General features: G+C 51.9%; 1 protein-coding gene across 1 annotated transcript; it reads right to left on the reverse strand.

Moving 5' to 3' along the window:
- Window positions 1–3,250: 3,250 nt before the first annotated feature.
- On the reverse strand, window positions 3,251–87,652 carry MSMP (microseminoprotein, prostate associated). The gene is made up of 3 exons (XM_078677170.1): window positions 87,063–87,652; window positions 34,355–34,463; window positions 3,251–4,624 (listed from the first exon to the last, which is right to left on the reverse strand). Exons 1-3 carry the CDS (start codon window positions 87,163–87,165, stop codon window positions 4,435–4,437), a joined length of 402 nt encoding a protein of 133 aa, XP_078533296.1. The 5' UTR covers window positions 87,166–87,652; the 3' UTR covers window positions 3,251–4,434.
- Between the last annotated feature and the right edge of the window lie 56,224 nt (window positions 87,653–143,876).

Raw genomic sequence — 143,876 nt, forward strand, 5'->3', positions numbered from 1 at the left:
GACTCCATTTTGTGAACAGCATCCATCTTGTGTCTTGCCCTCATATAAGTCAATTGAGTAAGGTCGAGCTTGATCTAAAAGGACACGTCCACCTTCCCTGACTTCCCCCTGACCTGTCCCAACTGACTCCATTGCCTCCAGCCGAACCTGTTTGGGCAGCTCCTCGCCCAGTGGCCGAATAAGATAGCATCAATGCATAACATGCCACAAACCATTCACTACATACCGACCATGTTTTCTACACACACACACCTGTCCATGTTCCTTGTTTATGGCCAGTTTATGACTAGGAGGTGCCCTGCTTTATTGGGGTTTCATCGATATCTGATGGGAGTTCCGGGCCTGGCCGGGTAATCTATCACGAACTGGACGTCTAAAATATGGGTTGGCCTACATGACTTCGCTCTTTGTATTATTGTAGAAATATGTGTATCGCCATATCATAAACTCAGGAATTCTTGCCTACAGCTATTATTTCTGTATATAAGGAGAAGGCTGGTTCTGTAAAAACGAACAGTCTCCTGAGGATATACGACCCGTGTTGTCGTATTTCTAGGACACGTGTTACTTGGGTGCACCCAATAAAACTCGATCTCTGACTTCAACTGGAAGACTCTGTGTTTCTGTGGTCCGGAACAGGGAGAACTCAGAGGTCTTCCGGTGTTATCCCCTGGCACCACGGGGTTCCTAAAAACCCGGCACCTCAACCTAGACAACAACGCACACAACAGCAAAGAGCTCTTCACCATCGTGAAGGAACTCTCCAATCCCAGCTCCAACACCAACGACGTCCCAACTTCACAAGACCTGTGCGGCTCACTGGCCACCTTCTTCCACCGCAAGATCACAAACATTCACGACAGCTTCAATGCCTGGACCGCCCCGACAACCACCGAGACCTCCGCCCCCACGACCACCATCCGCACCAGCCGCCTGCTCACCTGGACCAACATCACCGACGACGACACCACCAAGATCATGAACTCCATCCACTCCGTATCTCCGTCAGACCGATGCCCACACCACATCTGCAACAAAACCAGCACAGCCATCGCACCATACCTCCGGAAAATCAACAACATCTCCTTTGAAACAGCAACCTTCCCAGAGAGCTGGAAACATGCAGAGATCACCACATTACTCAAAAAACCCAAGGTGGACCCCAAGGACCTCAAGAACTTACAGCCCATCTCCCTGCTCCCGTCGAAGGTCATCGAGAAGACCGTGAACAAACAACTGACCCACTACCTCAAGGAGAACAAAATCCTGGACCCTTCCCAATCCGGGTTCTGCAGCAACCACAGCACCGAAACTACCCTCATCGCCGTCACCGATGACATCAGGACCCTGCTAGACAATGGAGAAAAAGCAGCCCTCATCCTTCTGGACCTGTCAGTCGCCTTCGACACAGTCAGCCACCGCACACTACGAACATGCCTCCACGACACCGGGATCCAAGAGAAGGCCCTGGACTAGACCACCTCTTTCCTCTCCGGCAAAACACAGAACATCCGCCTCCGCCCTTCTGCCCTGAAGCCACTGAGATCATCTGCGACGTACCCCATGGCTCTTCCCTTAGCCCAACGCTGTTTAACATCTACATGGCACCACTCGCCCACGTCACCCGACTACATGACCTCAACGTCATCTCCTACGCCGACAACACCCAGCTGATCCTCTCCTCCACCAAAGACCCCCACACCGCCAAAACCAACCTCCACGAAGGAATGAAGGCCGTCATCGAATGGATGAGGAGCAGCAGACTGAAGATGAACTTGGACAAGACGGTGGTCCTCATCCTCGGATCCACCCCTTGGGCCTGGGATGACTCCTGGTGGCCGACCGCACTGGGAACCACTCCAACACCCACCGGCCATGCACGCAACATAGGGGTCATCCTCGACTCTACCCTCTCCATGACTAAACAGGTCAACGCCTTCTCCTCCTCCTGCTTCAACACCCTCTGCATGCTTTGCAGGATCTACAAGTGGATCCCCACCGAAACGAGAAGAACGGTCACCCAGGCCCTTGTCAGCAGCAGATTGGACTACGGAAACGTCCTCTACGCAGGCGCCTCGGCCAACGCATCCAGAACACCTCTGCACGCCTGATCCTTAACATCCCTCGCCACAGCCACGTCACACCCCACCTGGGAGACCGGCACTGGCTCCCCGTCAACAAGAGGATAACCTTCAAGCTCCTCACCCACGCACACAAGGCACTCAGTAACACCGGACCAGCATACCTCAACAGACAACTCAGCTTCTACACCCCCACCACCAGCTCCGCTCCGCCGACTTTACCCTCATCACAGTCCACCACATCCGAAGAGCGACAGATCATTCTCCCACATCGCCGCCAAGACCTGGAACACCCTCCCCACCTACCTACGGCAGACCCAAGACCTGCTGACCTTCAGAAGACTCCTCAAGACCTGGCTCTTCGAGCAGTAGCAGCACCCCCCCCACCCCAGCGCCATGAGACCCACGGGTAGATAATGCGCTTTACAAATGGTATGATTGATTGATTGATTAACTGCCCAAAACCTGCAGGTACTCTGCCACCCTTTTACCATCTGGTAAGTGCTCCGCTGGGAGCAGACACAGGTGCCACTTGTAGACATGGCGCAGCTGGCGGTGGCCTCCATGTCCCACCTCCATTATTCCTCACTTGCTTGAAGATGTGGAAGCGAGGCCCAGAGTTCTGCTGCTCACTTTGCCCTAGAGTCTGCCTCTCGTCTCCTGACCCAGAAGGACTGGTGCAAGCTATGGTCCCACCAAGGCATCCGCATCCATGGCACCCTTGAACGGCTGATGATTACTTTGTCTTCAGAGTCGCTCCCTGAAGATTACTCTGGTTCTGACCCTGAGGCCATAGATGAGGGGGTCCTGGCTTTACATTGCACTCCCTGACAACGCATCTTCAGAAACCACAATCCACCCCACCCCGGGGGAGGGTGCGGTTAACTTTCAAACTACTTTGAGAAGTACCATTATTATTATTATTATTATTATGCGTTCTTATATAGGAAGTCAGTGGTAAAAGGCCTTTCAAGCTCTGAAAGGTTGAGTTGGAAACACTGTAGTTATGAGGCTCAAGCTGGGGAGGGTTACTCGAAGAAGGATTAGTGGCAGAAAGGAGAGCTCTTTCTAGGTTTATCCTGACCATGGAAAGACAGCAAGCACATTTCTAGGAGTCTTACAGAGATCAGAAGAACTCAAAACAACAACCCACAAAAGCAGCAGAAGGACGAAGATAGACTTCCTTATGATAAACTTTGATTACATAGTCAATATTTTACATAATCAGGTCTTTGATGTAGATATTAATCAAATTATGAGTTGAAATCACTTGAAGATGGGGCCGAGGGGTGCAGTGGGGAACTCAGTAGTTGCAACAATTCACAGGAGTTAGAGAAACTCAGTCAATCAGTGCCTTCTTGGCCTTGGTTGGAAATTCGCCTTGGTTAAATTGGTGGCCACTGAAGTGATGTCATTTTGAAAAATTTCTTTTCTTCGACTTGTAAGCCCCACCAGGCCTGACATACTTTAATCCCAAACTCTTCTATATTTCTTTCATCTGTTTGTACATATTTGCACAATGCTGAATTGTGTGGTTAACCAGGGGGTTTGTACAATGCTCAGCTCATATGTTGTATATGTTGGTGAGTTAGCAGGGGAGGGTGAAGTTGGGGTGACTGGAGTGGGCACCTACATTTTGCTTCCTGGAGTGGCCACAGAGCTATGTGACAGGTCGTGGAGGAATATGAAGTTTCTCAATGCTAATAACACTGCTTCAATTTATTTCAAAGTTTGTTAAAAATGTCCTTGCTTACGTCAATTAGTATTCACAATTGTAAACGTTTCTTTGTTTTATTGCAAAATGTCTACAAGGCGCACTAACAGACAATATATAATGAACAATTACTGTACAATAGGTGATCTCTGTCAAGGGGTGGGTGGCTGCTCTGTTTGTTGTAGGGTCTGCAGCTGGCCGGATGATACAACAGGCGCTTCAAGTCCTGCTCCAGCTCACTGGACATGCTCTATTGACGATACAATGACAAACAGGCAAATTCCATTGACGTTTGCTGGACAGATGGACATGTGTCTACCCTATGGCATTCCTTTGATGGTTACTCCTGCCTCAATCGGTGCACCCATGTTTGTGTATTCCCCCCCCCGCTCACTCGCACCGAATATCATGTTGATGTCTTAGTTCCAGATATTCTTCCCCAGTCCCTCTTCTTGTTGTAAATATTATTAACTTAATATGTATTGCTCTGTCCTTAACTTGATAGTGGTTTCACTGGTTGCCTGGCCCCAGGCAGGCCTCCGGCCAGCGCTGCACTCTGAGTGGTATGATGGGAGCGCAGGCAGGAAAGGTTTCCTGGACACTGGTCCTTCTCATGTGGGCGGGTGGATCTTCATGACACTAGCTCATCAAACGGGTCTCAAAGACATCATCGAGTGTGGGATCTGGGCTGTCAGCGGATCCCCATTCGTAGTCCATGCTGTGAACACAGGGCAGGCTGGGGTTAGCTTTCTGTACAACTGAGATCTGGCACGTCCGGGCATCGAAATGGGCCTCACACCAGTCGGGGAAGTCGATCGGATGCTGGGTACTGAAAAGGAAGAAATGATAAAAACGTCAAGCACTTTCTGCTCAGAGTGATAAGAATACACAGACAGAAAAGGGGGGTCATAGCAAAGGGAGTCAGCGCAGTACAACAAGAACAATCAGAAAGATGTTGTGTGTGTAAAAAATGTATCCAGCCCAGCTCATTGAATTCTCATTGACCACACAGGACATGAGTGGGACTGCAGGACTCTGGCCTGCTACAAATGTCTCCACACCACAAGCCTTATCTTTTTCAGAATACCCCTCATGGTTTACTCCCATCCTCGGTTCATTCTTATCCCGTGCATAGATGTTGTCACAGAGCCCTGCAATCCCCGTACTGCATCCTTACCTCTACCTTAGGTAATTGTATTAATACATTGTTATATGCATAGATCCTCAATAGATCCTCACCTCATCCTTGCCACAACCCCGCCTCCTGTGCACTCATAAATTCTGGCATCCTTAGTTGCTTCCACTTTCAATTCTGTCACTTCATTGCCCACGGCCTGCTTAACATTTGTTAATCCTGTCACCTTCTCCTTAGTTATTTTAACAATCAATCAGTCATTTGTGAAGCGCACTACATACCCGCGAGGGTCTCAAGGCACTGGGGGAGGAGGTGGGGGCCGCGACTGATCGAACAGCCAGGTCTTTAGTATCCTCCTGAAGGTCAGCAGGTCTTGGGTCTGTCGTAGGCTCAGTGGGAGGGTGTTCCATGTCTTGGCGGCGAGGTGGGAGAAGGATCTCCCGCCGGTGGTTGTTCTTTGGAAGCGCGGGACGCTGGCGAGTGAGAGGTCGGCGGAGCGTAGCTGGCGGTTGGGGGTGTAGAAGGAGAGCCGTCTGTTGAGGTAGGCCTGGCCGGTCTTGTGGAGTGCCTTATGTGCGTGGATGAGGAGCTTGAAGGATATCCTCTTGTTGACGGGGAGCCAGCGTAGGTTTCTCAGGTGGGGGGTGATGTGGCCGTGTCGAGGTACATCGAGGATCAGTCGTGCCGAGGCATTTGGGATGCGTTGTAGTCGATTGATGAGCTTGGTCGGGGCTCCCGCGTAGAGGGCGTTTCCATAGTAGAGTCTGCTGCTGTCGAGGGCCTGGGTGACTGTCTTTCTTGTATCTGTCGGGATCCATCTGTAGATCTTGCGGAGCATGCGGAGGGTGTTGAAGCAGGAGGAGGAGACGGTGTTGACTTGCTTGGTCATTGAGAGCATTGAGTTGAGGATGATTCCCAGGTTGCGTGCGTGGTCGGTGGGGGTCGGGGCTGCCCCCAGTGCCGTTGGCCACCAGGAGTCGTCCCAGGCTGACGGGTTGGAGCCGAGGATGAGGACCTACGTCTTGTCCGAGTTCAGATACAGACGGCTGATCTTCATCAGTCGGCAATGGCCTTCATCCCTTCATGAAGGTTGGTTTTGGCGGTGATGGGGTCCTTGGTGGGGGAGAGGATCAGTTGAGTGTCGTCGGCGTAGGAGATTATGTTGAGGTCGTGCTGTCGGGCGACGTGTGCGAGCGGGGCCATGTAAATGTTGAACAGTGTCGGGCTGAGGGGGGACTCTTGAGGTACGCCGCAGATGATCTCGGAGGCTTCGGAACGGAACGGGAGGAGGCGGACGCTCTGGGTTCTGCCGGAGAGGAAGAAAGTGGTCCATTCCAGAGCCTTGTCTCGGATCCCTGCGGCGAGGAGGCGTGCGCGTAGTGTGCGGTGGCAGACGGTGACAAAGGCGGCGGAGAGGTCTAGGAGGATGAGTGCTGCAGACTCCCTGTTGTCTAGCAGGGTCCTGAGGTCGTCGGTGGCGGCGATGAGGGTGGTCTCGGTGGTGTCATTGTTATGTCATTGTTCCGAATTCTATATCATCCATTTCAATGATAATTTCACACCAGTTTTTGATTACCTCTTCATAATATTGTGTTTTGCAATTTCATACTGTGAGAAGGTGGCCTGGTACATGCTGTCCACTAATTAAAGTGGGCAAGTTGTACCAGTCCACACGACCCTTATGATGTATGAGTTCAAAGATAACTTTTAGAAAGCTATCCTAGTGGTAGCTGTGGAGAGCAGCCTTCTGGCTAAATCTTGAAGGAATGTCAAGCAGCTTGTTTTACCAGAATATCACCTCTTAAATGACTAAATGAATGGAGAACCACACATTGGTGATATAAAAATATGTATTTATTAATTGAACACTCTCTGCTAGTCTCTATACGAGACTAGGGCACAAAGCACACAATACTGAATCAATAGAACATTCGTAAAAAGCGAAATGCAGAGCGACCGAACCATATACTAAAAAAAATTGCATAACAACAACTTCACTAGACACAGTGCCTAGAGCACGTGGAATCACTGGGACCCCAAGGAACCACCCAGAGGAGTGGTTCCTTGGGGACCCCCTGCACCCGTCCACGGAGGACGGGTTCAGTGAGGAAACACAGACGCGTTTCTCCGTACAACTCTATGGGAAAGTTGCGGTTGGAAAATTACAAGTTAAGGTCACTTCTAAGAGAACTTCAAGCAAACCCTTTGGAACTTAGGAGGTTCTAAGGTCAACCCACCAGTGAGTATCAAAGTACCTGTGTTACCTATCCCAGAGGAGCCGGGTGCATAGGGGTCAAGTGGTGTCGGAAACCTTCGTCATTTTTAATGGAGAGCTGCAAAGAAGTTCTGCTGCCAGGAGGGCGGAGAATGCCAGGTGGAATCCAAGCCTGGATTCGAAGTGAGAGGAACCTGAAAGCAGAGGGGACAGAGTCTGGGTCACTTCAGGTGACCAGGGGCTCGGTAGTCGAATGCCCACCGATGTCAGGTGCTTCAGGTATGAACAAGGTTTGCGTGACTCTGCAGCTACTGGAACCAGGAGATGTCCAGGACAACCAGAGTCCAGAGGTGAGCTGTCCCACAAAGGATGTCGAGTGCTGAGGGGTCGATGTCCGGCTGGATCACCAACAAGCCTTGGCAAATGCAACCCACGCGGTCAGAGGAAACAGGTTACGGTGTGGACCAGCAAGGTCAGGGGACTCTCCAAGCAATGGAGAGTCAGGACACATCTGGAGCAACTAGGTAAGCCCAAGAATTAACAAGGTGAACCATGACAGGACCCACAGGCCAACGGACCAGGGATCTCAAGGAGACCTCAAGCAAGAGTGCAAGATACCAGCCCACAGAGCACTCGGTGAGTGGAGGCCGGGTATCTTCAGTGCAAATACTGCTCGGGGTCAGGGCTACACATAGGCCAAAGCACAAGCTCAGGAATTGTCACCAAGCATATGCAATTGCAAATGAACGCTGTGCACAGGGGTTTAGGTTGCACGGCCCTCACAAGGGATACTGGTCTCAGAATCACTGAGAGGTCAGACATACCTCAAGGACCTTCGGGAACCCAACTCTGTGTTGCTGAAATCTTCAGAGTCCTCAGGAGCTCGGGAAAAGCAAAGCGGTCAGATGCATTTAGGTGCCTGCTTTTGCAGGGGAGTAACTCCTTTACTCCAAGGGAGATTCTTCAGTCGTCCAGCAGCGTGCAGGCAGTCAAAGTACTTGATTTTGTCTTGGCAGAATCTTGTCCAGGTAAAATCTAAAGTCCTAAAGCCAGGTAACCCACTTTACACCCATGGGAAGGGGTTGGAAAGATTCTGTGGACCATCCTAAGGGAGGGGCAGGACAGAGGGGTGGCTACACCCATATCCTTTGTCCAGTTTTGCACCAGAGCAGGAGCAAATGGCTCCAGGAACTGGTTTGTACTGGACTATGCACAAGGACACCAATTGTGCCCCCAGTGCAGACTTTCTGGCACTCAGAGAGTGCACCCACCCAGCCCCAATAGACCTTCCTGTGACAGGATGCCTATTGTCATGCCTTCCTCTGCATGAGCTTGGCTGTGGCTGGCAGCATCCGTTTTGTGCTGCCCAGGTCCAGAAAACTGGTACCGGGTAGACCGGTGACTCACATATGTCCAGTTACTGGTGTGGAGGTATGATTCCAATGTGTTTAACACCAAACACGACATGTTTCTAAGCAGCCGTTTTAAAGTTAGCATTTACCGCCAGGTTATAATGCACTGAAACATACATGTCTGACTGCATCACAGACAACCCCGAAGAATGGTCTCTGAAGGTTGCAGAGGGGCTCTGCTCATGCAGGGGCACCCTCTCACGTAAAACCCAGCTCCCTGCCTTCAGGATTGTTAAGGCCTGCCATAGAGTCAACTGATAGGTATTTAAGTGTAGTGATTAAATAGATATAGTGAACCTATATCTTAAATAAGTGGTGCATGCACCAGCTTACACAGTCTGCAGTAGCAGGCTGTTCGTGTTAATTTGGATGGCCTCTCAGGGGTGGCATAATACATGCTTCTGCCCATGGGAGGCCTCTGGGGTGCCTATGCCCTGGGTACATGGTGTTCCATATTCCTGGGACTGATAAGGGTACCCCAGAATCCAATCTGGAGTGTACCTAAAGTACATGCATTGCAATTTTAAGGGAGAAAGCAGATAGACTGGGGTCCTGGATAGCAGGATCCCAGTCAGACTAGGCCAAAAACAGTGTGACATCAGCAAAAAGTGGGGGTAACCATAAGAAGCAGAGACTACTTTCCTACACATACATCATCTTCTTCTTTTCTAAGTTATGTACTATGCAGCGGAGCATTGCCTGTTCCTCACTTCTCCATTAACACATTTTCTGATGTAAGAAACCCAATATTTGACTATGGCGCCTCTTTAATGGTGTATCACCACTACCTATTCCTCCTCAGGTTGTTCCTTCTTCACAATGCTCTCTTGTCTCACCTTCACTTCACTAACCACTCTTAAACATCTCAGTTACTTTTGTTACCTTCTTCTTCTGTTACTTCCCAATTCATTTTTAGTTCTTTGATACATACTATGGAACACACTTCTCCTCTTCAAGTCTTTGCTGTTTTATTTTCCCACATACACGGTTGGACTACTTGCTTGCTTAGTTTTGGTACATTCGAGTTTGTATCAACTGAATTCTTAACATGTCCTCCTAAAAGCATGGATACTTCATCAGTGATGGCTCAAGAGTTCTACATACAGTAAATCAATACATTTGTAATTTTCCAAGCATTTGGTAGTATTTTCATGATAGCAGTAGGTTGTGCCTTACCTCACCCAATAGTTGTGTCAGTCTGCATACTTGTTTCACAATGTTCCGCTTCCTGGTTTGAATATTTGTCCCACATATGTTGGCTTGAAGGCTCTTTCGGTGGAGAGGCATTGGAAGGACGTGGTAGAAGGTGGAGTGATTGTTTTGAACCACACGGTCTTTTTGTGGATGACTTAGCGGATACATGCATGAAAGATGAGGCGTGGCTCTGTGATGAAGAAACCGCCCAGGTTGTTGAGTGTGGTAACTCCTGATGTGTCTCTTGTGTGTCTGTAACCAGAGGGTGCCTTGACGACCAAGAGTAAAGCAGGTCTTGTGAGGTGGGTCAGATATTGTCTCTAGTAACATGGCCGTACTTGCTGTTTAGAGGTGCTAGGAAGGTATGCAAGTAGGACCATGCATTTGGGAAGACAGCAATGTGATGGGAAGAGAGAGCGGAAGAGAAACGGCGCATCTTGCTGAAGGACGTAATGCAGTGGTCTTAACAAGCCTACTGAGGGGATAACCACAGAAGATGGCCTCGGCAGTGTTGGCACTGGTGGCCGCCCCATACCTGGTGGCTTGGGAGAGTAATCTAAGAAAGGGAGGTGACAAGACAAGTCCACGGGCTGAGACACGGCCTTGCGGGTATTCCATCTATGAAGATGGCCTTTTTGGTGTCCAGTATATCTCACCCTTAAGTCTGGACTATTCAGTTGATCAGATTGTGCATTTGCGCCTTTCTAACAGCGGCCCATCATGTGCGTCAGCTTGACTTGCATGTTGTTTTGTTTTAGTTGCTTAGTAATATAACCAAACATCTTTGCTGCTTCTGTTTGCCTACTACAATACTAAGGTATCCAATGTTATTACAATTCCCAGTTCTGTTGAATTTCCAAATGCTGTTCAATTTTCCAGTAGTGTTATATCCCCAAACACTAACAAATTTGCCTGTGCTGTTTAACTCACATACACTGTTAAATGTCCCAAAGTGCTGTTAAATTACCCAGTGTTAGTGAGTTCCCTAAAGGGCTGTTAAATTCTGCAGGGGTATTGACTTCCCCAAAGCACTAGTAGATTTTCAATTGTTAATGAGCTTCCCAAAATTCAGTTATATTACGCAGTAGGTGCTGAGTTTCCCAAAGAGCAGTTAAATTACACAGTGCTAGTGAGTCCCCCAAAGGGCAGTTAGATCTCCAGTTCCAGTGAGTTCCCCAAAGTGTTGTTACATTTTCCTGTGTTAGTGTGTTCCCCAGAATGTTGTTAAATTACCGAGGGGTATTGAGTTCCCAAAGCAGTGTTAGACTCTTCAGGGTTAGTGTGATCCCCAAAATGCAGGTAAACTGCAGTGTTAATGAGTTCCCCAAAATGCAGCTATATTACACGGTGGTGGTGAGGCCCCCAAAGCACAGTTAAATTACCCAGTGTTAGTGAGTCCTCCAAAATGTTATGTTATGTTAGGTTGTCTTTTAAAGCGCATGGCTACCCCAGCAATGGGGCGTCCCAGCGCTGTAGACCACTGGGGAACCCGTCCTGGCTTTCCCTGTGAGATGATCCCTGCTGGGTATCTCCAAGGTGAAACCAGGCATCCCCGGTGTATGTGGGGGGCCGTTGTGGAGATGAGGCAAGCTAATGCCCAGAGTTGCCGAGTGTGATCCCTGGTTAGAGTAAGCACCGAAGCGAGAATTATCGAGTCCGCCTACCCTGGTCCACGACCCTGCTGCGTTGGGAATTGAACCCTGGTCCCGGGCCGTCCTCTGTTTCCGGGTCTGCCGCCTCTAACCAGTGAGCCACACCACTCTGCTGTTAGATTCTCCAGTTCTAGTAAGTTCACCAAAGTAGTGTCAGATTCTCCAGTGATAGTGAGTTACCCAAAGTGCAGTTAAATTATCCAGTGTTAACGAGTTCCCCAAAGTGCTGTTAAATTTCACTGTGTTAGTGAGTTCCCGAGAGTGCTGTTAAATTACAGAGTGATAGGGAGTTTCCCAAAGTGCTGATAAATCATCCAGTGGTAGTGAGTTCCCCAAAGTTCTGTTAGATTCTCCAGTGCTAGTTAATTTCCCAAAGTGCGTTCATGTTCTCCAGTGTTAGTGAGTTCTCCAAAGTGCAATTGTATTACCCGTCTTTCATACACTCCGTGTTCTGTAGGATTTTTGGAGGTCTCCCACTTGTCCTGCTACTTGTGGCGGGAATCCTGATTTAGATGTTTCTGCTCCACAATGGACATCCCAGTTCAACCCGGAATGGAGACACCACTGCTTGTGCTGAGATACCGTGAGCACAAGACACACTGCTTCGGCACACCTCCGCTTCAAAAACTGAACGAGCACTGGTTCTTGCCCTTCATGCCTGTTTGGCTTCACTGCGTACAACCTGTATTCTGCTGCCTGCCTTGCAGCTATGAATACACATTGGTTGTATGCCTCGGATCACAATCGGTTGTGCCACTGGACATTGGGTTACTGATTGACCCCTTAAAGGGCCATGGGTATTGTTGTTCCCAGCGTATTCCGTTGCTGATGAATGCATTCTTCGAGCCAACCTGGGATGCTTTGGTTCCTAGTGAACTGGATACCCGCTCTTCGATACGCTTACAGGATGCAGTCCCTCCCTTAGCGGTTGCTGTAGGAACTGGATGGAATCACCTTTGCTCCATAAACCTGCTTTGAGGTGCGCCTCTGGGAACGTTGACTGTGAGTGCGGGCAACAGCGATGTTGTGTCTACCAACTGAAACACATAAACAATTGGCTTGTCCATGTGGTGGGAACAATTTGGCCTGTTTTTTAAACAAACATTTATCAAAACAATTGTTTTTGTGTGCCTTCTTTTTCTAGGCACCATGGCTTTCTGTGTGCTTGGGATTTCAAATACATACTGACTTTTTAAGGGCTTTTTGAACATTTTAAAGGGAAGCTTGCCTTTATAAGATTTTAAAAGTGGTTTTAGACCGTTTTAGTTTTATTATGGCCTGTTGGCTTTTAGATAGCTTTGAGTGGGTTACGTTGTCCTAATTTTGCATTATAACATTTCTGCTGTCACATTTTGCACATTTTTGCATGTACGATAATGTTGGATTCGTTTTTTTGAAACTACTCTGTTTACATATCTGGCTTCACATTACATTATCATGATGCTTCGAACACCATGTACAAGGCCTCTTGATGCACAATGTAAAAATGTCTTTCTATCTTTATCCACGGGGTGACAGGGCTATCTGCACATATCCAAAACATTTCTAATCTATACGAACATCACCAGGATGCTTTCTATTGAGCATCCCAAAAGATTAGCAGAAGAGACACTTCAGCTGACACCGAGACTTCACCACGCAGCAGTCTGACATCTCGTGAGGGGTGTCCAGTTTGTGACCAAGACGGGGTCCTACATTCTCACCCGCCAGGTAATGGCGTTGCATCGTCTCTTGGGAGGATTCTTCGGCTCACATCTACACACATTCTACGTACACTCAGAGAAGGGCTTGCATAGTGGGAGTACACGTGATTACTGCCTTGTTTACATGCCTGCATATATACACTGTCATGGCACCATGGTAGCACTGTATCTACTGTTTACTCTTTTGGTGCTTGTAATTACTTTCATCGGCTTCTGTCTACTGATTATCGCAGCCCATGTATTCTACACAGGAATAACATTGATTCAATAAATATATTGAAAATGTCCCACTGTGTATTTTCTGTATATTTCGCAGAGCACAAATAAGCACGAGTGACTGAGCGAAAGGTCCACGATCCCCGAGGGGTCAGGGTTGTCCTGTTCAGTGGTTGCCGGAATCTATTTGCTCCCTGGTAAGGTTAGGGGGGCTCATGGTGGCACTGTGAGCTAGCGGGTCTCTAGGCCAACATATCCTGCGGGGGTGCTTGGAATCAGTCTAGGCACCTCACCCAAAGTTTATGTTGTCCCAAAAATGTGCAGGTCCTACGATTTAGTGGGAACTATACGACACCTGTACCTGCCCCACAGACAGTCACCAGCTTGCACCCCCCTGAAGCTGCCTGTCCCTGTGCGCGCTGTATGTGTCCTCTGGGAAACACCGTCCCTCCCCTCACAGAGGGGTCCCAGCGTGTCCCCCACTGAAGCTGCCTGTCCCTGTGCATGTCCTCTGCGAGACACCGTCCCTGGCCCCCCACTGTCACCTGTGTGCACTGTTTGCTTCTTGTCCAATATGAATTCTCTCTGTTTAATACTCTGCTGGCCTTGGTCAGGCTGTGTTGTCTCGATGTGACCCTCAGATGCCTCTCATCCCTGCTCATTCACCTCTTTCTCGTTTTTTTTGCTGATTCGCATACTCCGGCAGCAAGTTCTTTATCCTAACCCCCTGTTTCTTTACCCTGAAACTTTGTTTCTCGCTCTAACGCCCGGTTTCTTCACCCTAAGGCCCTGTCGCTTCACCCTAAGGCCCTGTCGCTTCACCCTAAGGCCCTGTCTCTTCACCCTCCGGTAATTGGCCATTTCCCTTGCGGTGGTTGCACAGTGTGCCCCCAAACCAGTGTCATCAAAGAGATCCAGTTATCCCACACATTTACCTGGCGAATGCAAAGGCATACCAATTGTAATAGCGCCAAGTGTATTTACCTCCTCACCTGTCCCAGTGACCAACAGTACATTGGGATGACAATGAGACAGATAAGATAAAACTGCGCATTCAAGAACACAAAAGCAACATAAGATGCCTAAAAAACAATACTAGACTGTATCAACACTACACACAAATGGGACATACAGCCGACAGTATCCGCTGGCTGGTTCTAGAATGCCACCCAGGAATCACCAAAGAAGGCTTGTTCAGGATTGAACAAAGGTGGGTTCATCGCCTCAAACTGGATACACTGGGTCTTTATGATGCCGTGCCTTGGTCATCTATTCACAATTAGACCATCTTTTTGTACTCAGACTATTTTAGTGACCTACACTTACCAAGCTTACTCTTACCTGACCCCTGGCCCATCTTCTCATAATTTGGCCATCTATGTGCAGTTATATTACTCCAGTGACCTGCACTTTACCTTTTACCCAGACCCGCGGCTCATCCTCTGGCCGAGCTCCGCACCAGCCCTTCTCACTCCCGATCCCGCCCATGTCATGTGATCAGACCAGATTGGACTCCGCCGACTCCACCATCCCGAGCCATTAACTTATTGCTTACCTAGACTTCAATTACGTTCAGGTATATGGAATCAATACCTCTATATCACTGCACTCAGTCATATGACACTGAATTATCGATCTCACGATCAAATAGGATGTCATGATCGTTTGGGCTCAATAGGCTTCAGGGCGAATACCATACCGCCAACTCACCCAATATGGCCGACAGAAATACCCACTTGATCCCCTCTATCCTTGCAGATCTCAACAAGCTCTCTTTGCTAACCTTTGCACACGCGCGGGTTCTGAGCGCGCGACCACGCCCACCATGGCAATCACCGGAGTTTGGAGACGCAGGGTACAACGGCGACCTCGCTACCAGTCGCTCCGGATCCCGCACGGATTGTACGTGGGGGTAGGTTTGCAGGCAGAGACCGCACGCCGTTTGGGTAAGTTTCCTTGGAATGGTGTTGGATCACCAATGGGTTGAGCTTCATAGAAACACTCATGGTTTTCGGTGCAGTCAGGTGCTGAGGTCCTGTGTGGAGTCTGAGATAGGCTAATTTGGGGCATTTGGGCTTTTTCAGGAAACGGGTACCGTACCTTGCTATTCCTTTTGGTGGATGTTACTCTGACAGGGGAACACAGGCTTTTCTTCCCCTCGCACTCTCACGTCTCCACTCCCTGTTGAAGTTGCAGACTCGAGGGGCACGGCGAGGCTCGGGGTTTTCTCCCTGTCAATCACCACTCAACACAGGAGGGGCGGTACCTTCGGAATCCACTCTGTAAGCCTAATTTTGCTACAGTTACCGCTCTGAGAACTGGACACCGGACATCAGTAGCGGGATTAGCCAGTTTAGCCCGACTGTGAATGTTCTTTTCCAGCAACTAAATACCGGCCCCCATTTAAGGAAATCAATTGTTCCTCTCCCTCCTTCCCTCCCCCCACCTTCTCTAGGTCCCTGACTCTTCTGTGCAGGTCCCACAGGAGCAGACTGCGGGGCACTTTAGGGACACACTTAGGGTAAGCGCTTTTTGATCCAATCTTCTATTGTTTTTGACTCGGCTGAGTCTTGTAAATAATTAGTGTGTGTGTTTTACATATAGGGAAATGCACCTAGTTTCTAGAGGAGAATTATGCTGACAACCCTTCCTACATGTTCTCCCTTTCTCTAGGTTGCACCACTTGAGGCAGGACCAGTTGGCCTGCCCATCACAGACCTACAAAAATAAAGGTTGTATAAAGGTTTTTAATTCACTGTGTAGTACTAGACACCAAGGTCCTGAGGAATTGCTAGATTGCTAGATTAGCAAGAAACATGTCGACCTAAACAGAGGGTTGCAGATATCTTCGCCACTTACCTTAGCGTCTATCTCCCCTCCCACTATTGTAACCAAGGGAGTCAGCCACGTTATTAAAAATCCTTGTGGACTAACTTACCTTTTTGAATCACCACCACTTAGTCACGACTACACAATTTTTCTGCCCTCTCACACGCATGCACCATATGGCTGGAACAAAAGATCTCCGCTAAAGAGCCCCTTCGCGGGTGCCCGTCAGACATTGCAGCGCCAGTCTGGCGAGGAGCAGGACCCATATGATGAAGCATGACACCTGGCTTGCTGGGTGTGTGAGGGTTCTAGTTCCCAAGAGGGAATATTCCCTTTCTTCTTTCCCTCTTGTCTTTCTCTATACACACACACTCTTTCTTTCTAGTCCTACTGGGGAACTTTGTGCTATATTTTGCTACTACTATCTTCACCCTAAGGCCCTGTTTCTTCAGCCTAAGACCTTGTTTCTTCACCCTAAGGCCCTGTCTCTTCACCCTAACACCCTGTGTCTTCACCCTAAGGCCCTGTTTCTTCAGCCTAACACCCTGTTTCTTCACCCTAAGGCCCTGTCTCTTCACCCTAACACCCTGTTTCTTCAGCCTAACACCCTGTTTCTTCACCCTAAGGCTCTGTCTCTTCACCCTAAAACCCTGTTTCTTCACCCTAAGGCCCTGTTTCTTCAGCCTAACACCCTGTTGCTTCACCCTAACTCCCTGCTGTTTCTTCAGCCGTGTGCCCTGGTACTTCACCCTAAGGCCCTGTTTCTTCATCCTAAGGCCCTGTTTCTTCAGCCTATTTTATTTTATTTATTTATTTTGGTATTTGTAGCGCACAGGTACCTCCAATGGTGGTTGTTGGACTTTGGCCCTTAGGGCAGGTTCACCCCTAGACTTTTTGCTTTTAAATGGTGACCTGGCAATGGTGATTTTTGGGATTCTGCGCACTTTCACTGTGTCCCAGTGGAAAGGGCGTGCGCACTCTGAGTGCATGTGCTGAGCTAGGCCTGCCCGCCCATAGGAATGCATGGGAAATGTATGTGTCCCCGGTAGTTACTGATGCGTGGGGTGTACAGGCTTGAGTCTGGTATGTGTAAACTCGTGGGAGTGAATGCTGCGCAATGGTATGTGCGACTTGTATGTGTCTAGTGGGGAAGTGTCATTCCTAGACATGGCTGTACGTGTGCAGTGAGGGTGCTGGAGCGTGATTGGCTGGAGCTGGCTGGCATGCCAGGCTCCAGGAAGTCTGGATGGGTCTGCCCGGTGGTGAGTGGGAGATTAGCATGAGTGATGTGTGGGAGGAGTGTACCTGTGTCCTGGATGGGCTGGGTTTTCCCCACACAATGCTGGCTCCGCCCCCCTGTGGTGTGTCTAATGACCCTAGCCCTGCCAGTGAATAGAGAGGGTGGTTGAGGTAAACAGAGTACTCAAGAACCAGCTGCGACTGGTTCCGCCCCCACCCTGCACCTTCAGACAAAGGAATGTACTGTATAAAAATGGGGCTGTGTCCCCACAGATGTTGTTCTCTGCCAGGATCCTGAGGGGGCTGTTGCTGCTGCTGGGCCAGAGGACCGCCACTTGGAGTGTCTCCCTGCCTGGAGACCCAGTGAGCTGGCTCTGGCCCAGCCTTGCCCCCCCCTGCCTTGCTGAGGGGATCTGCCTGGACTTTGGGGTCCTGAGCTCTCCCCTAGCGCTTGGGAGCGCTTGATTTCGGCCCCAGCGCTTAATAGCGCTTTAATTGCTACTTCTGCGCAGGAGGCGCTTTTGGAGTTCGGCTAGCGCTTGGGAGCGCTTTTCTGGCTCGGCCGGTGCCCACCCGGCGATTGCCCCGTGTTGCCGATTCTGAAGTCCCCTGGCAGGTGCCCACCCTGCCAGGGACATTGCCGCCCGAAGATCGAGTGCCCACCTCGATTTATTGTCCTTCTTAAAGAGCCGGTGCCCACCCGGCATTTGCTGCTTATCGCCCGGGCCGCCGCGCTGCCCGCGACGACCCGGAAGTGGTTGGCCGGCCGGCCAATCTGAGCGTGGCTGACCGGAAGTCCCGCCCACCGCAGCCGAGAGACGAAGGAAGGAAGCTGCCTTCCGGTTCCCCCGGGGCTCCCGAGTGTAGGGAGAGCCCCAGAAGTGCTGCTGCTCTCAAGGGAGGCCGGGAGCCCACCCCGCCTCCCAGGACACCCCCGCCGCGGAGGAGAAGACTGAAGTGAGGCACCGCAGCCCCGAGGAGCAGGAGCTCTCCCCCGCAGACAGCCGGTGCGTGAAGCTGACCGGGAGGAGGGGGTGTGAGGCCGAAGCCCCGTGGGAGTGTGCTGCAAGAGATGGAGGCCGTCGGGGCACATTGTCGGTGCCCACGCCCCCCCCTCTGGTGTGTAGAGCCTGTTGAGGCTCAGGGGGCATATCTCTGTGTCCGAACCCCCGAGCGGGGCTCCTATGTTGCCGGCATTCCCTGGGGGCATTTGCAAAGTTGAGTCCCCCGTGAGGGACTCCACCAAGGCGGCATTTCGTGGTGCGAGCCCAGGGAGGCTCTGGGGCATTTTTGACTACGAGCCCCAGAGGCTCAGGGGGCATTTGGTGTCTGTGGTGGAGTGGCCCCAGAAGGCCCCACCTTGCCCCCACCTTGTTGTGAGCCCTGAGAGAAGGCTCAAGGGGCACATCTTCAGTTAAAAGCCCAGAGAGGCTCAGGCGCATTATTGTTGGTTGAGCCCACGAGAGGCTCCCTGCCCGCATCTTGGTTGGTTGGAGCCACGAGGCTCCAGGGGCAGCATCTATTTGTTCAAAGCCCTAAGAGGGCCAAGGGGGCATTTCTTTAATTCTCGAGTCCCCAGGAGGGGGACTCCAACACGCCCGCATTGGTGCTTCCAGCCCAGAGAGGCTCGAGGCACCCCCAGTGTTTCTGGGTGCCCCGTGAGGGACCCCACAGCCCAGGGAGGCTGCATTGAGTCATTCTAGAGCCCTGAGAGGCTCTCCCTTGTTGCCCACATTGTTCTGGCCAGAGCCTGCGAGGCTCCAGTGGTGGCCCAACAGTGTGTCCAGCTGCCCAGCACTTTGTGGGCAGTTGCCACGTTTAGGCCCCTGACATTGGGACAGTTCTGGTGTTCCTGCCTATGGACAGTCACAGGTGGTGACTTGTGAGTTTGGCGCCATTGTTATTGTTTTTACACCTCTGAATGTATTGTTGATGCATCATGTGTTTTCCTCCCTACACCTCTGAATGAATGTTATGCATTGCATCATGTGTTATGTTCTTACACGCCTACAGGTTCTGGAATACTTAGGTGGTTGTTTTCTCCCTAGTACAGGTGGTGCTAGTGAGATCCTGGTTACCAGTGATTACTGGTTGTGTGCTATTTTGTGCTAAAGTATTTTTACATTCTAAGTGCTATTTCTGAAAGTGTTACTTCTGATTCCTGACAGTGGTCCAGGTGGCCCTGTCTTGTACATATCCCCTGTAAATTCTGCCCGTGCCTCTGGCACATTGTAAAGTGTGTGTTTTATCTAATGTGTTTTGGTGTAATACAAAGGCTATTTTTATATAACCTTGTGTGGAGTTTCCTTTGTGGTGGGTCCTGGGTGTTGTTGCTGGGGTGCGTGCGCAAATGCTTAACTTACATCGCCTCCAAGTTTAGCCTTGCTGCTCGTGCCACGTTACCTAGAGGGTGAGCAGGGGTTATCTACACTCGGGAGCCCCGGGGGAACCGGAAGGCAGCTTCCTTCCTTCGTCTCTCGGCTGCGGTGGGCGGGACTTCCGGTCGGCCGCGCTCAGATTGGCCGACCAGCCAACCACTTCCGGGTCGTTGCGGGCAGCGCGGCGGCCCGGGCGATAAGCAGCAAATGCCGGGTGGGCACCGGCTCTTTAAGAAGGACAATAAATCGAGGTGGGCACTCGATCTTCGGGCGGCAATGCCCCTGGCAGGGTGGGCACCTGCCAGGTGACTTCAGAATCGGCAACACGGTGGCCGAGCCAGAAAAGCGCTCCCAAGCGCTAGCCGAACTCCAAAAGCGCCTCCTGCGCAGAAGTAGCAATTAAAGCGCTATTAAGCACTGGGGCCGAAATCAAGCGCTCCCAAGCGCTAGGGGAGAGCTCAGGCCCCCAAAGTCCAGGCAGATCCCCTCAGCAAGGCAGGGGGGGGCAAGGCTGGGCCCAGAGCCAGCTCACTGGGTGTTAGACGGGGACCTGGAGGGTCGGCCGAGCACAAGGGGAGAGGCCTCCGGTGAGGGCCGTCTCCAGCGATCGTACAGACAAGTAACTTCCCCCCCCACAGATGGACACCACACGAAGATCAGAGTAACACCTTTTATAGGCAGTTCTTGAAGTAAGGTAGTACGATACAAGGAGATCAGGACACGATGATCCTCTCAATTCTAGTCTCTAGTAGGGAAAGGGGGTAGCGGGACAGTCTTGGTACCTACGGGTACTGAGGTGAAACTGTGGTAGCTCACAATTCTCGAGCTCGGTGGTCGGACGGGTCGGACCGCGGCAGCGCCAGCAGGTCCCGAAGAGATCGTAGGTGGCAACGGGCCGCGGCAGCGCCAGCAGGTCCCAACGAGGATGGAAGTTACAACGGGCCGCGGCAGCGCCAGCAGGACCCACGAGGATGAAGGTTGCAGAAGGCCGCGGCAGCACCAGCAGGCAGGACGATAGTTCACAAGGCAGGGCTGCGGCAGCGCCAGCAGTCCGTCAAGGATGAGTTCTTCTCGGTGTCTCTCGACTCCAGGATACAACTGCCTTCCTGCTCTGGGGCTGCCTCGGTTATAGGTATGGCGCCCTTTGATGTCCGGACCCTTGCACTGGGAGGTCGGGAGGTCCGGGATGAGGGAGTCCAGACACCCAGCAGGGGGGTGGAGCCAGCACCCGGGGAGGCTGGGGGCGATCGGCACCTGGCGGGGGAGAGCCATCGACACTTCTTTCTCCCATTAGCCTGCCAAGTGGTCCGTTCACCTCCTGGATGGATGGTGGTGCCGGGATGGCGGGGCCTGGCCGGGCCCAGGGTTGGGGTCGAGCTGAGGCCACGCGGCCGCGTGGTGCAGTGTCCAAGATGGCGGCTGGGCCGGGCAATGGGGCTGACGGGGGCCCGGGCCCGTGACACAGAGATATCCGGGAGCAGGCGTCACGGAGGGGACGGGTTGCGGGTTGCTTCTGCGGGTAGCCCCCGGAGAGCCGGCGTCTGGGCCCTGTCATGCGGGGAGGGAGCGAGCCCTTCGTGGGGCCTGTCCAACATGCGTCCCCCCCAGCTGAAGGCGGGGAGAGTCACCCATCCTCTTGGGGACTCTCCTCGTCGAGGCGGAAAAAGCGGGACAGGCCATCCGCTTTGGCGTGGTCTTGGCCAGGGCGATGCTCCACAGTGAAGTCCATCCCCTGCAGGGAGATGGACCATCGCAATAGTTTGGGGTTCTCCCCCCGCATTTGCATTAGCCATTGCAGGGGCCGATGATCTGTTTGTACCCGGAAGTGGGTTCCGAAGAGGTAAGGCCGGAGCTTCTTGAGGGCCCATACTACTGCGAAGGCCTCTCGCTCAATGGTGCTCCAGCGCTGTTCTCGGGGCAGGAGGCGCCTGCTGATGAAGGCCACTGGTTGGTCGACTCCCTCGGGGTTCAGTTGGGAGAGGACGGCCCCGATGCCATGGTCTGAGGCATCAGTCTGGACGATGAACTCACGGCTGTAGTCGGGGGCCTGGAGCACAGGAGCGGTGCACATGGCGGCCGTCAGCCTCTCGAAGGCCGCTTGACAGTCGGGAGTCCAGTTGACTGTTTTTGGGTTGGTCTTGGATGTGAGTTCCGTGAGGGGCCCCACAATGCTGCCATAGTCCTTTATGAACCGCCGATAGTATCCGGTGAGCCCCAAGAAGGCTCGGACCTCGGTTTGGGTTACGGGGGGGCGCCAGGACTGGATGGCAGCGATCTTGAGCTGGAGGGGGGCCACCAGACCGCTCCCCACTTGGTGTCCGAGGTAGGTCACGGACCCCTGGCCGATTTGGCACTTGCTGGCCTTGATTGTGAGGCCGGCCCGTTGGAGGGCCTGCAGGACCCCTCGGAGGTGGCGGAGGTGGTCTGACCAGTGGCGGCTATACACCGCGATGTCGTCCAGGTATGCGGCGCTGAACTCTTCGAGGCCCGCCAATACCTGGTTCACCAGTCGTTGAAACGTGGCTGGAGCGTTTTTCATGCCGAATGGCATCACTCTGAAATGGTAGTGTCCATCCGGGGTGGAGAAAGCGGATCGTTCTTGTGCCCTGGGGGTGAGGCCGATCTGCCAGTAGCCCGCCGTCAGGTCGAAGATGCTTAGGTAGCGGGCCGCCCCCATGCGGTCAACTAGTTCGTCGGCTCGGGGGATGGGGTGAGCGTCGGTTCGGGTGACAGCGTTCAGACCCCGATAGTCGACGCAGAACCGGAGCTCGGGTGTGGTGCCCGGGGCCGCAGCTTTGGGGACCAGTACCACCGGGCTGGCCCAGGGGCTGTCCGAGGGTTCGATGACTCCGAGTGCGAGCATCTTGGAGACTTCATCTTGGATGCAGGTGCATACCCGATCTGGTACTCGGTACGGCCGGTGTCGGATAGGAGGACTGTCGCCAGTGTCCACGTCGTGCAGACACCAGGGGGTGACCCCGGGTGTGAGGGAGAATAGGTTTGCAAATTGCAGCAGGAGGGCCCGACAGTCTTGGCGCTGCTCCGGGGTCAGAGCCTCGGAGAGTTGGACCCCGTCCACCGAACCATCTTTTTCCCCGGCCCCCAGTAGGTCAGGGAGGGGCTCGGAGTCCTCTTCCGCCCCACTGTCTGTAGCCATCAGCAGGCTGAGCTCCGAGCGCACGAAGTGGGGTTTGAGTCTGTTGGCGTGGAGGACCCGGAGGGGGTTCCGGGGGGATTCCATGTCGATGAGGTAGGTGACGGGGCTCTTACGCTCGATCACCTTGAAGGGCCCCGTCCATTTGTCCTGTAAGGCACAAGGTTCGATGGGGGACATCACCCATACCTGCTGGCCAGGCTCGAATTCGATGGAGGAGGCATGTTGATCGTACCACTTCTTCATGTTCTCCTGACTGGCTTCAAGATTGGCTTTGGCGAGCTCTCTGAATCGCCGGGTCTGATTACGGAGGGTCAGGAGGTACTTGTAGACGTCTGGAGGGGTCTTCAGGGGGGCCATTTCCCACTCTTCTTTAACTAGGCTGAGAGGCCCGCGAACAGGGTGTCCGTACAGGAGTTCGAAAGGGCTGAAGCCGAGGGACTTCTGGGGGACTTCTCGGTAGGCGAAGAGGAGGCACGGTAGTAGCACGTCCCACTGGCGGCGTAGGGGTTCTTCCAGCCCCATGATCATCCCCTTGAGAGTGCGGTTGAATCGCTCGACCAGTCCGTTTCCTTGCGGGTGATAGGGGGTCGTGAATTGGTAGGTGACTCCGCACTGTTGCCATAGGGATTTCATATATTTTGAAATAAAGTTCGTGCCCCTGTCGCTGACGACTTCCCTGGGGAAGCCCACTCGAGAGAAGATCCCCATTAAGGCTCGACCTACCACTGGTGCTGTTACAGTTCGAAGGGGAACCGCCTCAGGATAACGGGTGGCGTGGTCCACCAGGACCAGGATGAATCGATGCCCTTGTGCTGTTCGGGGGTCCAGGGGCCCCACAATGTCTATTCCCACCCTTTCGAACGGGGTGGTCACAACGGGGAATGGTTGCAGAGGTGCCTTGAGTTTGCGGCCGCTCTTCCCGCTGGCCTGGCAGGTCGGGCAGGACCGGCAGTGGGTGGAGACGTCATTTCTCATTTTCGGCCAGTAAAAGTGAGTCACCAGGCGGTTGTATGTTTTGTCTTGCCCCAAGTGTCCAGCCAGGGGGACATCATGGGCCAAGTTCAGAAGGAAGTCTCTGAAACGGAGGGGCACCACCAGCACTCGACTGGCCCCCAGTTCCGCTATTCTTTGTTCGCTGTACAGTAGGTCATTTTCCCAATAGATCCAGTGGGCCCCTGCGGTGTCTCCTGCGCCCTGGGCGAGCGCTTGCTGTCGCAGTCCCTCGAGGGAGGGACATGTCTTTTGCTCTTGCCGGAATTGTTCTTGGGTGGGCCCCCCTTCCTGACGCCACTGAGCCAGGTCCGGAAGGTCTTGGGGCTGAGCGGGCTCTTCGTGGGTTTGTTCCGGGGTGTCGGTAGGGATGGAGTCTCCCTCTGGAGCGATCGGGGGAGGAGGTGCTGGCCATTCGGGTTCTTCAGATCTAGGGATGGTGTCGGCGGCCATGGACCGGGTTGTTACGCACGCCCAGGCCGGGAGGCCTAACATCCCCAGGTGCTCTCTTCTTTCAACGGTTGCCCACGGGGAACTCTCGAGATCGTTCCCCAGGAGGCAGTCCACGGGGGCATCGTCGCGGACAGTCACTTTTAACATACCAGAGACTCCTCCCCATTCAAAGGGACGCAGGCCATCCGACACAGGCTCTCCGAATTGTCGGCCGATCGGACCGGGCAAAGAACGTTTGGCAGAATTTGTTCTGGGGTCACCAGGTGACAACGGACGGCCGTCACACTGGCCCCTGTGTCACGCAGGGCTTCGGCCTTACGCCCATTTATGTTCACCCACTGGCTGTATTTCCTGGTGTTGGCTGGTAGGGGAGCCCGCGGGATCAGGTCTCTTCCCCCTAGGTAGGCCAGGGTCATGGCGGCAGGTTCCCACTCGGGCTGCTCCTGCTCATACTCTTCAGGCTCTTCGGAGACTTGCTCTTCTCCTAGGGCGGCGGCAGCCACCTGGCGGGGTCCGGGGATCTGGTTCTTTGGGCAGGTTGGGTCACTGGCATAGTGGCCGACTCGCTGGCATCGATGACACGTAACGTTGGCTCGGAACCCCGGGCGCATCGGGGGGTTGCCCCGGCCGGCCGGGGTCGGGGTGTTGTTGGCGGGAGCGGCCGGGACGGCGTCTCTGCCCCGGCCCTGTCCTCCTCCTCCTCCTCGGGGACGATGATGACCTTGGTTGGTTCTGTTCCGCTCGTTTGGCCCACTCCGGGTCACTCGGGTGCTCTCCCATCGGTCAGCCTCGGCGGCGAGCTGCCGTGGGTCAGTCAATTTACTGTCGAGGAGGTGCTGCCTTAGCTCGACGAAGCAGTTGTTGGAGAGGTGCTCCCACACAATGAGGTTGAAGAGCTGTTCGTAGGTTGTTACGTTGCTACCCTTGATCCATCCCTCGAAGGCTCGGCTGAAATAGTTCACATATTCTATCCAGGTTGTACCCGGGATCCGGGTGCAGTTGCGGAACCTCTGGCGGTACATCTCGGGCGTCAGCCCATATCGACTGAGGAGGGCGGCCTTCATGTGGTCATAGGACGTCATTTGATGGTCCGGAAGCTGCAGCAGGGCATCCCGGCCTTCATTGACGAATCTGCCCCATAGACCGGCTCCCCAGTCACTTCGAGCGATCCGGTGGGCAGTCATGGCGATCTCGTAGGCCTTGAACCACTGCTGTATGTCGTCGTTCCGATAGTATTCCCGGACCACATCCTTGGGGATGTGGACCTTCTGTTCGGTAGTACCTGGGGGGCGCGGTTGCTCGGGCACCCTTAGGTCTTTGTTCTGTTTGCGCATTTCTATCTCCGCTAGCTTGCACTCGTGTTCGTATGCCAGTCTTTTCTCTTCGAGTTCTCTCTGTCTCTGCTTTTCCTCTCGCTCTTCTTGGAGCCGTAAGTGTTCTAAGTTCATCTTTTGTTCTGCCAGTTTCAATTCTCCGTCTTATTTGAGCCGTGCCAACTCTAACTCGTGTAGTCTATTTTTCTCTCGTTCTCGGATCTCTTCCCGGGAGAGATCCGTTCTCCTTTCCTCCGTCAGAGTGGTGTTTGTCTCCGGGGCTTCGGGGTCCCGGGGTCCGGCGATATTTGTCTCTGCCCAGGATTCTAGGGCGTGTTTGAAGTCCTCTTTCGTGCTCAGACCGGTGGTGGCAATGCCTAGTTCTATGCAAAATTGTTTTAGCTCTCGGTGGTTGTACTCTTCCAGTTTTTCCATCTGGAATTTCTCTGCAGATCCGCTCTCTCTGGTCGTCATTGTGGATTAGTCGTAGGGTGAGTTACTCTCTGTACGGTTACGCGTTGGTTCGGATCGCGCCGCTGGCCACCAATGTTAGACGGGGACCTGGAGGGTCGGCCGAGCACAAGGGGAGAGGCCTCCGGTGAGGGCCGCCTCCAGCGATCGTACAGACAAGTAACTTCCCCCCCCACAGATGGACACCACACGAAGATCAGAGTAACACCTTTTATAGGCAGTTCTTGAAGTAAGGTAGTACGATACAAGGAGATCAGGACACGATGATCCTCTCAATTCTAGTCTCTAGTAGGGAAAGGGGGTAGCGGGACAGTCTTGGTACCTACGGGTACTGAGGTGAAACGGTGGTAGCTCACAATCCTCGAGCTCGGTGGTCGGACGGGTCGGACCGCGGCAGCGCCAGCAGGTCCCGAAGAGATCGTAGGTGGCAACGGGCCGCTGCAGCGCCAGCAGGTCCCAACGAGGATGGAAGTTACAACGGGCCGCGGCAGCGCCAGCAGGACCCACGAGGATGAAGGTTGCAGAAGGCCGCGGCAGCGCCAGCAGGCAGGACGATAGTTCACAAGGCAGGGCTGCGGCAGCGCCAGCAGTCCGTCAAGGATGAGTTCTTCTCGGTGTCTCTCGACTCCAGGATACAACTGCCTTCCTGCTCTGGGGCTGCCTCGTTATAGGTCTGGCGCCCTTTGATGTCCGGACCCTCGCACTGGGAGGTCGGGAGGTCCGGGGTGAGGGAGTCCAGACACCCAGCAGGGGGGTGGAGCCAGTACCCGGGGAGGCTGGGGGCGATCGGCACCTGGCGGGGGAGAGCCATCGACACTTCTTTCTCCCATTAGCCTGCCAAGTGGTCCGTTCACCTCCTGGATGGATGGTGGTGCCGGGATGGCGGGGCCTGGCCGGGCCCAGGGTTGGGGTCGAGCTGAGGCCACGCGGCCGCGTGGTGCAGTGTCCAAGATGGCGGCTGGGCCGGGCAATGGGGCTGACGGGGGCCCGGGCCCGTGACACAGAGATATCCGGGAGCAGGCGTCCCGGAGGGGACGGGTTGCGGGTTGCTTCTGCGGGTAGCCCCCGGAGAGCCGGCGTCTGGGCCCTGTCATGCGGGGAGGGAGCGAGCCCTTCGTGGGGCCTGTCCAACACTGGGTCTCCAGGCAGGGAGACACTCCAAGTGGCGGTCCTCTGGCCCAGCAGCAGCAACAGCCCCCTCAGGATCCTGGCAGAGAACAACATCTGTGGGGACACAGCCCCATTTTTATACAGTACATTCCTTTGTCTGAAGGTGCAGGGTGGGGGCGGAACCAGTCGCAGCTGGTTCTTGAGTAACCTGTTTACCTCAACCACCCTCTCTATTCACTGGCAGGGTTAGGGTCATTAGACACACCACAGGGGGGCGGAGCCAGCATTGTGTGGGGAAAACCCAGCCCATCCAGGACACAGGTACACTCCTCCCACACATCACTCATGCTAATCTCCCACTCACCACCGGGCAGACCCATCCAGACTTCCTGGAGCCTGGCATGCCAGCCAGCTCCAGCCAATCACACTTCAGCACCCTCACTGCACACGTACAGCCATGTCTAGGAATGACACTTCCCCACTAGACACATACAAGTCGCACATACCGTTGCGCAGCATTCACTCCCACGAGTTCACACATACCAGACTCAAGCCTGTACACCCCACGCATCAGGAACTACCAGGGACACATACATTCCCCATGCATTCCTATGGGCGGGCAGGCCTAGCTCAGCACATGCACTCAGAGTGCGCACGCCCTTTCCACTGGGACACAGTGAAAGTGCGCAGAATCCTAAAAATCCCCATTGCCAGGTCACCATTTAAAAGCAAAAAGTCTAGGGGTGAACCTGCCCTAAGGGCCAAAGTCCAACAGTGGTGTCCTGGTACTAAGGCAGTCGGATAAACACAGGGCACACAAAAGCTTACCGACAGTTAAAGAGTCAAGGTTTTAGGGCTTGTCTGAAGGCAGATTCTGGTTCAGTCCGGCGGAGTGGGAGTGGCATGGCATTCCACAGTTTTGGGGTCCTTACCGCGTAAGCTCTGCCGCCCACCCTCGCCTTGCGAAAGCGGGGAGTGGTGAGGAGCTTCAGGTGGTTAGATCTCAAGGCCCGGTCATGATGTAAGGGCTGAAGTCTAATTCAAAAGTAGGCCGGCCTCCGCCCCTGGGTGCTCCGTAAGCCGGGGTGAGCGCCTTGAATTCTATTCTCCTGATGACGGGCAGCCAATGAAGGCTTTTCAGGTGGGGAGTGATGGAGTGACGGTAAGGCACCGTGCAAATCAGTCTAGCCGCAGCATTCTGTATCATTTACAGTCTGCGAATCAGATATGCAGGGAGAATCAAGTAAAGGCCATTAGCGTAATCTAGATGAGCTGTAATTAAGGCATGAACCACCGTCCTCCTGCAGTCCATCGGGAGGAAGCGGAGGAAGGTTCCCGAAGCAGGAGGAGGAGACTTGCTGGATCTGGGACTTGCAAGAAAGATCATGATCAAATCTGAAACCCAGGTTTCTTACCGAGTCTACTGGCTCAGGAGGGGGGTTCAGTTCTTGAGGCCACCAGAGCTTAGAAGGTGGAAAGGCCAGTTGGTTAAAGAAGAGCACCTCGGTTTTCTCCGAGTTCAGCTTTAGACAATTTTGGTCATCCAAGCCGAGATGTTACTTAGACAGCGTCTAAAGTTGAAAAAGGCAGCCTCCGATTATTCTTTAAAAGAAAAAAGAGAAGCTGAGTATCGTCAGCGTAGGAGATCACCTTCACCCCCAGGGATTCGACCAAGGCTGCCACCGGGGAGAGGTATATATTGAAAAGGAGGGGACCTAATGCTGATCCCTGGGCAACCCCACAAACAAGGGGTTTCTGGGAAGAGAGGAAGGTAAGTAGGAAGATGCGTTGTGTCTTTTTTTCTAGGAAGGACCGGATCCAGGCAAGGGCTGTACCCTGAATTCCCAATTGTTTCAATCTCTCCAGGAGAATCGGACGGGCCACAGTGTCGAAGGCTGCAGAGAGATCCAGCAGCACAAGCATTGCTGTGCTGCCCTGGTCAATAGTCTCACGGGCACTCTCTGACACTTCTAAGACGGCAGTCTCCGTGCTATAGCCTGCTCTGAAGCCGGATTGGGAGTCGTGAATCTATTATTGGGTTCCAAGAATTCGGATAGTTGACTCTGGACTATCTGTTCAAGGATTTTTGATGGGCAGGCAGAACAGAGATGGGCCTGAAGTTGTTATACTCCTCAGGGTAGGCGTCCGGTTTCTTGAATTTAAACAGTAGGGAAGCCTATTTCCATGCTGCAGGAAAAATGCCTGAACTCTAAGAAGAGTTCCAAATTTGGTTCAGGGGGGCATTAAAACAGGGGGCAGGGACATTAAAAAACTGGGCCGGGCAGGGATCACCCGGTGACCCTGATTTACATTCTAATCGTTTTTTTAAGGAAGCCTCAAGAGAAAGAGGGTGGAATTCGGTCCAAGGCTCCGAACTGTCCAGCATGGCATTATGATCGGGCAGAGTCAAATTGGATGGGAGAGTAGCGTAGGTAGATTGAATTTTGTTCTAGAAAAAGTTTGACAATCCAGTGCAGAGGGAATGGGCTGGAATCACAGTGCTATCAAGAGCTGCTGGCTTAGTGAAGCACTGAGCAAGTTTAAAAAAGTTTTTGCTGAATTTCCAACTGATTTAATCTTGTGGGTGAAATAGTCCCGCATGGTACTTCGCTTAAGTTTACGGAAATTTTTAAGGGCCTTTCTGTAGTAGAGTATTGCTGCGGGGTCATATGATTGTCTCCAAGTGCACTCCAATGTTTTACATAAACCCTTCTCAGCTCAAAGGTCTGAGGAAAACCAGGGGGCAAATGGCCTCTTCCTAGAGGAAACGACTAGTCTAAGGGGGGCAACTACATCTAAGGCGTTGTCCACCCAACTATTAAAACTTGCTCTATCTTTATTTATTTATTTATTTACTTACTTACTTATATAGCACCTGAATCGACCCCCAAAGGGGTATCTCTGCGCTTGGGACAGACCGTGAGAGTATGTTGCAGCTACAGCTTGATCAGGAACAGAAAAGAGTAGTCTTGAGTAGGTTCCTAAATTGCAAATGACCAGTGCGTTGTCTCAGGGGTGTAGGGAGTTTGTTCCAATAGAGGGGGTCAAGATGAGAGAGGGCCTTTCCTCCTAATCTAGCCTTCTTTACTCCAGGGACCACAAGAAGATGTTTGGATCCCGAGAGGTAAATGGGACCTAGATTAAGCAACGCCTTATGGACAATGCAGCAAATTTTAAATCTTACCCGTTGGCGGAGAGGAAACCAATTAAGTTGCAAGAGGAGAGGGCGGGAAGCAGTCCTAGGGGGAGCATTGAGGACCAGTCGTGCCGCCGTGATCTGGGCTACCTGCAGTCTGCTGAGTGAGGCCTCATTGGCAGAGATCAGCAGACCGTTACAGTAGTCCAGACGGCTTAATACAAATGCCCGAGTCAGAGTTTTCTGGGTTGAGTCAGGGAGCAAAGGAAAAACAGCAAGCCCATTGTGTGGAAACAAGAGCCAGCTGTCTGGGCAGCATGCTCTTTCAGAATAAGGGCTTGATCCTAACGGATACCTAAGTTCTTAACAGTAGATTTGGGGGTAGGATGTAGACCGAAGTCGATCGGCCACCATTCAGGCGTCCATAAGGAAGGGGCTTCTCCAAAAAGCAGAATCTCTGTTTTCCCCACATTGCACTGGAGGAAATTACTCTACATCCAGTGTGAAATAGCTCTCATACCAGAGGAGACGGCCAACTGTACAGATGGATACATTTGTCAAATGGAAAGAGCAACGGAGTATCGTCGGCATAGGATATGGGGATAAACCCATGTGTCCTCAGCGACATAGATGTTAAACAGTGTGGAGCTCAAACATGGGCCCTGAGGTACTCCCGTGGGCAGTTCTATAGGGGTCGAACGGTACGGGCCTCAGTTGACGGTCTGGGAGCGAGCAGATAGAAAGCTCATTATCCACTGCAGGGCCGAATTTCGTAGTCCGATCTCCTTTAGTCTTCTGAGCAATATCCGATGTGGCACTGTGTCGAAGGCGGCAGACAGGTCCAACAGCACCAGACTCGTAGAGTGGCCCTTATCTAGGGTCATCCTGATGTTATCCGTGACCGCTAGCAGGGCTGATTCGGTGCTGTATTTGGGCCTCAAGCCGGACTGGGAGGGATCCAGTAAGTTCGACCTGGTTGGAGAGATGATTGTTGATATGTTTCTACAATAGTTTACTCAGAAACGGAAGGAGCGAAACGGGGCAGAGATTAGAAAGATCCGCCCAAGGGAGTCTTCATCTGGATTCCCTGACCACTTGAGGGGTCCGTAGGGAGTGCTGGTGTCACACTGTCTCTTGGACTTTGCTCCAGTTTCTCCTGCTCTCAGGGCAGGGCTGAGGCCTAGTGCTGCTGTGAGCAGGTTTAAAGTTGAATGGTATTAGTAGATGGTCCGACCACGTAAGTGGTAGGGGAGCCTCAACCATCATGTTGGGGTCATTAGTAAACATGAGATCGAGTGTGTGGCCGGCAGCATGCGTGGGGGCCATGACGCGTTGTGTAAAGTTGAGTCTGCTCAACGTATCTGCAAGTTGGTTGGCTTTCGCGCATATGTCACTGTCCACATGGACGTTAAAGTCACCTAGAATAGTAAAGTTAGGTATTTGAAAGAGAGGTAGGCTGTTATATCGCAGAAATCTGCTCGATGACAGGCCGGAGTGATAGGAGGTCTATGTACTAGGACCCCGGCCACTGAGACAGTGGAAGAGATTTTTACGCAGAAAGACATGGCCTCCGAGAGCCCTGTATGCGCGATCTTTCTACAGGAGATTTCCCAGCCCACCCTGAGAACGAGGGCTACCCCACCACCGGTCTTGCTGCCACCTCTGTTGACACAGCCTAACGCTCTTTTTCTTCACCCTAAGGCTCTGGTTCTTCACCCTAATACCCAGTTTCTTCACCCTAGGGCCCTGTTTCTTCAGCCTATCTCCCTGTTGCTTCACCCTAACGCCCTCTTATTCACCTTAATACCCTGTTTCTTCACCATAATTCGCGGTTTCTTCATCCTACAGCCCCCTTTTCCCCCAAATGCCCTATTCTTCACCCTAAAGCTCAATTTCTTACCCTAGTTCTCCGTTTGATGCCCCTAGAGCTAAGCTTTATCGCCCCTATCTTTAGCGCTGGTTTGTTGCACTTAAGTGACCACTCACCCCTCACAATAAACACTTCCTCTCTCTCTTGATTTTCTACAATGTGTGGCACTGTCTCCTCTGTGTGGCGCTGTCTCTGTGTGGCGCTGTCCCCTCTGTGTGGCGCTGTCACCTCTGTGTGGCGCTGTCCCCTTTGTGTGGTGCTGTCACCTCTGTGTGGCGCTGTCACCTCTGTGTGGTGCTGTCTCCTCTGTGTGGCGCTGTCACCTCTGTGTGGTGCTGTCTCCTCTGTGTGGTGCTGTCCTCTCTGTGTGGCACTGTCTCCTCTGTGTGGTGCTGTCTCCTCTGTGTGGTGCTGTCACCTCTGTGTGGCGCTGTCCCCTCTGTGTGGCACTGTCACCTCTTTGTGGTGCTGTCTCCTCTGTGTGGCGCTGTCACCTCTGTGTGGTGCTGTCTCCTCTGTGTGGTGCTGTCTCCTCTGTGTGGCGCTGTCACCTCTGTGTGGTGCTGTCACCTCTGTGTGGCGCTGTCACCTCTGTGTGGTGCTGTCTCCTCTGTGTGGCGCTGTCACCTCTGTGTGGTGCTGTCTCCTCTGTGTGGTGCTGTCCTCTCTGTGTGGCACTGTCTCCTCTGTGTGGTGCTGTCTCCTCTGTGTGGTGCTGTCCCCTCTGTGTGGCGCTGTCTCCTCTGTGTGGCGCTGTCACCTCTGTGTGGTGCTGTCCTCTCTGTGTGGCGCTGTCTCCTCTGTGTGGCGCTGTCCCCTCTGTGTGGTGCTGTCCTCTCTGTGTGGCGCTGTCTCCTCTGTGTGGTGCTGTCTCCTCTGTGTGGCGCTGTCCCCTCTGTGTGGCGCTGTCTCCTCTGTGTGGCGCTGTCACCTCTGTGTGGTGCTGTCTCCTCTGTGTGGCGCTGTCACCTCTGTGTGGCGCGGTCCTCCTTGTGTGGCGCTGTCTCCTCTGTGTGGCACTGTCACCTCTGTGTGGCGCTGTCTCCTCTGTGTGGCCCTGTCCCCTCTGTGTGGCGCTGTCTCCTCTGTGTGGCACTGTCCCCCCTGTGTGGCGCTGTCCCCTCTGTGTGGCGCTGTCTCCTCTGTGTGGCACTGTTCCCTTTGTGTGGCGCTGTCTCTGTGTGGCGCTGTCCCCTCTGTGTGGCGCTGTCCCCTCTGTGTGGCGCTGTACCCTCTGTGTGGCGCTGTCCCCTCTGTGTGGCGCTGTCCCCTCTGTGTGGCGCTGTCCCCCTTGTGTGGCGCTGTCCCCTCTGTGTGGCGCTGTCACCTCTGTGTGGCGCTGTCCCCTCTGTGTGGCGCTGTCCCCTCTGTGTGGCGCTGTCACCTCTGTGTGGCGCTGTCCCCTCTGTGTGGCGCTGTCTCCTCTGTGTGGCACTGTCCCCCTTGTGTGGCGCTGTCCCCTCTGTGTGGCGCTGTCACCTCTGTGTGGTGCTGTCCCCTCTGTGTGGCGCTGTCTCCTCTGTGTGGCGCTGTCCCCTCTGTGTGGCACTGTCCACTCTGTGTGGCGCTGTCCCTCTGTGTGGCGCTGTCTCCTCTGTGTGGCGCTGTCCCCTCTGTGTGGCGCTGTCCCCTCTGTGTGGCGCTGTCCCCTCTGTGTGGCGCTGTCTCCTCTGTGTGGCGCTGTCCCCTCTGTGTGGCACTGTCCACTCTGCGTGGCGCTGTCCCCTCTGTGTGGCGCTGTCACCTCTGTCACGTGCCTCCATCACACTCCCGGTGCACCTGATGCATTCCTGGCTCTCTCTCACGCCCCGGTGTGCTCTTGGCCTCCCTTTGCATCTCGGTGGTCTTCATGTTCTTCACCCTCACAAGAGCTGGTGCTCCCCTCTGTGCCACTCTCCTCTCCTGTCTCCTGTCTCTTGTCCCGCCCCCTGTGCTGTCTAATCTTCCATGCCCTGCAGCGCCTGGATACCCTCAGGGGTGATGAGCGGCGCTATACAAATCCAGATTGATAGATTGAAGGTTGATGAGTCCTTCTCTAATACTGCCCCTCCCCCCCCCCCCCCCCCAGTATAATCAGGTCACTTACATTTCACAGCATCCCACGCCGATGGGGTACAGGCAGGTGCAGAGCAGGCAGTCAGAGCTCAGCCAGGACTCCCCCAAGGTGAACTCCTTCCCGTCGAAGTCACAGGGCACTGCAAGGACAAAAGAGGCATTAGTGCACACTCACTAGTGCACACTCACAAGTGCACATCACAGAGCACTGCAAGAACATGGGAGGTGTTAGACAGTGCACACTCACAAGTGCACACTCACAAGTGCACGCTCACAAGTGCACATCACAGATCACTGCAAGAACAAAGGAGGTAATAGTGCACACTCACAAGGGCACCTTAACAAGTGCACAGTCACAGGGCACTGCAAGGACAAATGAGGCGTTAGTGCACACTCACTAGTGCACACTCACAAGTGCACATCACAGAGCACTGCAAGAACATGGGAGGTGTTAGACAGTGCACACTCACAAGTGCACACTCACAAGTGCACGCTCACAAGTGCACATCACAGATCACTGCAAGAACAAAGGAGGTAATAGTGCACACTCACAAGGGCACCTTAACAAGTGCACAGTCACAGGGCACTGCAAGGACAAATGAGGCGTTAGTGCACACTCACTAGTGCACACTCACAAGTGCATAGTCACAGGGCATTGCAAGGACAAAAGAGGCATTAGACAGTGCACACTCACAAGTGCACATTCCTATCAGGAATGTGGTCTGCAACGCATCCGGAAAGGGAAGGGGGCAAGGTTAATCCACTAGAAATTACCCCGGAGGAATCGCAGAAGTGATCTAGTGGTGGACAACCATTTACTCTTAAATATTTTTTTATAACTTTTTAATCTTTTACAAGAACTACTGCCTAGGCTGCTACAAATATCTTTTTTAACCTAACTTTTTATTTTTTTATTTTTATTGATGTTGGTCTTTTTGTAATGGTTTTTATTAACTGTACAATAAAGTATTACTTACTTACTCACAAGTGCACACTCACAAGTGCACTGCAAGGACAAAGGAGGTGATAGGCAGTGCTCACTCAGAACTGCACACTCACAAGTGCACATCTCAGGGCACTGTAAAGACAAAGGAGGCGTTAGGCAGTGCACACTCACAAGTTCACACTCACAAGGCACTGCAAGTACAAATGAGGTGATAGACAGTGCTCTCTCACAAGTGCACACTCACAAGTGCACACTCACAGGACACTGCAAGGACAAAGGAGGCATTAGACAGTGCACACTCAAAGGTGCAAACTCACAAGTGCATAGTCACAGGGCACTGCAAGGACAAAAGAGGTGATAGACAGTGCTCTCTCACAAGTGCACACTCACAAGTGCACACTCACATGACACTGCAAGGACAAAGGAGGCATTAGACAGTGCACACTCAAAGGTGCAAACTCACAAGTGCATAGTCACAGGGCACTGCAAGGACAAAGGAGGCATTGGAAAGTGCACACTCACAAGTAAAAACTCACAAGTGCACTGTCAAAGGGCACTGCATGGACAAAGGAGGCATTAGCCAGTGCACACTCACAAGTGCACACTCACAAGTGCACACTCACAGGACACTGCAAGGACAAAGGAGGCATTAGACAGTGCACACTCAAAGGTGCAAACTCACAAGTGCATAGTCACAGGGCACTGCAAGGACAAAGGAGGCATTGGATAGTGCACACTCACAAGTGAAAACTCACAAGTGAACTGTCAAAGGGCACTGCAAGGACAAAGGAGGCATTGGATAGTGCACACTCACAAGTGAAAACTCACAAGTGCACTGTCAAAGGGCGCTGCATGGACAAAGGTGGCATTAGCCAGTGCACACTCACAAGTGCACATCTCAGGGCATTGCAAAGACAAAGGAGGCGTTAGACAGTGCACACTCACAAGTTCACACTCACAGGGCACTGCAAGGGCAAAGGAGGCGTTAGACAGTGCACACTCACAAGCTCACACTCACAGGGCACTGCAAGGACAAAGGAGGTGATAGACAGTGCGCTCTCACAAATGCACACTCACAAGTGCACACTCACAGGACACTCACAGGACACTGCAAGGACAAAGGGGGCATTAGACAGTGCACACTCACAGGTGCAAACTCACAAGTGCACATCACAGATCACTGCAAGAACAAAGGAGGCATTGGAAGGTGGTACGTTGATACAAATGGCGGCTTTATGTTTTTGATAGGGTGTTTTATTCAACAACACCAGAAACCGGCAACAGTGCAAATCATAAAGCCAAATTGTTGCTTTCTAAACTATCAAATTGATTACTAGTCTCCATGCAAAGACTAGAGGTGTGTGGTTTTATGTTTTTAAGAGGATATTTAGGAATTTATGCCAAATGGAGTTCTATGAAATGAGTAGAAATGTTATTGATCCTGTTTGAACAGTGATTGTTTAAAACATGATTGAGGAATATAATTATTATTTGTTATGGATTTTTGTGCTGGAGGTATTGCAAAAAAATGTCTGTTTGACATAGGTAAATATTTGTAAAGTGTTTTACTTTTTAAGATATAGACAAATGTGAATTTAAGTGTAATAAACTTGGAATGAGAAATTGTATATATATGTACGTCAGTATATTGTAGAGTCTGTAAATAATTCAAATATTTTCTTTATATAGAAAACCGTCCTGAAGAAGGTGTCACATCGATAAAATCACCGAAACGCTGCGTCGACTGTTTGGTTTTTCTGTATATGAACGGTATATTGTTTTTAATTTGTGGAGGCTAATCCCTCTCTTTTTTTATAATAAATCTATGTTTTTTAAGTAACTTTTGTTTTCTTTTGAATTGTTTAATTATTGTTGGCTTTACTGACGTACTTAGATTTGATTTCGATTTGTATTTTCCTTGAGTCTATAGGCTGTTTATGTTTTTAATTAGAAAAATTTAAAGAGTGACATTGTATGTCTGGTGGAGGGACTTTTTCTATTTTTCAATATTTCAACCTGTCCCAAGTGGATTTCAAGGGTATCTCCGTTTGTTTTTGCTATGACATTAGAAAGTGCATTTTTTATTTGAGTGAGAGAAAAGAGAGGCTGAGAAAAAAAGAAAAAAAGTTTTTTCTTGATTCTCCCCTGGGGAACTCTGTACAAAACTGTTGGTTGCTGCATTAGAAAGTGCACACTCACAAGTGAAAACTCACAAGTGCATAGTCACAGGGCATTGCAAGGACAAAGGAGGCGTTAGACAGTGCACACTCACAAGTGCACACTCACAAGTCGACACTCACAGGTGCACTGCAAGGACAAAGGAGGCGTTAGACAGTGCACACTCACAAGTGCACACTCACAAGTCGACACTCACAGGTGCACATCACAGGGCACTGCAAGGACAAAGGAGGGATTAGTGCACACTCACAAGTGCATTGCAAGGAAAAAGGAGCTGATCGTGCTTACAAATATAATGTAACATAGCAACATGGAGCCTCACTGCGGTGCAGAGCCTAGCGCCTTGTTCACTGCCTCTAGCCGCCTCCCTCAGGGCAGGGGCCTGCAGCCTTCCCCTTGCATCCAGAGTTTCACTTTCACACCATGTGGAGGCCACATCAGGTAAGGAGGAAACACTCTCACACCACAGTACTACTACTCAGAGGAGGGCTTCCTGGGCTTTAAGTGGGCCGGGTCCCTCCGGGTCTCAGATCTGTAACTAATTAAAAATGGATGTTGTGGTTGCCAATCAGGTTCTAGTGTCATGTCCTCAACCGTACTGGTATTAACACTGATCGATTTCTGAAGAATGAATACAAAGGGTGCCATGGTAATCATTGTCAGCTATTTACTCCTGTTTATAGTTCACTTCTACTGATCCTATATTCCTTAGGGCGTTCGCTGTTTCCCTCATGCTGGGAAACAACCTTTACAACGCAACTTTTACAACGCACTACCATTACAACGAAACTTTTACAATGTAACATCCATTACAACGCATGCAATTACAACGCAACCATCTCAACGCATGACACTACAACGCACACCACTACAATTCATGTCATTACAACTCAGTCATTACAACGCATAACATTACCATCCAACACTTACCCTACTGTTGCAGCCCCTGGAGTTAGAATAGTAATTTTTACCCCTACACTATCCAACACTTACCCTACTGTTGCACCCCTGGAGTTAGAAGAGTAATTTTTACCCCTACACTATCCAATACTTACCAAATATGCAATGTAATGTTATGTGTTGTAATGGTATGCGTTGTAAAGGTATTATGCGTTGTAATGGAATGCGTTGTAAATGTAGTTTTTAAAATTTCGTTGTAATGCCATGCGTTGTAATGGAATGCGTTGTAATGGATGTTGCGTTGTAAAAAATGCATTGTGAAGGTATGCGTTGTAAAAGTGTGCATTGTAACGTCATACATCCCTCATGCTGCGCGCATGTATTCTGTTTCCTGGGTCACATTACTCTTGATTGTGCGCGCCTTGAACAGCGTCTCCTCCAGGTGTTTGCAGCTGGTCCTGAATGAGGGGTCTGGAGCGGGGGCTGAAGGGGGGCTAGTATCTCACAGCGCCTGTCAGTGGGTCATAAAGGGGTTCAGAATGCACGCCCATCCAATCCTTGGCCTCTCTGCACAGCGCACTGGCCTCAGTCATTAAAATACTGGTCAGGGGGCGCACTATGGCAATCACAGAAATGGTGTGCACCTCTTTAAGCCACGCCCCTTTTACAGACACCTCCTCTTTTTTATTCCACTTAAAGCCCTGAAATGTCACATTACAAGCCCCCCCCAAGTTATTACCGTGGAATTTTAAGTATTGTGAATTTTAAGTAATGGGATTTTTAAGCAATGGGGAACCTTGGGTGGTGGGAAACCCCTCAAAGCCAATCCTAGCACAACACCCACTCCACATTCACACTCCTGTTGTGATCAGCAGAGCTCTGATGCACTTGTGCACCAAAGATAAGTCGGCACTAAACTGTTACTACTCACTAATCCTGGTCTTCATCGTGAAATCTTTATTCGGCTGACCATAAAAGTGCACAATGAGCATTACATAAAACACACTTATGTAACACATGTGCTTAGTGACTAGTAATCAGCGAACAATTCTCAGGGATTAAAGCGCTTGGAAGAACAGCGCTGCTTTTGAAGGCGCCTAAAATACTGAGGGGCAGATTTACAAGCCCATTGAGCCACTTTTTCGTCACTTCCCATGTTAAAAATGACGCAAAAGTGGTGCAAGGGGCGCAAGGGGCTTGTAAATCTGCCCCTCGGGGCAGATTTACAAGCCCCTTGCGCCCCTTTTACGTCACATTTTTAACATGGGAAAAGTGACGCAAAAGTGGTGCAAGGGGCTTGTAAATCTGCCCCTTGGGGGCAGATTTACAAGCCCATTGAGCCACTTTTGCGTCACTTTTCCCATGTTAAAAATGATGCAAAAGTGGCGCACGGGGCTTGTAAATCTGCCCCCGAGTGCACAGTGGCTGTCAGTGACGTGGGAGGTGCCCCGCACACCGGCCCTCCTTTCATTCTTGGTAACTGTGGGGTCCGCAGTGGGTTCGCCATGGTGGAGCGAAGGCCTCGGGCGGGTTGCGGGCCCAGGCCCGGTTCCTTTGATCCAGGGAGGGCACCTCGTGTGGCTTCGGACACCCCACACAGTGTCTTCACCTGGACAGGCTCTCTGGTGGGAAGTGAGTGTAGAACAGGGGTCTTGAGAGCTACCTCTGACTAGTGAAAACTGCTTGTGCGATGCCGAAGGCCACTCGTGCAATTTTGACTCAGGCCACAATGGCAGGACTGCAGCGTGCCAGTGAGAGCGAGGTCTTTGGGGCTGTAGAAACATGTGTGCGTGTGAATGGGATATATGTGTATGGGTGACTGAGAGCCTGTGTTGTATGTACTTGTGGCACAGGACATACCCTTTGCCATGTGACACCGTTACATGTATAACACAAACATACAATTATTTTCGTAAATGGGAGAAATTTAAAGTGCAGCAAAATGTTCTGTAAAAATGTACATAATACATTTCGGCACTTAAAATGTCTCCCACCTCAAATAATGGCTGTATTTTTATATAAATGACGCCATGTCTGCCAGCCACTGGGAGCGAGATGCCTGCTGTGTGTACAGGTGACACTTTGAAGTGGGAGAAAATTTACCGGAAGAGTTAACTTTATGTTTAGATGCATTACATAAGACTCAACGGGCCTTATTTACGATAAAGTAACCCAACGCGGTGCCACAAGCCATTCGGCTGTGCTGTGGTGCGTCACTTTCACAGCACAGGGATGCGTCATATTTGCAACATTATGATGGATCCCTGTACTCTCCCCTGCGCCAGCACACGATTGGCTGCCATGCTCCAACGCAGGCACCCGTGCACCATGGTGCACCCCGGTGCAAGGGTGCCTGCGTTGCTGGGATGATGGTTTTTGTGCAGGAAGGGGCACCTTCCTGCACTAAAATAATCCCAGGAAGTTTGTTCCTTTTTCTATGCATCCTTCAGAGCCCAGCACGCATAGAAAGAGGGAAAAAGGACGGGAAATAAAAGTATCTTTCCTCTTTGCGCCTCCATGCTCCTAGGATTCTGATGCATTCCGAGGTTTGCGAAACCTTGTAAATCTGGAAATGCATCGGAATCCCTGAGTGTTGCGCGTGAACACCCACAGCAATACTCATGAAACGCCCCTTTCACGCAAAGTGCTACATGAAAAGGGGGCGTATTTACAAGGACACGAAAAGCCATGCAGGGTGGCTTCAGGTGTCCTTGTAAATATGGAGCACCACACTGCGCCGCCGGTGCAATAAAAAAAGTGACACACCCATGGCACACGGGGTTTGTAAATATGCCACCTCATTTACATACTCTCCCATTTCCAAGTGCCACATTCACTAACAGGTGGCAGCTTACTCCCAGTGGCCTGTAGACACTGTGCCATATTTAAAACAGAAAAACAAAACCATTTGTTTAAAATGAAGGAATTTAAAGTCAAGAAACATGCTTCACAAAAAATTGAAAAGGAGGGCTGAGGGATCACCTCAACCTAAAATGGTGCACAGCTCTAGACAAATAATGTCTCGTTCAGTGTAATCAATTTAGACCACAATGATTTGATCAATGATAAAACTTTGTTAGTGGAAATTTTCTCTCATTAAATTTTATAATTGCAAATTGTTCAAAAGCATTAACAAAACAATGTGTCTGTAAGCTACTTGCTTCAAAAAATATTTCCAACTATTACATTATTCACTGTATTTCAAAATGTTGCCATCCATATACAATATATACATTTTCACAAAAAAGGACGCTCCCAATGCATTTCGGGTTCGTGTTTGAACCCTTCGTCAGGGGATGGCTGTAATGTCCAATACTTGTAGTAACTAATGGTAATATGGTCCTCCGTTGGAATCTACAACACAACAGGGTCATGGTTACAAGGGTATATTAGGAGAATTTGCACTCTACTAACAAAAGTGAAAGTATAAAAGTGTGAACATGTAAAAAGAGAAGCTGTGCTCTGTCCTACGAGCGATATAAACTAAACTGTGGACCAGTGAAATACACAACTGTGGTAGCCAGTGGATGAAAGTCAATATTCAACTGTGCACAGTGTGCAATATAAAGGTGATAACGGTATGTGAAGTCGTGTTATGATAAACACAAGGTAAACATCCGTAAGCATGCTGCTGCGAACGTGCCCGTGAACGAATCAAACCACGCAACCTTTGTGTATAAAGCGACATAAATCTGGTATAAATGCTTACCCAGCTGGGCAAATAATCAGTCTAAAGAAACAAAGAGACAGGCTGTAAGGGGCAATGAGAATAATATAGATGCGCGTTATCAGCTATTAAGGGATTTCCCTTACCCGTATTCCAAAATAGAAGAACAACCAGGTGATGTTTGGGAGGTGTTCAAAATTTCACGTCTCCTGTAGTTAAAAAGAGCGTGATGTTATTTGCAGGACGTTAACCTGAGTATGCAATTCGATGCAACCCGCCAAGGACCCACTCCTCACCTCGCGTAACGACAATATCAGCTGTCTCCAGCATTGCTAAGCTGCCCTCGTCTTCGTACTGTGAAACCGCTCTACAACCAAGAAATATCGTCAGACTCGATACCCAAGTTTATAAGATATAAGGTGTCCGCAAAAAGTGGTGTTTTAACTCACCAGTTTCTACGCAAAGCTGCCGTTCTGTCAACAATTCTATCGCCGTGTTGTTCCGCTCTAAATCCAAACTCCGCGTCTACCAAATAGCCTTTGCGCATTTAAAGGGACTGCTCATTTATGCAGAGTGTAGACGAGCTTATTTCAAGAAAACTTTATTGGTTACGAAACAATTGCATGCTATGTGATCTGTCAGTTTCACCGCAATAAGTCCAACATTGTCGTTAGCATATGTATGATTCTAATTGCCGTGAATAACAAAGATCACAAAGGTGCCAAACAATTAGTGCGGAGTGTATCTCTGTGAGAAGGTCTATAGAAGGTTTGAACAGTGGCTAAGTACCCAGCGCTACGGATATGTCAATAGTATTAATAATGTCAATGCTCTCAATCAAAGCGAAAATAGCGCAAGTGTAAAAATGTGACATGAAATCAAAGGGAGCAAAGGGAGAAAGGAAACAGATCGAAATGAGACAAATCTAGGGAAGGCAGAGTGCAAATTCTTTACTTGAAACGTGAATCCTATACAGATTACAACCATCTAAGCAATTTTATAGAAAGCAAATCATCTCATAATGATCGTTTAGTCCCCCGAGGGTAACGGTCCCCAAGGTTTTAATCCAGTGAGTTTCTCTTCTGGCTAAACTGGTGTTAATGTCTATGCCTGGCCCTGTCCTCATCTGTTCTAGAACCGTAAACCGCAACTGAGGTATTGTGTGACATGTCTTTTGCCAATGTACTGCTAGTGGGGAAGTTGTATTGTGATTGCGAATTCTGCTCTTGTGCTCGATTATCCGGGTCTTTATGTTCCGACTTGTCCTCCCTACGTAAACTAGCCCGCAGGGGCATTTAATCGCGTATATGACTGACTCTGTGTTACAATTAGATGTATGTGACAGTTTTATTGATTTACCGGCATGTGGATGCATGAATGTGTCACCTATTATAACATTGCTGCACTGGCCACAATTGTGGCACTTTCTCATGCCTTTGAATTGCTGTCTTGTGTCCAAATGTTTATGTTTTAGTAATTCACGTAAATTCCTAGATCTTGTGTGTGCGAATAGTGGTACATCCCAAAAGATGTTAACAAAATCCGCTTCATGCTCAATGATCTCCCAGCGTTTTCTGATGATTTTCTTTATTTGAGAAGATTGGCTTGAGTATTTCAATACAAAAACTTCACGTTGTTGAGTTTTTTTACTGGTAGGTTTCAAAAGTTCTTCCCTTCTTTTAGAAAGAATAGTTTGTTCAGCTTGAATGAGTGTTTGAGAGGGATATCCTCTAGCTTTATATCTTTCCATCTGCTTGTTCATTACCGTGCTGCAAGTGTTTTCATCAGAGGTGATTCTCTTGATCCGCATGAGTTGTGAGACCGGAAGATGTTGTTTCAGTGAGACAGGATGTGCACTTGAAAAGTGCAAGGCGTTGTTCACATCTGTGGGTTTCCTATAAACCGATGTTACTAGACCTGAAGGTGTTTTAACGATTTCCACATCCACAAAATGTATGCGATCATTGCTGATTTAATGAGTGAATTTAATCCTGTGGTTGTGTTGATTCAATTCTATAATGCATTCTGCTAGAGGACTTCTCGGACCTCTCCAGATCAGAAGTATGTCGTCAATGTAACGAAAAAATGCCAGCATGTGTGTTTTCATCGCGGGGTTCTGTAGAATGTGAGTGTATTCAAAGTGAGCCATAAAGGTATTTGCGTAGGAAGGAGCCCCAGGAAACCCCATTGACGTTCCAGTCTTTTGTAAATAATATTTGTCCTGCCATGTAAAATAACTGGTATAATAAAAAATGAAGTAATTCAAGGAGAAAAACAGCTTTTCAGAAGGTAAGGGTGATGCCAGCAATCTCCACTCCACAGCTTCCAAGCCTTCATTAGGTGCTATAGAGGTATATAAAGCTGTTACATCAATTGTGCACAGGACAATATCTAAAGTGAAAGATTGTCGAATAGACTCCAACTTTAATAGACAGTCAGTCGTATCTTTTATGTACGTTTCCCATGTTTGCACTAAGGGTTATATGTGGTAATCGATGTAATATCCCATGGCCTCATGGATGGAATTGCATCCAGCTACAATAGGACGAAATGGTGGTCTTAACTTGTCCTTATGCATTTTCGGGAGCATATAAATATGTGGAATCCTCGGGTATTGGTTAATTAGAAATTTGCCTGTGTTTTAATCAATAATGCCATCATTCACTGCTTTCTCCTTGAATTACTTCATTTTTCATTATACCACAGTTATTTTACATGGCAGGACAAATATTATTTACAAAAGACTGGAACGCCAATGGGGTTTCCTGGTGCCCCTTCCTACGCAAATACCTTTATGGCTCACTTTGAATACAATTGTAGAGATGAGGCGTCATCTATGCCCCTGCAGGTTGCACTGCTAAAAGCGCCATCATGGCAGTTTTGTTCACAGTCCTTTTTAATCACTTAATCTTTGTTAACAAGTTTCTCAACATTTCTTTTTCGGTAAAACTGTGTTAATTCCAACCCCACGCCTCATCTCTACAATCGTATTTACTTGGTGTCGTTTGGGCAAAGGCACCCATGCAGGTTTGCACGCTCTCTTTGATTAAAGGATAATGTTTGGATAAATACATAAACATGGTGTGCATCCCAACCCCCGTAATCATCACTTTGAATAAACTCACATTCTACAAAACCCCACGTGGAAAACACACATGGTGGCATTTTTTCGTTACATTGACGACATACTTCTGATCTGGAGAGGTCCGAGAAGTCCTCTAGCAGAATGCATTATCGAATTGAATCAACACAACCACAGGATTAAATTCACTCATGATATCAGCAATGATCGCATACATTTTTTGGATGTGGAAATCGTTAAAACACCTTCAGGTCTAGTAACATCGGTTTATAGGAAACCCACAGATGTGAACAACGCCTTGCACTTTTCAAGTGCACATCCTGTCTCACTGAAACAACATCTTCCGGTCTCACAACTCATGCGGATCAAGAGAATCACCTCTGATGAAAACACTTGCAGCACGGTAATGAACCAGCAGATGGAAAGATATAAAGCCAGAGGATATCCCTCTCAAACACTCATTCAAGCTGAACAAACTATTCTTTCTAAAAGAAGGGAAGAACTTTTGAAACCTACAAGTAAAAAAACTCAACAACGTGAAGTTTTTGTATTGAAATACTCAAGCCAATCTTCTCAAATTAAAAAAATCATCAGAAAACGCTGGGAGATCATTGAGCATGAAGCGGATTTTGTTAACATCTTTAGGGATGTACCACTATTCGCACACACAAGATCTAGGAATTTACGTGAATTACTAAAACCTAAACATTTGGGCACAAGACAGCAATTCAAAGGCATGAGAAAGTGCCACAATTGTGGCCAGTGCAGCAATGTTATAATAGGTGACACATTCATGCATCCACATGCCGGTAAATCAATAAAACTGTCACATACATCTAATTGTAACACAGAGTCAGTCATATACGCGATTAAATGCCCCTGCGGGCTAGTTTACGTAGGGAGGACAAGTCGGAAGATAAAGACCCGCATAATCGAGCACAAGAGCAGAATTCGCAATCACAATACAACTTCCCCACAAGCAGTACATTGGCAAAAGACATCTCACACAATACCTCAGTTGCGGTTTACGGTTCTAGAACAGATGAGGACAGGGCCAGGCATAGACATTAACACCAGTTTAGCCAGAAGAGAAACTCACTGGATTAAAACCTTAGGGACCCTTACCCCCGGGGGAGTAAATGATCATTATGAGATGATTTGCTTTCTATAAGTGTGGCTCAGGGGTTAGAGGCGGCAGACCCGGAAGCTGAGATCGGTCATGGACCAGGGTTCAATTCTCCGCCTCGGCGGGTCTTGGGCTAAAAATTCCACGGACTCGATAATTCTCGCTCCGGTGCCTCCCCGACTCACGGGTTCACACTCTGCGACTCTGGGCAATAGCTTGCTTAATCTCCACAACGGCCCCTCGCGGCGGGATGCCTGACTTTCACCTTGTGGACACCCTGCCGGGGTTTCTCACAGGGGAATACCAGGACGGGTTCCCTAAGCAAGCGCCAGGATGCCCTTTGGGTGACAGGTTTGCACTATATAAGTACACCTACATTTACATTTACATTTACAAAATTGCTTAGATGGTTGTAATCTGCATAGGATTTACGTTTCATGTAAAGAATTTGCACTCTGCCTTCCTTAGATTTGTCTCATTTCGATCTGTTTCCCTTCTCCCTTTGATTTCATGTCACATTTTTACACTTGCGCTATTTTCGCTTTGATTGAGCGCATTGACATAATTAATACTATTGACATTTCCGTAGCGCTGGGTACTTAGCCACTGTTCAAGCCTTCTATAGACCTTCTGTGAGAAGTTGGCCTGATGTGCAGTGCTCACTATTCTAGTGATCACTATATATCAGTCCAAACAACCCTTATTGATGATTGGTTGTAAGTCAACCTTATAGACCAGCTATCCTAGTAGCATGGATACGAGCAGTCTAAGGCTAAGACTCTAGAGGGCGTGTTAAGCCAGCTGTTTTACCATCACAGTACCCCTTGAACACCCAGTGAAAGGACACCACACAAGTGTTATGAAAATAAACAATGTATTTATTAGAATCACAACAACCCTGTACTCTTTATGAGGACAGGGTGCTAAGCACACAACAAAACTCTTACGAAAATACTTTTAAGTTAGCACGTTACACGAATGCCCGAGGGGCACGAAAAACCATATACTTTCAAAGTGGAATGCGAATTACTAGCAGGTAAGTAACGATTCTCAGAGGCTTTGGGATCGCTAGGACTGGACTACTGAACCTTTAGATTACTAGCAGGAGGCCTAGGGAACTCGGGTGCAGAGTGTGCACTCTCACGCGGGATGCGGGACAAAGTCTATGGAAGCTAGAAAAGGCAAAGTTAGTGTTCACGGGCGAACCCGACCTGGTAGGAAGAAAACGACAGTGGATCCTGACCCTAGGATAGTGAGGCTATGCTGGGACACCGAAGTGCCGAAGTTACCTAGCCCAGGGGCTGCAGCTGCATAGGTCTGAAAAGACGTCGGGGATCTCGTTGCCGGACCAGGAGCCTGGAAGAAGGAAGTTGCTGGCAGGCGACCAGTGAAGGAAAGTTCGTTGGATCCAAGCCTGGATCGAGGAAGAAGAAACCTGAAAGCAGAGGGGACCAAGTTCTTGAATCACTAGCCAGTGATTAAGTGGGCACCAGGATGGCACCGGGCGAAGTCACCGCAGTCAGGTGAGTGGGCGCTGCTGGGCTCTGCAGTCTCTCGGACCAGGAGGCGTTGTCGGCGACCAGGATGGAGGTGCGAGCTGTCCCACGGAGGATGAAGTCGTTGGCGTCGAAGTTACCCAGGATTGGGCAACAAGCCTTGGCTAATTCAAGCCCACGCGGTGGACTCAAAATGGCGTCTTGAGTGGACCAGGAGGGTCCGGGGTGCTCCTCTTCTGGGAGGGAGCAAGGGCCAGTCTGGAGCAACCAGACCAGCAGCAGAAATGTCGTCGGGCGTCGTCAGGGAGGCCACAAGCCAACGGGCTAGTAGCCAAACAACGCGGTGAGCAGCGGAAAGCAGAAGGGCCCCACGCAGATCGTGGAGATGCTGGGGGGCTGCTCTTCGGTGCTGGAGCTGCTCAGGGTGGGGGCTTCTCGGACCCCAAAGCACTCACCAGGAATTCACTCGGCGGGCTTGCTGGGAAGAAGTCGTGCAGTCTTGCAGATGGCCGGTCCCTTGAGGTCTCGTCGCACCCACGGTTCTCAGCTGGGCTGTAGAGGTGGGTAGAGGTCAGAGGTGCCAGGGAAGCCGGTTCTCGTCGAGCTGGGCAGTCGGATTCCGGAGGAAGGACTTGCAGCAGACCGCAGTGTTCTTAGATGGTGCCTGCGGATGCAGGGTGACTACTCCTTAGTCACAAGGGAGAAATCTTAGGAAGAAGTCTTGAGTTCCTTTCGCAGAAAGTAGTTTCAGGATTCAAAGATGATCTGATTTGGAAGGGGGCCAGTCTCTACCTTTATCCTGTAAAAAGGGGCTGGCACGCGACTAAGTCCTGCCCTATGGGTGGGACTAGGAGGGGGGTGGTTACACCCACTTCCTTGGCGGGCTTTTCCCCAGCACAGGGTCTGGAGTGACCCTGGAACTGGTTCAAGCCGGCCTATGCACAGTGAGCACCGGGGTGCTACTTGCAGTCACCTTCCTCTAAAGCCCTGCCTACCTACAATACACAAAACCCTGTCTGGGACGGTGCTGGCACCGCCCCTGGCAGGAAACCCTTTGTCCTTGTCTCCTGCTCTGGGAGGACTCCCAGCAGCAGGAGGGCAGACTTGTGTCTCGGTGGCAGCATCCATTTTGTGGATGCTAAGGCTCTGTCTGACTTTTAACCGGGTTATAGGTTACAGGCATGTCGTGTCCCTCTAGAAGGGTGGAATGCTAACCCCGTCGCCAGAATTGGCGAGGGGTTAGTATTCCAATTCGTATGACACCTTACTCGACATGTTTTGATAAAGCGATACCAGAGTTGGCACATAACCGCGAGGATTATAATGCACTTAAGAGTATATGGTATGCGATATCATGGAAACGGCTAAGGGATAGATCCCGAAAGCCGCAGACAGGCTCAGCTCATGCCAGAGCACCATCTCACACGATTCCAAGCACTCTGCCTTCAGGATTGTTAAGGCCTGCCATAGGAGTGACTGATAGGAGATCTGTGTGTCCATTTTAGGGTTAGATATAGGTATACTATATCTAAAGCAAAGGGTGAGTACACCACCTTGCCCCAGCTGTCGTGCAGCCAGTTGTGTCAGTTTTAGTTAGTCAATCCAGGGGTGGCATAATACATGCTTCAGCCCCTGGGAGACTTCTGGGTACACCTATGCCCTGGGTACCTAAGGTACACTGTACAGGGACTGGTAAGGTGACTCAGTATCCAATTTAGATATGTACCTAAGGTACATGGAATCCATTTTACAGAGAGAGCAGTAGGCCTGGGGTCCTGAATAGCAGGGCCCCAGGTCAACTAAGTCAGAAAACCAGCAAAACACCAGGCAAAAAGTTGGGGGCAACCATAGTCAGGGGTCAACCTTCCTACATAACCCCCCCCCAAACGAAAGGAGATAAGGCTATCCTTGTCCAGGTAAGCCTATATTGCCTAAGTGGCCATTTAAGGAAGTACCAGCACTGGCATGGTTACCCCCTATGTCATGGTCCACTAAGCAATCCCTCACCCTAAGGGTGTCTGAGGGTCTCCACCATAGGGAATCTCTACCTGTGGTGTGTTTTGTCAAAGAAAAAGGCTGGTGCTGAAATGGAGTACTGAAGTGAGGCTCCACTAATTTTGGGCCCAGCTTCCTCCAATCATTTTCCACCATATAGGCCTTTCTTTCCAAGACTGAGTTGTTTTGGGCTCTCAGGGTCAACCTCTGGCTACCTACAGCTGGAGGTTGGGTCCCTCTGTTTGGCTTACTGGAGGGACAGTTCAGGTCTGGGGCCCTCAGGTCCCAAGTTTGGCTGTGCCCAACAGTGTCCATCTGTGGGAGGTCCCTAACTAATTTTAAGGGGGATCCCTCAGGAGTGTGTCTTACTTTCACTTGGCTAGGTCTACTAGCTTCAGTGCCCTTAATCTGCTGATTGGGAAATTCTTTTGGACAGGGGGCCCTTTGGGGTCCAACACTGGCCTCCCTGACCCCTACAGCCCTGGGCTGACTGAGGCAGGGTAGAGAGGGGCAGGTTACCTGCTCCAGACTGGGTCCCACCTTGGAAGGGTCCACTGACATCAGGGGTTCTGCCAGGCTAGGCCTGACTACCTCTGTGGCAGTTTCTTCACAAGGGGTCAGATCAGTTCCCTGAGGAGGCTGATCCTTTCCTAAAGTCTGGTGGGAGGGAGATTTCTCTTCCTCCTCAATACTCTCTGTCTGAGTGGAGTGATCCATAGTTTCAGGCTTCACAACACTGTCATCTGTCTGAGTTTGAGCTGTGGCCATCACAACTCTCCCAACCTTTTCAGGAGGGGGCTCAGTTTGGGTGTGGGCTGTGACCATCACAGCCTTGACAACCTGTTCTGGGAAGGAAGTTGTCTGAGATTGGGTTGTGACTGGCACAACCCTCCTGACCTGTTCAGGGAGGACATCTTGGACTGGGGCTGTGGCTACCACTGCCCCACTAACCTTACCATGGGTGTTCACCATTCTAGAATGGGTCTCTTGCTCTACTTCAGCCCAGGCTGAGAGCTCTAAATCATTCCCCAGTAGGCAATCTACAGGCAAGTTTGGTGACACTGCCACTCTCTTGTGGCCAGTGACACCTCCCCAGCTGAGATTGACCACTGCCATGGGATGATCTCTCTGTACTCCATCAATATTGGTCACCTGGTATGTGGCACCAGGTAAAAGTTGCCTTGAGGGGACTAGACTCTCAGTCACCATAGTGATGCTAGCCCCTGTATCTCTATAGGCCTCAACTTTTATACCATTGATGAGGGGCTCCTGCCTGTACTTGCCCAAAGTGTTGGGACAAGTTGTGAAGTTGGCAAACCCCATGCCAGTCTCACAGACAAGAGTATCTAAGTCAGGGGACCTGGTTAGGCCAGAGTCCCCAGGAACTCCCAAAGTAAATGCACCCAAATTCTTGGGGGCACTCCCACCACCTGGGGGATTACTACTAGTAGTAACAGGAGGTTTGGGAAAGTTACTTGGGGGTATGTTTTCCTTATTGTTATTCTTTGGGCAACTGCTGTCAGTTTTTAAATGACCCACCTGTTTACAGGGATAACAATAAGGTTTCTTCTGGTTGTTGGAAGGATTCTGGGACCCACCCCCCTCAGAGGATTTTTGGGGCCCTGATGTGGTTTGATCTGGAGATTTATTCCCACCCTTCTCTTGAGGCTTGGTTGATTCCTTTTTCTGGTCACCACCTTGGTTCTTGGGCCTAATCCTGGTTCTGACCCATTTGTCTGCCCTCTTACCCAATTCTTGTGGAGAGGTCAGATCAGAGTCTACCAGGTGCTGGTGTAATAACTGGTTCTGACAATTATTTAAGACTTGCTCTCTCATAATTAGATTATACAATCCCTTGAAATCAGTAACCTTACTACCCAGTAGCCAGCCTTCCAAAGCCTTAGTGGCACAATCAACAAAGTCTGACCAGTCCTGAGACTGAGTTTTCTGGGTGTCTCTGAACAGCAACCTGTACTGCTCAGTGGTTAAACCAAACCCATCAACCAGTGCATTTTTCAGGACCTGGTAATTGTTAGCATCCTCAACTCTAGTAGTGAGGAGCTTATCTCTACCTTTGCCATCAAAGGAGAGCCACAGTATAGCTGCCCACTGACTCTGGGGAATGCACTGCACAGTGCAGGCCCTCTCCAGAGCAGCCATCCATTTCTGGATATCATCCCCTTGCTTAAAGGGGGGCACTATTTTAGTCAGGTGTTTAGTATCTAAACCCTTCTCTCTATCTCTTGGGAGATTGCTGCCACCAGTGGGAGCTAGCCCACTCATCTGCTGCTCTCTTGCCAGGGCAAGCTTCTCTTTGGCCAGGGCAATTTCTTCCCTTTCAATCCTCAGTTCAGCTTGTCTCATCCTAGCCTCATGCTCCTTTCTCTGAGGGGAAGTAAATCTCCTCTGTGGAGGATTCCTTCTCCCCTGAGAAGAGGCATTAGAGTGCAGAGATCTATTGGAGTCCCTAGAAAGAGATCTATCTCTCCTAACTCCAAGGTTAGGCCCACTTCGGGTTAGTACTGGGGGGCCCCCAGATCCTAGCCCAAGTAAGTCTAAGTTGGTCCTAGTTAGCCTTCTGACTACCTCAAGACCCTTGTCTACCTCATCCCCAGAGAGTACCTCCTCATCCTCCTCCTCAACTGCTGAATCAGTGTTGGGGAGGTCTGGATCCCCAGAGGTTCCCTCTAAGGCTGGCATGCTCTCATGTAACTGAGAGAGCTTTCTGGCATCATACGTCTCTAAGAGACCTATCAGAAAGGGAAGGGTGGGGTTAGACCCCTGCTTCAGTTTCCTGGAGACACAGAGTTGCCTCATCTCCTGAAAATTGAGAGCTGCATATCTTGAAGTGACCTGTGGAGGGTCAACACTGACCAGGGGAGTCTCAGTAGAGTCCCCCTGAGTCGACATGCTTTTCTAGTGAGGTGTAAGTGGTGCACTTACCTACACTATATGTTTGCCTACTGATCCCTTGCTAGAGTTGTAGTTTAGGGTGTGCTAGGCCCTAGGAGCTACAACAGCTGGTTCAGTAGAACTCAGAGTATTCTAAGCTAAGTTATATGTACCTTTAGTACTTATGTGATCTTTCACAAGATATTCTTAGGGCATGGGTGGTAAAACAACAGCAAGCTCAAATCCCAACCGCTGCTCACCAATGTGAGAAGTTGGCCTGATGTGCAGTGCTCACTATTCTAGTGATCACTATATATCAGTCCAAACAACCCTTATTGATGATTGGTTGTAAGTCAACCTTATAGACCAGCTATCCTAGTAGCATGGATACGAGCAGTCTAAGGCTAAGACTCTAGAGGGCGTGTTAAGCCAGCTGTTTTACCATCACAGTACCCCTTGAACACCCAGTGAAAGGACACCACACAAGTGTTATGAAAATAAACAATGTATTTATTAGAATCACAACAACCCTGTACTCTTTATGAGGACAGGGTGCTAAGCACACAACAAAACTCTTACGAAAATACTTTTAAGTTAGCACGTTACACGAATGCCCGAGGGGCACGAAAAACCATATACTTTCAAAGTGGAATGCGAATTACTAGCAGGTAAGTAACGATTCTCAGAGGCTTTGGGATCGCTAGGACTGGACTACTGAACCTTTAGATTACTAGCAGGAGGCCTAGGGAACTCGGGTGCAGAGTGTGCACTCTCACGCGGGATGCGGGACAAAGTCTATGGAAGCTAGAAAAGGCAAAGTTAGTGTTCACGGGCGAACCCGACCTGGTAGGAAGAAAACGACAGTGGATCCTGACCCTAGGATAGTGAGGCTATGCTGGGACACCGAAGTGCCGAAGTTACCTAGCCCAGGGGCTGCAGCTGCATAGGTCTGAAAAGACGTCGGGGATCTCGTTGCCGGACCAGGAGCCTGGAAGAAGGAAGTTGCTGGCAGGCGACCAGTGAAGGAAAGTTCGTTGGATCCAAGCCTGGATCGAGGAAGAAGAAACCTGAAAGCAGAGGGGACCAAGTTCTTGAATCACTAGCCAGTGATTAAGTGGGCACCAGGATGGCACCGGGCGAAGTCACCGCAGTCAGGTGAGTGGGCGCTGCTGGGCTCTGCAGTCTCTCGGACCAGGAGGCGTTGTCGGCGACCAGGATGGAGGTGCGAGCTGTCCCACGGAGGATGAAGTCGTTGGCGTCGAAGTTACCCAGGATTGGGCAACAAGCCTTGGCTAATTCAAGCCCACGCGGTGGACTCAAAATGGCGTCTTGAGTGGACCAGGAGGGTCCGGGGTGCTCCTCTTCTGGGAGGGAGCAAGGGCCAGTCTGGAGCAACCAGACCAGCAGCAGAAATGTCGTCGGGCGTCGTCAGGGAGGCCACAAGCCAACGGGCTAGTAGCCAAACAACGCGGTGAGCAGCGGAAAGCAGAAGGGCCCCACGCAGATCGTGGAGATGCTGGGGGGCTGCTCTTCGGTGCTGGAGCTGCTCAGGGTGGGGGCTTCTCGGACCCCAAAGCACTCACCAGGAATTCACTCGGCGGGCTTGCTGGGAAGAAGTCGTGCAGTCTTGCAGATGGCCGGTCCCTTGAGGTCTCGTCGCACCCACGGTTCTCAGCTGGGCTGTAGAGGTGGGTAGAGGTCAGAGGTGCCAGGGAAGCCGGTTCTCGTCGAGCTGGGCAGTCGGATTCCGGAGGAAGGACTTGCAGCAGACCGCAGTGTTCTTAGATGGTGCCTGCGGATGCAGGGTGACTACTCCTTAGTCACAAGGGAGAAATCTTAGGAAGAAGTCTTGAGTTCCTTTCGCAGAAAGTAGTTTCAGGATTCAAAGATGATCTGATTTGGAAGGGGGCCAGTCTCTACCTTTATCCTGTAAAAAGGGGCTGGCACGCGACTAAGTCCTGCCCTATGGGTGGGACTAGGAGGGGGGTGGTTACACCCACTTCCTTGGCGGGCTTTTCCCCAGCACAGGGTCTGGAGTGACCCTGGAACTGGTTCAAGCCGGCCTATGCACAGTGAGCACCGGGGTGCTACTTGCAGTCACCTTCCTCTAAAGCCCTGCCTACCTACAATACACAAAACCCTGTCTGGGACGGTGCTGGCACCGCCCCTGGCAGGAAACCCTTTGTCCTTGTCTCCTGCTCTGGGAGGACTCCCAGCAGCAGGAGGGCAGACTTGTGTCTCGGTGGCAGCATCCATTTTGTGGATGCTAAGGCTCTGTCTGACTTTTAACCGGGTTATAGGTTACAGGCATGTCGTGTCCCTCTAGAAGGGTGGAATGCTAACCCCGTCGCCAGAATTGGCGAGGGGTTAGTATTCCAATTCGTATGACACCTTACTCGACATGTTTTGATAAAGCGATACCAGAGTTGGCACATAACCGCGAGGATTATAATGCACTTAAGAGTATATGGTATGCGATATCATGGAAACGGCTAAGGGATAGATCCCGAAAGCCGCAGACAGGCTCAGCTCATGCCAGAGCACCATCTCACACGATTCCAAGCACTCTGCCTTCAGGATTGTTAAGGCCTGCCATAGGAGTGACTGATAGGAGATCTGTGTGTCCATTTTAGGGTTAGATATAGGTATACTATATCTAAAGCAAAGGGTGAGTACACCACCTTGCCCCAGCTGTCGTGCAGCCAGTTGTGTCAGTTTTAGTTAGTCAATCCAGGGGTGGCATAATACATGCTTCAGCCCCTGGGAGACTTCTGGGTACACCTATGCCCTGGGTACCTAAGGTACACTGTACAGGGACTGGTAAGGTGACTCAGTATCCAATTTAGATATGTACCTAAGGTACATGGAATCCATTTTACAGAGAGAGCAGTAGGCCTGGGGTCCTGAATAGCAGGGCCCCAGGTCAACTAAGTCAGAAAACCAGCAAAACACCAGGCAAAAAGTTGGGGGCAACCATAGTCAGGGGTCAACCTTCCTACACCTTCTCACAGAGATACACTCCGCACTAATTGTTTGGCACCTTTGTGATCTTTGTTATTCACGGCAATTAGAATCATACATATGCTAACGACAATGTTGGACTTATTGCGGTGAAACTGAAAGATCACATAGCACGCTATTGTTTCGGAACCAATAAAGTTTTCTTGAAATAAGCTCGTCTACACTCTGCGTAAATGAGCGGTCCCTTTAAATGCGCAAAGGCTATTGGTTAGACGCGGAGTTTGGATTTAGAGCGGAACAACGCGGCGATAGAATTGTTGACAGAACGGCAGCTTTGCGTAGAAACTGGTGAGTTAACCCCTTCGACGCTCATGACGGGCTCTGAAGGTGTCTGGGAGCCACTGGTAGCTCCTGATGACTGCTCTGAAGGTGTCTGGAAGCCACTGGTGGCTCCTGATGACTGCTCTGAAGGTGTCTGGAAGCTCCTGGTAGCTCCTGATGACTGCTCTGAAGGTGTCTGGAAGCCACTGGTGGCTCCCGATGACTGCTCTGAAGGTGTCTAGAAGCCACTGGTAGCTCCCGATGACTGCTCTGTAGGTGTCTGGGAGCCACTGGTAGCTCCTAATAACTGCTCTGAAGGTGTCTGGAAGCCACTGGTAGCTCCTAATAACTGCTCTGAAGGTGTCTGGGAGCCACTGGTAGCTCCTGATGACTGCTCTGAAGGTGTCTGGAAGCCACTGGTGGCTCCCGATGACTGCTCTGAAGGTGTCTGGAAGCCACTGGTGGCTCCCGATGACTGGTCTGAAGGTGTCTGGAAGCCACTGGTAGCTCCCGATGACTGCTCTAAAGGTGTCTGAAAGCCACTGGTGGCTCCCGATGACTGCTCTGAAGGTGTCTGGAAGCCACTGGTGGCTCCCGATGACTGCTCTGAAGGTGTCTGGAAGCCACTGGTACCTCCCGATGACTGCTCTGAAGGTGTATGGAAGCCACTAGTAGCTCCTAATGACTGCTCTGAAGGTGTCTGGAAGCCACCGGTGGCTCCAGATGACAACTCTGAAGGTGTCTGGAAGCTCCTGGTAGCTCCTGATGACTGCTCGGAAGGTGTCTGGAAGCCACTAGTAGCTCCTAATAACTGCTCTGAAGGTGTCTGGGAGCCACTGGTAGCTCCTGATGACTGCTCTGTAGTGTCTGGAAGCCACTGGTGGCTCCCGATGACTGCTCTGAAGGTGTCTGGATGCCAATGGTGGCTCCCGATGACTGCTCTGAAGGTGTCTGGAAGCCACTGGTAGCTCCTGATGACTGCTCTGTAGTGTCTGGAAGCCACTGGTGGCTCCCGATGACTGCTCTGAAGGTGTCTGGATGCCACTAGTAGCTCCTGATGACTGCTCTGAAGGTGCCTGTAAGCCACTAGTAGCTCCTAATGACAGCTCTGAAGATGTCTGGAAGCCACTAGTAGCTCCTAATGACTGCTCTGAAGATGTCTGGAAGCCACTAGTAGCTCCTGATGACTGCTCTGAAGTTGTCTGTAAGCTCCTGGTAGCTCCTAATGACTGCTCTGAAGTTGTCTGGAAGCTCCTGGTAGCTCCTAATGACTGCTCTGAAGGTGTCTGGAAGCTCCTGGTAGCGCCCGATGACAGCTCTAAGGTGTCTGGAAGCCACTGGTGGCTCCCGATGACTGCTCTGAAGTTGTCTGAAAGCCACCGGTGGCTCCCGATGACTGCTCTGAATGTGTCTGGGAGCCTCTAGTAGCTCCTAATGACTGCTCTGTAGGTGTCTGGAAGCCACTAGTAGCTCCTAATGACTGCTCTGAAGTGTCTGGAAGCCACTGGTGGCTCCCGATGACTGCTCTGAAGGTGTCTGGAAGCCACTGGTGGCTCCCGATTACTGCTCTGAAGGTATCTGGAAGCAACTGGTGGCTCCCGATGACTGCTCTGAAGGTGTCTGGAAGCCACTGGTAGATCCTGATGACTGCTCTGTAGTGTCTGGAACCACTGGTGGCTCCCGGTGACTGCTCTGAAGGTGCCTGTAAGCTACTAGTAGCTCCTAATGACTGCTCTGAAGGTGTCTGGAAGCCACTAGTAGCTCCTAATAACTGCTCTGAAGGTGTCTTGGAGCCACTGAAAGCTCCTGATGACTGCTCTGTAGTGTCTGGAAGCCACTGGTGGCTCCCGATGACTGCTCTGAAGGTGTCTGGAAGCCACTGGTGGCTCCCGATGACTGCTCTGAAGGTGTCTGGAAGCAACTGGTAGCTCCTGATGACTGCTCTGAAGGTGCCTGTAAGCCACTAGTAGCTCCTAATAACTGCTCTGAAGGTGTCTGGAAGCAACTAGTACCTCCTGATGACAGCTCTGAAGGTGCCTGTAAGCCACTAGTAGCTCCCGATGACTGCTCTGAAGGTGCCTGTAAGCCACTAGTAGCTCCTAATGACTGCTCTGTAGGTGACGGGAAGCCACTAGTAGCTCCTAATAACTGCTCTGAAGGTGTCTGGAAGCCACCGGTGGCTCCCGATGACTGCTCTGAAGGTGCCTGTAAGCCACTAGTAGCTCCTAATGACTGCTCTGTAGGTGACGGGAAGCCACTAGTAGCTCCTAATAACTGCTCTGAAGGTGTCTGGAAGCCACTGGTGGCTCCCGATGACTGCTCTGAAGGTGTCTGGAAGCCACTAGTAGCTCCTAATGACTGCTCTGAAGATGTCTAGAAGCCACTAGTAGCTCCTGATGACTGCTCTGAAGTTGTCTGTAAGCTCCTGGAAGCACCTAATTACTGCTCTGAATGTGTCTGGAAGCCACCGGTAGCTCCCGATGGCTGCTCTGAAGGTGTCTGTAAGGCACCTGTGGCTCCAGATGACAGCTCTGAAGGTGTCTGGAAGCTCCTGGTAGCTCCTGATGACTAATCGGAAGGTGTCTGGGAGCCACTGGTAGCTCCTAATAACTGCTCTGAAGGTGTCTGGAAGCCACTAGTAGCTCCTAATAACTGCTCTGAAGGTGTCTTGGAGCCACTGGTAGCTCCTGATGACTGCTCTGTAGTGTCTGGAAGCAACTGGTGGCTCCCGATGACTGCTCTGAAGGTGTCTGGAAGCCACTGGTGGCTCCCGATGACTGCTCTGAAGGTGTCTGGAAGCCACTGGTAGCTCCTGATGGCTGCTCTGAAGGTGTCTTGGAGCCACTGGTGGCTCCCGATGACTGCTCTGTAGTGTCTGGAAGCCACTGGTGGCTCCCGATGACTGCTCTGAAGGTGTCTGGAAGCCACTAGTAGCTCAAAATGACTGCTCTGAAGGTGTCTGGAAGCCACTGGTGGCTTCCGATGACAGCTCTGAAGGTGTCTGGAAGCCACTGGTGGCTTCCGATGACAGCTCTGAAGGTGTCTGGAAGCCACTGGTGGCTCCCGATGACTGCTCTGAAGGTGTCTGGAAGCCACTGGTGGCTCCCGATGACTGCTCTGAAGGTGTCTGTAAGCCACTAGTAGCTCCTGATGACAGCTCTGAAGGTGTCTGGAAGCCACTAGTAGCTCCTAATGACTGCTCTGAAGGTGTCTGTAAGCTCCTGGTACCTCCTGATGACAGCTCTGAAGGTGCCTGTAAGCCACTAGTAGCTCCTAATGACTGCTCTGAAGGTGTCTGGAAGCCACTAGTAGCTCCTAATGACTGCTCTGAAGGTGTCTGTAAGCTCCTGGTACCTCCTGATGACAGCTCTGAAGGTGCCTGTAAGCCACTAGTAGCTCCTGATGACTGCTCTGTAGTGTCTGTAAGCCACTGGTGGCTCCCGATGACTGCTCGGAAGGTGTCTGGAAGCCACCGGTGGCTCCCGATGACTCCTCTGAATGTGTCTGTAAGCTCCTGGTACCTCCCGATGACTGCTCTGAAGGTGTATGGAAGCCACTAGTAGCTCCTAATGACTGCTCTGAAGGTGTCTGGAAGCCACCGGTGGCTCCAGATGACAGCTCTGAAGGTGTCTGGAAGCTCCTGGTACCTCCCGATGACTGCTCTGAAGGTGTCTGGAAGTCACTAGTAGCTCCTAATGACTGCTCTGAAGGTGTCTGGAAGCCACCTGTGGCTCCAGATGACAGCTCTGAAGGTGTCTGGAAGCTCCTGGTAGCTCCTGATGACTGCTCGGAAGGTGTCTGGAAGCCACTAGTAGCTCCTAATAACTGCTCTGAAGGTGTCTGGAAGCCACTAGTAGCTCCTAATAACTGCTCTGAAGGTGTCTTGGAGCCACTGGTAGCTCCTGATGTCTGCTCTGTAGTGTCTGGAAGCCACTGGTGGCTCCCGATGACTGCTCTGAAGGTGTCTGGAAGCCACCGGTGGCTCCCGATGACTGCTCTGAATGTGTCTGTAAGCTCCTGGTACCTCCTGATGACTGCTCTGAAGGTGCCTGTAAGCTCCTGGTACCTCCTGATGACAGCTCTGAAGGTGCCTGTAAGCCACTAGTAGCTCCTGATGACTGCTCTGTAGTGTCTGGAAGCCACTGGTGGCTCCCGATGACAGCTCTGAAGGTGTCTGGAAGCCACTGGTGGCTCCCGATGACTGCTCTGAAGGTGTCTGGAAGCCACTGGTGGCTCCCGATGACTGCTCTGAAGGTGTCTGTAAGCCACTAGTAGCTCCTGATGACAGCTCTGAAGGTGTCTGGAAGCCACTAGTAGCTCCTAATGACTGCTCTGAAGGTGTCTGTAAGCTCCTGGTACCTCCTGATGACAGCTCTGAAGGTGCCTGTAAGCCACTAGTAGCTCCTAATGACTGCTCTGAAGGTGTCTGGAAGCCACTAGTAGCTCCTAATGACTGCTCTGAAGGTGTCTGTAAGCTCCTGGTACCTCCTGATGACAGCTCTGAAGGTGCCTGTAAGCCACTAGTAGCTCCTGATGACTGCTCTGTAGTGTCTGTAAGCCACTGGTGGCTCCCGATGACTGCTCGGAAGGTGTCTGGAAGCCACCGGTGGCTCCCGATGACTCCTCTGAATGTGTCTGTAAGCTCCTGGTACCTCCCGATGACTGCTCTGAAGGTGTATGGAAGCCACTAGTAGCTCCTAATGACTGCTCTGAAGGTGTCTGGAAGCCACCGGTGGCTCCAGATGACAGCTCTGAAGGTGTCTGGAAGCTCCTGGTACCTCCCGATGACTGCTCTGAAGGTGTCTGGAAGTCACTAGTAGCTCCTAATGACTGCTCTGAAGGTGTCTGGAAGCCACCTGTGGCTCCAGATGACAGCTCTGAAGGTGTCTGGAAGCTCCTGGTAGCTCCTGATGACTGCTCGGAAGGTGTCTGGAAGCCACTAGTAGCTCCTAATAACTGCTCTGAAGGTGTCTGGAAGCCACTAGTAGCTCCTAATAACTGCTCTGAAGGTGTCTTGGAGCCACTGGTAGCTCCTGATGACTGCTCTGTAGTGTCTGGAAGCCACTGGTGGCTCCCGATGACTGCTCTGAAGGTGTCTGGAAGCCACCGGTGGCTCCCGATGACTGCTCTGAATGTGTCTGTAAGCTCCTGGTACCTCCTGATGACTGCTCTGAAGGTGCCTGTAAGCTCCTGGTACCTCCTGATGACAGCTCTGAAGGTGCCTGTAAGCCACTAGTAGCTCCTGATGACTGCTCTGTAGTGTCTGGAAGCCACTGGTGGCTCCCGATGACTGCTCGGAAGGTGTCTGGAAGCCACCGGTGGCTCCCGATGACTCCTCTGAATGTGTCTGTAAGCTCCTGGTACCTACCGATGACTGCTCTGAAGGTGTATGGAAGCCACTAGTAGCTCCTAATGACTGCTCTGAAGGTGTCTGGAAGCCACCTGTGGCTCCAGATGACAGCTCTGAAGGTGTCTGGAAGCTCCTGGTACCTCCCGATGACTGCTCTGAAGGTGTCTGGAAGTCACTAGTAGCTCCTAATGACTGCTCTGAAGGTGTCTGGAAGCCACCTGTGGCTCCAGATGACAGCTCTGAAGGTGTCTGGAAGCTCCTGGTAGCTCCTGATGACTGCTCGGAAGGTGTCTGGAAGCCACTAGTAGCTCCTAATAACTGCTCTGAAGGTGTCTGGAAGCCACTAGTAGCTCCTAATAACTGCTCTGAAGGTGTCTTGGAGCCACTGGTAGCTCCTGATGACTGCTCTGTAGTGTCTGGAAGCCACTGGTGGCTCCCGATGACTGCTCTGAAGGTGTCTGGAAGCCACCGGTGGCTCCCGATGACTGCTCTGAATGTGTCTGTAAGCTCCTGGTACCTCCTGATGACTGCTCTGAAGGTGCCTGTAAGCTCCTGGTACCTCCTGATGACTGCTCTGAAGGTGCCTGTAAGCCACTGGTAGCTCCCGATGACTGCTCTGTAGTGTCTGGAAGCCACTGGTGGCTCCCGATGACTGCCTTGAAGGTGTCTGGAAGCCACTGGTGGCTCCCGATGACTGCTCTGAAGGTGTCTGGAAGCAACTGGTAGCTCCCGATGACTGCTCTGAAGGTGCCTGTAAGCCACTAGTAGCTCCTAATAACTGCTGTGAAGGTGTCTGTAAGCAACTAGTACCTCCTGATGACAGCTCTGAGGGTGCCTGTAAGCCACTAGTAGCTCCCGATGACTGCTCTGAAGGTGCCTGTAAGCCACTAGTAGCTCCTAATGACTGCTCTGTAGGTGTCTGGAAGCCACTAGTAGCTCCTAATAACTGCTCTGAAGGTGTCTGGAAGCCACCGGTGGCTCCCGATGACTGCTCTGAAGGTGCCTGTAAGCCACTAGTAGCTCCTAATGACTGCTCTGAAGGTGTCTGGAAGCCACTAGTAGCTCCTAATGACTGCTCTGAAGATGTCTAGAAGCCACTAGTAGCTCCTGATGACTGCTCTGAAGTTGTCTGTAAGCTCCTGGAAGCTCCTAATTACTGCTCTGAAGGTGTCTGGAAGCCACCGGTAGCTCCCGATGGCTGCTCTGAAGGTGTCTGTAAGGCACCGGTGGCTCCCGATGACAGCTCTAAAGGTGTCTGGAAGCTCCTGGTAGCTCCTGATGACTGCTCGGAAGGTGTCTGGGAGCCACTGGTACCTCCTAATAACAGCTCTGAAGGTGTCTTGGAGCCACTGGTAGCTCCTGATGACTGCTCTGTAGTGTCTGGAAGCCACTGGTGGCTCCCGATGACTGCTCTGAAGGTGTCTGGAAGCCACTGGTGGCTCCCGATGACTGCTCTGAAGGTGTCTGGAAGCCACTGGTAGCTCCTGATGGCTGCTCTGAAGGTGTCTTGGAGCCACTGGTGGCTCCCGATGACTGCTCTGTAGTGTCTGGAAGCCACTGGTGGCTCCCGATGACTGCTCTGAAGGTGTCTGGAAGCTCCTGGTAGCTCCTGATGACTGCTCGGAAGGTGTCTGGAAGCCACCTGTGGCTCCAGATGACAACTCTGAAGGTGTCTGGAAGCTCCTGGTAGCTCCTGATGACTGCTCGGAAGGTGTCTGGGAGCCACTGGTAGCTCCTAATAACTGCTCTGAAGGTGTCTGGAAGCCACTAGTAGCTCCTAATAACTGCTCTGAAGGTGTCTTGGAGCCACTGGTAGCTCCCGATGACTGCTCTGAAGGTGTCTGGAAGCCACCTGTGGCTCCAGATGACAGCTCTGAAGGTGTCTGGAAGCTCCTGGTAGCTCCTGATGACTGCTCGTAAGGTGTCTGGGAGCCACTGGTAGCTCCTAATAACTGCTCTGAAGGTGTCTGGAAGCCACTAGTAGCTCCTAATAACTGCTCTGAAGGTGTCTTGGAGCCACTGGTAGCTCCTGATGACTGCTCTGTAGTGTCTGGAAGCCACTGGTGGCTCCCGATGACTGCTCTGAAGGTGTCTGGAAGCCACTGGTGGCTCCCGATGACTGCTCTGAAGGTGTCTGGAAGCCACTGGTAGCTCCTGATGGCTGCTCTGAAGGTGTCTTGGAGCCACTGGTGGCTCCCGATGACTGCTCTGTAGTGTCTGGAAGCCACTGGTGGCTCCCGATGACTGCTCTGAAGGTGTCTGGAAGCCACTAGTAGCTCCTAATGACTGCTCTGAAGGTGTCTGGGAGCCACTGGTGGCTCCCGATGACTGCTCTGAAGGTGTCTGGAAGCCACTAGTAGCTCCTAATAACTGCTCTGAAGGTGTCTGGGAGCCACTGGTGGCTCCCGATGACTGTTCTGAAGGTGTCTGGAAGCCACTGGTGGCTTCCGATGACTGCTCTGAAGGTGTCTGGAAGCCACTGGTGGCTCCCGATGACTGCTCTGAAGGTGTCTGGAAGCTACTGGTGGCTCCCGATGACTGCTCTGAAGGTGTCTGTAAGCCACTAGTAGCTCCTGATGACAGCTCTGAAGGTGTCTGGAAGCCACTAGTAGCTCCTTATGACTGCTCTGAAGGTGTCTGTAAGCTCCTGGTACCTCCTGGTGACAGCTCTGAAGGTGCCTGTAAGCCACTAGTAGCTCCTAATGACTGCTCTGAAGGTGTCTGGAAGCCACTAGTAGCTCCTAATGACTGATCTGAAGGTGTCTGTAAGCTCCTGGTACCTCCTGATGACAGCTCTGAAGGTGCCTGTAAGCCACTAGTAGCTCCTGATGACTGCTCTGTAGTGTCTGGAAGCCACTGGTGGCTCCTGATGACTGCTCTGAAGGTGTCTGGAAGCCACCGGTGGCTCCCGATGACTGCTCTGAATGTGTCTGTAAGCTCCTGGTACCTCCCGATGACTGCTCTGAAGGTGCCTGTAAGCCACTAGTAGCTCCTGATGACTGCTCTGTAGTGTCTGGAAGCCACTGGTGGCTCCCGATGACTGCTCTGAAGGCGTCTGGAAGCCACCGGTGGCTCCCGATGACTGCTCTGAATGTGTCTGTAAGCTCCTGGTAGCTCCCGATGACTGCTCTGAAGGTGTCTGGAAGCCACTGGTGGCTCCCGATGACTGGTCTGAAGGTGTCTGGAAGCCACTGGTAGCTCCCGATGACTGCTCTAAAGGTGTCTGGAAGCCACTGGTAGCTCCCGATGACTACTCTGAAGGTGTCTGGAAGCTCCTGGTAGCTCCCGATGACTGCTCTGAAGGTGTCTGGAAGCCACCGGTGGCTCCAGATGACTGCTCTGAAGGTGTCTGGAAGCCACCGGTGGCTCCCGAGGACTGCTCTGAAGGTGTCTGGAAGCCACCGGTGGCTCCCGATGACTGCTCTGAAGGTGTCAGGAAGCCATTGGTGGCTCCCAATGACTGCTCTGAAGGTGTCTTGGAGCCACTGGTGGCTCCCGATGACTGCTCTGAAGGTGTCTTGGAGCCACTGGTAGCTCCTAATAACTGCTCTGAAGGTGTCTGGAAGCCACTGGTAGCTCCTAATAACTGCTCTGAAGGTGTCTGGGAGCCACTGGTAGCTCCTGATGACTGCTCTGAAGGTGTCTGGAAGCCACTGATGGCTCCCGATGACTGCTCTGAAGGTGTCTGGAAGCCACTGGTGGCTCCCGATGACTGCTCTGAAGGTGTCTGGAAGCCACTGGTGGCTCCTGATGACTGCTCTGAAGGTGTCTGGAAGCCACTGGTGGCTCCTGATGACTGCTCTGAAGGTGTCTGGAAGCTCCTGGTAGCTCCTGATGACTTCTCTGAAGGTGTCTGGAAGCCACTGGTGGCTCCCGATGACTGCTCTGAAGGTGTCTAGAAGCCACTGGTAGCTCCCGAAGACTGCTCTGTAGGTGTCTGGGAGCCACTGGTAGCTCCTAATAACTGCTCTGAAGGTGTCTGGAAGCCACTGGTAGCTCCTAATAACTGCTCTGAAGGTGTCTGGGAGCCACTGGTAGCTCCTGATGACTGCTCTGAAGGTGTCTGGAAGCCACTGGTGGCTCCTGATGACTGCTCTGAAGGTGTCTGGAAGCTCCTGGTAGCTCCTGATGACTGCTCTGAAGGTGTCTGGAAGCCACTGGTGGCTCCCGATGACTGCTCTGAAGGTGTCTAGAAGCCACTGGTAGCTCCCGATGACTGCTCTGTAGGTGTCTGGGAGCCACTGGTAGCTCCTAATAACTGCTCTGAAGGTGTCTGGAAGCCACTGGTAGCTCCTAATAACTGCTCTGAAGGTGTCTGGGAGCCACTGGTAGCTCCTGATGACTGCTCTGAAGGTGTCTGGAAGCCACTGGTAGCTCCCGATGACTGCTCTGAAGGTGTCTGGAAGCCACTGGTGGCTCCTGATGACTGCTCTGAAGGTGTCTGGAAGCCACTGGTAGCACCCGATGGCTGCTCTGAAGGTGTCTGGAAGCCACTGGTAGCTCCCGATGACTGCTCTGAAGGTGTCTGGAAGCCACTGGTAGCACCCGATGGCTGCTCTGAAGGTGTCTGGAAGCCACTGGTAGCTCCCGATGACTGCTCTGAAGGTGTCTGGAAGCCACTGGTGGCTCCCGATGACTGCTCTGAAGGTGTCTGGAAGCCACTGGTAGCACCCGATGGCTGCTCTGAAGGTGTCTGGAAGCCACTGGTAGCACCCGATGGCTGCTCTGAAGGTGTCTGGAAGCCACTGGTAGCTCCCGATGACTGCTCTGAAGGTGTCTGGAAGCCACTGGTAGCACCCGATGGCTGCTCTGAAGGTGTCTGGAAGCCACTGGTAGCTCCCGATGACTGCTCTGAAGGTGTCTGGAAGTCACTGGTGGCTCCCGTTGACTGCTCTGAAGGTGTCTGGAAGCCACTGGTAGCTCCTGATGGCTGCTCTGAAGGTGTCTTGGAGCCACTGGTGGGTCCCGATGGCTGCTCTGAAGGTGTCTGGAAGCCACTGGTAGCTCCCGATGACTGCTCGGAAGGTGTCTGGGAGCCACTGGTACCTCCTAATAACTGCTCTGAAGGTGTCTGGAAGCCACTGGTGGCTCCCGATGACTGCTCTGAAGATGTCTGGAAGCCACTGGTGGCTCCCGATGACTGCTCGGAAGGTGTCTGGGAGCCACTGGTAGCTCCTAATAACTGCTCTGAAGGTGTCTGGAAGCCACTGGTGGCTCCCGATGACTGCTCGGAAGGTGTCTGGGAGCCACTGGTAGCTCCTAATAACTGCTCTGAAGGTGTCTGGAAGCCACTGGTGGCTCCCGATGACTGCTCGGAAGGTGTCTGGGAGCCACTGGTACCTCCTAATAACTGCTCTGAAGGTGTCTGGAAGCCACTGGTGGCTCCCGATGACTGCTCTGTAGGTGTCTGGAAGCCACTGGTGGCTCCCGATGACTGCTCGGAAGGTGTCTGGGAGCCACTGGTACCTCCTAATAACTGCTCTGAAGGTGTCTGGAAGCCACTGGTGGCTCCCGATGACTGCTCTGTAGGTGTCTGGAAGCCACTGGTGGCTCCTGATGACTGCTCTGAAGGTGTCTGGAAGCCACTGGTAGCTCCCGATGACTGCTCTGAAGGTGTCTGGAAGCCACTGGTGGCTCCCGATGACTGCTCTGAAGGTGTCTGGAAGCCACTGGTAGCTCCCGATGACTGCTCTGAAGGTGTCTGGAAGCCACTGGTAGCACCCGATGGCTGCTCTGAAGGTGTCTGGAAGCCACTGGTAGCTCCCGATGACTGCTCTGAAGGTGTCTGGAAGCCACTGGTGGCTCCTGATGACTGCTCTGAAGGTGTCTGGAAGCCACTGGTAGCACCCGATGGCTGCTCTGAAGGTGTCTGGAAGCCACTGGTAGCTCCCGATGACTGCTCTGAAGGTGTCTGGAAGCCACTGGTAGCACCCGATGGCTGCTCTGAAGGTGTCTGGAAGCCACTGGTAGCTCCCGATGACTGCTCTGAAGGTGTCTGGAAGCCACTGGTGGCTCCCGATGACTGCTCTGAAGGTGTCTGGAAGCCACTGGTAGCACCCGATGGCTGCTCTGAAGGTGTCTGGAAGCCACTGGTAGCACCCGATGGCTGCTCTGAAGGTGTCTGGAAGCCACTGGTAGCTCCCGATGACTGCTCTGAAGGTGTCTGGAAGCCACTGGTAGCACCCGATGGCTGCTCTGAAGGTGTCTGGAAGCCACTGGTAGCTCCTGATGACTGCTCTGAAGGTGTCTGGAAGCCACTGGTGGCTCCCGATTTCTGCTCTGAAGGTGTCTGGAAGCCACTGGTAGCTCCTGATGGCTGCTCTGAAGGTGTCTTGGAGCCACTGGTGGCTCCCGATGACTGCTCTGTAGTGTCTGGAAGCCACTGGTGGCTCCCGATGACTGCTCTGAAGGTGTCTGGAAGCCACTAGTAGCTCAAAATGACTGCTCTGAAGGTGTCTGGGAGCCACTGGTGGCTCCCGATGACTGCTCTGAAGGTGTCTGGAAGCCACCGGTGGCTCCTGATGACTGCTCAGAAGGTGTCTGGGAGCCACTGGTACCTCCTAATAACTGCTCTGAAGGTGTCTGGAAGCCACTGGTGGCTCCCGATGACTGCTCTGAAGGTGTCTGGTAGCCACTGGTGGCTCCCGATGACTGCTCGGAAGGTGTCTGGGAGCCACTGGTAGCTCCTAATAACTGCTCTGAAGGTGTCTGGAAGCCACTGGTGGCTCCCGATGACTGCTCGGAAGGTGTCTGGGAGCCACTGGTAGCTCCTAATAACTGCTCTGAAGGTGTCTGGAAGCCACTGGTAGCTCCTGATGACTGCTCTGTAGTGTCTGGAAGCCACCGGTGGCTCCTGATGACTGTTCTGAAGGTGTCTGGAAGCCACCGGTGGCTCCTGATGACTGCTCTGAAGGTGTCTGGAAGCCACTGGTGGCTCCCGATGACTGCTCGGAAGGTGTCTGGAAGCCACCGGTAGCTCCCGATGACGGCTCTGAAGGTGTCTGGAAGCACCTGGTAGCTTACGATCGACTGGTTGGAGACACCTGCTTGTTTTTATGACCGTGTGCAGTGTGGATGACACTTGCTTAAGACTAGGACATGCGGCGTGTGGTGTTGGCTCCCTCTCACTGCCTGCACCCGGGCAGCTTGTGATAAACGCTGCCCAGTTTATCACTCCCTCCCTCCACCATGGCTGCACCTGGTGCAGTAGCGCAAGGGTCAGTCTCTGACTCCACTGTGCTCTTGTGCACCCAGTGCAGCCCCGTGCAGTGACCCACAGCAGCGTCCCGTGCACTGGCGCAGCCGCCCCTGCCCTTTATCAAGAGAGCTGGAAAGATCTGGCAATTCCTGCGGCAGGGGCCTGACGCCTGTGGCACAGTGACGCCAAATTACTGAGCACACAGGGGGCCCTCGGTGGATGTATTTCTGTCTTTTGTGTGTTTATTTATAAAGGTTTCTGTGACATTATGGAACATTCAGCAGAATCGTCAAAATGTCCATCTTTAATGGTTTGGCTGCACTCAGTAGGTTGTGCGTCACGAGACGGAGGATTATGCGGAAAGGGTCTCCTTGGGCACAGCTGGGAGAGCCCAGGGTGGGCCACACGTTTATTGACAGGCACTGCCTTGTGCAGGTATGGGTAATACCAGTTCGGTCATACTGAGCCCCCCTGAGGCGGGCTGCGACCTCTCGCCAAGGGTGCCCCACCTTCACCCTCCTGATACGCAAGGGCTGCAGGGTGGAGGGGAGGAGCCATGAGCAGGCAGCTCAGAGGGTAGAGCGCCTGCACGGAGGCTGCTGGTCACAGGCACTATCCCCTGAGCTCCCAACGCCCCTTTCATCCTTCTGGGATTATTATAGGGCGCAGCATTGGACCGCCTAAACCCAGGGACACCGGCATTGTGCAGCAGCGTAAAACCAGATTATGCGGCAGAGCTGACTAGAGGACGGAGTAAAGAAATGCATATTAAATGGCGAGGCGGATTATGTGGCATCATTCTTCTATGTGTGGTGAAGCGGATCATGCGGCAGTGTGTGCAACTGCAAATAATCCACTGCATGGAGGCATTACCGCGAGCTATTTTAGCATATTAGTGCTATTAATCTAAAACATGTGTGTAGGTTAGGAACACAAATTATACCCATTCAGTAGATCGAAATGAAGAAGCTATTTACTCCCAGCTCATAATGTTCTCTTGCACGAAACAAGAACCGCACAATGGGGCATATTATCAAGACAGGCGATAAAATTATCGCCGCTTTAGCGACAGAAAACTGCAGCTAAAGCGGCGATAATGGGCTTGATAATATGCTCTATGGAATTTCACTTGAAGCCCAAGGTAAAAGTGAAGGACATCTAACATGGGCTTCAATTGGAATTCCATATAGCATATTATCAAGCCAATTATCGCCGCTTTAGCGGCAGTTTTCTGCCGCTAAAGTGGCGATAATTTTATCGCCTGTCTTGATAATATGCCCCTGCGAGTCAGTGTTGCTCCCGGGGTTCACCAGTTTTTAATAACGTTTAGTCCTTCTGTGCCCTGGGTTTGGGCTTCACCCCTTGCTCCGGGTCACCACCTCGAAGGTTGAGACCACCCCCCCCACCCCACCTTTGCCAGGCTGACCCAACACGACCCTACCCGTGGCTCCAGGGTGCCCAGATACGTCATGTACCAACTTCTGGCCCCTGAGTTCCTGCTGCCCCTGGCTCCAATCTGCCCAACTCTAGGGGGTGCCCTACTGCCGTCCCCGAGTCCCTGCTTCCCAGACCTCAGGTATGCACACCTGTTCATCGAACCCCCCAGGACAGCGTCCCATCAGTGCATTTGAGTCAGGTATGCCCACCTGTACCCCTGAACCCCCAATGGCCAGTGTCCCATCGCTGCCCGGACCTCAGGTATGCCCACCTGTACCTCTGACCCCTCTGTGCAGTGTCCAATCGCTGCACAAACTGCAGGTATGCCCACCTGTACCCTAGCCCCCTCTGACCAGTGTTAGACGGACCGGGAGGGTCGGCCGAGGATAAGGGGAGAGGTCTCCGGGGAGATCCGTCTCCAGCAATCGTACAGACAAATAACTTCCCCCCCACTGACGTACACCACACAAGGATAAGGTTCAACTTTACTTTATAAGCAATTCTTTAAGTACGGTGAGGTGGTACAAGGAGGTCTGGACTCCGGGGTCCCCTCTATTCTAGTCTCTTGGTTGGGTAAGGGGGTAGCGGGACAGTCTCGTTACCACTCTGGGGGATGTGGTGGTAGATGAATTAGCTCACAATCCTCGAGCTCGGCGTTCTAGATGATCGGGCCGCGGCGGAGCCAGCAGGTCCCGGGATGGTTGAAGGTAGTGACGGTCCGCGGCGGAGCCAGCAGGTCCCGATGAAGATGGGTGCAGAGAGCCGCGGCAGCGCCAGCAGGCAGATCGGTAGTTCGCAAGGCAGGGCTACGGCAGCGCCAGTAGTCCGTCAAGGATGAGTTCTTCACTGCGTCTCTCGACTCCAGGATACAACTGCCTTCCTGCTCTGGAGCTGCGCCAGTTATAGGTCTGGCGCCCTTTGATGTCCGGACCCTCGCACTGGGAGGTCGGGAGGTCCGGGATGAGGGAGTCCAGACACCCAGCAGGGGGGTGGAGCCAGCGCCCGGGGGAGCTGGGGGCGATCGGCACCTGGCGGGGGAGAGCCATCGACACCTCTTTCTCCCATTGACCTGCCAAGTAGTCCGCTCACCTCCTGGGTGGATGGTGGTGCCGGGATGTCGGGGCCTGGCCAGGCCCAGGGTTAGGGTTGATCGGAGGCCACGCGGCCTCGTGGTGCCGTGTCCAAGATGGCGCCCAGGCCGGGCGAGAGGGCCGGTAGGGAATCGGGCCCACGATGTGGAGATGTTCAGGGGCAGGGGCCCTATAGGAGACGGGAAACGGGTTGTTGTTGCGTGTAACGCCTGAGGAGCGGGGCTCGGGCCTGGTCGTGCGGGGAGGGAGCAAGCCCTACACGTGGCCTGTCCAACATGCGTCCCCCCCAGCTGAAGGCGGGGAGAGTCACCCATCCTCTTGGGGACTCTCCTCGTCGAGGCGGAAAAAGCGTGACAGGCCATCTGCGTTGGCGTGGTCTTGCCCGGGTCGATGTTCCACAGTGAAGTCCATCCCCTGCAGGGAGATGGACCAACGTAGTAGTTTCGGGTTTTCCCCCCGCATCTGCATTAGCCATTGCAGGGGTCGATGATCGGTCTGGACCCGGAAGTGGGTGCCGAAGAGATAAGGCCGGAGCTTTTTGAGGGCCCACACCACGGCGAAGGCCTCCCTCTCGATGGTGCTCCAGCGTTGTTCTCGGGCCAGGAGCCGTCTGCTGATGAAAGCCACTGGCTGGTCAAGTCCTTCGGGGTTCAGCTGGGAAAGGACTGCCCCAACGCCATGGTCGGAGGCATCTGTTTGGACGATAAATTCCCGACTGTAGTCGGGGGCCTGGAGCACCGGGGCGGAGCACATGGCGGCCTTCAGCTTCTCGAAGGCCGCTTGACAGTCTGGGGTCCAGTTGACCTTCTTGGGTTGGTTTTTGGATGTGAGTTCCGTGAGGGGCCCTACAATGCTGCCATAGTCCCTCACGAACCGCCGGAAGTAGCCTGTGAGTCCCAAGAAGGCGCGGACCTCGGTCTGGGTGATGGGGGGCTGCCACGACTGGATGGCAGCGATCTTGAGTTGCAAAGGGGCCACCAGACCGCTTCCCACCTGGTGCCCGAGATAGGTCACGGACCCCTGGCCAATTTGGCATTTGCTGGCCTTGATCGTGAGGCCAGCTCGTTGGAGGGCCTGTAGCACCTCTCGGAGGTGGTGGAGGTGGTCGGACCAGTGGCGGCTGTACACAGCGATATCGTCCAGGTAGGCGGCGCTGAATTCTTCGAGTCCTGCCAGGACCTGGTTCACTAGCCGCTGAAATGTTGCTGGGGCATTCTTCATGCCGAATGGCATGACCTTGAAGTGATAGTGGCCATCAGGAGTGGAGAATGCAGATCGTTCTTGGGCCCGGGGTGTGAGACCGATCTGCCAGTAGCCCGCTGTCAGGTCGAAGATGCTGAGGTAGCGGGCAGCTCCCATGCGGTCGATTAGTTCATCTGCTCGGGGGATGGGGTGTGCGTCTGTTCTGGTGACCGCATTCAAGCCCCGGTAGTCGACGCAGAACCGAAGCTCCGGCGTGGCGCCGGGGGCGGCCGCTTTGGGGACCAGTACCACTGGGCTGGCCCAGGGGCTGTCTGAGGGCTCGATGACCCCGAGCGTGAGCATCTTGGCCACCTCCTCTTGGATGCAGGCCCGTACCCGATCTGGTACGCGGTAGGCCCGATGGCGGACAGGGGGACTGTCTCCAGTGTCCACGTCGTGTAAGCACCAGGGGGTGACCCCTGGGGTGAGGGAGAACAGGGTGGCGAACTGCAGCAGGAGGTCTCGGCAGCCTTGGCGCTGTTCCAGGGTGAGGGCCTCCGAGAGTCGGACCCCGTCCACGGAGCCGTCCTTCTCCCGAGACCGTAGGAGGTCAGGGAGGGGTTCGGAGTCCTCCTCGGTTCCATTGTCGGTTGCCATCAAGAGGCTGAGCTCTGAGCGTACAAAGTGGGGTTTAAGTCTATTAGCGTGGAGGACCCGGAGAGGGTTTCGTGAAGATTCCATATCGATGAGATAGGTGACAGGGCTCTTGCGCTCGATTACTTTGAAGGGCCCCGTCCATTTGTCTTGCAGGGCGCATGGTTCGGTGGGAGACATTACCCACACTTGTTGGCCGGGTTCAAATTCGATGGAGGATGCATTCTGATCGTACCACCTTTTCATGTCCTCCTGACTGGCCTCCAGGTTTGCTTTTGCCATCTCTCTGAACCGTCTGGTCTGGTTGCGGAGGGTTAGGAGGTACTTGAAAACATCTGGAGGGTTCTTTAGAGGGGGCATTTCCCAGCCCTCTTTGACTAGGCTGAGCGGCCCCCGCACCGGGTGCCCATACAAGAGTTCGAACGGGCTGAAGCCGAGGGACTTCTGGGGGACTTCTCGGTAGGCAAAGAGAAGGCACGGTAGTAGCACATCCCACTGGCGACGGAGGGGCTCTTCCAACCCCCCAATCATCCCTTTGAGCGTGCGGTTGAACCGCTCAACCAGTCCGTTTCCTTGAGGGTGATAGGGGGTCGTGAATCGGTAGGTGACCCCACACTGTTGCCAGAGGGACTTCATGTATTTTGAAATAAAGTTTGTGCCCCGGTCGCTGACGACTTCTCGGGGGAAGCCCACCCGGGAGAAGATCCCCATCAAGGCCCGGCCGACTACCGGGGCTGTCACAGTTCGCAGGGGAACAGCCTCGGGGTAGCGGGTGGCGTGGTCCACCAGTACTAGGATGAACCGATGTCCTTGTGCTGTACGGGGGTCCAGGGGTCCCACAATGTCTATCCCCACCCTCTCGAACGGGGTGGTGACCACTGGAAAAGGTTGCAGAGGTGCTTTAAGCTTGCGGCCGCTCTTCCCGCTGGCCTGGCACGTGGGGCAAGATCGGCAGTGTTGGAGTACGTCGTTCCTCATCTTGGGCCAGAAAAAGTGGGTCACCAGGCGACTGTAGGTTTTATCCTGACCCAGGTGGCCAGCCAGGGGGACATCGTGGGCCAGGTTTAGCAAGAAGTCTCTAAAGCGGAGGGGCACCACTAGTACTCGACTGGCCCCTAACTCTGCGATTCTCTGTTCGCTGTACAACAGGTCATTGTCCCAATAGACCCAATGGGTTCCGGAGGTATCCCCTGCACTCTGGGCGAGGGCTTGTTGGCGGAGTCCCTCGAGGGAGGGACAGGTCTTCTGCTCGTGGCGAAACTGTTCTTGGGTGGGCCCCCCCTCCTGACGCCACTGATCCAGGCCGGGAAGGTCCTGAGGCTGAACGAGCCCCTCGGGAGTTTGTTCTGGGGTGACGGCACGGTCGGTGTCAGGAGCGACCGGGGGAGGAGGTGCCGGCCATTCAGGTTCTTCGGGTCGGGGGATGGCACGGGCAGTCATGGACCGGGTGGTTACGCACGCCCAATCCGGGATGCCCAACATCCCTAGGTGCTCTCTCCTCTCTACGGCAGCCCACGGGGAACTCTCAAGATCATTTCCCAGGAGACAGTCTACGGGGGCATCATCTCGGACCGTCACTTCCAACATGCCGGAGACTCCTCCCCACTCGAAGGGGACGCAAGCCATCCGACATAGACTCTCCGAATTGTCGGCTGAACGGACAGGGCAGAGGACGTTCGGCAGAATCTGTTCTGGGGTCACCAGGTGACATCGGACGGCCGTTACACTGGCCCCGGTGTCACGTAGGGCTTCGGCCCGGCGTCCATTAATGTTCACCCATTGGCTGTACTTCCGGGTGTTGGCGGGTAGGGGGACCCGCGGGACCATGTCTCTTCCCCCTAGGCACGCTAGAACCATGGCGGCTGGTTCCCATTCCTGGCGTTCTTGCTCACATTCCTCATGTTCTTCGTAGATTTGTTCTTCCCCCAGGGCGGCGGCAGCCATCTGGCGGGGTCTCGGAGTCTGGCTCTGTGGACAATTCGGGTCGTTGGCGTAGTGGCCTACTCGCTGGCATCGGTGACACGTGACATTGGCTCTGTATCCCGGCCGCGCCGGGGTGTTGCCCCGGTTGGCCGGGGGTGGGGTGCTGGTAGCGGGAGCGGCCGGGGCGTTGTCTCTCCCTCGTCCCTGGCCCCCTCCTCCTCCTCGGGGACGGTGCTGACCGTGGTTGTTCCGGTTCTGTTCATGGGGCCCAGTTCGGCCCACTCGGGTAATTTCCCACCGGTCAGCCTCGGCGGCAAGCTGTCGTGGATCAGTTAATTTACTGTCGAGGAGGTGCTGCCTGAGCTCGACGAAGCAGTTGTTCGATAGATGCTCCCATACCATGAGATTGAAGAGTTGCTCGTAAGTCGTTACGTTGCTTCCCTTGATCCACCCCTCGAAGGCCCGGCTGAAATAGTTCACGTATTCCACCCAAGTGGTGCCCGGGATCCGAGTGCAGTTTCGGAACCTCTGGCGGTACATTTCGGGTGTGAGCCCATAGCGGGTGAGGAGGGTAGCTTTCATGTGGTCATAGGAGGTCATCAGATGGTCTGGGAGCTGTAGCAGGGCATCGCGGCCCTCATTGACGAACCTCCCCCATAGACCGGCTCCCCAGTCGCTTCGATCGATCCGGTGGGAGGTCATAGCGATCTCGTAGGCCTTGAACCATTGCTGTATGTCATCCTCTCGGAAATATTCTCGAACGACATCCTTGGGGATGTGTACCTTCCTTTCTGTCACCCCCGGGGGGCGCGGTTGCTCGGGCACTCCTAATTCTTTGTTCTGCTTGCGTAAGTCTATCTCAGCTAGTTTGCGTTCGTGTTCGTACGCCAGTCTCTTCTCTTCAAGCTCTCTTTGTCTCTGTTTCTCTTCCCGTTCTTCTCGGAGCCGCAGATGTTCCAGATTTAGTTTTTGTTCGGCTAATTTGAGTTCGCCATCCATTTTGAGCCGGGCCATCTCTAGCTCATGTAGTCGGTTTCTTTCTCGTTCTTGGATCTCATCTTGCGAGAGACCCGTTCTTCGCTCCTCGGGAGCCGTGGTGTCTTTCTCTGCTGTTGCGAGATTTTGGTCCGGGGGTCTGACGGCCCCGGTTTCTGCCCATGACTCAATGGCGTGCTTGAAATCGTCTTTAGTATTCAGACCGGTGGTAGCGATACCTAGTTCAATGCAGAATTGTTTCAGCTCACGATGGCTGTATTCTTCCAATTTCTCCATCTGGAATTTTTCGGTGGATCCGCTTTCTTTGGTTGACATTGTGGTTTTGTCGTGGGGTGAGCTACTCTCTGTACGATTATGCGTTGATTCGGATCCCGTCGCTGGCCACCAATGTTAGACGGACCGGGAGGGTCGGCCGAGGATAAGGGGAGAGGTCTCCGGGGAGATCCGTCTCCAGCAATCGTACAGACAAATAACTTCCCCCCCACTGACGTACACCACACAAGGATAAGGTTCAACTTTACTTTATAAGCAATTCTTTAAGTACGGTGAGGTGGTACAAGGAGGTCTGGACTCCGGGGTCCCCTCTATTCTAGTCTCTTGGTTGGGTAAGGGGGTAGCGGGACAGTCTCGTTACCACTCTGGGGGATGTGGTGGTAGATGAATTAGCTCACAATCCTCGAGCTCGGCGTTCTAGATGATCGGGCCGCGGCGGAGCCAGCAGGTCCCGGGATGGTTGAAGGTAGTGACGGTCCGCGGCGGAGCCAGCAGGTCCCGATGAAGATGGGTGCAGAGAGCCGCGGCAGCGCCAGCAGGCAGATCGGTAGTTCGCAAGGCAGGGCTACGGCAGCGCCAGTAGTCCGTCAAGGATGAGTTCTTCACTGCGTCTCTCGACTCCAGGATACAACTGCCTTCCTGCTCTGGAGCTGCGCCAGTTATAGGTCTGGCGCCCTTTGATGTCCGGACCCTCGCACTGGGAGGTCGGGAGGTCCGGGATGAGGGAGTCCAGACACCCAGCAGGGGGGTGGAGCCAGCGCCCGGGGGAGCTGGGGGCGATCGGCACCTGGCGGGGGAGAGCCATCGACACCTCTTTCTCCCATTGACCTGCCAAGTAGTCCGCTCACCTCCTGGGTGGATGGTGGTGCCGGGATGTCGGGGCCTGGCCAGGCCCAGGGTTAGGGTTGATCGGAGGCCACGCGGCCTCATGGTGCCGTGTCCAAGATGGCGCCCAGGCCGGGCGAGAGGGCCGGTAGGGAATCGGGCCCACGATGTGGAGATGTTCAGGGGCAGGGGCCCTATAGGAGACGGGAAACGGGTTGTTGTTGCGTGTAACGCCTGAGGAGCGGGGCTCGGGCCTGGTCGTGCGGGGAGGGAGCAAGCCCTACACGTGGCCTGTCCAACAACCAGTGTCCCATCGCTGCCCATACCTCAGGTATGCCCACTTGTACCTCTGACCCCCTCTGACCAGTGTCCCATCGCTGCCCCGACCTCAGGTATGCCTGTGGAAAATGACTAAAATCGGTATACATAAGCGGCGTTCATTTATGTTCGCCATAGCCACTGTTGAGCGTAAAGTGAAAATCATGAAACATTGGCCACACCATCTTGTCCCTTTTTAGGCCCCTTCGTGCGCGTAAGTGGCAGCCATTTTGAAAACCATGGTCTCTCTGCCCACTACCGATAGCCAGCGCGTCTCTCCCCCTCACTCTCTGACCTCGCAAGCATCCCCCCGGGGCCCTGACAGCCACCAGCCTCTCCTGCTTGGGCCATAAACGCACCTCCAGCGCGACCCTTCCTCCGAGCCACATCCCGTGCTGAACCCCCACACTCTTTCATCTCATTCATAGAACAAGCTCCTTTGATAACCTCTTCCTCCCTGTCCGATTGTCCGACCTGTTCCCAGGCCACCACCTAGCCCAGCAGATACAGTTTACTGCCCCTACAGTGGGACCCCGCCTCACATCAAAGGAGCGGGGATTAATCAATGCCTTCACACCCCAGATCCGACCGATCGCCCGCAGTCCTGTTCCCAGCGGAATGTCCAGCTGCGCGATAGCCATCATGCTGAGATTGGGGTGGGGACTCCTACTGTAGATATGTGTGGGAACGGGCCTGAACAGGGGATTCCAAAGATGCCTTTTTCATACTTCAAAGCAATGCCACGGATGTCATGAATGTAATAAAGCAATAAACCTGTGTATAAGAGGCCAGGCCTCAAGGATGCGTTTAGAGCACCTCGAGAAGATACCCTGTTGTCTGATTTGATGTGTTCTGCTCCGTCGGAATAAACTCCTGTTTCCTGCCTTCCTGTCTCCAGTGCCTGCCTCTTTATTTGGTAACCGTGAGTTGGGCGAGAGGCGGCTAACGCCGGGCAAACCTTGAAAAGGGGTAATCGACCTGATCTGCCTGACCCTTTTTCCACATGCCGACCTGTACCTCTGACCCCCCTCTGGCCAGTGTCACACCGCTGCCAAGATCTCAGGTATGCCCACCTGCCCTCTGACCCCCTCTGGCCAGTGTCCCATCGCTGCCCAGACCGCAGGTATGCCCACCTGTACCCCTGACCCCCTCTGGGCAGTGTCCCACCGCTGCCCCGACCTCAGGTACGCCCACCTGTACCCTAGCCCCCTCTGCCCAGTGTCCCATCGCTGTCCCGACCTCAGGTATGCCCACCTGTACCTCTGACCCCTCTGGACAGTGTCCCACCGCTGCCCAGACCCCAGGTATGCCCACCTGTACCACTGACCCCCTCTGACCAGTGTCCCACCGCTGCCCAGACCTCAGGTATACCCACCTGTACCTCTGACCCCCTCTGACCAGTGTCCCATCGCTGCCCAGACCTCAGGTATGCCCACCTGTACCTCTGACCCCCCTGACCAGTGTCCCACCGCTGCCCAGACCCCAGGTATGCCCACCTGTACCCCTGACCCCCTCTGACCAGTGTCCCATCGCTGCCCAGACCTCAGGTATGCCCACCTGTACCCCTGACCCCCTCTGACCAGTGTCCCACCGCTGCCCAGACATCAGGTGTGCCCACCTGTACCTCTGACCCCCTCTGGGCAGTGTCCCATCGCTGCCCCGACCTCAGGTATGCCCACCTGTACCCCTGACCCCCTCTGGGCAGTGTCCCACCGCTGCCCAGACCTCAGGTACGCCCACCGGTACCCTAGCCCCCTCTGGGCAGTGTCCCATCGCTGCCCAGACCTCAGGTATGCCCACCTGTGCCTCTGAGCCCCTCTGGGCAGTGTCCCATCGCTGCCCAGACCTCAGGTATGCCCACCTGTACCCTAGCCCCCTCTGGGCAGTGTCCCATCGCTGCCCAGACCTCAGGTATACCCACCTGTACCTCTGACCCCCTCTGACCAGTGTCCCATCGGTGCCCAGACCTCAGGTATACCCACCTGTACCTCTGACCCCCTCTGAGCAGTGTCCTACCGCTGCCCAGACCTCAGGTATGCCCACCTGTACCTCTGACCCCCTCTGACCAGTGTCCCATCGCTGCCCAGACCTCAGGTATGCCCACCTGTACCTCTGACCCCCTCTGACCAGTGTCCCATCGCTGCCCGGACCTCAGGTATGCCCACCTGTACCTCTGAGCCCCTCTGGGCAGTTTCCCATCGCTGCCCAGACCTCAGGTGTGCCCACCTGTACCTCTGACCCCCTCTGGGCAGTGTCCCATCGCTGCCCAGACCTCAGGTATGCCCACCTGTACCTCTGACTCCCTCTGGTTGTCTCATCGCTGCCCAGACCTCAGGTGTGCCCACCTGTACCTCTGACCCCCTCTGGGCAGTGTCCCATCGCTGCCCAGACCTCAGGTGTGCCCACCTGTACCTCTGACCCCCTCTGGCCAGTGTCCCATCGCTGCCCAGACCTCAGGTATGCCCACCTGTACCTCTGAGCCCCTCTGACCAGTGTCCCATCGCTGCCCGGACCTCAGGTATGCCCACCTGTACCCTGACCCCCTCTGACCAGTGTCCCATCGCTGCCCAGACCTCATGTATGCCCACCTGTACCTCTGAGCCCCTTTGACCAGTGTCCCATCGCTGCCCGGACCTCAGGTATGCCCACCTGTACCCCTGACCCCCTCTGACCAGTGTCCCATCGCTGCCCAGAACTCAGGTATGCCCACCTGTACCTCTGACCCCCTCTGACCAGTGTCCCATCGCTGCCCAGACCTCAGGTATGCCCACCTGTACCCCTGACCCCCGCTGGGCAGTGTCCCACCGCTGCCCAGACCCCAGGTATGCCCACCTGTACCCCTGACCCCCTCTGGGCAGTGTCCCACCGCTGCCCAGACCTCAGGTATACCCACCTGTACCTCTGACCCACTCTGGCCAGTGTCCCATCGCTGCCCAGACCTCAGGTGTGCCCACCTGTACCTCTGACCCCCTTTGGGCAGTGTCCCATCGCTGCCCAGACATCAGGTATGCCCACCTGTACCTCTGACCCCCTCTGGGCAGTGTCCCAATGCTGCCCAGACCTCAGGTATGCCCACCTGCGCCTCTGACCCCCTCTGACCAGTGTCCCATCGCTGCCCAGACCTCAGGTATGCCCACCTGTACCCCTGACCCCCTCTGGGCAGTGTCCCATCGCTGCCCAGACCTCAGGTATGCCCACCTGTACCTCTGACCCCCTCTGACCAGTGTCCCATCGCTGCCCAGACCTCAGGTATGCCCACCTGTACCTCTTACCCACTCTGGCCAGTGTCCCATCGCTGCCCAGACCTCAGGTGTGCCCACCTGTACCTCTGACCCCCCCCCCTGGGCAGTGTCCTACCGCTGCCCAGACCTCAGGTGTGCCCACCTGTACCTCTGACCCCCTCTGACCAGTGTCCCATCGCTGCCCCGACCTCAGGTATGCCTGTGGAAAATGACTAAAATCAGTATACATAAGCGGCGTTCATTTATGTTCGCCATAGCCACTGTTGAGCGTAAAGTGAAAATCATGAAACATTGGCCACACCATCTTGTCCCTTTTTAGGCCCCTTCGTGCGCGTAAGTGGCAGCCATTTTGAAAACCATGGTCTCTCTGCCCACTACCGATAGCCAGCGCGTCTCTCCCCCTCACTCTCTGACCTTGCAAGCATCCCCCCGGGCCCTGACAGCCACCAGCCTCTCCTGCTTGGGCCATAAACACACCTCCAGCGCGACCCTTCCTCCGAGCCACATCCCGTGCTGAACCCCCACACTCTTTCATCTCATTCATAGAACAAGCTCCTTTGATAACCTCTTCCTCCCTGTCCGATTGTCCGACCTGTTCCCAGGCCACCACCTAGCCCAGCAGATACAGTTTACTGCCCCTACAGTGGGACCCCGCCTCACATCAAAGGAGCGGGGATTAATCAATGCCTTCACACCCCAGATCCGACCGATCGCCCGCAGTCCTGTTCCCAGCGGAATGTCCAGCTGCGCGATAGCCATCATGCTGAGATTGGGGTGGGGACTCCTACTGTAGATATGTGTGGGAACGGGCCTGAACAGGGGATTCCAAAGATGCCTTTTTCATACTTCAAAGCAATGCCACGGATGTCATGAATGTAATAAAGCAATAAACCTGTGTATAAGAGGCCAGGCCTCAAGAATGCGTTTAGAGCACCTCGAGAAGATACCCTGTTGTCTGATTTGGCGTGTTCTGCTCCGTCGGAATAAACTCCTGTTTCCTGCCTTCCTGTCTCCAGCGCCTGCCTCTTTATTTGGTAACCGTGAGTTGGGCGAGAGGCGGCTAACGCCGGGCAAACCTTGAAAAGGGGTAATCGACCTGATCTGCCTGACCCTTTTTCCACATGCCGACCTGTACCTCTGACCCCCCTCTGGCCAGTGTCACACCGCTGCCCAGATCTCAGGTATGCCCACCTGCCCTCTGACCCCCTCTGGCCAGTGTCCCATCGCTGCCCAGACCGCAGGTATGCCCACCTGTACCCCTGACCCCCTCTGGGCAGTGTCCCACCGCTGCCCCGACCTCAGGTACGCCCACCTGTACCCTAGCCCCCTCTGCCCAGTGTCCCATCGCTGCCCCGACCTCAGGTATGCCCACCTGTACCTCTGACCCCTCTGGACAGTGTCCCACCGCTGCCCAGACCCCAGGTATGCCCACCTGTACCCCTGACCCCCTCTGACCAGTGTCCCACCGCTGCCCAGACCTCAGGTATACCCACCTGTACCTCTGACCCCCTCTGACCAGTGTCCCATGTCAAGTCAAGTCAAGTCATATAATGTATATAGCGCACTACATACCCAGAGGGTTTCAAGGCGCTTAGGAAGGGGAGGAGGATTACTTGTCAAATATCCACGTTTTAAGTTGCTTTCTGAATGCTAGGTGGTTCTCATCGCTGCCCAGACCTCAGGTATGCCCACCTGTACCTCTGACCCCCTCTGACCAGTGTCCCATCGCTGCCCAGACCTCAGGTATGCCCACCTGTACCTCTGATCCCCTCTGCCCAGTGTCCCATCGCTGCCCAGACCGCAGGTATGCCCCACCTGTGCCTCTGATCCCCTCTGCCCAGTGTCCCATCGCTGCCCCGACCTCAGGTATGCCCACCTGTGCCTCTGATCCCCTCTGCCCAGTGTCCCACCGCTGCCCAGACCGCAGGTATGCCCCACCTGTGCCTCTGATCCCCTCTGCCCAGTGTCCCATCGCTGCCCCGACCTCAGATATGCCCACCTGTACCTCTGACCCCTCTGGACAGTGTCCCACCGCTGCCCAGACCCCAGGTATGCCCACCTGCCCTCTGACCCCCTCTGGCCAGTGTCCCACCGCTGCCCAGACCCCAGGTATGCCCACCTGTACCCCTGACCCCCTCTGACCAGTGTCCCACCGCTGCCCAGACCTCAGGTATACCCACCTGTACCTCTGACCCCCTCTGACCAGTGTCCCACCGCTGCCCAGACCTCAGGTATGCCCACCTGTACCTCTGACCCCCCCTGACCAGTGTCCCACCGCTGCCCAGACCCCAGGTATGCCCACCTGTACCCCTGACCCCCTCTGACCAGTGTCCCATCGCTGCCCAGACCTCAGGTATGCCCACCTGTACCCCTGACCCCTCTGACTAGTGTCCCACCGCTGCCCAGACATCAGGTGTGCCCACCTGTACCTCTGACCCCCTCTGACCAGTGTCCCATCGCTGCCCAGACCTCAGGTATGCCCACCTGTGCCTCTGACCCCTTCTGGGCAGTGTCCCATCGCTGCCCCGACCTCAGGTATGCCCACCTGTACCCCTGACCCCCTCTGGGCAGTGTCCCACCGCTGCCCAGACCTCAGGTACGCCCACCTGTACCCTAGCCCCCTCTGCCCAGTGTCCCATCGCTGCCCCGACCTCAGGTATGCCCACCTGTACCTCTGACCCCTCTGGACAGTGTCCCACCGCTGCCCAGACCCCAGGTATGCCCACCTGTACCCCTGACCCCCTCTGACCAGTGTCCCACCGCTGCCCAGACCTCAGGTATACCCACCTGTACCTCTGACCCCCTCTGACCAGTGTCCCATCGCTGCCCAGACCTCAGGTATGCCCACCTGTACCTCTGACCCCCCCTGACCAGTGTCCCACCGCTGCCCAGACCCCAGGTATGCCCACCTGTACCCCTGACCCCCTCTGACCAGTGTCCCATCGCTGCCCAGACCTCAGGTATGCCCACCTGTACCCCTGACCCCCTCTGACCAGTGTCCCACCGCTGCCCAGACATCAGGTGTGCCCACCTGTACCTCTGACCCCCTCTGGGCAGTGTCCCATCGCTGCCCCGACCTCAGGTATGCCCACCTGTACCCCTGACCCCCTCTGGGCAGTGTCCCACCGCTGCCCAGACCTCAGGTACGCCCACCTGTACCCTAGCCCCCTCTGGGCAGTGTCCCATCGCTGCCCAGACCTCAGGTATGCCCACCTGTGCCTCTGAGCCCCTCTGGGCAGTGTCCCATCGCTGCCCAGACCTCAGGTATGCCCACCTGTACCCTAGCCCCCTCTGGGCAGTGTCCCATCGCTGCCCAGACCTCAGGTATACCCACCTGTACCTCTGACCCCCTCTGACCAGTGTCCCATCGGTGCCCAGACCTCAGGTATACCCACCTGTACCTCTGACCCCCTCTGAGCAGTGTCCTAGCGCTGCCCAGACCTCAGGTATGCCCACCTGTACCTCTGACCCCCTCTGACCAGTGTCCCATCGCTGCCCGGACCTCAGGTATGCCCACCTGTACCTCTGAGCCCCTCTGGGCAGTTTCCCATCGCTGCCCAGACCTCAGGTGTGCCCACCTGTACCTCTGACCCCCTCTGGGCAGTGTCCCATCGCTGCCCAGACCTCAGGTATGCCCACCTGTACCTCTGACTCCCTCTGGTTGTCTCATCGCTGCCCAGACCTCAGGTGTGCCCACCTGTACCTCTGACCCCCTCTGGGCAGTGTCCCATCGCTGCCCAGACCTCAGGTGTGCCCACCTGTACCTCTGAGCCCCTCTGACCAGTGTCCCATCGCTGCCCGGACCTCAGGTATGCCCACCTGTACCCTGACCCCCTCTGACCAGTGTCCCATCGCTGCCCAGACCTCAGGTATGCCCACCTGTACCTCTGAGCCCCTCTGACCAGTGTCCCATCGCTGCCCGGACCTCAGGTATGCCCACCTGTACCCCTGACCCCCTCTGACCAGTGTCCCATCGCTGCCCAGAACTCAGGTATGCCCACCTGTACCTCTGACCCCCTCTGACCAGTGTCCCATCGCTGCCCAGACCTCAGGTATGCCCACCTGTACCCCTGACCCCCTCTGGGCAGTGTCCCACCGCTGCCCAGACCCCAGGTATGCCCACCTGTACCCCTGACCCCCTCTGGGCAGTGTCCCACCGCTGCCCAGACCCCAGGTATGCCCACCTGTACCCCTGACCCCCTCTGACCAGTGTCCCATCGCTGCCCAGACGTCAGGTATGCCCACCTGTACCCCTGACCCCCTCTGACCAGTGTCCCACCGCTGCCCAGACATCAGGTCTGCCCACCTGTACCTCTGACCCCCTCTGGGCAGTGTCCCATCGCTGCCCCGACCTCAGGTATGCCCACCTGTACCCCTGACCCCCTCTGGGCAGTGTCCCACCGCTGCCCAGACCTCAGGTACGCCCACCTGTGCCTCTGAGCCCCTCTGGGCAGTGTCCCATCGCTGCCCAGACCTCAGGTATGCCCACCTGTACCCTAGCCCCCTCTGGGCAGTGTCCCATCGCTGCCCAGACCTCAGGTATACCCACCTGTACCTCTGACCCCCTCTGACCAGTGTCCCATCGGTGCCCAGACCTCAGGTATACCCACCTGTACCTCTGACCCCCTCTGAGCAGTGTCCTACCGCTGCCCAGACCTCAGGTATGCCCACCTGTACCTCTGACCCCCTCTGACCAGTGTCCCATCGCTGCCCAGACCTCAGGTATGCCCACCTGTACCCCTATCCCCCTATGGGCAGTGTCCCATCGCTGCCCAGACCTCAGGTATGCCCACCTGTGCCTCTGAGCCCCTCTGGGCAGTGTCCCATCGCTGCCCAGACCTCAGGTATGCCCACCTGTACCCTAGCCCCCTCTGGGCAGTGTCCCATCGCTGCCCAGACCTCAGGTATACCCACCTGTACCTCTGACCCCCTCTGACCAGTGTCCCATCGGTGCCCAGACCTCAGGTATACCCACCTGTACCTCTGACCCCCTCTGAGCAGTGTCCTACCGCTGCCCAGACCTCAGGTATGCCCACCTGTACCTCTGACCCCCTCTGACCAGTGTCCCATCGCTGCCCAGACCTCAGGTATGCCCACCTGTACCTCTGACCCCCTCTGACCAGTGTCCCATCGCTGCCCGGACCTCAGGTATGCCCATCTGTACCTCTGAGCCCCTCTGGGCAGTTTCCCATCGCTGCCCAGACCTCAGGTGTGCCCACCTGTACCTCTGACCCCCTCTGGGCAGTGTCCCATCGCTGCCCAGACCTCAGGTATGCCCACCTGTACCTCTGACTCCCTCTGGTTGTCTCATCGCTGCCCAGACCTCAGGTGTGCCCACCTGTACCTCTGACCCCCTCTGGGCAGTGTCCCATCGCTGCCCAGACTTCAGGTGTGCCCACCTGTACCTCTGACCCCCTCTGGCCAGTGTCCCATCGCTGCCCAGACCTCAGGTATGCCCACCTGTACCTCTGAGCCCCTCTGACCAGTGTCCCATCGCTGCCCGGACCTCAGGTATGCCCACCTGTACCCTGACCCCCTCTGACCAGTGTCCCATCCCTGCCCAGACCTCAGGTATGCCCACCTGTACCTCTGAGCCCCTCTGACCAGTGTCCCATCGCTGCCCGGACCTCAGGTATGCCCACCTGTACCCCTGACCCCCTCTGACCAGTGTCCCATCGCTGCCCAGAACTCGGGTATGCCCACCTGTACCTCTGACCCCCTCTGACCAGTGTCCCATCGCTGCCCAGACCTCAGGTATGCCCACCTGTACCCCTGACCCCCTCTGGGCAGTGTCCCACCGCTGCCCAGACCCCAGGTATGCCCACCTGTACCCCTGGCCCCCTCTGGGCAGTGTCCCACCGCTGCCCAGACCTCAGGTATACCCACCTGTACCTCTGACCCACTCTGGCCAGTGTCCCATCGCTGCCCAGACCTCAGGTGTGCCCACCTGTACCTCTAACCCCCTTTGGGCAGTGTCCCATCGCTGCCCAGACCTCAGGTATGCCCACCTGTACCTCTGACCCCCTCTGGGCAGTGTCCCAATGCTGCCCAGATCTCAGGTATGCCCACCTGCGCCTCTGACCCCCTCTGACCAGTGTCCCATCGCTGCCCAGACCTCAGGTATGCCCACCTGTACCCCTGACCCCCTCTGGGCAGTGTCCCATCGCTGCCCAGACCTCAGGTATGCCCACCTGTACCTCTGACCCCCTCTGACCAGTGTCCCATCGCTGCCCAGACCTCAGGTATGCCCACCTGTACCTCTTACCCACTCTGGCCAGTGTCCCATCGCTGCCCAGACCTCAGGTGTGCCCACCTGTACCTCTGACCCCCCCCTGGGCAGTGTCCTACCGCTGCCCAGACCTCAGGTGTGCCCACCTGTACCTCTGACCCCCTCAGGGCAGTGTCCCATCGCTGCCCAGACCTCAGGTATGCCCACCTGTACCTCTGACCCCCTCTGGGCAGTGTCCTAGCGCTGCCCAGACCTCAGGTATGCCCACCTGTACCTCTGACCCCCTCTGGGCAGTGTTCCATCGCTGCCCAGACCTCATGTATGCCCACCTGTACCCTGACCCCCTCTGACCAGTGTCCCACCGCTGCCCAGACCGCAGGTACGCACACCTGTACCTCTGAGCCCCCTTTGGAGGGGGAAGGGTTGGGGGGAGGGGAGGGGTTGGGAGGGCACTCACCTCTGGCTTGGAAGTAGCATTTGGCCTGAGACTCCCGCAGCGGGAGGATGAAGGCTGCGGCCAGCCGGGCGAGCAGCAGCCCCTGGAGCACGCGCAGCTTCATGGCCGGGTCCGGACCGAGGCCTCCCTTCGCCTTCTTTCCTTTTCTTTAAGTTTTACTTTGTTCTCTTCCCTCCTGCCTTCCTCTGCGCGTTTTCTTTCTTCTTCCCTTTAATCTCTCTGGTTCGCTTTGGGTTCTGTTTTTCTTCGCTCGTCCCGCTCTGTGCCCTGCTCCTGTGCCCTGTGTATCCCGGTGCCCCTCTCAGCTGGCATGCATGCCCCCTCCTGACGGGGGATATTTATAAAGTCCTGCGGGGCGCGGGCCGCGCGCTGGCAGCCCCTGGGAAGGTTGTAAAACTCATTTCCTCCTCTGATAGGCACCAAAACACCGGGACGGGCCGAGGGCGCGTTTAACAAGCTGTGAAGCGTGATTCATGCCCTCCAGGGAGGGGGCAGCGTTCCCTCTGGAGCCCCGGGGGGGCGCGAGGCTGTGCCATGAGGTAAGAGGCATGCCACCGCCTTGCCTCTCTCTGGGTTCCTTGACAAAACGCAGCCTGTCCGGGGTCTCTCGTAAACCTGAGGGTTTGAGGCGGGTGCCAGCCAGTGTGCCCACCAGTGTGAGTCTTAAGGGCCCACCTGCTGTTCTGCAAACACGACTGCGCCTGAAGAGGGCTGCACGAAGCACTCACGCACCTGAGGGCATGGGGCACCGGTCACAGCACAAGCACAGAGTCCTGCACGGATGGGCACCCTGCACTGACAACACCCTTCAGAGATTCACACCCTCACGCAGGGTCGTACACGCACCTGCACCGAGGGGGCACCCCTGCACTCGCAGCACCGTGACAGATTCACACTCTGTTAGACCTGGCACCATTGGTGTGGGTCTCCCTTCCATTTTTCGCTGTTGTCTCCTCTGTTTTTGCTGGTGTTAGATGCTCTGGGCGCTGTGCCACTGCCATTCAGTGCCAATGCTCCCTGTGTAAATATGACTGTGAATTGGTATATCCCTGATTGGCTTATTAGGTTTACCTGTTAGTCCCTAGTAGTGTGGCCTGTGTGTGCCCAGGGCTGGTAACCCGAATGCTGCTGGTGGGACTGCAGCGCTGGTTTGCGCCACCCACAGAAGCAGCTTGTAAAGTGTACCTCAGACCTGCCACTGCAGTGTCGGCGCGCAGTCCAGTACTGCTATCTTAGCTGTGAAGTGCCCACACTTCCCAGCCCCTGACCCTTCCCTTAGCATCATGTCAGTCACCCCTATGGTAGGTGCAGTGTGTGTAAGGTAGGACATGGCTTGATGTGTGTGGCATGTCCTGGTAGTGAATCACCCATTTTGTTTTCACTGCTGCAAGGCTACCTGTTCTCCATAGGCTAGAATGGGCAGACTGGCTATTACATCTTATAGTCCTATCTGACTCAGGGAACATGATAGAAATTCGAGTTTAGTATGCCTGAGCTCAGAATAATAAAATGCATCTTTTAGTGAAGTTGGTTTTAATATTCTGTGTTTGGAAATACCACTTTTAGAAATTAGGTATTTTCTTGCCTAATCCTCCAGTGTGCTCTGCTGTTATGTGTATTGGCTGTCTGTGTTTAGAGGGGCAATGCAGGCTGAGTCAGAACTGGGTTGAATAGAGAGATCTGCATTGAGTACTGGGGAGGAGTAGCTCCTGGTTCTTGCTGGGTTCAGTGACTAGAGACTTCTGAGAACAAAGACTTTTGGGGTATAAATATCTGTACCCAAACCCTTGATTTTTGTATTGCTCCTGGATGTCAAGAGGAACCTCTGTCTGTGTTACTGAAGGAATCTGCAGGAGAGGACGGTCCTTGTGCTTGTGTGCTGTTTCTTGGATTGGCCTGCAGTAATTCCCCTTGGACTTGGAAGAAGAGGGAAAAGGACTTTTGAGAGACTTTTATTTTGCTAAGCAATCACCCAAGGGCTAGAAGAGAGCTATCCTCCTGCTGGAGTCACAGGCACATCTGACTCCCACACCAGCCTCCTGATTCCTCTCAGCGAAGATTTCTATCTGCAGGTGAGGCTCCTGTGAGTTCCAGGGCCTCTAGTTCTACTACAGAGAAGAGAGAGCTGAAAATCGTCGCTAACGCCGTTTGCGAGCTGCCGCAGCTGAAGAGTGTGGTAAATAAATAAATAATACCTCTATTTTTGAATGGATAAATGAATAACAGATAGCTCAATAAATAAGAGTCAAGATTCGAGGTAGTAGGAGTTTGCAGGTTTAATACAGCATAAAGGACAGGAACAGGACAACCTGCACAGGAATGAGCTGGCGTGGCCCGGCAGCTGCCGGGGCTGGATCTGGGATGAGCGCGCTAACATTTAATAACAATACACAACCATATATACTAAAACAGTTGCATTACAATGAATACAGTAGGCGGAGCAGTGGGTGTGGTCAATAGCAGTCGCGAAAGATAAGGGTGAAAGTAGGTGTAACAAGAGGCGTATACATAGACATGTGATGTAAACGTAACAGAATATGTCATAAATGGGGCGGAAACATGGAGGGGGCTACCTAAGGAGCCGGGACCTCTAACCTAATGGTGCGCGTAAACTGACAATGACGTGTTACTAGGAGAAGCTGGGGGCTATGAACTCTGTGCTAGGAGCAGAGACTGAAGTCTGGAGAGTCAGGGCGACATGTACCTAAACCCTATCTAGTATCTGATGTTTAGAGAACATGTTGATAGAATCCAAAAGTTATCGGGGTAAAGGCTAACAGACTCTAAGACTGGAGCATGCATTATTCTACATGTAGTGCGTGATGAAGCATATTAAATGACCATTAAATGCAGTATTTCTCTTACATGGAGACGTAAAGGCTAGCCGATGACTGAAACTATTGATGCGATTCAGTAGCTCAGGAATGCAGAGAAGGAGGGCTGGACTGATAACTAGAATCATAACATACTCTTGGCAGACTGGTAGGCAGAGCCAGGCTGAACCGGGCACTGTGAGGCAGGAAGTAAGTGAAGGGTCGAGGATACAGGTGGGGGCTGTATCGCTCCTCAGCGAGGATTCAGAAGACAGGAGCTGAATCTGGTGTCCGGGCCCTTTTGAGGCCTAGAAACGGGGACTTTACAATGAAATAACGTGCACACTGAGAAACGTGGCAACGCAACTTTACATAGGCCTGATATTCATAGTATTCACGAGAACTGGAAACTGGCATACTAGAGATGGACACAAATATAATTGCGTCTTTAATCGAACATGGGGAATACATATGCATATTGATCATGCACACATAACATAAGATGGAGGACACGTAGGGACACAGAACATGGCAAAATTTACTTTTCCACATTCCCTCCTTGTCACTACGTTTCCATCAGGAAACATCAATATTCATGATACCATCTATCATTTCATACAGTATCATTTGCTCGTCTCGAATTTTCTTGGAACTGGATTTAGGACGGGACTTGGGACTAGGAACACAAGATGTAGCACAAATGCCGCAAATCGCAGGGCCACATTGTAAACAGAGGCAGCAACTGAATATGATCGCTACTGCAATACCCAGAAATGACAATACTTTCCATCCCCAGGCGGAAATTATATTCCAGAACCAACCGGACCATGTCCAGGTGCCTGGATCTTGGTGTAACATATGGGCAATTTTATGGAGTCTGGTAAACCTTGCTTGTCTGGAAAACATGTACTGTTAAGAAAAGACATATCTGTTGAGGATGACGTTAACGTGGACCATGCTCCACACGAACCATTATGTGAAAATGGATAAGGAAAGAGTGGCAGAACTCCATTCGGTGTCTGGAAAGGGGGGAGTCGACCACACACCCAACAATTTGTGGCATTGCTGGTCTGGTGTGAACAATGTAACATGCGGATAAAGGAATTATTTCGCATAGCGAGACGATAAGAGAGTTCATGAGGAGGCAGATCACTAAACGTGTGCTCTACTGTAGCATTAGCAGACTTATTTACATGAGAAACTGGAAAATACAAATAAAAAGCATAACCTGTGCAGGAAATCATAATGCTGAAATATAGCAGAAAACATAAAATAATAGTGCAACTTCTAGAGTTCTCACTAACTCTCTCTCTGTGGGGGTCTATTATATACATGTCAGAAACCGGTCTAACCGTTTCACCTAGGGGAGGACTTAGACAATCAAACTGGCTGACTTATTTTACTAGACCTTAGTTTAAGCTTATATTCCTGTTGCGGAGTTTTCTCTAACAGGGAAGGGTTCGTAGCAATGTCTTTTGCGGGACAGTCCTTAAGAATAGTACTTTGGCAGTCTTTAAGATCCTCGGAAATGTTCTTTGAAACAGGCTTTAGTCCAAAAAATCTTTTCACATGTGACAGGTGGACCCAGCCCTTCCTGCCTTCCAGCTTGACGGCAGTACGGGTGGCCAGGAGGACCTGTCGGGGTTCCTTCCAGCGAGGCTCCAGCGGACTTGAACGATCAAAATTCCGGACAAGAACCATGGATCCGGGAACGATTTCATGCGGTGCCACCTCGGTATTGTCTGGAAATGCGGCAGCAACCTGTGAACGACAAGAGTTGAGGGCAGACATCAAGGAAGCTAGGTAATCTGTCAGCATATTACTTGAAACATCGGTAATACTTCGAGGTCTAGGTGTACCCCACATGTTAGGGGGGCGGCCGAATACGACCTCATAAGGGGACAGACCTGATCTGGAATGTGCGACCATGCGCATATAAAACAAGGCAACTGGCAGAGCTACTAGCCAGTCCACACCTTTTTCTTTACATACTTTTGCAATTCGGATTTTCAGGGTCTGATTATGTCTCTCTACGAGACCGGCTGCTTCTGGATGGCGTACACAATGGAACTTCCACTGGTACCCTAACAACAGGGAAATATGTTTCATAAGCTCGGATGAGAATGGTTGGCCGTTGTCTGAATACACGACCCTAGGGAGTCCATAACGGGGGAAGAATTCACGAACCAACTGCTTGGCAGTGGTCGCGGCTGTGTAATCTGGGACTGGATATGCTTCTGTCCACCTGGACAAAGCGCATACAACTACAAGGACATACTTGAAACCTCGACATCGCTCCATCTGAATATAATCCATCTGGAGGACTTCAAAAGGGTGGTCAGGAGGCTGGAATCCACCTTGTTCCACCGGGACACTTTTACCTGGATTGAACTGGCAACATATCATACAGGTACGGACTTTCTGTTTGGCTGCAGCTCGTAAATGCTTGTTGAACCAAATGTTCTGGATACTGTCTAACATAGCTTTTTCTCCTAAATGTGCTGGACTATGTGCGGTATTGATAATGACTTGAACCATGGAGTCGGGGAGAAACCATGTGGCTTTTCCCTTCGTTACCCATCCCTGATCTGTCTGGACCCCTCCTTGTTCGGACCATTTCTTAATTTCATCGGGAGTAGCATGTAACTGGATATCTATGACATCTTGAGTAGGGTCCTTAACTGTCATACATGTAGTCTGATCTGGAGTATGTGTCTGTGTCGGGTTAACTAACATGTCTGGAGTCTGTGCTGTAAGCTTGGCTGTGCGATCTGCTAGATCATTACCTTGAGAAATATTGTCAGTAACTTTCGTATGTGCTTTGCATTTCATGATAGCAATAGATGTCGGTAAGTGTATGGCATCTAACAGAGCTTGAATAAGGAGACCATGCTGAATCTTGGTTCCATGAGAAGTCATGAAACCTCTCTCCTGCCAGAGCACTCCAAAGTCGTGTACGACTCCAAATGCGTAACGTGAATCTGTGTAAACATTAACTTTCAGGTTCTTGGCGTGTATGCAGGCTTGAGTCAGAGCAACTAGCTCTGCTGCTTGAGCAGACAGGGTGTCAATACGGTGTGTTTCAATAACTTCAGTGTCAGTAGTCACTGCATACGCGGCTACTAGTTCTCCTGTACTTGTTCTCATACATGAACCATCCACATAAAGTGTCAGGTCGGGATCTGGTAATGGAATATCTGTCAGATCTTGTCTTGGCTTAGTCATAATGTTAACTACTTCCACACAGTCGTGTGTGGCAGGATTTGAATTAACTGACGGTAACAGTGTTGCAGGATTTAGAACGTTGCAGCGTCTGATTTCTATGTGTGGCTGGAATAGTGTCAATTCATAACCTGTTAAACGTGCAATTGTCAAGTGCTGAGTCTGTGTTCGGTTTAAAAGAACTTCCACGGAGTGTGGAACTTGTACTGTCAAGGAATGTCCTAATACTATGGAATCACTTTGTCTGATAGCTAGTGCTGTGGCTGCAACTGACTTGAGGCACGCAGGCAGAGCCTGGGCTACAGGATCTAGTGTGCTCGAAAAATAAGCACAGGGCTTGTATTGTCCTGCTTGATCTTGTGTGAGAACAGATAATGCTGTACCTTCGCGTTCAGTGACAAAAAGTGTAAAAGGCTTACTGTAGTTCAGTGTTGCTAGAACTGGAGCTTGACATAGAGCTTTCTTTAACTCATTAAAACTAAGTGTATGTTCAGATGTCCAAGGGAGGACAGTCGATACGGCTGCCTCCTGTGTCGTTAACTGTATCAGTGGCTTGGCTAGAAATGCATACTGAGGAATCCATTGTCTGCAGTAAGAAGTAAGGCCGATAAAAGCACGTACCTCCTTCTGGGTCTTGGGCTGAGGAAGACTCGCTATTAACTGGATACGGTCGGGTGTCAACTGCCTACCCCTCTTGGACAGTAAGTGGCCTAAATAGATCACTTGCTGGACACAGAATTGAAGCTTCGAAGGGGACACCTTGTGCCCCATCTCGGCAAGGAAATATAAGACTGTAAGTGATGCTCGCTCGCAAGCACGTTCAGAACGGGCTGTGATCAGTAGATCATCGACATACTGGAGCAGGGCAGTGTCAGTTGGCATGTGAATGTTGTCTAGTTGTCTCTTAAGTGCTTGACTGTAAATACTAGGACTTTCTGTGAAACCTTGAGGAGCTCGTGTGAACATATAGCTCCTTCCATTTAAACAAAATCCGAAAAGAAACTGGCTGTCTGGATGAATGGGGACACTAAAAAATGCGTTCTTGAGGTCTATGACTGAAAAAAATGAGGCTTCAGAATCAATGGCTGTCAATAGGGAAGAGATATCTGGGACAACTGGGTACTGGGGAATAATACATTTATTGAGTTCTCGTAGGTCAATCACTAATCGATATACTGGGGGTGCATTTGGATCAGTACGTTTCATGACTGGAATGATCGGAGAATTGCATACATTGGAGTCAGTTTCTACAACTACTCCTTGAGCAATAATTTTGGATAAGGCTGCTGCAGCCTCAGGTGGCAATCTGTACTGTCTGATTCGTGGTAACACTACACCTGGCTTGAGAGTCACACGATGGGGTGTGATTTGCATATAACCTACATCAGTTGGACCTTGCGCCCATAGATGCTGCGGAACATTAGACAATCTCGGATCAAAATCTCGTAATACATAGTGACCCTTGAAGTCACGTAAGAACAGTCGTATTCCCTCTGGGGAGCAGCAAATAACTGCACCTAATTCTTTCAGTGTTTTAATACCTAATAAATTTTCTGGACATGACTTCGTAAGTAATAGATCAGTAGTGCGGGACAATGGACCTACTTCTAGAGTAACTGGCTTAGATATCTCGTTTACAATAGGCTTTCCTGAAAATCCAAGGGAAACATTTCTAGAGCCTGAGAGCGGAGCCCCTGGAACTTCGGCGTGACTGATGGTGGTCCTACTTGCCCCTGTATCAATCAGAAACTTTCTGTCTTTCTCTAATACTTGACTATGAACATAGGGACCCTCTTGATCTACAGGTATCTCGATGAGAGGCAAGCCTACCTCCCTCTCTAGGCTGTTTCATGAATATGGCTGATACTCTGGATACTCGGACTGTGCATACTGGTACATCTGCTGTGTAACATGCTGTGTTGCAGCGATAGGCTGCGGTGCTGGAACTGTCTGTTGTGCATTCTGTGGCTGAGAAGTCTGTGAAACTTGTTCTTGTCTAGGCGGACCTGGTCTTTCTTTAGTCTTACCAGTAGCTATATTGTGTTTCAGAACTGCACACTCGTTTATGAAATGACCTGGCTGTTTACAATAATTGCATGTCCCTTTAACGGGAGCTGTAGGATTACTGGCTTGATTCGGACCCCTCTTCTGACTGTCTTGTGGAACAGATTGTGCAACTAGTACTTTCATTTTCGTGTCTTTCATACGTTTTCTTTCATGATCTTGCTCTTCCCTGATTCTATTCTGGTGATACTGAAGCATCTGTAACATCTGGGACGGGGTATTAGCTTGCCAGGTACTTTCGACTTTCAAAACTCGATTCTTAACTTGTGGACTCGAATTCTCGACTAATTTAGTAACAAAAAGATGAGGGTATGACTCGCTACTTGTCTTGAGGCCACTGTTGATACTAAAGCATTTCTCGAATCTAGAATAAAAATCACTAGTGTCTTCATCTTGTTTCTGTTTACAGGCTGAGATTGCATCCCAGTCTTCCTTTTTAGTGGCTAATAATCTTGGCAAAACTTGTATTAACAGTTCTGGTAATTCTTTACATTTCTCTCCAAGACCGGTACCTGGTACTCGTATCTTATCTTCAGCTTCTAGAACTGCCCAATCGATCTTTTTCTCTCCCACCTCCCATTCTTTTTCCTTGAGTTTTTCATATACCCCTGCGGGCAACAGGACTTTTAGCATTTTAATTATATCTGGATACGTGTATTCTCCCATACGGAGCATGTCCTTTAATTCTCGGTGGAACCCTGCTGGATCTTTGTCGTGACAGGGAATTAATTTCTTCATCTCTAAGAGTTCCATCTTGGTAATCGGAGTGTAAACAAACACTCGTTGCATTTCACCATCTGTTGTCCTGACTGGGTGTACTTCTCGTAACGGATTCTGTCTATCTATGTAAAAGGGTTTACTTTCTGGGGGTGAGACATGAACAAAATGCGGGTTCAAAAACGTTCTATATTTGTGGCGCTGTTCTAGGATGACACTAATTAAATCGGTACCTAAACCTTTCCATCTATATTGGAGTAACTCGTTCAGGACATCATGTAACGGACCTGGATCAGAATGTTGACCCTCATACAGAGTAATGAGGTGTTGGATCATATACATACCCACCAGTCGTTGCTCGGCTGGGGGCAATTTCAGAAACATTTGTGCCACTATTTCGTCTGGAAAAGTGGTAGAATCAGTAATCCATCGGACTGCTGATCGGACTAGTTCTTGTTCATGCATAGTACTTAACTCACTATAACCGATTCGTGACTTCAAAATGTGATCGGTAGCTTGAAATACTTGTTCTAGAGAACCTTGTTCTGGTGCTGGATGAGGAACAGTTTTCTTGTAGTCTAGACGTGAATGTCGGTCTGGAAATCTAGATTTTCCTACATACGCTATTCTGACGGGATTCTCGTCCTCTACCTCTTCAGTAGAAGAGTCATTCTCTTTCTCGCTTACTTGTGCTGCTTTACGTTGTTCATGTAACTTTATTATTTCTTTACGAATTTTCTTGTACATACTCTCTATACTACTGATAGTCTTGTGCTTACCCTCGGCTATATTATCACTCCACCTTGTCAGGATTTTCATTTCGGCCGGATCTTTAGTCGGGGAATCTTGTTCTCTTATTAGACAATTAATCAGAAACTTTAATATCATGAGCTGGATCTCAGCTTTCCTTTGAGACATGGCTTCGCCAATACTTTCTGGATCATCCCCTGTACGGATGAAACGATATATTCTGTCTAGATCTCCTTTCATATCTGGTAGGGTGTCCAAATACCCGGTCACCCGTCTTACACGGATGGAATATATTACTGTACTATCATCACCTGCAACTGGATCATAGCGGCATTCAGTGAGAGCTCGTCGGATGTCTGCAACGGACTTATATTTGGGCGTACGCTGTAACGCACATTCATGTAACTCGGCCAACGTTCTACGTTGGTGTGGCGGCGGGGTACCAGGAGGACCTCCTCCTGCGGCCCCTAAACTGGAATCATCGACTGATACTCTTCGTGCTGGCAGAGTGGGAAATTGTAATGTGGGCTGAACCGGGGGTACCGTGGCAGGTACTCCGGTGTCTGGAGGAGCAGGATTTACATTATTTACAGGGACTGGCGGAACAGGATTTGCATATTCTGGAACCGTGTCGTCCAAGTAGGACGAAATAAAAATATCAGCTGCAGTCGGTTTGTGACGTAGCTTGGTCGGAACTAATGGTGGCGGAAAATTACTGGATGCCTCCGGGGTCGCTTTTGGCAAGCCCTCGGCAAGAAGAGGATACATACCCTTAATGAGGGCATGCCTCTGTCTATCTGACTGTTCTGTTTTAACTCGTTCACCTATCTCGATTAGTTCCCTTTCTTGGGCTCGTTCTAAAGATTCCCTACTTAATTCTGACTTTCTGATTTCTTTTTCGGTTCTTTTATGAGATTCTTTGCGCCATAACTCGATGGCATCTTTCTGTGACTGTCTGGCTTTCTTTTTCCATAATGCTTCTTCTACTCGCATGATGCACTCGGCATCCCATGTACCCGATACGGGCCATCTATACTTTGCTTCTAACTGTTTGGTATACTCTACCCATAAATCTAGATATAATATGGCACTTATGCATGCTTCTGATACATAAAATGACCTGGACTGTCCCTAGGCGGGACAGGAACTGCTGCTTCTAGCAGACCTTTTCTGGTTTTTAACTGACGTAATTTCGAGAATAAAGGCATGACTGAACTGTAATCTAGACACAATACAATACACAACGAACACGATAACTACACCACTTTCATACCACGACATTAAAAATACATGAAGAACATTTAAAATAACAGTTCGAACAGAATACTACCTGGAATACTGAAAACAGAATACATGAATTTCTCGAGAACAGAACTGACTAGAACAGAAACTAGATGCACTGCTGAAACAGTACGAAACTTACCGGTCTCATAAAGAGACACGTCAGGACCCGCATCCACCAAAGTGGACACTTCGTTTTGGGTCTGTGTACCACCAACCCACGGACCAGAGTCAATTAGACTGACCCTGTCTAGATACTACCCCAGCAATGGTACTCACCGGGCAGCAAGAACGGAAGGCCTCAGACTGGACTGGACTGCTTTGACGCCTGACGGATGAACTTCGGACTTCTGTTACGGGTGGGCCTCCGGATACCTCGGACCTTGGACTCTCGGCTTGGGCTCTGGTCGGGACTCGCCGCGTTCCTCCACCGCCTCGTCTGGATGCTGGACCGCCACCTCCGTCTCCTCCGTGGGCCTGAGGGATACTTGAAGCAGAAATATCTGCACGTGCACGGTATGGTTCTGTCACGGCTGCAGAGGGTCAGGGGGCCGGCGTGGCTTCACCGGCGCGTGGGGAAAGGGCAAGTCCCTATTCGGGCGCCATTATGTGGTAAATAAATAAATAATACCTCTATTTTTGAATGGATAAATGAATAACAGATAGCTCAATAAATAAGAGTCAAGATTCGAGGTAGTAGGAGTTTGCAGGTTTAATACAGCATAAAGGACAGGAACAGGACAACCTGCACAGGAATGAGCTGGCGTGGCCCGGCAGCTGCCGGGGCTGGATCTGGGATGAGCGCGCTAACATTTAATAACAATACACAACCATATATACTAAAACAGTTGCATTACAATGAATACAGTAGGCGGAGCAGTGGGTGTGGTCAATAGCAGTCGCGAAAGATAAGGGTGAAAGTAGGTGTAACAAGAGGCGTATACATAGACATGTGATGTAAACGTAACAGAATATGTCATAAATGGGGCGGAAACATGGAGGGGGCTACCTAAGGAGCCGGGACCTCTAACCTAATGGTGCGCGTAAACTGACAATGACGTGTTACTAGGAGAAGCTGGGGGCTATGAACTCTGTGCTAGGAGCAGAGACTGAAGTCTGGAGAGTCAGGGCGACATGTACCTAAACCCTATCTAGTATCTGATGTTTAGAGAACATGTTGATAGAATCCAAAAGTTATCGGGGTAAAGGCTAACAGACTCTAAGACTGGAGCATGCATTATTCTACATGTAGTGCGTGATGAAGCATATTAAATGACCATTAAATGCAGTATTTCTCTTACATGGAGACGTAAAGGCTAGACAATGACGGAAACTATTGATGCGATTCAGTAGCTTAGGAATGCAGAGAAGGAGGGCTGGACTGATAACTAGAATCATAACATACTCTTGGCAGACTCGTAGGCAGAGCCAGGCTGAGCCGGGCACTGTGAGGCAGGAAGTAAGTGAAGGGTCGAGGATACAGGTGGGGGCTGTATCGCTCCTCAGCGAGGGTTCAGGAGACAGGAGCTGAATCTAGTGTCTGGGCCCTTTTGAGGCCTAGAAACGGGGACTTTTCAATGAAATAACGTGCACACTGAGAAACGTGGCAACGTAACTTTACATAGGCCTGATATTCATAGTATTCACGAGAACTGGAAACTGGCATACTAGAGATGGACACAACTATAATTGCGTCTTTAATCGAACATGGGGAATACATATGCATATTAATCATGCACACATAACATAAGATGGAGGACACGTAGGGACACAGAACATGGCAAAATTTACTTTTCCACAAGAGCATAAGAGAAATCCATGCGCTGCTGCCGCCGAGCGCTCGCAAACCAAAGATCATCGTATCGCACACTTGCGAGCCCCAAAGTGCTTGGAAGCCCCAGAGATCATCGCACGATTTGCGCTCTTTTCCAAGGCTCGCTGACCCTGGATCATCGCATCGAGAACATCACACCTCGGACACCGAGCGTCCGCCACTTTCCTCGCATCGCACCCGGATCGTCGCTGTAGGAGAGTGGGGTCTGCAATCCTATGGTCACCCCAGATTTTTGCTTTTTGCTTCACTGATTTACGACTTTCCCTGGCTGTGGGCCTGCTAATCAGGCCCACAGCCCAGCTGTTCTCTCTCTAAATTGACATCCATGTACTTTAGGTGCATTTACCAATTGGTACTGGGCCACCTTATCAGTCCCTGTACCCAGGGCGTAGGTGTACCCAGGGCCTACCAGGGGCTGAAGCATGTATTATGCCACCCCTGGCTGGCCATCTAAAATTGACACAACTGGCTGCATGCCAGCTGGGGCAAGGTGGTGTAAACACCCTTTGCTGTAGATATAGTATACCTATATCTAACCCTAAAATGGACACATATATTCCTATCAGTCAATCCTATGGAAGGCCTTATCAATCCTGAAGGCAGAGTGCTTGGAATTATGTGAGATGGTGCTCTGGCATGAGCTGAGCCCGTTTGCAGCTTGCGGAACCAAGTCCTAATAGCTGTTCCATGATAACGCTATACCATATACTCTTAAGTGCATTATCAACCTTGCGGTTAAATGCTAACTCTGGTATAACATTATCAAACATGTCGAGTAAGGTGTCATACAATTTGGAATACTACCCCCTCGCCAATTCTGGTGACGGGGGTAGCATTCCACCCTTCTAGAGGAACACGACATGTATGTAACTGTGAACCCCGGTTAAAGTTAACTCGAGCCTCAGCATCACAAAAAGGATGCTGCCACCACAGACACAAGTCTGACCTCCTGCTGCTGGGAGTCCTTCCAGCGAGGATGGCCAGGACAAAGGGTTTCCTGCCTTGGGAGGTGCCTGAAAGGAATGAGACATGCCTGGGGCACACAAGGTGCCCTGTGCAAATACCGGTTCATACCAGTTGCTGGGGCATCCCTGCCCCAGCTCTGGCGGGAAACCGGACAAAGGATAGGGGGTGTAAACACCCCCCTTCCTGGTCCCACCCAGGGGAGGGACCTACTCAGTAGTGCAGCCCCCTTTAGGAGAATAAAGGTAGGAGCTGGTCCCATTCCAAATTAGATTATCCTGAACTATTCAACACGAAGAAACTCTGGCCTTCGACGTTCTGCTCCACAGAAGACTGAAGAATCTCCCTTGTGGACAAGGAGTGTCCACCCTGCAACTGCAGGCACCATCAAGCGTCCAGCGGCTTCACTTTGTCGTCTTCCCTCGAGGATCCAGACTTCAGAGCCCGACGAGACCCGGATTCCCAGACCTCTCCGACCTCTACCTACATCTGCAGCAAAGCTGAGACCCGTGGGTGTGACGAGACACGTGGGACCGGCCATCTTGAACGAACCTGCACTTCGCTTCCAGCACGACGCCCGAGGTAAACTCGACCAAGTGCTTTGAGGACTGAGAAGCCCCAGCCCCGAGCAGCCCCTGCACCGAAGATCAGCCCTCCAGCATCCACGAGATCTGCGTTGGGCCCTTCTGCTTTGTTGCTGCTTGACACGTGGTCTGGTCACGTGCCGGCTGGCTAGTGGCCTCCCAGACGACGAACCTTTGAATCTTCATTGCTGGTCTGGTTGCTCCGTACTGGCCCTTGCTCCCTTCCAAAAGAGGGGCACCCCGGACTCTCCTAGTCCGCACCAGACGCTTTCTTCACTTACCTTGTGGGTTGCCTTTGCCAAGGCCTGTTGAGTCCAATCCCGGATCCGACACCGCCGACAGCGAGAGCCTGCGTGGGACAGCTCGTGCCTCCATCCTGGTCATCGAAGACACCTCCTGGTCCACGTGGCTGCAGAGTCAAGCGTCCACTCTTCACCTGATCCCGACGACGACATCTGGTTCCTTCCTGGTTCCACTCCAGTCACTGGCTAGTGACTGTAAACATTGTCCCCTCTGCTTTCAGGTCTTCTTCTTCCACAATCCACCCTTGGATTGCACCGGACATCTTCCTCCTAGTCGCCTGCAGCATCTTTTCTTTCAGGCCCCATTGACTTCAACGCGAGAACCCGACGCACTTTGACACCTATGCACCCGCGGCCCGTGGGTGAGGTAGCAAGAGCATTTCGGTGCTCAAGGGTAGTTTAACTGTCCTAGTGTCCAGTTCCACAGTCGTTTTAGTCCTACCTAGTCAGGATTGTCCGTACTCACCTTTAACTTGAACTGTACTGTCCATACACGTTGTTACGCATCTCGCGTGTGAGTTCACACTCTGCACACGCGTTCCGTGGGCCTCCTATTACTTACCTGAAGTTAGTGTAGCGTGGTCCCATCGATCCTACAGCCTCTGGACAGCTCCATTCCTTTTATCGACTTTCACATTTCCACTTACTTAGTATATGGTTTGTCGTGCCCCTAGGGCACCATTGTAATTTCGTGCAACCTGTAGTATTTTTCGTAAGAGATTGTCATGTGCTTAGCCCTCTGACCTCATAAAGAGTTCAGAGGTGTTGTTATTAATAAATATACTGTTTATTTTCATAACAACCCGTGTGGTGTCCTTTCACTTGGTATTCAAGGGGTTATATTGTGGTAAAACAGCTGGCTTCACATGCCAAAAGAGTTTAGCCTAAGACTGCTTTGTCCATGCTACCATTAGGATAGCTGGTCTATAAGGTTGACTTACAACCAATCACCATAAGGGTTGTTTGGAATGATACAAGGTGATCACTAGAACTAGTGAGCATCATATATCAGGCCAACTTCTCACAGTCGCTCCCTCGCGGGGCGCCATTTTCTTTCATCGCAACAAGATCACACACGCAACACAACTCGCAGCAAGGATTCAATGCATCGCTGGCCTAGCGTGAGGAAATCTGTCGCTTTGTCCCACACGCACCCGCAGCCTGGCGCATCATCCTCCCTTGCGGCAAGGATTCAACGCATTGCTACAGTTCCTTTGCGACGTTTTGTTGCTTTTGCTATGAAATCTAGGGGCCTCATTTATGAGGCCTTGTGTCAGTTTTGCGCTTCCGATGCGTCACTTTTTGTGACGCATCGGTGGCGTAAAACATGCCTCCTGTTGCGCACTATTTACAAAGTGACGCATCTAAGCAGATGCGCCACTTTGTAAACCCCTACGCTACATTATACCTGCGTCAGGTATAATGTATGCAAAGGGGGCGTTTCCCCGCAAAAAGCCTCGTAATAGTGACCAGTGAAATCTATGAGATTTCACTGCGTCACTTTTAGGACGCTGTTGCGTCAAAATCTTGCGCCTGCCTCACAGCAGGCGTAAGACTGACACAAGCCCTTTCACATGGGGCTTTCCCCATGTGAAAGGACGCATTGCTGGAGTTGCGTCACTTTTGTGACACATTCCAGCAATGCGTGACTTTTGCGCTTACAGATACGTCAGAAATACTGACGTATCTGTAACTCCTGGCGACATGATGCGTCATACTGTAAATGTGACGCATCATTGGTGTCGCAAGGAGGGTGCAATGAAAAGTGACGCATCGATGGGTCACTTTTCATAAATGAGGCCCCAGGTACTTTGTAAGTAAAAGGGTCGCAGAGACGCCTACTTTGAACTGAACCCCTACTTGAACTCTTTTTCCAGCTTTTTAAGAGTACCACCATTTTTCAGTATTGTGGCTTTTTACAGTTATTGGTCTTGTGTTAAGTCTATATATAAAGATACTTATTTTGTATTACTACTTGTGTGGTGTCCCTTTGTAGTGTCCTTCCCTGTGTTACTGAGTATGATCATAAATGCTTTACACACTGCCTCTGAGATAAGCCTAGCTGCTTGTGCTACGTTAACACAGGGCTGAGCAGGGATTATCAAAGGGTACAGCCCCCTTACTCTGACTTAGGAAGAAGGGTCCCTACTTGGACTGTGGCCAGACACCGCCAACTAGAGACCCCCATTTCTAACATTGGTGGTCAGCGGTGAGGATCTGGACTTGTATTTGTGATCGCATACAGTAATTATAGTGTACACTACTAGTGAGTGCAGACCATAACGCAACCGCATACATTTTTGAGATTGTATATTCTATTTTTGATTGATATCGCTAGTTATTTCTACAGTGGGCAAGCCCAGATCCAATGCCTCGGAGGATCTCTCCTGGGAAGAAGACAGAATAGATCACTACAATGCCAGGCAGCTCAAGTTCTTTTGCAAAAAGTTCACAGTCCCTATCACAGGCCTCACTAAGGGGAAGGAGTTTTACAAAGCCCTAAAGGCCTGGCTAGAAGCCAGGGATACTCCTAAGAATGTGGGAGAGCCTGGGGAGGAGGGAGAGAATATAAGGGAGCAGCAGGTGGAAGTAGTAGATTTGGTAGGTGATAAAGCGCTGTCTAGCCCGGGCACTAGTGTTTCCTCAAGGGGTCTGTCTCCAGAAGTGATAGAGGACAGGGAGAGAGATAGGCGGTGTTGGACTTGGCCCTTCTGGCCGGTTCACCCCTAAACTTTTTGCTTTTAGTTGTGACCTGGTACTAGTTATTGTTGGCTTCTGTGCACTTTAACACTGTGTCCCAGTGTAAAGTGTGTGCGTGTGGTGAGATTGGCCTGCCCTCCCAAAGGAATGCACGGGGAATGTGTGTGTCCATGGTAGTTCCTGATGCGTGGGGAGTGCAGGGTCGAGTTTGGTATGTGCGAACTCGTGAGAGTGAATGCTGCGCAAGGATGTGTGCGGCGTTAATGTGTCTAGTGTGGAAGTGCCACTTCTAGAAGCTGGCCTGTCTGTGTAATAAATGTGAAGTGACTGTCTGGCTTTTGATTGGCTGGAGCTGGCTGGTGTGCCTGGCTCCAGGAGTCAGGATGGGTCTGCCCGGTGGTGAATAGAGAGATTTACATCCAGATGGGTGGGAGGAGTGCATCTGGGACCTGAATAGGGCTGGGCCTTCCCTACACAATGCTGGCTCCGCCCCCTGTGGTGCGACTGATGTCCCTAGCCTGTCCTGTGAATGGGGAGAGGGGCTGAACACAACAGAGTGCTCCAAAACCAGCTGCGTCGGGTTTTCCCCCACCCTGCAACATAGAGACAAAGGAAAGTGTGTATAAAAAGGGGCCGTGGCCCCATGTAAAATGTTCTCTTGTTCCTGACCTGAAAGGGGGCCTGCTGCTGCTGGGCCCAGGAGGATACCGCCACTGGGTGCTGCCTTCCTGCTGGAGGGCCCTGTGAGCTGGCCCCTGGGCCCAGCCTTTGCCCCCCCCCCTGCCTGCTGAAGGACTTCCCTGATCTTTGCCCACAGGACTCTTCTGCTGTAGCACCCTGGGAGTGCTGTATTCTCCCTACAGCCAAGTGCTTTAATTTCCTGGAGAAGCGCTTGACTTTTGGGCTTGGAAGCGCTGTGTTCTGCCCCCAGGAGGACAGCTGGTTCCCGCAGCGCGACGCTGCATTGTGGGGATTCCCCCACTTGGCTGTGGGAAGAGCGGGTGCCCACACCGCGTTGTGCCGCTTTTTGGCGGCTGCCCCACGCCGCATTTATGCCGAGTTTAGATCCCTAGCGGGTGCCCACCCCACCAGGGACTCTGTGCCAATTATTGTACCTCTTAGCGGGTGCCCACCCCACTTTATACGTCAATTCAACGGGTGCCTACTCCGTGTCTCGCCCAAAGGATCACCGCCGCAGCCCGGCTGAATCAGGAAGTCAGGCAGCCTCTTGCCGACGTGGGCGGGGCTTAGGAGCGACCCGGAAGTGCTCCAGTGAAGACAGAAAGCGGACGGGAGCCCACCCCGCGCTCCTGTCACGAAAAGAAACCCGGCGTCACCCATCGGGGCTCCCAGGAGTGAGGGAGAGTCCCGTGGGACCACTGGCAGAAGCGGAGAGACCGGAGAGCCCCTACGGAGTCCGGGAGGCTCTCCCAAACCCCGCCTGCAGCCCCGCAGAACTGCCGCAGGAAGGAGCAGGGAAGCCCAGCGAGACGCCGCCTACCAGAAGCCGTAGAGTGCGGGCCTCTCGGTGGGTCCCAGATCAGTGAGAAGCGGCCCCGGATGGCAGCGGGTCACTCCCCGGCTAAGTGAGGCATTCCTTTGTATTTTGAGCCCACGAGGCTCCAAAGTATTGGCGGCACTTCTTGTAGTCCGAGCCCGATAGGCTCCCCAGTTGTTTGCCCGCATATTTGTTTCAAAGCCCACGAGGCTCCAACGTGAATTGGGGGCATTTTGTATCTCGAGCCTACAGGGCTCGCACGTTGATCTGAGGGCACAATTGATTCAGAGCCCACAAGATTCCCACTTTGTTTTTGGGCACTGTTGGTTATTTAGAGCCCCAGAGGAGAGCCAGGGTGCACTCTGGTGCCCAGGCTCAGTTCCCCAGCTGCCCAGCACTTAGTGGGTAACTGCATCGTTTAGGCCTAAGAACCCTTGCATTCTTCTTTGGCTGCCTGCGCAGCCCAGACCTGGCATTGTGGACAAAGGGCGTTTCCGCCCCCTGAGAAGCCAAATTGGCCGGGGGACAAGTTGATGTGTTGTGCCCTTGCTAGAGGTACATGGTTATGCCTTATGTGATTTTTGCCAAAGGTGATTGCTGGCCTAATGGGATTTTATGCATAATATGCAATGCCTTTTTGTCTATACCTCTAAATGTGTGTTTATGCTTAGGAGGGTGTTTTACCTGGTATAGTTATGCTAGTGAGTTCATGGTTCCCTGCGTGATATATGCCTAAGGTGTGTAGGATTGCGTAGCGTGTACCTACCTTCTACCAGTGGTTTATGGTTGTGTGCTACATTTGCTATTTGGTGCTACAAGTATTCTATGTTCTAAGTGCTATTCCTACAAAGTGCTAGTTCTACCAAGTGCTTATTCCTGACAGTGGTCCATGTGGCCCTGTCCTGTGTATATACTCCCCTGTAAATTCCGCCCATGCCAGTGGCACAGTGTAAATTGTGTGTTTATTATCTAATGTGTTTGGTATAATACAAAGGCTATTTTGATAGATAACCTTGCGTGGAGTTTCCTTTTTGTGGTGTACCTAGTATGTTGCTGCTGTGTGTGTGTGTTGCACAAATGCTTTACTCATTGCCTCCGGGATAAGCCTGACTGCTCGTGCCAAGCTACCAAGGGGGTGAGCAGGGGTTATCTTGGCATGTGACTCCCTTGCCCTGACTAGAGTGGTGGTTTCTGCCTGGCTTTGGCGCAAGCCTTAGACAACCAGAAATCCCACTTCTAACATTGGTTGTCAGCGAAAGGATTAGGACTTGTGTTTGCGCAATACCACAGCGACAACTGGTTGCACTACAAGCTCTGCATTTAGATAATCATGAGTTTAGGGATTATTGTTTTTGAGTTCTTTTTTTCTTTCTCCTAAAGGTGTCCTTTGTGAATTGTGTACTCCTGTTTTAGCTTAGACACCTAGGTACCTTGTGTTGAACTTTTCCCGAGAACGTCCGCCAAAATGGAGCCTGCTTTTGATTTCTGTGTTCTGTTTAGATACAGTATGTTAGAGTTGGTAAGGTTCTGTGAAGAGAGAAACATAGAGGTGGGTGAGTCAGACACCCAGTCCCAACTTAGGAACAGCCTGATCCTATGGCAAAAGGATCAATGGGATCTTGAGCGCAGTGAGGAGGAAAGGGCCCGGGCCACACGCCATGAAGGGGGTGGGTCTGAAGGGAGCCCTGAAGAGTCTGAAGAGGAGGGAGAAAATGACAGTACATGGATGTCAGTAGATAGTGAAGACCCCATAGATAGGGAGTCCCTTGCTGGGTCCAGTGTCAGGAGCAGCGCCCCATCCCTTTCCCTGTCCCCTGAGGAGTGGGTAGATAGGCGGGAAGAAAGGGAGCACCAGCTGGCTTTGGAACAGCTCAGGTCAGAGCATGCCAAGGAGATGACGCAGCTGGGTGTTAAGAGGAAAAAGCTGGAGACTGAGAGGATCTTAGCGCAGGAGAGGATGGCGGAGGCTGAGAAGACCCTTGCCACAGAGGAACTTACCCGGGATGAGGTTCTGAAAATCTGGATTCGTATAATAGTTCTGGACTCGAGAAATAAAACTTCGTCGAAATATGACGAATTTGGTATCAAAAGACCGAGAATGACGAGTACATCATGTACATGAATTTTCGGCGTGTTCGAGTGACGATTTCACCTCGAAATCGTCATTTACATTCTGAACCCTTGGCTCCCATTTATATGTTGCCCTTTACATAGGCCTTAATCCAGTTGAATTTGATTCCACAAGGACACATACTCCTTAATCGACTTTTCCCTGACCTCAGTACAAGTTAGAACCATTGCCCCAGGCCGAACTCGTTAGGTCAGTTCCCTCCCAGTGGCCGAGCAAGATAGCATCTAGGCTCAACCAGCCATAAAACCATTTCAGCGCGCACACCTGCCATATCTCGCTCACATCTTTCTCCACTCCTTTGCTTCACTTACTTTATGGTGGGGAGGTGCCCGTTTTTATTAGGGGTCCAGTGATATCTGATGAAATGTTGGGCTTTGCCAAATGATTTGTTGTAGGCAGCACGAAGTGAAATATGGACATGCCATCATGACTCTGCTTTTTCTTTGAACCAGAATATGTTAACTATTTACTTTACAACCAAGAATGTTTTGCCTAAGGCCTAAAACTGTGTATAAGAAGAGAAGCCTGACTTCATGAAAGTGTGCAGTCTCCTGAGAACATACCCGTATTGTACTTCTAGGACACCTGTTACCTTGGTTGCAGCCAATAAACTAATCTTTGACTTCACCTAGAAGACTCCGAGTTTCTGTAGGTCTGGATCAGGAGAACCCGAGTTCTTTGGGTGTTGATTCCCTGGCACCGCTGGGTTACCGCTTCTGTGCCGGTTCTTAAAAACCCAGTACCTCAGTTGGCGCCCAACGTTTGGGGCGATTCCAGTGGTACCAGTCAGCCAGAAGATCGTAAGGAGCTTCGTGTGGAAATTCCGGAGGACGGCCAACCACCTCATCGACCCTTGCATGTCGACGTGGTCCGAAGGTCTTTGCTGCGAGGTTCCCCGCTTCCCGACGGCTACAAGGACTGCTGCCCTGGCTATCGCCCTGATGTGGACCCTTGAAGTTTTTGGTAGAGCGAAACACTGAGACGAGTCTTCTGGTGACGTCATCGAGATAATTTCAGTTAAGTATAAGTGGAGCGTCTCCCAGTCCTTAGTTGGACTTACTTTGAGGTATCTTTGGGATACAAAAGGTTTTGTATTGGTACTTGCAAGCACCATAACCGAAGGACTCGTGTATTCACGAGAAATATCGTAATCGATAATCCTTTGAAGTTTTGGAACTAGACTAGAGAGCGAGGATGCCTAGTCTTAGACTTGGGAATTTATTTTGTCTTGGTGGTAATAATAGGGACTCCCGATTGGAGGACTCATGTCCGGTTCCTCCAGTTGGAACTCCGACTTACGAGCTATATGTAAAACATGGGGTAGGCCCCATCACCTACAACAAAGTATGGATTAAATACACTAGGAAAGATGGTGTTTTAAAATGGCCCCAATATGGTAGTTTTGATTCTGAAATCTTAGACAACCTTGAAGTTAAACTCTTCAAAAAGAAAGCCCGGCCGGCAATGTTTGACTCCATCCGCTTATGGCGTAAAGAAGCCAAACAAAAAGAAATTAAATTAGCTAAGAAAAATAAGAGAGAAGGGGGACTTTCAGTAATGCAAGCTGCTGTGCAGTTTAAAGATAATGAGGAAGAGCAGATGAATGAGCAGTTGCACAGGCAACGTAAAAGGGCAATAGATAAGTGTTATCCAGTTTTGCCGTCTCTTCAGCAAGAGGCAGCAAAAGAGCATGAAAAAGAACCATTAATGTCACATTTGCTAAATTCACCCCCCCCATGCGCAGAATGCCACAGCACCCCCGCAACCTTTAGTTGCACAAGCTGCGCCTCCTGCTCCTCCACAGCACCCACCAGCTGTTCTTCAGCTGGCTCCTACTTCTTCGGTGCAGCCTCCTCCAGGCCCACCGACCACTTCTGTTTCACCTGTGTTTTCTACGATTTTGCCTACTGTACTTTTTACGTCTCCTAATGCTCCCTCTACGATTTTGCCTAGTGCCCCCTCTATTCCCTTTGATACCTCTTCTGCTATCTCTACCCCCGCCTTATCTCACCCCGTTTTTCCATCTGTTTGTCCTTCAGTTTCACCTTCCATTCGGCAGAAAATGGCCAGCACTGTTACTAATCTTCTTTTACCTCTTTTCGGGTCGCCTGCTACGACCCCTAACATAGGAAGAAGACAGTTGCGAAGTCAACTGCCTGATTATCAAGAGAGAGATTCACTGAATAGTTTAGCTCGGAAATGGGTCATGGACACTGCAAAATATGATATACAGTCAGTCATGGTAGTCTTCCATCAATGGGAAGCAGCGACACAGAGATATGTTTTCGAACAGATGTGTGTTTTTCTTGGCGAGGATTTAGAATACAATGATTAAGAATGCATCCCACAAGAGATGTGTCGTGTACGGTTTAGGTTTGGAGAGGGTATGATTGTAGGTCCAGACGTGGAAAAAGCAGTTGAAATGTTGTTATCATATCGGAGTAAGGGAAACAGTTCAGGGTCACCATCTGAATCTAATACATCCAGTAGGAAAAAGGCGCGACAATACCCTATGAGAGAAGTTCCCCCACAATGGAGAGAGGGTGACACAACCGCTAACCCACCTATTCTGCCACACTTCCACCGTGTATGGGTACATGTCCCATGGAAGCGAGCTGAAGTTTTAGCACTCAAACAAACGTTACCAGATCCACGTAAAAATCCTGCAGGGTACTATAAAGAATTGTCACAAACTGCTGGGTCATGTATAATGAATTTAGCCGATATCGATATGCTATTTGGGAATGTTGTTCCACAGCCTTTATGGGGTAAAATTCGCCATGTAGATCATGACCAGGAATTAGGTGACACGTGGGCTAATATTACTGCTGCAGATGCCCGCCAAGTTGGTGGTGCCAAGCCTGAGCCTTTGATAGCAGAACTCCCTGGTAGAATAGTAGATTACATGAAAACGATAATGCCTGCAATACGCGTAAATTGGGATAAGTTGTCTGCATGCAAGCAAAAGAAAGAAGAAACTGTTTCAGATTTCTTCACCAGATTTGAAGAAACATTCATTGACCACAGCGGTCAAGATATGACCACAGAAGGTGGTCAGAGATTGTTTGTCGATAAATTCGTGCACAATCTGCTTCCAGAATTGTGTAGAAAATTAAAAGATTCAGAAAGTTCTTGGGCAGTCTCATCTTCAGCGCAGATATTAGCTACTGCACAATACTACGAGAATAGAGACAAAGATGAGAAAGATAAAGTAGAAAAGAAAACTAGAGAACTCAAAACGAAGGTTTTGCTACAGCAAGCCTATCCGCCACGTGGTGGTGGTAATCAACATAATAATGGCCAGAATCACTACCAGAATACTTTTCAGCAGCCTCAACAGTATCAGAGAAACTCGCAAAGATTCGATTACACTCAACCCCGTGTAGGTCCCAACCAGTGTTTATATTGCAAACAAGAGGGTCATTACAAGTATAATTGTCCTGCCCTATCACAACGTGCAAATGGAGTTTCTGGTGTTAGAGGTCGTGGCAGTCAGCAAGCGCCTAGAGGTAGAGGGCGTGGAAACGCCACACAGGACACACGTCCCCTTCCACCACAAAACTCTATGAACAGGTTTGATCAGCAAAATAACGTATCTGACAGGACAGCTCAATACTATGTTGAAGATTATTACACAGAAAATGAGCAGTGGGAGAATGATGACTGCTAGGACAGCCATAGACAAAGAGAGGGAGTTGTTTCAGTTCCAGTAGATCAGAGTGGACCTTACGTTGAGGTGATTACATCAGGTGTGTCAGAACCTTTTCTGTTGGATACTGGTGCTACGAAGAGTTCTATTATGCACTCCAAACTCCCTGGTGCACCTTTGTCTGGCGAAATGAACGTTTCTGTAGGTTTTTCTGGCGCCCCAGTTAGAAATCCGATTTCTGACCCTTTATCTCTTTCTGTTGGTCCTTGTGAATTTGAAGCACCCCTTATTCTGACAACAGGTTGTGGTGAAAATTTGCTAGGATTAGATTTGCTAAAAAGATTGTATGCGACTTTGTATTGTTCTCCTTCAGGAGTACAACTCACTTTAGGTAAGAAAGTGGTTTCTCCCATGTATTTGTCGAGAGATGCACTTCCAGCAGAATTAGCACTTCTCCCAGATATTCTTTGGGCTACTGGTCCTAATGATGTAGGTCTTTTAGAAATTCCACCATATATTGTAAAATTGAAGTCGAATGTTAAAATGCCACGAATTCCCCAATACAGAATATCTAATGAGGGTGAAAAAGCTTTGCTAGCGATCGTTTACGAATTGATTGAAAAGGATGTGATTGAAGAAACACGAGGCAATGTTTGCAATAGTCCTGTTCTGCCTATTTTAAAACGAACTGACCCTTATCAGCCACCTGTGTACAGATTCGTGATTGATCTTCGAGAAGTAAATAAGATAGTCGTGCCACAATTCCCAGTTGTGCCCGACATTACCACATTATTGACTATGATTCCAGCTTCTGCTTCATGGTTTTCAGTGATTGACCTAAAGAATGCTTTCTTCAGCATCCTAATTGCTGAGGAGAGCAGGGATATTTTTTCCTTCAGTTTAGGAGGTCGAAGCTTCCGCTTTAAACGCGCTCCTCAAGGCTACTGTGAAAGCCCCTCAATATACAGTCAAGCTCTGAAAACACAGCTTGACACGATCGTTTTGCCTAAAGGTGCCACTCTTGTACAGTATGTGGACGATTTGCTCATTGCTGCAGATAATGAGAAAATTTGTAAACAGGCCACATTGACATTGTTGCGTCATCTGTGTGATCTGCATCACAAGGTGTCACTTTCCAAGCTTCAATATTGCCGACAAGAAGTGACCTACTTAGGTTACCTCTTATTGAAGGAGGGAAGGAAACTGACCCCAGAAAGAATTCAGGCAATAGCGAAATTGAGTGTGCCAAGAACACAGAGAGAAGTACGTGCTTTCTTGGGCATTACATCGTACTGTAGACAGTGGATTCCAAATTTTTCGTTATTGGCCAAACCCTTGGTGGCACTAACGTGTAAAAATACACCCAATCCCATTCCTTGGTCTGAAGAGTGTCAGAAAAGTTTTCTCGAATTACGCACAGCATTATGTTCGGCTCCTGTGTTAGGTACCCCCAACTACAGTAAGCCTTTCACATTGTATGTCCACGAGAAGGAGGGCTGTGCATTGTCTGTGTTGACTCAGTTATTCGGAGATAGACAGCGGCCATGCGCCTATTTTTCGGCCACTTTGGATCCGGTAGCACAAGCATTGCCGAGTTGTTTAAGGGCCACAGCAGCAGCAGCTGTTTCTATTCGACAGTCTGCTGGTCTAGTAATGAATAAAACACTAATCGTGATGGTCCCGCATGCAGTAGACACATTGTTAAATAGGACCAAGACACAGCACTTAACTAGTGCTCGACTGTCCAGTTACGAATTGACGCTGCTAGCGAGCCATGTGCACATAAAAAGGTGCAGCACCCTGAATCTAGCCACGTTGTTACCAATTGCAGAGGAATCAGATGCTTTAGAACAGCATGATTGTTTCCTCACAACAGAGGAAGAGACAAAAGGGAGAGTGGATTTATTTGACACTCCTCTCGCTAAATGTGATGGTACATTATGGGTAGATGGGTCATGCTTTAAACTCCCAAATGGGAACGTGACTACAGCATATGCTGTCACAACTTTGCACACAGTCGTTGAAACTGCGTGAATACCACATGGTTCAGCTCAAGCCGCAGAACTAGTCGCACTTACGAGAGCATGTGTGTTGTCTAAAGGAATGAGAGTGACTGTCTACACTGATAGTCAGTATGCGTTTGGAGTGGCTCACAGTTTTGGACGATTGTGGAGAGAACGTGGATTCCTGACTTCGCATGGAGCTAAGATTCAGCATGGTCAGTTGGTGAATGAGCTTCTTGAATCACTGACCTTGCCCCTGCAAATAGCGATTGTGAAATGTAGTGCTCACAAGAAGGTGACTGATGATGTTGGTCGTGGAAATGCATTTGCTGATGAGACCGCTAAGGAAACGGCATAGAATGTGATGAGCCGAATGTATGTTGCAGGCCCTGAAAGATGGACTGGTGAGGTTGGAATATGTGAGGATACGATAGAAAGTGTGAAGTCCATCCAAGCTGAGGCCACGAAGAAAGAGTTAAGCACGTGGAGAGAGAGTACAGGAAGAATGGATGCAAATGGTTGTTGGGTTGAATTGACAGAGCATCAGAGATGGTTGTTACCCGATGCATATGTGCTTGCAGTGGTTACAATGGCTCATGGAATGGCTCATATCTGCGCGAAAGGGATTTGCGAGTTGTTGGCCCCAGTGTGGAAGAATTCAGGGATTCCCAAGTGTGCAGAGAATGTTGTCAAGAATTGCATGGTATGTCTGAAGCACAACCCTGGTACGGGAACCCCAACTCCAGCTGGTCATTTTGCACCTCCTACGTATCCGTTCGAGGTTTTGCAGCTAGATTTCATACACATGGAGAGGTGCAACAACTTAAAATACGTGCTCGTTGTTGTTTGTGCCTTCTCAAGATGGGTAGAAGCCTATCCCCTAAAAGACAATACTGCCTTGTCCACAGCGAAAGCCCTTGTAAAAGAGTACTTCCCCAGGTTCGGAATGCCGAGAATGGTCTGGTCTGACAACGGAAGTGAATTTGTGGGTCGTGTGATGAAAAGAGTGTGTGAAGGGCTAGGCATTAGGCAGAAGTTCCACGCTGCAAATCACCCCCAATCAGCTGGATTAGTAGAATGTTACAATGGCACGCTTAAACTTAAATTGGCCAAAATCCAAGCGAGCACAGGTCTTAAATGGCCTGACGCTCTACCCTTAGCACTCCTATCCACCAGAATGACTGTGCATTCGCGAGTGAAACTCAGCCCCTACGAAATCGTCTTTGGCCGACCAGCCAACATATGGGGAGTGCCTAGGCCCACGAAGTTCAGCGAGCTGCAACACCCTATTTTGCTTGATTACTTGTATGAATTGACGGCTAAATTGCGTGTTTTACATCAACAGGTCCACAACACCTTGCCTCCGGTCTCTGAGACTCCGGGTCACTCCATTGACCCCGGTTCCTGGGTTCTCGTCCGCAACTTTCAAAGAACAAGAAACGACCAGCCCAGATGGACCGGGCCTCACCTCGTCCTTCTGTCTACAAGGTCAGCTGTTCGGGTGGCGGGGAAGGCCAACTGGGTCCACGGGATCCATTGTAAAAAAGTACCCTTCCCTCTGCCCTATGACCAATGGATCCAGAAGGGTGTCACTGACTCAGAGCTCACAACTGATGACCGTGTAAAAGAAACTAACCCTGATTGTGAAAACGAGAACATTTTTCAAGAAACTGTGCCACCACCAGAACAATTGAACTCTTTGGAACCTGAACTCCTGTTTCAGGACCAGACAGTACCAGGAAAAAGACGCTACAATTTGCGACCGAGAAAAAACAGACTAATAAAAGTGATTCCCTTTTATGATCTGAGACCAAGACCTATGGACTAATAAACGTATCTTTTCCCCAAATCCTATTTTTGAAAGTGCAGATCTCCCATTTAGGAAACTTGCTTATTTTTGTTTTTCGAACCGCCATCCGGGTTCCGCTGCTAGGGCCGCGATTGGTTAAAGTCTTCGGAAGTGCAGCCAACGACGTTAGGTCGGTGGTTCTGGTCGGTCCAAGGGAGTTGCCCTAGACTGACAGAAGCACTCCTTAGCAGAAACAACCTCCTCGTCGCGGGCAGCGCCTTAGAGAGGATGGAGTTTCCTGATGTGGAGAGACCTGCCAAACAAATGAACTTTAAGCAGAGACTATGTAACACAATGGCGAAGAAAAGTTTTATCATATTGTGTATTTTTATGCTATCAAGCGTAATGATCTTTTTGATAAGTTATGTTTTATTCTCTTTCCATGTAACATTGGCGCCTACTACATCACCCATACCTCCTCCTACTATTTCCTCTCATTCTTTCCACCCTCTGCCTGACCACGAATCCAATAGAAGGTTAGAATTCATTAATAACTCCTTCGTTCAGTTATTACACCAACACCAACTTGTAATGAACACAACTAACTGTTGGGTGTGTGGTCTCATGCCTCACACAACGGATAAAGGTATCCCCTATTTGGTCCTGCCATTTAGTCACAATGGTTCAGTACGGGCATATAGGACAATGTTCATATATGCACGAGAAATCCAACCCCTACGTTCTGTAAAAGACAACCTCAAGACTAGCGCCCTAGTCAAAGGTATAGTTGACATGATCAAGGAAGTAACTTCTTATGAAGATACTCCGAATGATGAGATACTTGCATATGTAGGTTGGAACGTGACCGGATATGGCACTACATTAAGTGAGAAACAGCAAGCCAAAAGATCGTCCCCTATCTGGATCATACCCCATCAAGGTTACCTGTGTCTGCAAGGTATTGGCAAGAATCCCAGAGCTCAGCTAGGGAAGAGTATCTGTACAGAAACGTATGTTTTTGGATCTCAGACTTCCCCTGCGTTTTTAGCCGCTAAGGGTACTTATTTCATCTGCCATGATAGAGCCTATACATGGTTGCCCCCTGACTTCTCGGGCTCATGTTTTGTTTCATTCCTGTTACCTCCCACCTACACAGCAGGGGCGGATTACCATCGGACAAGGGTAGTTAGAGGTGTTTTGAGTAAAGAAGACACTGCAGGTCAAGAATTTGGGGACTTTGCAAAGGGTTTTCTGCCGTTCTGGGGATCCATGGCTAACAGCAGAAACATAAGGCAATTAACAAGGGTAGTTGAATCCACCGTGATTGAAACTGCTGGTGCCCTTAGTAACCTGACTGCTGAGCTCCAGTCGGATCGACTTATGACCCTTCAGAACAGGGTCGCTTTGGATGTAATACTTGCGGACCGAGGTGGAGTATGCAAATTGATCCAGTCTAGTTGTTGCATTTTCATCCCAGATAATGCTCCAACAGTGTACAGGGCCATCTCCAAACTGCATAAAATTTCCGAATCTATTCATGTGGATAAAGGAGATTGGTCGTTAATGGGATGGTTCTGGGAACTGATATCTGCCTGGGGATGGAAAATTCTGATGGTCATTGGGATGGTCTTAGCCATTCTTTTCCTGTTCTGTCTGTGCATACAGTGTGCTCCTGCAATATGTGGCCTCTGCGTCACATCATGTGTAAGGAAGCCTGTGTCAAGAGATGAACTAAGTACTAGAATGATGTTACAGCAACATCTCAATGACTTTAGGAATATAGATCTGGACTCAGACTAACATGAGGATAGATTAATTGCCTATGTAAGGGCAAAAGGAGGGTTTGAGGTTCTGAAAATCTGGATTCGTATAATAGTTCTGGACTCGAGAAATAAAACTTTGTCGAAATATGACGAATTTGGTATCAAAAGACCGAGAATGACGAGTACATCATGTACATGAATTTTCGGCGTGTTCGAGTGACGATTTCACCTCGAAATCATCATTTACATTCTGAACCCTTGGCTCCCATTTATATGTTGCCCTTTACATAGGCCTTAATCCAGTTGAATTTGATTCCACAAGGACACATACTCCTTAATCGACTTTTCCCTGACCTCAGTACAAGTTAGAACCATTGCCCCAGGCCGAACTCGTTAGGTCAGTTCCCTCCCAGTGGCCGAGCAAGATAGCATCTAGGCTCAACCAGCCATAAAACCATTTCAGCGCGCACACCTGCCATATCTCGCTCACATCTTTCTCCACTCCTTTGCTTCACTTACTTTATGGTAGAGAGGTGCCCGTTTTTATTAGGGGTCCAGTGATATCTGATGAAATGTTGGGCTTTGCCAAATGATTTGTTGTAGGCAGCACGAAGTGAAATATGGATATGCCATCATGACTCTGCTTTTTCTTTGAACCAGAATATGTTAACTATTTACTTTACAACCAAGAATGTTTTGCCTAAGGCCTAAAACTGTGTATAAGAAGAGAAGCCTGACTTCATGAAAGTGTGCAGTCTCCTGAGAACATACCCGTATTGTACTTCTAGGACACCTGTTACCTTGGTTGCAGCCAATAAACTAATCTTTGACTTCACCTAGAAGACTCCGAGTTTCTGTAGGTCTGGATCAGGAGAACCCGAGGTCTTTGGGTGTTGATTCCCTGGCACCGCTGGGTTACCGGTTCTGTGCCGGTTCTTAAAAACCCAGTACCTCAGTGAGGGTAGATTATCCCCTGAGCACAGTTATAGTTTTCTGGATTCCTCAGGGAGGGTTGAGTCCAGTGGTGGCAGCAATATAGACTTCAGTGCAGGAAGTTCCATTCCCAGTTCCCAGAGTATGGTACCTGTTTCCCAAGAAGAGGAGTATAGGTTGAAATTCAGGGGCAGTAAGAAACTGTCTCACCAGTCTTAGGAGGATTTTGTGGATTAATGTCATGGAGCACTGATTGATTAGGTAGAGGTTCACACGGAGTCTGATTTTGACAAACTGTTCGGTCTGGTTCTGAGAGAGCACCTGCTCAGTTGTTGTTCGCCAGAGTTGCGCCAACACCTGTTGGAATATGGGTCTACTGATTTAGAGCTCCTTGCCAGGGAAGCAGACCACTTGGAAATTGCCAGAGGTTCTGAAGAGTCATTGGTGAGTGATTCCAAAAGTAGTGGTTCAGGTATCTTCCATCCCAGCGTGGTGGAAGAGGTTCAGAGTAGCCCAGCTAGGTCCCAGAGTAGTGAGAGGTGTGTGGGGCTCACGACCAGTCTCAGTGGAGTAGGAGTGAGTGTGTGACCGAGAGTCCCCAGACGCCCAAAGCCCTGTCTCAGAGCCTGGATGGTTTCTTAGGGGAACACCAGGTTAGGGACCTAGGCTGTCCTGTTAGTCCATTTGAGGAGGATCTCCTAGTGTATAGAGGACCTGGAGCATCTGTAAACAGAGCTCCTGGGGTTCTAGTGTCCGGCAGTGCCGCTCCAGTTGGGAGGGCACAGAAGTCCTAATTGAGGAGTGAATAGGGGATGTGTTCCCCAGTGGAAGAACCAGTGGGTCAGGGACTAGCCAGTTGGGCTATGTTTCCTTGGAGTGACCATGGTGACACCACTTCTGTTCTGGGGGATCTTCGTGCACTGTCAGGTGGACAGGGGACGGAGATCTGCACCAGACAGATGGTCACACAACATATGAGTCATGTGTTACCCTCGGGGGGATAGTGTGTGAGTGCCTAGAAGTCCTGGAGAGCCAGGCAAGTATCCCGCCAAAGGTTTTAGACCCAAGGTTGGGAGGCCAGGTTCAGGATCCCCCTGACCTAGAGGAAAGGACGTCTGTAACCAGCGTCCTCACCGGGTTATCTTCCAGGGGTACCACTCCAGTTGGGAGGGTGCAAAACTCTGGAAGGGGGTGCAGAGGGTGGGATTCCCCGACTCTGACCCCGGTGCAACCTGAGAAACCCTAGGTTGGGAAAGTGGTGTTCTATGGGTACCCCTCAAAGGAGGAGAGGGCAGAATCCTAGAAGGAGAGTTAGGGAGAGGAGAGCATCACCCGTGACTCCTGGTCCGCCCGAGGGTGCAGACCCTAGGCTGGTGAACCAGTTGCAGTCTACCCCTGTCCTGAGGAGAGGAAGAGTAGAGAATGGCTACTATGTACCTGGGGTTACTACCCGCCACTCTTTGAATAGGCAAGGACCAGTGGCACCTGGGTGGCCTAGGGCCTGGTCCTGGCCGCGGACAGCTTGGGAGTACCAGTGGTGTAGCCCAGTTGATCCAGTCAGCATTTTTAGAAGGAACCCCATGGGATCACCGTGGTGTAGAACAGGAGGGTATCCCTGCAGTTGCGGGCCCGCGTCCATATTCTATCTCCCAAAGCAGGGAAAACCCTCACGATGGTGATTGGTCTACCCTGCATTTTGGCTGGAAGGGGGTTGTGTTGGACTTGGCCCTCCTGGCCGGTTCACCCCTAAACTTTTTGCTTTTAGTTGTGACCTGGTGCTGGTTATTTTTGGCTTCTGCGCACTTTAACACTGTGTCGCAGTGTAAAGTGCGTGCGTGTGGTGAGATTGGCCTGCCCTCCCATAGGAATGCATGGGGAATGTGTGTCTCCATGGTAGTTCCTGTTGCGTGGGGAGTGCATGGTCGAGTTTGGTATGTGCGAACTCGTGAGATTGAATGCTGCGCAATGATGTGTGCAGCGTTAATGTGTCTAGTGTGGAAGTGCCACTTCTAGAAGCTGGCATGTATTGTATTGTATTGGGGATTTGTATAGCGCTCGGCTGCCCCAGCAAAGGGGCGTCCCAGCGCTACGAGCAGAACTAAAAACGAAAGGGAATATCAGAAGAAAAGAGAACAGTTACTGGAAGAGAAGGGTTTTGATGGCTTTTCTAAAAGCCAGAAGATCCTGCATGCCACGAATAGTTTCCGGGAGGCTGTTCCAGAGCTTGGCAGCGAGCGAGCTGAAGGAACGACCGCCCACTCTGGCTAGATTGATACGGGGTATGACCACCAGATGTTGTCCTGCTGAACGCAGTAGCCTCCCAGGAATATACTTCGTCAGGAGGGGGCACAACATCGGGGGGGAGGCGGTTTTAAGGATTTTGAAGGCAAGACAAAGTGCCTTAAACTGAATCCTTTTTCCCACCGGGAGCCAGTGCAGTTTTTTCCGAGCTCCCGCCGCTGAGGAGTGGCGGGGGAGGCCTACCAACGCTCTGGCGGCAGCATTCTGCACTCTCTGAAGTCTAACAACTTCCGCCTGATTAGCGCCCAATAGGAGGGAGCTGGCATAATCCAGCCTAGAGAGAATGGTAGCTTGGACAATAACCTGGCGGGTGTGACAGTTGAAGAACTTCAGCGTAGGTCTTAGATTGCGCAGGATGCCAAAGCAGGTGGCTGCGACTTTTTTAGTGTGATGAGTAAATTTCAATGCCGAGTCGACCCAGACTCCTAGATTTTTTACACAATCCTTGGGCATAGGCGGTTGGCCTAAAATATCCGGCCACCAGTTGCCGCCCCAGGCTGCGGTGTTTTTCCCCAAGAGCAGTATTTCCGTTTTTCCAGCATTGAGCTGGAGGAAATTAGCCGTCATCCAGTTGGTGATGTCGGTAAGGGTCTGCTTGAAGTGATGAGCCTCCAGACCGTTATTGCCATTGAGAGCCACCACCAACTGGGTGTCGCCTGCATAAGATACTAACGTCAGACCACTCTGTTTAGCCACTTCAGCTAGTGGTCGGACGTAAACATTGAACAGGGTGGGGCTCAGTGATGACCCCTGAGGCACCCCCTGTCCAATGTTGTGATCTTTTGAGATGTAGGGGGGGGTGGACACTTTAAAGGATCTATTGGCAAGGAAGTCTTTAAACCATCCCAGGGCCGTACCTATAATTCCAGCTTCCTCCAATCTCATCAGGAGGACCTCGTGTGACACCGTATCGAAGGCAGCACTGAGATCCAACAGGATCAGTGCTGCCGTTCCACCGGTGTCAAGAATGGTACGGAGGTCCTCTGTAACACTAAGCAAGGCTGTCTCGGTGCTGTGACCCGCTCTAAACCCGTGTTGGGAGTCATCCAGAATGTTATTGGTTAGGAGGAAGTTGTTAAGGATGGTATTAACATGTGCTTCCATGATTTTAGCTGGCCAAGGAAGAAGAGAGATGGGCCGAAAATTTTCAGGAAGGGTAGGATCCAGAGTGGGCTTTTTCAAAATGGGAGATACCCATGCCTGCTTCCATTTAAAAGGGATTTTGGCCATAGGAAGAGACCGGTTAATAATATTTCGTATTGGTTCCGTGATAAGCTCATTAGCTGCACAGAAGGTCTCGGGTTTTAAGGGATCGGCCGGGGAGCCAGATTTGATTTTTTTACAAATTTTATCGAAGCTCTCACGTTCTAGTGTGGGAAGGGAGAACAGACAAGGTCTGCTAGGGTCTAACATAACAGAAGGCTGAGGGGAGTGGGGAAAGGTCTCGTAAATTTTCTTTATTTTGTCATAAAAAAGTTGGCCATGTTATTACATAGGTCTGAAGAGGTGACAGCAGAGATGGTGGTTTTCTTTGCAGTAAGATCTTTTACAATTTTAAAAACAGTTTTAGAGACATTAGTGCTATTATTGATTTCAGTGGCGTAATAAGCCGCCCTTGTTCTACAGACCTGGCGGTGATAGGTTTTCTGTAGTTGAGCATAATCATGCTTAAGGTTGGCATCATAGTTTTTCCTCCATCCTCTTTCTGCCTTTTTGCATTCCTTTTTCAGCGTGGCTAAATCTGAGTTATACCAGGGGCTAGCCCCGTGGACGCGGGCTTTAACCCACTTAGATGGGACCAGGGAGTCCAAAGCTTGGATTATCCATTGGCAAAACTGATCATATCCTAGGTCAATGTCGTCACTCAGAGGAGGAGGATTAATCCTTAGGAGATTATGAAGCTCCTCCAAACGGAGTTTTCTCCACGGACGCTTCTGGACTTGAGGGGTATATGCCAATGCAGGGGCGGATTTGCAAGGGGCTGTCATGATCACCAAATGGTGGTCAGTCCACACCATAGGGATAGGTGCATCAACGATCCCATTCTCAATGTTGGAGAAGATGGGATCAAGGAGGTGTCCCGCTCTATGGGTGGAGCCACTCACAAGTTGATTGAGCTGGAGGGAGGAGAGATCCGCCAGAAAGTTGGAAATTTTAGGTTCAGTGTCCTGGTCAAAGTGTAGGTTAAGGTCGCCTATGATCGTAAAGTTGGAGGATTTAGTGATGTTAATGCCCAGGTGTTGTAGGAGCGAGTTAATAAAAGGAGTGTCCGCGCCAGGGGGTCTATAGATCAAGAGGCCAGTAGCGCAAAATTGAGGATTGGCTTTAATGGAGAACCTAGCACTTTCGCTGCCCCTAATGTCAGCTTTAGTTAATTGACAGGCGAGGTGCGCTTTAGCTATAAGTGCAAGCCCGCCCCCTCTAGAATTTCTGTTGACGGTATATGTAGTGAACCCAATAGGGGTGGCAAGGTTGATGACCGAGTCCATGTCATCATGGAGCCATGTCTCGGTCATAAACAAGGCGTCAAGGGAATAATCCGCTAGAAGGTCATGTATGTCGAGATGATGCTTCTGCATCGATCTGACATTGAGATGACCCATTCTGAGGGTAGTATGTGTGGATTGAAGGGATTTTAAATTTGATTTAGTAAATGTACATAACTTGGAAGGGTGAGGCAATGGGTGCAGAATATGAGCAGGGTTCCGCCTGGTACAGGTGCAAGTATGGTGCTGTCTGTGTAATAAATAAGAAGTTACTGTCTGGCTTGTGATTGGCTGGAGCTGGCTGGTGTGCCTGGCTCCAGGAGTCAGAATGGGTCTGCCCCTGTGGTGAATAGAGATATTTACATCTAGATGGGTGGGAGGAGTGCACCTGGGACCTGAATAGGGCTGGGCCTTCCCTACACAATTCTGGCCCGCCCCCTGTGGTGTGACTAATGTCCCTAGCCTGTCCTGTTAATGGGGAGAAGGGCTGAGCACAACAGAGTGCTCCAAAACCAGCTGCGTCTGGTTTTCCCCCACCCTGCAACATAGAGACAAAGGAAAGTGTGTATTAAAAGGGGCTGTGACCCCATGTAAAATGTTCTCTTGTTCCTGACCTGAAAGGGGGGCCTGCTGCTGCTGAGCGCCAGGAGGATACTGCCACTGGGTGCTGCCTCCCTGCTGGAGGGCCCTGTGAGCTGGCCCCTGGGCCCAGCCTTTGCCCCCCCCGCCTGCTGAAGGACTTCTCTGAACTTTGCCCACAGGACCCTTCTGCTGTAGCGCCCTGGGAGTGCTGTATTCTCCCTATAGCAAAGAGCTTTAATTCCTGTAGAAGAGCTTGACTTTTGGGCTTGGGAGCGCTGTGTTCTGCCCCCAGGATAGCGGGTGCCCGCAGCGCGACGCTGCATCGTGGGGATTCCCCCACTTGGCTGTGAGAAGAGCGGATGACCACCCCGCATTGTGCCTCTTTTTTGTGGCTGCCCCACGCCACATTTATGCCGAGTTTTGATCCCTAGTGGGTGCCCACCCCGCCAGGGACTCTGTGCCAAATTTTGTACCTCCTAGCAGGTGCCCACCCCGCTTTATACGTCAATTCAATGGGTGTCTACCCCATGTCTCGCCCCAAGGATCACCGCCGCAGCCCAGCTGAATCAGGAAGTCAGGCGGCCTCTTGCCGATGTGGGCGGGGCTTAGGAGCGACCCGGAAGTGCTCCAGTGAAGACAGGAAGCAGACGGGAGCCCACCCCGCGCTCCTGTCTCGAGAAGAAACCCGGCGTCACCCATCAGGGCTCCCAGGAGTGAGGGAGAGCCCCGTGGGACCAGCTGCAGAAGCGGAGAGACCGGAGAGGCCCCACGGAGTCCGAGAGGCTCTCCCAAACCCCACCTGCAGCCCCACAGAACCGCCGCAGGAAGGAGCAGGGAAGCCCAGCGGAGACACAGCCTCCCAGCAGCCGGTGAGTGCGGACATCTTTGTGGGTCCCAGATCAGTGAGGAGCATCCCCGGATGGCAGCGGGTCGCTCCCCGGCTAAGTGAGGCATTCCTTTGTATTTTGAGCCCACGAGGCTCCAACGTATTGGTGGCATATCTTGTATTCCGAGCCCGAGAGGCTCCCCAGTTGTTTGGCCGCATATTTGTTTCAGAGCCCACAAGGCTCCAACGTGAATTGGGGGTATTTTGTATCTCGAACCTGCAGGGCTCCCACGTTGATCTGAGGGCACAGTTGTTTCAGAGCCCACGAGGTTCCCACGTTGTTTTTGGGCACTGTTGGTTATTTAGAGCCCCAGAGGAGAGCAAGGGTGAAAGCTGGTGCACAGGCTCCGTTCCCCAGCTGCCCAGCACTTAGTGGGCGGCTGCATCGTTTAGGCCTAAGAATCCTTGCATTCTTCTTTGGCTGCCTGCGTAGCCCAGACCTGGCATTATGGACAAAGGGCGTTTCAGCCCCCTGAGAAGCCAAATTGGCCGGGGGACAAGTTGATGTGTTGTGCCCTTGCTAGGGGTACATGGTTATGCCTTATGTGATTTTTGCGTAAAGGGGATTGCTGGCCTAGGATTTTATGCATAATATGCAATGCCTTTTTGCCTATACCTCTAAATGTGTGTTTATGCTTAGGAGGGTGTTTTACCTAGTATAGTTATGCTAGTGAGTTCATGGTTCCCTGTGTGATATATGCCTAAGGTGTGTAGGATTGCATAGCGTGTACCTACCTTCTACCAGTGGTTTCTGGTTGTGTGCTACATTTGCTATTTGGTGCTACAAGTATTCTATGTTCTAAGTACTATTCCTACAAAGTGCTAGTTCTACCAAGTGCTTATTCCTGACAGTGGTCCATGTGGCCCTGTCCTGTGTATATACTCCCCTGTAAATTCCGCCCGTGCCTATGGCACATCGTAAAGTGTGTGTTTCTTATCTAATGTGTTTGGTATAATACAAAGGCTATTTTTAGATATAACCTTGTGTGGAGTTCCTTTTGTGGGGGACCTGGGATGTTGTTGCTGGGGGTGTGTGCGCAAATACTTAACTTACATTGCCTCCGGGATTAGCCTTACTGCTCGTCTCACGTTGCCTAGAGGGTGAGCAGAGGTTATCTTTGGCATGTAACTCCCTTGCCCTGACTAGAGTGGTGGTTTCTGCCTGGCTTTTGCGCAAGCCTTAGCCAACCGGAAATCACCATTTCCAACAAGGTTATTAATGATTTCCACAAAAGTGAAGATATTGGACAATGGTTTGCAGCATATGAGTTAGCCATGGTGTCCTACCAGGTCCCTGAGAAGGATTGGGGAGCTGGGTTGTGGGGCGCTTTGTTAGTTAGGGGAGGGATACCTTGTTGGACCTGCCCCAGGAAAGTAGAATGGTTTATGCCCACATGAAGGAGGCTTTGATGACCCGCTATGGTTTAACCCTGGAAATGTATAGGCAGAGGTTTAGGACCTGCAAGAAGTTAGAGGGTGCCACGTGGGTTGAATATTTGTCTTTATTTTGCAGAGCAATGGAGCGCTGGGTTAAAGGTAGCAAAGTAGAAACGTTTGAGCAACTGTATGATTCGATTGCATGGGAGCATTTATCTAGTAACTGTTTTCCTGAGCTACGCCAGCACCTGATTGATTATAAGCTAACTAACCCTAGGAAGCTTGCTGAGAAGGCGGACCGCTGGGTGAGCACCCAGGTTCGCAAGGGTCCAGTGGGAGACTTCGCCAAAGGTGGGCAGGGTCTCCAGCAGAGAAGTGGGGGCGACAGGGGTAAACCTAGGGAGTTTCCAAGAGGGCCCCAAAGAAATTACCAAGGGAACCAAGCAGTGGTATCCCAGCTTCCCCAGGACCAGAGGTCAGTACCCCCGACAGGTAGGCCTGTTCAGAGGGGGTCCCTTACTTGTTTTAAGTGTGGTCAAGTGGGCCACCGGTATTTTGATCCCCAGTGTCCCATGAGGGACCACCCTGCACCAACCCGTGCGCCACCCCGCCAGCTTGCTAGTGTAGCCCTGGGAGAGGAGAAGATGGGCACCCAAGAAGGGTGCGATAGCGTAGATTTGACCCTTGTTTCATTAGGAGACTTTGAGATGGTCCCTAAACCCGCACTGCCTGAGAACACTAAGAAGTACAGGCAGTGGGTGACCATCAATGGCCATAGAATGGCGGCTCTAAGGGACCCAGGAGCCAGTGTAACTGCTGTTAGCTCCCGTTTGGTGTCCAAAGAGCAGGTTGTCCCTCATGCATTCTACCCTGTAGTGTCAGCAGACAACTCAGAGAGCCAATGTGAGGTGGCTCAGGTTCCCTTTGAGTGGGGGGGTCTCAGGAGTGGCTGTGAGGCCAGCTATGCCTGTAGACTGTCTGTTGGGCAATGATTTGGAGAACTCCTCGTGGGCTACGGTGGAGAGGAGAGCTCATTTGCAAATGTTGGGTCTGCCTGAGTGGGCGTGTGCTACCACCAGGTCCATGGCAGCTAAGGAGGGTGTTGAGAAGGATTTGGAGCCTGAGAGTATGGCCCAGGTCCCTGCCTCAGAGAGAAGGGGCATGGGGCACGGGAAGCCGGCCCCCTTGGTTCCCACAGCCCAGGAGGGAGCAGACTCCGAGGGGGATGCCTTGGAGCCTACCGGGGAGCAGAGTACCGACCTGGGGGACCTACCTGAGCTGACCCACTGGCAGCAGGAAGGAGGGCCCACCAGGGAAGAATTTTGTGAGCAGCAAAGAGTTTGCCCTTCTCTTGAGGGTCTGTGGCGACAGGCCGCAGCCCAGGCAGCAGTTTACCAGTGTGGTTCACATCTGATTTATTGGGAGAACGGTCTCCTGTATAGCGAGCCTAAGGCTGCTGCGCTGGGGTCAGCCCGTGTGTTGGTTGTGCCCGCATGCTTCAGAGCCTTTCTACTGGGGTTGGCTCATGACATTCCTTTGGCAGGGCATCTGGGGCAGACCAAGACCTTTGAAAGGCTGGTCACCCACGTGTATTGGCCCCAGATGTGCAAGAGTTTAGACACTCATTGCAGGACATGTGAGACTTGCCAGGCAAGTGGGAAGAGTGGGGGGAAGATCAAGGCCCCACTCCAGCCCTTTCCAGTTTTTAGTACCCCATTCGAGCAAGTGGGCATTGACATTTTGGGGCCTCTGGATGCCAGGACAGCCATGGGCAACAGGTTAATCCTGGTCCTGGTGGACCATGCCACCCGGTACACTGAACCCATCCCGCTCAGGACGGTGACGGCCCCCGTGGTGGGGCGTGCACTGATGGGGATTTTCTCCCATGTGGGGTTCCCCAGAGAGGTGGTGTCTGACAGGGGGACCAATTTCATCTCCCAGTACATGAAGTCCCTGTGGAAGGAGTGTGGGGTAACTTATTAGTTCACCACTCCTTACCACCCCCAAGGAAATGGTCTGGTTGAAAGGTTCAACCGGACCTTGAAGGGCATGAATATGGGCCTAGAGGAGCCCCTAAAGGCGTAAGTGGGACGTCATCCTGCCATGCTTGTTGTTTGCCTACCGTGAGGTGCCACAGAAGTCCTTAGGGTTCAGTCCCTTTGAACTGCTCTATTGCCATCCGGTAAGAGGCACTCCGAGTCTGGTCACGGAAGGCTGCGAGCAATCTCCCAGGAAACCTCCCCAAGATGTATTCAACTGCATCTTGGCCTTCAGGAATCAGACTCGGCGTTTCAGAAAAATTGCTGAGGCAAATCTGGAAGCCAGCCAGGAGGAAATAAAACACTGGCACGACCAGTACACCACTCTGGTTGAGTTTCAACCTGGTCAGAAGGTTTGGGTACTGGCCCCAGTGGAGCCTGGTGCGCTCCAAGATAAGTGGATCGGTCCCTTTGAGGCGGTGAAGCGCAAAAGTCCAATTACCTACTTGGTGGACTTTCAGTCTCCCAGGAACCCCTTGCGGGTCCTGCATGTGAACCGCCTGAAGCCCCACTTTGCGAGGTCTGAAGTGCGCATGCTTCTTGCCATAGATGCTGGAATGGAGAAGGAGAGTGAACCTCTTCCTGACCACCTGTGTGCAGGAGAGAAGGATGGGTCAGTGGATGGTGTGGTCCTCTCTACCACACTGACCCCTGAGTAGCAGAGAGATTGTCACCAGCTGTTGCGTCAATATTTTGATTTGTTTTCCCTGGTGCCTGGTGTCACTGAGTGGTGCGTCCATGATATGGACATCGCAGACAGTCCTCCTGTCAAGCACAAGGCTTACCGAGCTACTGACCGGGTCAGGGCCTATATTAAGGAGGAGGTCTCCAAAATGTTTGCCATAGGGGTGATTGAGTCCTCCAACAGCCCATGATCCAGCCCCATGTTCTTGGTACCAAAAGCTGTCGCGCCTGGTGCTACCCCTGAATTTAGATTCTGTGGGGACTACCGAGGTCTCAATTCGGTCACGAAGACTGACACGCACCCCATCCCCAGAGCTGATGAGCTCATAGATCGGTTGGGGGCTGCCCGGTACCTCAGCACGTTTGATCTAACATCTGGGTACTGGCAGATCGCCTTAACTGATGGGGCCAAGGAGAGGTCAGCATTCTCCACACCATATGGGTACTACCAGTTCCGTGTGATGCCCTTTGGAATGAAGAATGCCCCTGCCACCTTTCAGAGGTTGGTCAACCAGGTGTTGGCTGGGCTGGAGGATTTCAGTGCCGCCTACCTGGATGACCTTGCAGTGTTTAGTTCCTCCTGGGAGGACCACTTGCGGCACCTCTGGGAAGTGTTGATGGCGCTGCACAGAGCTGGCCTCACAATCAAGGCCAGTAAGAGCCAGATTGGGCAGGGTTCTGTGGTGTATTTGGGACACCAGGTGGGGAGTGGCCAGGTTGCACCCCTACAGCCTAAGATTGAAACCATCCTGGCATGGGAGCCCCCCAGGACCCAGACCCAGGTGAGAGCCTTCCTAGGTCTCACAGGTTATTACAGGAGGTTTGTCAAGGGGTATGGCAATATTGTTGCCGCCTTGACTGAGCTGACTTCCAAGAAGCAGCCAAAGATTGTGAATTGGACTGACACCTGTCAGAAAGCTTTTGATGCCCTCAAGACTGCCATGTGTACAGCACCCGTCCTCCAGGCACCCAATTTTGCTAAGGAATTTCTTGTCCAGACAGACGCTTCAGAGCATGGGGTGGGGGATGTTCTGTCACAGATAAATGAGGAGGGACTTGACCAACCTGTAGTCTTCATCAGTAGGAGGTTACTTCCCCGGGAACAGAGGTGGAGTGCAATTGAGCATGAGGCATTTGCTGTGGTCTGGGCACTGAAGAAGCTGAGACCATACCTGTTTGTGACTCACTTCCGGGTTCAGACAGACCACTGTCCACTCAGATGGCTGATGCAGATGAGGGGTATTAGAAATGGGATCCCTGGTTGGCCGAGGCTTGCGCCAAGGCCAGGCAGAAATCACAATTTCTAGTTAGGGTAGGGAAGTCACCCGCCAAGACAACCCCTGCTCACCCCCTTGGTAGCTTGGCACGAGCAGTCAGGCCTATCTCGGAGGTCATGTGTAAAGCATTTGCGCACGCACCCCCAGCAACAACCTTCCGGGCCCCCCACAAAAGGACTCCACACAAGATATATATGAAAATAGCTTTTGTATTGAAGAACACACTCAGACAGGAATACGCAACTTACAAGGTGCCAGGGGCACGGGCAGGGTTTACAAGGGACTATATACAGGGCAGTGCCATGGGGCCACTGCCAGGAATATGCACATGATGGAACTGGCATTTGAACACATAACCCCTGGGAGCTTCCTCGAACTAGCACTAGAACGCATTACACCCAGGAGCTTCATGGAACTAGCGGTAGAACTCACTCTAACCAGGATTAGCATACATGGGACATCGGATATTCAGGAGGGAAGGAAGGACAAGGTACACGATGTTCAGGGCAGGCTGCAGGGAGCCAGGGACCAACCTACACGTGGCAGCTGCCCACGAAGTGCTGGGCAGCTGAGGGGTATTGAGGGAGCCTCGCAGGCTCAGGTGAATAATAGCGCCATGATGGAGCCTCTGGGGCTCAAGAAGGCAGATGCTGGGCGGAGCCTCTCAAGGCTCGAAGAGGACAAGGGACCAAGGCGGAGCCTCTCGGGGCTCGGGACACGTGAGAGCCTTCTCGGGGCTCGTGGGGCAAAGAGGCCTCTCGGGGCTCGGGACACGTGGGAGCCTTCTCGGGGCTCGTGGGGCAAAGAGGCCTCTCGGGGCTCGGGACACGTGGGAGCCTTCTCGGGGCTCGTGGGGCAAAGAGGCCTCTCGGGGCTCGGGACACGTGGGAGCCTTCTCGGGGCTCGTGGGGCAAAGAGGGCCCCTGGTGGAGCCTCTCGGGGCTCATGGGACGATGGGGCCACTGGAGGAGCCTCACAGGGCTCATGAAGCAAGATGAGGGGGGAGGAGCCTCTCAGGGCTCGAAGAGGTAGGGCCTCGTTGGAGTCCTTCCCGGACTCATGGATACAAGGGGAGGGGGCCCTGGAGGGCCTCGCAGGCACCCGACACTCAGCCGGGCAGAGGAGCGCCCCGGAGCCCGCCCGCACTCACCGATTGCAATGGCGGCGGCTCCTCGTGGCGTCCACTCCTTTCGGCTGCTACTCGGCATGTCGGTGGTGAGGCTCTCTCCTCGGGGGGAGCCCCGCCGCAGGACAGCGCTCCCCTCTCGGCAAAACAGGCGGCAGAGCTCCCCGGACCTCCGAGGGCACGTGGGGAAGCCCAGCGAGTCGGGCCAATCCCTGCGCGGCCCAGCTGTGACGTCACAGGGGTCCCGGCGGCCAGGACCAATGAGCGCACGGCAATGCTCTCTCCGTGGCCGCCAATGGCAGCGCAGCCCTGGGGAGGAAGGCGGGTGCAGCGCCTCACAAGCTAACTCCGGGCTGCGGCGGTGACAATCTCAGGCAATGCCGGGTGGGCACCGGTTAGTTGAAAAAGGGGTCCATAAGTCGAAGTGGGCACTCGATGGGACAGGGCAGAATCCCTGGGCAAGATATGCCCCGGTCCGGAGGTGTTCACGATCGGCAAGCAGCGGTGAGGACAGCTGCGAGGAGGGAAATAAAGCGCTTCCCAAGCGCTAGGCAGAAAGTAGCAGGAAATACAGCGCTTCCAGGCGCTAGGGTATTAGAAAGCAGCAGAGTCTTGGTAGGATCCAGGACAGCAGTAGTTCAGGAGCAGGGCAGGGCTCAGGGAGGCAAGCCTTTCCCCTGAGCCCTAGCAGCAGCACGCCCCTGGCAGGATTCAGTCAGGACAAAACAGGCAAGAGAGAGAGAAGAGGGCACACCCTCCTTTTATACAGGAGTTTCCTTTGTCTAAAAAGGGGCAGGCAGGATGAGAACCAGCTAGAACTGGTTATAAGGAATTTCTTGTTACTGGCCAGGCGAGGGACGCCACCCCAGGTGGGTGGAGCCAGCCTTGTGGGGGGAAAGCCCAGACCCATACAGGATACAGGCACAGCCCCTCCCTCACATCAGCATGTTAATCTCTCCATTCACAACCGGGGCAAACCCACACAGACTCCTGGAGTCAGGCTCCCCAGCAGGCTTCAGCCAATCACGCGCCAGCATACTTACTGCACACACACATCGATGTCTAGAACTGGCACTTCCCTTCTAGACACACACCCGCCGCATACATCATCTTGCAGCATTCAATCACACGAGTCCACCCATACCAGACTCGAGCCTGTACCCCCCACGCACCAGGAACTATCAGGGACACACCCATTCCCCATGCATCCCTATGGGAGGGCAGGCTTCTCTCATCTACATGCACTCAGAGTGGGAATCACCATCCCCAGGTCACATATAACACGCAAAACTTCAGGGGTGGACCTGCCAGAAGGGCCCAGTCCAACACGGCCCCCTTCCAGCCAAAACGCAGGGTAGGCCAATCACCACCGTGATGGACTTCCCTGCTTTGGGCGGAAAAAAAAAACATGGACGCGGGCCCGCACTGCCGGGACACCCTCCAGTTCTACGCCACGTTGATCTCATCGACACACACAGACTTAAAAAATAAAAAAAAATTACAAAAAATAAAAACATAGGCCCAACCAGGCTACCCCACTGGTACTCCTTAGTTGACCACGGCTAGGACCAGGCCCTAGGCCACCCAGATACCACTGGTCCATACCAACCCGGAGTGGGGGGTGGTAATCCCCTGGCCCACGACAGCCATTCTCCACTCCCTTCCTTCGTGTAGTACCACTTTACCACTTTCTCTTCCACCCAGGGTCCGCACCCTCAGGCTGGCCAGAGGTCACGGGCAAGAATGCCCCACCCTACCTCTACTTCTGAAGTTCCGCGCTCTCCCAGGAGAAGCACCCTCAGAACACGATCTCCTACCAGTTTCAGAACTTCCTCCCTCCACTGGTCTACCACCTGGGAACTAAGTTCACCGGATGCCCAGGAGTCAGACTCCCTCTGACCCCCGTCCAGTTCCGCATCTAACATTCATTCAGCAAGATGAGCCGTGGCAGCGCCAGCAGGCCCAGTGTTCAGCTCTCCCCAAGGCAAGCCGCGGCCGAGCCAGCAGGTCTTCCTTGTCCGGGATACAACTTAACATACATTCCACAAGATGAGCCGCGGCAGCGCCAGCAGGTCTCAGTGTTCAGCTCTCCCCAAGGCAAGCCGCGGCAGCGCCAGCAGGTCTTCCTTGTCCGGGATACAACTTAACATTCATTCAGCAAGGGGGACACCTGACGCATAAAACACATTCAGCGGTGTACGGAACACATGATGCATCAAACACAGTCAGCGGGGTATGGAAGGACACAATTCTCGTTGATTCAGCAAGCTCCCCATCCCAGAGAACTTACACTCCATTATTCAGCAAGCTCCCCCTCTCAGAGAACTTACACTCCATTAATCAGCACCCCTCAACATTCATCCACACACCCTCCCCCGGACTGGTAAGACAGTTTCCACCGCCCCTGATTCCTCAAACTGACCCATGTGGCACAGGTACCATTACTCTAGGGAAGGGACAAGGACCACACATATTGGACACAATTTCGCTGCCACCACTGGATCCCACCCTTCTGGTGAATCCAGAAAACACATTGCACTTAGGGGGATGATCTACCCTCCCGAGCTAGGGACACCTAACTCACAGTGCACCAGAACCACATTTTCCACAAAAACAGACATTTTTAGCAAAGTGCACCAGAACCACATTTTTCACAAAACAAATATTTTTAGCAACGTGCACCAGAACCACATTTTCCACAAGAACAGACATTTTTAGCAAAGTGCACCAGAACCACATTTTCCACAAAAACAAATATTTTTAGCAACGTGCACCAGAACCACATTTTTCACAAAACAAATATTTGTAGCAACGTGCACCAGAACCACATTTTTCACCAGAACAGACAGTTTTAGCAAAGTGCGCCAGAACTACATTTTCCACCAGAACAGATATTTTTAGCAACGCACACCAATAGTTTCTTTTCTTCGTGACCATCTAAACTGCAAAGTGTTGTAGTGGGGCCGGTTATCACTGTGGTACTGCGCAAACACAAGTCCAAATCCCACCGCTAGCCAACAATATTAGAAATGGGATCCCTGGTTGGCCGAGGCTTGCGCCAAGGCCAGGCAGAAATCACCATTTCTAGTTAGGGTAGGGAAGTCACCCGCCAAGACAACCCCTGCTAACCCCCTTGGTAGCTTGGCACGAGCAGTCAGGCCTATCTCGGAGGTCATGTGTAAAGCATTTGCGCACGCACCCCCAGCAACAACCTTCCGGGCCCCCCACAAAAGGACTCCACACAAGATATATATGAAAATAGCTTTTGTATTGAAGAACACACTCAGACAGGAATACGCAACTTACAAGGTGCCAGGGGCACGGGCAGGGTTTACAAGGGACTATATACAGGGCAGTGCCATGGGGCCACTGCCAGGAATATGCACATGATGGAACTGGCATTTGAACACATAACCCGTGGGAGCTTCCTCGAACTAGCACTAGAACGCATTACACCCAGGAGCTTCATGGAACTAGCGGTAGAACTCACTCTAACCAGGATTAGCATACATGGGACATCGGATATTCAGGAGGGAAGGAAGGACAAGGTACATAGCCCAACAGAGGCATCATCAGAAGGGCAACATGTAATAACTCTCAAAATCACATTAATATTAACCAATAGCGTTCACGGGCCAGCTGGCCTTCCTGGGGATAGGACGCCCAATGTCACGATGTTCAGGGCAGGCTGCAGGGAGCCAGGGACCAACCTACACGTGGCAGCTGCCCACGAAGTGCTGGGCAGCTGAGGGGCATTGAGGGAGCCTCGCAGGCTCAGGTGAATAATAGCGCCATGATGGAGCCTCTGGGGCTCAAGAAGGCAGATGCTGGGCGGAGCCTCTCAAGGCTCGAAGAGGACAAGGGACCAAGGCAGAGCCTTTCGGGGCTCGGGACACGTGGGAGCCTTCTCGGGGGTCGTGGGGCAAAGAGGGCCCCTGGTGAAGCCTCTCGGGGCTCATGGGACGATGGGGCCACTGGAGGAGCCTCACAGGGCTCATGAAGCAAGATGAGGGGGGAGGAGCCTCTCAGGGCTCGAAGAGGTAGGGCCTCGTTGGAGTCCTTCCCGGACTCGTGGATACAAGGGGAGGGGGCCCTGGAGGGCCTCGCAGGCACCCGGCACTCAGCCGGGCAGAGGAGCGCCCCGGAGCCCGCCCGCACTCACCGATTGCAATGGCGGCGGCTCCTCGTGGCGTCCACTCCTTCCGGCTACTACTCGGCATGTCGGTGGTGGGGCTCTCTCCTCGGGGGGAGCCCCGCCGCAGGACAGCACTCCCCTCTCGGCAAAACAGGCGGCAGAGCTCCCCGGACCTCCCCAGGTCACATATAACACGCAAAACTTCAGGGGTGGACCTGCCAGAAGGGCCCAGTCCAACACGGGGTGATAATCCCAAGTTGTTGAGGTGGTCCATTTCCCTACAGGGTATGGATTTCACGGTGGAACACCACCCTGGCACAGAACACGCCAATGCTGATGGTCTGTCCAGATTTTTCCGCCTTAGTGAAGAGAACCCCCAAGGAGATGGGTAATTCTCCCCACATTTCAGCTGGGTGGATACGTGTTAGACCTGGCACCATTGGTGTGGGTCTCCCTTCTATTTTTCGCTGTTGTCTACTCTGTTTTTGCTGGTATTAGATGCTCTGAGAGCTGTGCCACTGCCATTCAGTGCCACAGCGCAAATGCTCCCTGTGTAAATATGACTGTGAATTGGTATATCCCTGATTGGCTAATTTTGTTTACCTGTTAGTCCCTAGTAGTGTGGCCTGTCTGTGCCCAGGGCTAGTAACCCGAATGCTTCTGGTGGGCCTGCAGCCCTGGTTTGCGCCACCCACAGAAGTAGCTTGTAAAGTGTACCTCAGACTAGCCACTGCAGTGTCTGCGTGCAGTCCAGAACTGCTATCTTAGCTGTGAAGTGCCCACACTTCCCAGCCCCTGACCCTTCCCCTAGCATCATGTCAGTCACCCCTATGGTAGGTGCAGTGTGTGTAAGGTAGGACATGGCTTGATGTGTGTAGCATGTCCTGGTAGTGAATCACCATCTAGTTTGTTTTCACTGCTGCAAGGCTACATGTTCTCGATAGGCTAGAATGGGCAGACTGTCTATTGCATCTTATAATCCTATCTGACTCAGGGAACATGGTAGAAATTCGAGTTTAGTATGCCTGAGCTCAGAATAATAAAATGCATCTTTTAGTGAAGTTGGTTTAAATATTCTGTGTTTGAAAATACCACTTTTAGAAAGTAGGTATTTTCTTGCCTAAGTCTCCAGTGTGCTCTGCTGTTATGTGTATTGGCTGTCTGGGTTTAGAGGGGCAAGGCAGGCTGAATCAGACCGGGGTTGAATTGAGAGATCTGCATTGAGTACTGGGGAGGGTTAGCTCCTTGTCCTGAATAGGGCTGTGCCTGGCAAGGTGAATGCTGGCTCCACCTCCTACTGTGCGTCTGATGTCATACCCCCTCTTTCTGAAAGGGAGGATGCAGCCTGGTAAACAAAGTGCTCCAGGCCTGAGCAGAACTGGTTCTGGCTGGGTTCAGTGACTAGAGACTTCTGAGATCAAAGACTTTTGGGGAATAAATATCTGTACCCAAACCCCTGATTTTTGTATTGCTCCTGGATGTCAAGAGGAACCTCTGTACGTGTTACTGAAGGAATCTGCAGGAGAGGACGGTCCTTGTGCTTGTGTGCTGTTTCTTGGATTGGCCTGCAGTCATTCCCCTTGGACTTTGAAGAAGAGAGAAAAGGACTTTTGAGAGACTTTTATTTTTGCTAAGCAATCACTCAAAGGCTAGGAGTCTGCTGGAGTAACAGGCACATCTGACTCCCCCACCAGCCTCCTGATTCCTCCCAGCGAGGATTTCTATCTGCAGGTGAGGCTCCTGTGAGTGCCAGGGCCTCTAGTTCTACTACAGAGAAGAGAGAGCTGAAAATCATCGCTAACGCCGTTTGTGAGCCACCGCAGCTGAAAAGCGTAAGAAAAATCCATGCGCTGCTGCCGCCAAGCGATCGCAAACCAAAGATCATTGCATCGCACGCTTGCGGGCCCCAAAGTGCTCGCTAGCCCCATAGATCATCGTATCGCATGTTTGCGGGCTTTTCGAAGGCTCGCTGACCCCGGGTCATTGCATCGAGAGCATCGCAGCGCGGACACCGAGCGTCCGCCATTTTCCTCACATCGCACCCGGATCATCGCTCCCTCGCGGGGCGCCATTTTCTTTCATTGCAACAAGATCGCACACGCAACAGGATCAGCGCATCATCCTCCCTCGCGGCAAGGATTCAATGCATCGCTGGCCTAGCGTGAAGAAATCTGTTGCTTTGTCCCGCACGCACCCGCAGCCCGGCGCATCATCCTCCCTTGCAGCAAGGATTCAACGCATCGCCGGCCTTGTGTGGGAAAATCATCGCTACAGTTCCTTTGCGACATTTTGTTGGTTTTGCTACGAAATCCAGGTACTTTCTAAGTAAAAGGGTCTCAGAGATCCCTGCTTTGAACTGAACCCCTATTTGAACACTTTGAACTCTTTTTCCAGCTTTTTAAGAGTACCCCCTTTTTTCAGTATTGTGGCTTTTTACCGTTTTTGGTCTTGTGTTAACTCTATATATAAAGATACTTATTTTTTATAACTACTTGTGTGGTGTCCCTTTGTAGTGTCCTTTACTGTGTTACTGTGTATGATCATAAATGTTTTACACACTGCCTCTGAGATAAGCCTAGCTGCTTGTGCGACGTTACCACAGGGTTGAGCAGGGGTTGTCAAAGGGTGCAGCCCCCTTACTCTGACTTAGGAAGAAGGGTCCCTACTTGGACTGTGGCCAGCCACTGCCAACTAGAGACCCCCATTTTTAACACACCCTCACACAAGGTCCATATACGCACCTGCAACAAGGGGGTACCCTGCACTCACAGTACCTACACAGATTCACACCCTCACAACGGGTCCGTACATGCACCTGCACCGAGGGGGCACCCCTGCACTCGCAGCACCTTCACAGATTCACACCCTCACGCAGGGTCCGTACACGCACCTGCACCCACGGCACACACCTGCACTCACTGCACCACACCCTCATACAGGGTCAGCATAAAAACATGCACCCACTGGGCACCCCGGCATGTCTCCAGTGTTACTTACCTACAGAGGGGCACCCCTTATGTAAACACACACTTTAACAGATTCACACCCTCACACAGTGTCCATGCACACACCTGCACCCACAACGTGCCCCAGCACTCACAGCACCTTCACAAATTCACACCCTAACACAGGGTCTGCGCATGCACCTGCACCCACGGGGCACCCCTGCACCCACAGTACCACACCCTCATACAGGGTCTGCGCACACACCTGTACCCATGGAGCCCCCCTGTACTCACAGTACCCATGGAGCACCCCTGTACTCACAGCACCACACCCTCACACAGGGTCCGCGAACATACCTGCACCCACAGGGCGTTTGGCAAAACAGAAACAAGTTGGTTTATTAAACGCAGCGGCCGAGAGACCATCGACAAAGTTGCTTCTGAAGACAGTCTCAATATACAGAGGTTTTGGCTGCTCATAAATGCAGTTCATGAGGTACAATAACATTATTTCACATTCTTATAACGCCTGTGGGTCTGGTCCTAGTCATAAATCATGAATACAACCATCTGATAAGAGGGGGACACGTGGCTTTCAGGCTCGTGGGGAGCTAGTGTGGGCCAGTGTGTATGTATCCAGATGTCCAGCATGGGGAACATGTGATCACTACATGTGGTGTGCATGCTCTGTCCTGATTTGCTGAGTGCTACATGTGGTATCTAACTTTGCGGTATTTTGGGAAATCCTGCCTTTGGCCAAACGTGGTTTTTTGGGGCCAATTTCCTCAGACCTATTTTTAGTGTAACTGCCTATCTGTAGGATCGATTAGGGTTTATCCTGGTTGCGTGTATGTCTTCGGGTTGAGTGTATCCCCCTGTGACCTATCAATCGGTAGGTCTGGGTTTGGGTCACAGGGCCTGTCTGACCACGTATCTTTGACTCAGGTTGATGGAGAGGTCATCTTGGGTGAACTCAACAGCAACAATACGGGTTTGTTATTGCATGTACATAGAACATGGCGGTCATTGATATCATATTTACAGTCAATCTCATTATTATGCGTACAGTTGTCATAGCGTACATCAACATTGCTTTTACTGGTACTGACATTGTTATGGGTGCATAGTTTATGGCGCACACTGACATCATTTTCACTGATATTAACAAGACTGGATAAAATAAATAAAAACACTGGCAAGAACATATACATAATAGCAGCATGTGCATGTGGAAATTCCGCAAAGAACGCAACGGATTTCCTAATAACCCACCTTTGAACCGGTGTCTAAAGTAGCAGCCAAGTAAAGCAGAGAACTATTTTCACAGACTCTTGCCAAAGAATTTCCAGTGTGTGCTTCCCGCGCCATGGCTGCCAGCAGGGCACGCGGGTGCCAAGCTCCCTGGCTGAGGAGAGCTTTACATCACCGTGCGAGAGCTTCACACTTGTCCCAGCTCAGGTGTGAGCGTTTCGTCCACCTCATGTGTGTTGTCAGGGTCGGACTGGGATGGAAAATAGGCTTGTGCACCAAAATAAAAGTGCCCCATTAGTGCATTGGAAAGCAAAAAAAGTTGCCCATGTTTGGAAAATGGGGCAGTTGTGAGATTATAAAGAACGCTGTATAAGTGTTCGCAAGGCATTGAAAACTGCATGGATTTGAACTTGCTACAGGTAATTTTTTTATTATTAGAAAAATCAACCCTAAAAACCAGCCCTGCCGTCCATAAAACCGGCCCCAGTCAAAATATGGACCACACAGTGAACTCTCAGACCCTGGCTGATTGCCCGATAGGCCCGTCCGACTCTGTTTGTTGTGTGCCCCCTGACACATGTAGCACTTGACATTATAAATGCACGCCTTCAGGTCTCAGAATACTATTTTTGTAATGGCCGCTACTGCATATGCATGTGGCCGGTCCCTTCTAGCATTGTGTGAATTAAGTTAGCATTTGCGATGCCATTTCTGGGGCAGATTTATGAGGACCTTGCGCCGCAATTGCGTCACTAAATTTGACGCAAAAGCAGTGCAAGCAATGCGCCATATTTACAACGTGACGCATCTAGGAGATGCGTCACGTTAGAAAGCCCTGTGCCATAAGGAGGCGTTCCTGCGCAGGGGGGGGCGTTCCTGCGCAGGAACGCCTCCTAAAAGTGGATGAGTGAAATCTATGAGATTTCACTCAGTCACTTTCTACGTCAATTCCTTACTGCTTGAAGCAGGCGTAAGGGTGACGCACCAGGCATTGTAGGGGTGGCCCCTGTGCAATGCGCCGCCCGTACGCCGAGAGATGCGTGACGCATCTTCCATGCCTTGCACCATGGTGCGCTGCATTGTAAATGCGGCGCACCATGGGTGGCGGAGCAGCGGTGCATGATAACTGGCGCATCCCTGGGGATGCGCCAGTCATCATAAATCTGCCCCTCTGTTTTTAGCCACCGTATTGCACTGTTATAGAAACTAAGCCTCTGTTACCCTCCCTGCTTGCCTCAGCAGAAAGCTGCTGTTCAGTTACTTCTCCTGATCATATTCAAGGCTGAAACCCTAATGTACTAATGAATAGCTTATTCTGTTCTCGCATGCCTGTCCCTGATCATAGCTCTGCTCCCACACCTAAGAGAGTTGAGCCTGAACAAGACAACCCTGAGAGCCTGATAACGTGTACCCATTCTGCAGGCGGTAGCTCATCCTTCTGTGCCCTCTTTGTTCATCCTCTACCCAAGCAGTGGTTTCCATCAGGGGCAGGACTTGGGAAGTGTTGGAAAGCATAGTATGTGTTACCAAGTGTTCTGGAGTCAGACCCTCAGCAGTCATCTCAGGAGACTGGTCAGACTGGGCTCCGCTGCAGCACCTTCTTGATAAATGCTTTGGTTTGTAGTCTCTACTGTCTGATCAACTCTTCATTTCTTGGAAGGCAGAGAAGTGGTCACAAGTGACTCGGGTGGCCCGATTCGGGTCACTTCCTTCAACGTTCTCACTACAGTTCATGATGAGAGCACGTCCCCCATCACAGTTTGGGGAGAGATGGCCAAAGTTTACAAGCCCACCTGTATACTTGATTACAAAAAATACATTGGTGGAGTTCAGCCATACAATGCGACTCATAAAACTTGCACTTGGCATGAGAAGCTTTTTACCCATCTGATCCAGATGGAAGCATATGATGCTGTGTTGTTTATTGTCAAACCACCATGGGAAGACTCATATCTTTCCTTGACTTTCATTTGACCGTCATTGAAAGTCTCACTGCCACAGAAGCAGTAGCTTCCACTTCATATATTTTGGAGGACACAGCAAGGCTGCTGGATCGACACTGTGCTGAGCCCCTTCATCAAACAGCTAAAAAAAAGACATAACCATGTGTAACGGCTCAGACATCCCCGCCCGCTGGAGAATACCACAGAGACAGAGGATGCAAAAGAGTGGTGGACTTCCCCTCCTGAAGATTCTGACCTCGTTTTGTTTCAGGTCGAGACTTGGAGTCCAGACACCGAGGCATTATGGTTCGAGGAGTCCCCGGATACCGGGATGTATTCCTTTAAGGATGTGAGCCCGCAGAATAGCCCCGCCCCCTTGGATGACGTCGGATCGAGACCGCCAATCGGTAGACTTGATAAACGGGAAAAGCCGGAACGACGGGGAGAAGGAGATCCCTGCTGAAGAGAAGACGGCAGGAAGGAAAACGGACCGCGAGGAGGAGAAGGTCCACTGGGGTTTGCCCAAGGTAGAGCCGAACCCAGACCTTGAAGAATCGCCTGGAGGCCAACGATATCGCTTCTCGCCCAGCCACACTCCAGGAGGAGTGTGGCTTTTCACAGGTATGCAGTCGGGTAGCGGGCTGGGTGGGGAGGAGAGGGAGAGAGGACGTGTGAGTGCCGAGTAACCCTGCTGCTATTTCCACTGGTGCGCAACAGACCCTCCGTGATAGACCCCCTCCCCCTCACAAGCACAAATCCCACCGTATCTGAGTCGAATACCACACTACTGTGTCTTCACCCCCTTTACCCTAAGTGTAACATGTCAGAACAGGCTGACGCGTGTTTTGTTTCGTTTTCTTTTCTTCCTTTAGGTGCTCCACATTACACGACGCCACATAACGCCAGAGAGAGGGGAGTCGGGGAACCCTTAGGGTGCCAACAACCCAGAAGGACAAGAGGAAAAGACCCCCTACATATCCCAACGACTTAACCAAGGAAGAGCAGAGAAATAAGACTTGTTCCTCGGACAACAGTATTTTCATTTGCTTTCTTTTTATTTTTGCTGATGTTATTATTTGATCCTAGCGTCTGTGAAACTCAGAGTATATAGAAAAATAAAACCCCATTCACGCCATATTGGTGTGGACTTGTTCAGTGACGATGAACCCCCTGTCCCCAACCCATCACACGTGGTGGAGAATGTGGGCACATCACCATTAGAAACAATGGACGCCCTAATTCAGGACAAGGACAAGTTGGGTTGGGCCATGGAAAGACAGTTGTCGTCCGCACAGGCTGATAGAGATGTCTTCAAAGATACAATAGCGGCACAGATGGAGGGCCTACAGAAGATAGCCTCCGAACAACCCACTGGATCCGCTCCGCTTACCCGACCGGTCCAACAAAACCCGACAAGAGTAGCACTGCAGAAATGTATTCCAGACGAGGACCCGGACACTTACCTGGTGAATTTTGAACAGGCAGCGAGAGCCTGTAATTTGCCAGTAGAAAAATGGCCCTTTTTCCTGGCACCTCTACTTGACTGAATTAAAACCAAAAGCAAAGCCCCAGAAGCAATGATTCCAAGAGGGCCCCAGTGTTATGAGTGTGGGGAGTGGGGGCACATTGCCAGAGCCTGCCCTCGGCGGAAGACAGAGGAAGAGCCTATGGACATAGGATACGTCCCAAGACCAGTCCTCTATTCGGAAGAACTGGGACCAGCCTTCTATATAAATGTAAGGGTAACCCATAATCTCATCATAGCGCTACTAGACTCAGGGTGTAAACAGTTGGTTATCCGAAGGGACCTCATCTGTACCGAACAGATTATACAGGGTACGGTAGTAAACATACGATGTGTCCACGGAGATGTAAAGACGTACCCTGTGGCACAAATAGAAATATACACTCCGGATAGGGTCCCCCACTTGATTAGAGTAGGAGTAATGACCCGCCTACCGGAGGACCTGATTATAGGAACTGATAATCCAGACTTCCTAGTATTGTTCCATTCCCTTTAACATAAAGACAAAGGGGAAAAACACCAAAAAACAGAAGAGGAAGCATATCCAGCGCTCGTTACCCAGGAACCCTGGATATTAGAAAAGAGGTTCAGGTTTGCCCAAACCTTTGACCCCTCCCTTAAAAACACCTGGCAGTCCTCCCTTCAGGAGGGCCAAGACCCCCCTAACCGAGGGCTTTTTTTCAGGGTAAGAGGAGGTTTACTATACCGGTTGGCCGAAAAAGATAGAGAACCCCAACTGCTTGTTCCCTTCGGGTTCCGGGAACAAATCCTCTTTTTCTCTCACTCCCACCTCACAGCCGGACACGGAGGAAGGGAAAAAAAACACACAAAATGTACTAAAACATTTCTATTGGCCAGGGATCTATAGGGACATTGAACGGTATTGTCAGGAGTGCGATACCTATCAGGGGATGCGTTCTCACAGACCTTCCCCGGTGCCACTACCGCCTCTGTCAGTGATTGGAACTCCTTTTTCCAGAATAGCTATGGACCGGATAGGGCCTCTCCCCAAAACAAGAAAAGGACACCTATACGCCTTTGTAGTAGTAGACTATGCAATCCGGTACCCTGAGGCATTCCCGCTAAGGGCTCCAACATCCCAACTCATTGCTGACCGTTTGGTGGAGATGTTTTCCTGGGGGGTTTCCCAAAGGAAATCCTTACAGATCAGGGAACTCCCTTTGTTTCAAAACTCATGAAGGAAGTATGCAAAATCCTGGATTTAAAACACATTAAAACATCCGTATATATCACCCACAAA

Source organism: Lissotriton helveticus, chromosome 2_1 (assembly GCF_964261635.1).
Source record: "Lissotriton helveticus chromosome 2_1, aLisHel1.1, whole genome shotgun sequence".
NCBI classification, from domain to species: Eukaryota; Metazoa; Chordata; class Amphibia; order Caudata; family Salamandridae; genus Lissotriton; species Lissotriton helveticus.

What these genes read in the sequence shown, in the direction of transcription:
- MSMP (XM_078677170.1), bottom strand. Translation starts at nt 87,165, where the DNA reads ATGAAGCTGCGCGTGCTCCAGGGGCTGCTGCTCGCCCGGCTGGCCGCA. An exon ending in ATGCTACTTCCAAGCCAGAG is followed by an intron (nt 34,464 to 87,062) that starts GTGAGTGCCCTC and finishes TTGTCCTTGCAG; the next exon opens with TGCCCTGTGACTTCGACGGG. An exon ending in GGCGTGGGATGCTGTGAAAT is followed by an intron (nt 4,625 to 34,354) that starts GTAAGTGACCTG and finishes CTTCCTTTTCAG; the next exon opens with TACCCAGCATCCGATCGACT.